The sequence below is a fragment of the Saccopteryx bilineata genome, chromosome 1 (assembly GCF_036850765.1).
Source record: "Saccopteryx bilineata isolate mSacBil1 chromosome 1, mSacBil1_pri_phased_curated, whole genome shotgun sequence".
In the NCBI taxonomy this organism is placed as follows: Eukaryota; Metazoa; Chordata; class Mammalia; order Chiroptera; family Emballonuridae; genus Saccopteryx; species Saccopteryx bilineata.
This window is the reverse complement of record NC_089490.1, coordinates 130448141-130557334: the sequence shown is the minus strand read 5'-3', so window position 1 is coordinate 130557334 and position 109194 is coordinate 130448141. Positions and strand designations below refer to the sequence as shown.

General features: G+C 46.1%; 2 protein-coding genes across 7 annotated transcripts; one reads left to right on the top strand and one right to left on the bottom strand.

Annotated features, from left to right (window-relative positions):
* Positions 1-22536: 22536 nt before the first annotated feature.
* JMJD4 (jumonji domain containing 4) lies at positions 22537-27365 on the bottom strand. Of its 5 annotated transcripts, none has more exons than XM_066266463.1 (6): positions 26878-27365; positions 26508-26673; positions 24532-24657; positions 23916-24183; positions 23223-23297; positions 22537-22958 (listed from the first exon to the last, which is right to left on the bottom strand). In XM_066266463.1, exons 1-6 carry the CDS (start codon positions 27140-27142, stop codon positions 22659-22661), a joined length of 1200 nt encoding a protein of 399 aa, XP_066122560.1. In that variant the 5' UTR covers positions 27143-27365; the 3' UTR covers positions 22537-22658. The 5 variants fall into 5 exon arrangements, with proteins under 5 accessions (XP_066122560.1, XP_066122546.1, XP_066122554.1 ...); XM_066266449.1 differs by having other exon boundaries at positions 23223-23369; positions 26878-27361; XM_066266457.1 differs by having other exon boundaries at positions 23223-23369; positions 23916-24147; positions 26878-27361.
* Positions 27366-27550: 185 nt separating this feature from the next.
* SNAP47 (synaptosome associated protein 47) lies at positions 27551-98756 on the top strand. 2 transcript variants are annotated; one of them, XM_066266472.1, is made up of 5 exons: positions 27551-27717; positions 34760-35298; positions 72746-73236; positions 79968-80092; positions 96999-98756. In XM_066266472.1, the coding sequence occupies exons 2-5, from the start codon at positions 34799-34801 to the stop codon at positions 97143-97145; spliced, it is 1263 nt and encodes a 420-aa protein (XP_066122569.1). In that variant the 5' UTR covers positions 27551-27717; positions 34760-34798; the 3' UTR covers positions 97146-98756. The 2 variants fall into 2 exon arrangements, with proteins under 2 accessions (XP_066122569.1, XP_066122564.1); XM_066266467.1 differs by having other exon boundaries at positions 34755-35298.
* The last annotated feature ends 10438 nt before the right edge of the window (positions 98757-109194 follow it).

Genomic DNA, 109194 nt, shown 5'->3' with positions numbered 1-109194 from the left:
GTGGTTGAAGACAGCGGCGGCGCGCCGGGCAGAGCAGACGGCGATCCGCAGCCAGGCCCGGCACTCGGAGCCCTCGCAAGGGTCTCAGCGCGCAGGCCAACCCACATCTAGCGGTAGCTGGAGGCGCCAGCCGTACGCAGGGCGGAGGAGGGAAGGGCGAGGAACTTGGAGGAGAGTCAGGGAAAGGGAAGGAGCGAGCGAGGGAGACGGGCGGAGGGAGAAGGCGAGCGCAGGGTGGGCGGACGCCTCAACCTGCGGTGACCCAGCGCTTCTTGGCGCGGCCAACATGCAGGGAAACACTGAGCTAGAGAAGCTCCCCGGCGGGGCGGAGGACCCCCCACCGCTGACCACCGGTGCGCCCCGTGCCCTCCTGGCAAACAACCTGGGAGCAACTGCATCCAGAGAGTCCTCCTGCGCACCCAAGTCCCACTGGCCAGTCCTGGGACGCAAGGGGCACACTCGCCCTATCCTAGTACCCGGGAGCAGGACAGGTGCTCAGGGAGGGGTCGGGGTTGGGAAGGCCTGAGATGGAGACTGCAGATGTCAGAAGACACTTTTATAGGAGCGTGCCCTCAAGCAGGGCTATCGCAAAGATCAACATCTACCCTCCCAGACAGAGGCAAGGTTCCCGGAGTCCTCAACTTCTCTCTGCCTGGAATCTCTATCCCCCTCCACCTGCCTCTCCATCCAGAGGCAGATTAAAGTTGGTTGAGGCCCCGGATGCAGAAGAAAATATTGGGCTCCTTCATTAGAAAAAAGTGTAAAGTTGGGGTTTTGCGGGGCCCTTCGAAAGACTGGGCCCAGGGCGCGCCCGCCGTTAAATCCGCCGCTGTCTCCATCCCTCCACTGCAGCCTGGGACTTCACCCAGCCTCCTCCACCCAGACCGGGCCCTTCCTCCTAGAGCACAGGCAGGTCCCAGCCCTCACTTCTGCTGAATGGATTCCCCAGGTCCTGCCTGAAATAGCCTTTCTTCTCTCTAGCCTTTTCCAATTCAGAATACTAGGCACACCTCTCCGTCCTGAAGCAAATTTGTTCTGGGAAAAGCAAAACAAACAAACAAAAGCCCTCTCTAGATATTTTTTTCTTCATATAGGAACAGTGTTTCATGAAAGACAAAAAGCATTGTTTTGTTGAACAGTGAAAAACTGATCTCCAGCTTTCCAGCTTCTGTCAGATTAAATCCACCTTGATAAGAAAAGAAAATTATGAAAAAATAATTATAATGCAGAAAATAATTAGTATATTGAATGCATTTCCTAATTTTGTACCTTATGATGGTTTCCCTAAATGGCAACACAAGCATTAAGAAAACAAAACATATTTGATGGAAATTCTTGGCCATCCTGTTTTTAAATTACTTAGTAACAGTGGTAACTAAGAAACTGTCTGGCTCCCCATAAAACCTCCATGCAAGTTGTGGCCAGCAAATTAGTTATTATAACAGCTTACATTAAAGTAGGAAAGAGCTACACTAATATTAGGGAGTAAAGCTTACAATTAGATGGCTGAGCCTCTGACATCTTTGCTCTGAATCTCTACCAAGAATGAAAAAAACCCTCTGCACTAAATATTGAAGGGGACCAGTTTTCTGATTGTGTCCTAGGGGATTTGGATAAAGCTCGAGAAATTTGAAGCATTACTTCACGTTGTACTCAGCAGAACTCTGGACCTCTGCCTTGATCAGGAGAAGATGCCAAATCACTAGCCGTTTGGTGGCATATAATTGCTTCAACGTTGACTACTCAGGGATATATATGATCTCCTCTGTTTAAAAGGGACTGAGCAGTTTAAATGGAAGAAGACTAAATATAAAAAAAAATTAAATAAGCACTGAAAGGAGTTAAGGTGATGGTAAACTGAAAAAAAAAAGGAAAATAAAGGCTTAAATATAGTATGAAGAAAAAGATTAATAATGTATGATTTCTAAACACAGTCTTTTCAATCTGTTAGAAATATTAAAGAATCAAGAGTTAAAAGAAAGGAGGGAAGAACTCAAACTTAGAACAATGTATGAAATCATAAGGCTGATTTTCGGTGGTGTATAAGGTATTATGGCTGGTTTCGTGGATACAGAATTAAATAGCACTGAACCACACAGATAGAAAGGTCTTCTTTCACCAGTCTCAATAGGAAAGTGTCAGAGCTAGTCTGCCTTCAGCTTCCCTTAAACACTTTCCTTTTAAAGGAAAACACACACACACACACACACACACACACACACACACACACAAAAACAAAACAAAAAACTGGCCACAGGCTCCAGCTCTAATCTAATTGTTATTTCTATTATATTTATTTTTGTAGTCAGCTTATCTTTATGGCAAGCGAACTGGTTTGTGATTGACCTATAATTTTTTTCTTTATTTACATTTTTGAAAACTGAGTCAACTTTTAAAGATAAACATTAGAGTACTGGGTGAAAAAACAGAGAAAACCAATAGTGGTTTTGCCCAACATGGTTCCATGGGCAAAAATCTTATAAAGGGCCCTGAGATAATTCCAGTTTTGTTTTTTTTTAAAAAAGTCACCTTAAAATCATGGACTTTCAGAGCCAAGGGACTAGGAGCAGGCAATCCAAATCTGCTCATTTGACCCATGAGGAGACCAAGGCCCAGTTATAGGGCAGAAAGGACCAGGAATAGCCATTACAAATTTGTGATATCAGAGACAGGTGTTACTCTAAGCTGGCTGCCTCTTTACCCATTGCTTTTACCATTATTTATTTGGTAGGTTTCTCAAAAACTATATTTGTTGGTCTTGGCTAAATGTGTCCTGCCTTCAAAGGTGTCAAAGTCAAAGGCAAGCCTCTAAGGAACGGATATTCTTTAGTGAGACAGACAAAACACATGCAGCAGGTAGGATCACAGTGACATCTCATGGTGTTCTTTGATGATGTGACTTTTGATGCAACCCTTGATTTCAGCAAGTTTGCCATTAAAAAGCAAACATTGCCTGACCTGTGGTGGCGCAGCGGGTTAAGCGTCAACCTGGAAACGCTGAGGTTGCCGGTTCAAAGCCCTGGGCTTGCCTGGTCAAGGCACATATGGGAGTTGATGCTTCCAGCTCCTCCCCCCTTCTCTCTCTCTGTCTCTCTCCCCTCTCTAAAAATGAATAAATAAAAAAAAAAAAAAAAAAAAAAAGAATGCTAGCAAGCAATAGAGTCTGTGCTAATACAAAGAACCTTCCCAGGAAAAAAAGCAATACAAAGAACCTTCCCAGGTAAAAAGCAAACATTATTTTGTACAATATCCCTCGCTCAGTTTGGGGTTGACTGTTTCCTCATGAATAGATTGAGGTGTTTTTTTTTTTTTAGCAGGAATGCCACCTAAGTGAAGTGTTTTCCTTCCTTAGTGCATCATATCAACGACAGCTTGTCCCATTATTGGTAATATTAACTGACTACAGGGGGTCCTCAAGTTACGACAACCTCGACATATGACGTTTCGAGTTTATGACGCTCACTCTTATAAACTTTAAAAAATTGACACATGAGTGTTTCGGCTTACACCATTAGTGTCATACTTACAGACTATTTGGGCAAACTAGTTTGGTTGCATGCGGTAGAAGAATACGCAGTACAGTGTACAGTAAAATATATTTATGTCCTTTCCTTTTTCTGTGGCTTAGCTGTGTTTTTATGTTCTAGATTATGATTTTACACCTGTGTTAAAATAGGTAAGTGACTTAGGCTAGGGTGTGTTTTGACTTACACCAAAATTCTGGTTACATCACTGTCATAGGAACAGAACTGGGTTGTAGCCCGAGGACCCACTGTATTTGGTTATCGTGGTACCAGGTTTACCCTCTATCAAGTTACCATCCTTTTCCTTCTTATTAACGACTGACTAGTGGGGAGATATTTTGAAGTTATACAAATGTATATTTCGTCTTCAAACTTTCATTTTCTAGTTTTTTTTTAATTTTTATTTTTAAATTAATTTTAATGGGGCGACATTGAAAAATCAGGGTACATATGTTCAGAGAAAACAGCTCCAGATTATTTTGACATTTGATTATGTTGCATACCCATCAAAGTCAAATTGTCTACTGTCACCTTCTATCTGGCTTTCTTTGTACCCCTCACCTCCCCCACACCCTCCCTCCTGCTCCCCCCATTACCACCACACTCTTGTCCATCTCTCTGAGTCTCATTTATATGTCCCACCTAGGTATGGAATCATATAGTTCTTAGTCTTTTCTGATTTACTTATTTCACTCAATATACTGTTATCAAGGTCCGTCCATGTTGTTGTAAATGATCCGATGTCATCATTTCTTATGGCTGAGTAGTATTCCATAGTATATATGTACCAGAGCTTTTTAATCTACTCGTCCACTGATGGACAGTTGGGCTTTTTCAAAATCCTCACTATTGTGAACAATGCTGCCATAAACATGGGGGTGCATTTCTCCTTTTGAAACAATGCTGTGGTGTTCTTGGGGTATATTCCAAAAAGTGGGATAGTTGGGTCAAAAGGCAGATCGATTTTTAATTTTGTGAGGAATCTCCATACTATTTTCCACAGTGGCTGCACCAGTCTGCATTCCCACCAGCAGTGCAGGAGGGTTCACTTTTCTCCACATCCTCGCCAGCACTTATTCTGTGTTGTTTTGTTGATGAGCACCATTCTGACTGGTGTGAGGTGATACCACATTGTGGTTTTAATTTGCATTTCTCTAATGATTAGTGATGTTGAGCATTTTTTCATATGTCTATTGGCCATCTGTATGTCCTCCTTGGAGAAGTGTCTATTTCTTTTGCCCATTTTTTGATTGGATTGTTTGTCTTCCTGGTGTTGAGTTTAACAAGTTCTTTATAAATTTTGGTTATTAACCCCTTATCAGACGTATTGTCAAATATGTTCTCCCATTGTGTAGTTTGTCTTCTTATTCTGTTCTTATTGTCTTTAGCTGTGCAAAAGCTTTTTAGTTTGATATAGTCCCATTTGTTTATCCTGTCTTTTATTTCACTTGCCCATGGAGATAAATCGCAAATATATTGCTGCGAGAGATGTCGGAGAGCTTACTGCCTATGTTTTCTTCTAAGATGTTTATGGTTTCACGGCTTACATTTAGTCTTTTATCCATTTTGAGTTTATTTTTGTGAATGGTGTAAGTTGTGGTCTAGTTTTATTTTTTTGCAGGTAGCTGTCCAATTTTCCCAACACCATTTGTTGAAGAGGCTGTCTTTACTCCATTGTATGCTCTTACCTTTTTTGTCAAATATCAGTTGTCCATAGAGCTGTGGGTTTATTTCTGGGTTCTCTGTTCTGTTCCATTGATCTATATGCCTGTTCTTATTTCAGTACCAGGCTGTTTTGAGTACAATGGCCTTGTAGTATAACTTGATATCAGGAAGTGTGATACCTCCCACTTTATTCTTCCTTTTCAAGATTGCTGAAGCTATTCGTGTTCTTTTTTGGTTCCATATAAATTTTTGAAACATGTATTCTATATCTTTGAAGTATGTCATTGGTACTTTAATTGGTATTGCATTGAATTTATAAATTGCTTTGGGTAATATAGACATTTTAATAATGTTTATTCTTCCTATCCATGAACACGGTATATGCTTCCACTTGTTTGTATCTTCCTTGGCTTCTTTTATTAATGTTTTATAATTTCCCAAGTACAAGTCTTTAATCTCCTTGGTTAAATTTACTCCTGGGTACTTTATTTCTTTGGTTGCAATAGTGAAGGGGATTATTTCCTTAATTTCTATATCTGACAGTTTATGATTGATGTATAAAAATGCCTCTGATTTCTGAGTATTAATTTTATATCCTCTGAGGTCGCCGGTTCGAAACCTGCACTTCTCTGGTCATGGTACATATGGGAGTTGATGCTTCCTGCTCCTCCTCCCTTCTCTTTCTCTCTCTCTCTCTCTCTCCTCTCTAAAATGAATCAATAAAAAAAATTAATTTTATATCCTGCCACCTTGCTGAATTCATTTATCAGGTCCAGTAGTTTTTTAACTGAGACTTTAGGGTATTCTATATACAATATCATATCATCTGCAAATAATGATAGTTTTACTTCTTCTTTTCCAATTTGGATGCCTTTTATTTCTTCTTGTCTGTTTGCTATGGCTAGGACTTCCAGAACTATGTTGAATAGAAAGGTGAAAGGGAGCATCTCCGCCTTGTTCCTGATCTTAAGGAGATTGCTTTTAATTTTTGCCCACTGAGTATGATGTAGGCTGTGGGTTTGTCATAGATGGCCTTTATCATGTTGAGGTATATTCCCTGTATTCCCACTTTGCCGAGAGTTTTGATCATGAATGGGTGCTGGATTTTATTAAATGCTTTTTCTGCATCTATTGAAATTATCATGTGGTTTTTCTCCTTCATTTTGTTTATCTGATAAATCATATTGATTGATTTGCAAATATTGTACCAGCCTTGCCTCCCCAGAATAAATCCCACTTGATCATGATGTATGATTTTTTCTCATATATTGCTGGATCCGGTTTGCTAATATTTTGTTGAGGACTTTAGCATCTACATTCATCAGGGATATTGGCCTATAATTTTCTTTCTTGGTGTTGTCTTTGCCTGGTTTTGGAATCAGAATTATGTTCGCCTCATAAAAGGAGCTTGGAAGTCTTCCTTCCTCTTAAATTTTTTTGAAATAGCTTGAGAAGGATAGGAGTTAGCTCTTCTTTGTTTTTTATTTTATTTTTAATTTTTTTTTGTATTTTTCTGAAGCTGGAAATGGGAATAGACAGTCAGACAGACACCCGCATGCGCCCGACTGGGATCCACCCGGCACGCCCACCAGGGGGCGACGCTCTGCCCACCAGGGGGCAATGCTCTGCCCCTCCGGGGCATCGCTCTGTCGCAACTAGAGCCACTCTAGCGCCTGGGGCAGAGGCTAAGGAGCCATCCCCAGCACCTGGGTCATCTTTACTCCAATGGAGCCTCAGCTGCGGGAGGGGAAGAGAGAGACAGAGAGGAAGGAGAGGGGGAGGGGTGGAGAAGCAGATGGGTGCTTCTCCTGTGTGCCCTGGCCAGGAATCGAACCTGGGACTTCTGCACGCCAGGCCGACGCTCTACCACTGAGCCAACCAGCCAGGGCCAGTTCTTCTTTGAATATGGTAGAATTCACTTGTGAAGCCATCAGGCCCAGGACTTTTCTTTTTTGGGAGTTTTTTGATAACTCTTTCGATCTCATTTGTTATAATCGGTCTGTTTAGGTTTTCTGATTCTTCTAGATTGATTTTTGGAAGATTGTATGTTTCAAGGAATTTGTTCATTTCATTGAGGATGTCTAGTTGTTTGGCATACAGTTCTTCATAGTATTTTCTTACAATATTTTGTATTTCTGTTGTGTCAGTTGTTATTTCTCCACTATTATTTCTAATTTTATTTGAGTCCTCTCTTTTTTATTCTTGGTGAATCTAGTTAAAGATTCATCGATCTTGTTTACCTTTTCAAAGAACCAGTTCCTGGTTTCATTGAGCCTCTGTATTGTTTCTTTAGCCTTTATGTTATTTCTTTCTACTCGGATTTTTATTATTTCCTTCCTTCTACTACTCTGGGCTTTACTTGCTATTCTTTTTCTAGTTCTTTTTGATGTAGGGTCAAGTTGTTTAAGCTTTTACTAGCTTCTTAAGGTATGCCTGTAATGCTATGAACTTCCCTTTCAGGACTGATTTTGCTGTGTCTCATAAATTTTGAGTTGATGTATGCTCATTATTATTTGTTTCTAGGAATTGTTCTATTTCTTCTTTGGTATCATTGTTAACCCAGTCATTATTTAATAACATGCTATTTAATTTCCAAGTGTTTGAGTATTTTTCAGTTTTTCTGTCATAGTTAATTTCTAGTTTCATGCCATTCTGATCAGAGAAGATGCTAGATATGATTTTTTTTTTTCTGAAGCTGGAAATGGGGAGAGACAGTCAGACAGACTCCCGAATGCGCCCGACCGGGATCCACCCGGCACGCCCACCAGGGGCGACGGTCTGTCCACCAGGGGGCGATGCTCTGCCCTTCCGGGGCGTCGCTCTGCCGCGACCAGAGGCACTCTAGTGCCTGGGGCAGGGCTAAGGAGCCATCCCCAGCGCCCGGGCCATCTTTGCTCCAGTGGAGCCTTGGCTGAGGGAGGGGAAGAGAGAGACAGAGAGGAAGGAGGGGGGGTGGAGAAGCAAATGGGCGCTTCTCCTATGTGCCCTGGCCGGGAATCGAACCCGGGTCCCCCGCATGCCAGGCCGACGCTCTACCACTGAGCCAACCGGCCAGGGCTAGATATGATATTGATCTTCTTAAATTTATTGAGACTGCTTTTATGCCCTAACATGTGGTCTATCCTAGAGAAAATGCCATCAGCACTTGAAAAGAATGTATATTCTGCTGTTTTAGGGTGAAAGGTTCTGAAGATATCTATTAAATTGAGTTGATCTAGTGTGTCTTTTAAGTCTGCTGTCTCTTTGTTAATTTTCTTTCTTGAAGATCTATCTAGTGATGTTAGTGGAGTATTGAAATCCTCTACTATTATAGTATTGCTGTTGATCTTGCCCTTTATATCCATCAAAGTCTCTTTATATATTTAGGTGCTCCTATATTAGGTGCGTAGATATTTATAATGGTTATATCTTCTTGTTGGATTGCTCCCTTTATCATTATGTAGTGACTTTCTTTATCTCTTACTATAGACTTTGTTTTAAAGTCCATTTTGTCTGATATAAGTATTGCTACTCCAGCTTTTTTTCATTTCCATTTGCATGAAATATTTTTTTCCATCTTTTTTTTTTTAATTTTTTTTTTAAATTTTATTTTATTTTTTTAAGATTTTATTTATTCATTATAGAGGGGGGGGGAGAGAGAGAGAGAGAAGGGGGGAGGAGCAGGAAGCATCAACTCCCATATGTGCCTTGACCAGGCAAGCCCAGGGTTTTGAACCGGCAACCTCAGCGTTTCCAGGTTGACGCTTTATCTACTGCGCCACCACAGGTCAGGCGTATTTTTTTTTCCATCTTTTTACCTGCTGTCTATGTGCATCTTTTGTTTTAAGGTGTGTCTCTTGTAGACAGCATATGCATAGGTCCTGTTTTCTTATCCATGCAGCTACCCTATGTCTTTTGATCGGATCATTCAATCCATTTACATTTAAGGTTATTATTGATATGTAGTTATTTATTGCCTTTTTTTTTTTTTTTGTATTTTTCTGAAGCTGGAAACGGGGAGAGACAGTCAGACAGACTCCCGCATGCGCCCGACCGGGATCCACCCGGCACACCCACCAGGGGCGACGCTCTGCCCACCAGGGGGTGATGCTCTGCCTCTCCGGGGCATCGCTCTGCCGTGACCAGAGCCACTCTAGTGCCTGGGGCAGAGGCCAAGGAGCCATCCCCAGCGCCCGGGCCATCCTTGCTCCAATGGAGCCTCAGCTGCGGGAGGGGAAGAGAGAGACAGAGAGGAAGGAGAGGGGGAGGGGTGGAGAAGCAGATGGGTGCTTCTCCTGTGTGCCCTGGCCAGGAATCGAACCCGGGACTTCTGCACGCCAGGCCGACGCTCTACCACTGAGCCAACCAGCCAGGGCCAGTTCTTCTTTGAATATGGTAGAATTCACTTGTGAAGCCATCAGGCCCAGGACTTTTCTTTTTTGGGAGTTTTTTGATAACTCTTTCGATCTCATTTGTTATAATCGGTCTGTTTAGGTTTTCTGATTCTTCTAGATTGATTTTTGGAAGATTGTATGTTTCAAGGAATTTGTTCATTTCATTGAGGATGTCTAGTTGTTTGGCATACAGTTCTTCATAGTATTTTCTTACAATATTTTGTATTTCTGTTGTGTCAGTTGTTATTTCTCCACTATTATTTCTAATTTTATTTGAGTCCTCTCTTTTTTATTCTTGGTGAATCTAGTTAAAGATTCATCGATCTTGTTTACCTTTTCAAAGAACCAGTTCCTGGTTTCATTGAGCCTCTGTATTGTTTCTTTAGCCTTTATGTTATTTCTTTCTACTCGGATTTTTATTATTTCCTTCCTTCTACTACTCTGGGCTTTACTTGCTATTCTTTTTCTAGTTCTTTTTGATGTAGGGTCAAGTTGTTTAAGCTTTTACTAGCTTCTTAAGGTATGCCTGTAATGCTATGAACTTCCCTTTCAGGACTGATTTTGCTGTGTCTCATAAATTTTGAGTTGATGTATGCTCATTATTATTTGTTTCTAGGAATTGTTCTATTTCTTCTTTGGTATCATTGTTAACCCAGTCATTATTTAATAACATGCTATTTAATTTCCAAGTGTTTGAGTATTTTTCAGTTTTTCTGTCATAGTTAATTTCTAGTTTCATGCCATTCTGATCAGAGAAGATGCTAGATATGATTTTTTTTTTTCTGAAGCTGGAAATGGGGAGAGACAGTCAGACAGACTCCCGAATGCGCCCGACCGGGATCCACCCGGCACGCCCACCAGGGGCGACGGTCTGTCCACCAGGGGGCGATGCTCTGCCCTTCCGGGGCGTCGCTCTGCCGCGACCAGAGGCACTCTAGTGCCTGGGGCAGGGCTAAGGAGCCATCCCCAGCGCCCGGGCCATCTTTGCTCCAGTGGAGCCTTGGCTGAGGGAGGGGAAGAGAGAGACAGAGAGGAAGGAGGGGGGGTGGAGAAGCAAATGGGCGCTTCTCCTATGTGCCCTGGCCGGGAATCGAACCCGGGTCCCCCGCATGCCAGGCCGACGCTCTACCACTGAGCCAACCGGCCAGGGCTAGATATGATATTGATCTTCTTAAATTTATTGAGACTGCTTTTATGCCCTAACATGTGGTCTATCCTAGAGAAAATGCCATCAGCACTTGAAAAGAATGTATATTCTGCTGTTTTAGGGTGAAAGGTTCTGAAGACATCTATTAAATCGAGTTGATCTAGTGTGTCTTTTAAGTCTGCTGTCTCTTTGTTAATTTTCTTTCTTGAAGATCTATCTAGTGATGTTAGTGGAGTATTGAAATCCTCTACTATTATAGTATTGCTGTTGATCTTGCCCTTTATATCCATCAAAGTCTCTTTATATATTTAGGTGCTCCTATATTAGGTGCGTAGATATTTATAATGGTTATATCTTCTTGTTGGATTGCTCCCTTTATCATTATGTAGTGACTTTCTTTATCTCTTACTATAGACTTTGTTTTAAAGTCCATTTTGTCTGATATAAGTATTGCTACTCCAGCTTTTTTTCATTTCCATTTGCATGAAATATTTTTTTCCATCTTTTTTTTTTTTAATTTTTTTTTTAAATTTTATTTTATTTTTTTAAGATTTTATTTATTCATTATAGAGAGGGGGGGGAGAGAGAGAGAGAGAAGGGGGGAGGAGCAGGAAGCATCAACTCCCATATGTGCCTTGACCAGGCAAGCCCAGGGTTTTGAACCGGCAACCTCAGCGTTTCCAGGTTGACGCTTTATCTACTGCGCCACCACAGGTCAGGCGTATTTTTTTTTCCATCTTTTTACCTGCTGTCTATGTGCATCTTTTGTTTTAAGGTGTGTCTCTTGTAGACAGCATATGCATAGGTCCTGTTTTCTTATCCATGCAGCTACCCTATGTCTTTTGATCGGATCATTTAATCCATTTACATTTAAGGTTATTATTGATATGTAGTTATTTATTGCCTTTTTTTTTTTTTTTGTATTTTTCTGAAGCTGGAAACGGGGAGAGACAGTCAGACAGACTCCCGCATGCGCCCGACCGGGATCCACCCGGCACACCCACCAGGGGCGACGCTCTGCCCACCAGGGGGTGATGCTCTGCCTCTCCGGGGCATCGCTCTGCCGTGACCAGAGCCACTCTAGTGCCTGGGGCAGAGGCCAAGGAGCCATCCCCAGCGCCCGGGCCATCCTTGCTCCAATGGAGCCTCAGCTGCGGGAGGGGAAGAGAGAGACAGAGAGGAAGGAGGGGGGGGGTGGAGAAGCAAATGGGCACCTCTCCTATGTGCCCTGGCCGGGAATCAAACCCAGGTCCCCCACACGCCAGGCCGACGCTCTACTGCTGAGCCAACCGGCCAGGGCCATTTATTGCCATTTTAATCTTTAAATCTGTATTCTTATTTTGCTATATTCTTTTTCCCCTTTGATCTTTTTTTACAACAGGTCCCTTAGTATTTCTTGCAGCATTGGTTTGATTGTAGTAAATTCCTTGAGGTTTTTTTAATGTCTGGGAAGCTTTTTATTTGTCCTTCAATTTTTTTTTTTTTTTTTTTTTTTTTTTTTACAGAAACAGAGAGAGTCAGAAAGAGGGATAGACAAGGACAGATAGACAGGAATGGAGAGAGATGAGAAGCATCAATCTTCAGTTTTTCATTGCGAGACCTTAGTTGTTCATTGATTGCTTTTTCATATGTGCCTTGACCGTGGGCCTTCAGCAGACTGAGGAACCCCTTGCTCGAGCCAGTGACCTTGAGTCCAAGCTGGTGAGGTTTTGCTCAAACCAGATGAGCTCGCACTCAAGCTGGCGACCTCGGGGTCTCGAACCTGGGTCCTCTGCATCCCAGTCCGACGCTCTATCCACTGCGCCACCACCTGGTCAGGCTCTCCTTCAATTTTAAACGATAGCCTTTTTGGATAAAGTTGTCTTGGTTGTAGGCTTTTGGTCTGCATTACTTTGAATATTTCTTGCCATTCTCTTCTTGCCTCAAGTGTTTCTGTTGAGAAGTCGGATGTCATCCTTATGGGGGCTCCTTTGTAGGTGATAGCCTTTTTTTCTCTAGCAGCTTTTATTTTCTTTTTATCACTTAGCTTTGGTATTTTATTTATTTTTTTTAATATTTTATTTATTGATTTTTTGTGAGAGAGAGGAGAGAGACAGAGAGAGAGAGAAGGGGGAGGAGCAGGAAGCATCAACTCCCATATGTGCCTTGACCAGGCAAGCCCAAGGTTTCGAACCGGCGACCTCAGTGTTCCAGGTCGACGCTTTATCCCACTGCGCCACCACAGGTCAGGCAGCTTTGGTATTTTAATTATGATGTGTCTTGGTGTACATTTCTTTGGGTTTCTCTTTAATGGAGTTCTCTGTGCTTCTTGAACTTGTGGGACTTTTTCCTGCCTTGAGGGAAGTTTTCAGCTATGATATGTTTGAACAAAGTCTCTATCCTTTGTTCTTTCTCTTCTTCTTCAGGAACCCCTATTATGCAGATGTTATTTCTCTTCATGTTGTCACAGAGGTCTCTTAGAATTTCCTCAGACTTTTTTGAGTCTCTTTTCTTTTTTCTGCTCTGCTTCCACGCCTTCGTTTATCTTGTCCTCTAACCCGCTGATTCGATCCTTAGCTTCATCCATCCTTCTTTTAATTCCTTCCATTGTGGTCTTCATTTCTGATATTGTGTTTGTCATTTCCGACTGATTTTTTTTATTATTTCAATGTCCTTTTTTATATTTGCTAATTTTTTTATTTAGGTGATCATAATGACTATCCATTGTTGTTCTAAGATCTTTTTTTTTTTTGCTTTTTTTTTTTTTTTTGTATTTTTCTGAAGCTGGAAACGGGGAGAGACAGTCAGACAGACTCCCGCATGCACCCGACTGGGATCCACCTGGCACGCCCACCAGGGGCGATGCTCTGCCCACCAGGGGGCGATGCTCTGCCCCTCCGGGGAGTCGCTCTGCCGCGACCAGAGCCACTCTAGCACCTGGGGCAGAGGCCAAGGAGCCATCCCCAGCGCCCGGGCCATCTTTGCTCTGATGGAGCCTTGGCTGTGGGAGGGGAAGAGAGAGAGAGGAAGGGGGGGGGTGGAGAAGCAAATGTGTGCTTCTCCTATGTGCCCTGGCCGGGAATCGAACCCGGGTCCCCCGCACGCCAGGCCGATGCTCTACCACTGAGCCAACCGGCCAGGGCCATCTAAGATCTTTGAACATCCTAACAATCATTGTTTTAAACTCTGCATCTGGCAATTTGGTTATATCAGACTCATTCGGGTCCTTTTCTTGGGATTTCTCTTGATTCATTTGGGTTATATTTATCTGCCTTCCCATTTTGTCTGTGTATAAGAATGGTTTGGCCACTGAAGTCCAATGGATGTGACCTCTGTGTTCCCTAGATGTGTTTTGTCTGCAGGCCTGCCACCCCCTCTGCCGCTGCCTCCTGCGTTAGGGTATGGGTGTTGCTGGCGCCAGCCTTTTATGGCTGTTGCTGCTGTTTCTGCTCTCCTCCTTGGCAGGGACTATATTCACGTGCCCAGGTCTACAAGCCTCTGCTGGTCTATTCACTCACCCCGCCCCCGCAGGTGGGGTTGCGTGCGGCACAGGGCTGCAAGCCTCGGCACTGAGGTCTGCTATGAGCACCTTTGGTCAGCTGTGGGTCTCCACCTGTTCCGGGGCTTTTGCCCCATGCCGGCGGGAGGAGCCGGCTTGTGCGTTGGGCTACAAGCCTCGGCTCCTCGGGCCAGGCGAGGCTGCACCCACACGCCCTTGCTCTGTGGCGGGTCTCTGCCTGTTCCTGGGCTTTCACCTCCCTTCCCCCAATCCCCACAGGCGGGGTTGCAGGCCAGGCGGGCCCAAAGCCGGGCCTGACTGCTTTCACCTGTTCCCTCCGCCCCCACCAGGCTAGACTGAGCTCATACCGGGCCTCAGTTGTGGCCAGCCCGGCTTCCACCCCTGCTGACTGAACTGCGCTTCTGTGTCTCGCTGCTGCCCACCCTCTGGCAAGCCCTCAGCAGTGTGGGTGGGGGCGCTGCAACTCAGACCCTAACACTCAATACTGTAGTCCTGAAGCTCCCTCCTTCTAAGTGACTGTGCTCTAAGTGCTGCGGCAAAGCTTGTTTGGCTGGTGTCCTGCTTCCCTTTGCTGGTATTGCTGGTTCCAGGGGAAATATTCACTTCAGATTTGGAGAGTGACTCAGCCCAGGGGTTAGGGTGGTTGTCCCTCCAAGTGTTTCTCGCTGTGCCTCCTAGATTACACTCTCTTCCTGCTACTCTGGTCCTCTCCTCTCTCCCCATCCCCTGAAGCCCCGGGTGAGTGATTGTGAGGGGGGTTTTCTGTGCAGTCCCTTTAAGAAGAATCCTGGGTCTGAGTAAACTGTCTCTTTCTCACAAACAGTATCCTGACTTCTTTTGCTGCTAAATACTGTCCATATGCCACTTCTAGGCTCTGGGGCTGCAGGCTGGGGCTTTGTTCCTGGGGCCCAAGACCCTCCCCTCTCTGCTAAACTCACTTCCCGCCACACGAGTATCTCTGGGCTGCCGTTTGCTCCAGGGAGCTGGGCAGCCCTCTCCACGTTTCCACTTTTCCTGCCAGTCTCAATGTGGCTTCTTCAGTGTTCCTTGGTTGAAGAGTCCTCTTAGTTTAGTCCAAAGTTGGTTTTTCCAGATGATAGTTCTTAAAATTAAGTTGTAATTCACTTTGGTTCTGGGAGTTGGAAGTTTGTACAACTGCCTACCCTATCGCTATCTTGGGAAATCTCATTTTCTAGTTTTACTATTCATTAATAAGTCTTACCTGAATTATTAATATAGTAGTTGCGAAATGGTAATTCTCTAATTCTGTCATTTTTAAAAAAGATTTTATTTATTCATTATAGAGATGGGGGGAGAGAGAGAGAGAAGAGGGGAGGAGCAGAAAGCATCAACTCCCATATGTGCCTTGACCAGGCAAGCCCAGGGTTTTGAACCGGCAACCTCAGCGTTTCCAGGTTGACACTATCCACTGCGCCACCACAGGTCAGGCCTCTAATTCTGTCATTTTTATGTAAATTTTTATATTTATTATTTTACTGAAAGAAGAGCTTTCCTTACCCTCTATTTATGGTGGTATTAATACAAACTCATGAATTCTTACATCATCTATAATAATGCTATAATAATCTACATTATACACAATCCACAATCTACTATTTATATCTCTTTAAAAATATAAATGTTATGAAAGTAAAAAAAGGTGAGAAATTGTTACAGATTAAGGAGACAGAAGAGATATAACAACTCAATGTTATACATAATCCTGGATTTGATTCTGCACAAATCAAATCCAGGTGTAGGGAAAGGAGTTGTAAACATCTATAAAGGACGTCATTGGGCCTGACCAGGCAGTGGTGCAGAGGATAGAGCGTCGGACTGGAATGCCAAGGACCCAGGTTCGAGACCCTGAGGTCACCAGCTTGAGCGCGGGCTCATCTAGTTTGAGCAAAAGCTCACCAACTTGGATCCAAGGTCACTGGCTCGAGCAAGGGGTTACTCAGTCTGCTGAAGGCCCACGGTCAAGGCACATACGAGAAAGCAATCAATGAACAACTAAAGTGTCGCAATACGCAACAAAAAACTGATTATTGATGCTTCTCATCTCTCCGTTTCTGTCTGTCTGTCCTTGTCTGACTCTCTCTCTGTCTTTGTAAAAATAAATAAATAAATAAAAGGAAGTCATTTGGACAATTGGTAAAATTTGAATAATCCTGTGAATTAGAGACTGTGGATTAAATAACGATACTATGCCAGTGATAAATTTTGTTTGGATCACTTTACCATGGTTATGTAAAGTAAAGATATTTAAAAATATATGCTAAGATTTTTAAGGGTAAACTGGCATTATGTTTGCAGCCTGTTCTCAAGAGTAGCCTGGGCAGGTCTGGGCTGGTGAACTTCCCTGGACATCCTCTGGTCCCACTTCTGAAAACACCTTGGCCAAATAATTGTGTGTGTCTATATGTATGTGTGTGCGTGTATGTGTATGTATGTGCGTGTGTATGTTGAGAGGGAGATCATAAGCAAATGTGGGAAAATGTTTACAGTTGGTGGATCTGGGTGAAGGGTACACAGGGGTTCTTTGTGCATTCAGCAAAGATGTGGCAGCTATCTTTCCTGAGTGGCACATCCCCTAACTTACCACTTAGAACAAACGTTGATCATCTCAGAGTCTCAGTGACCAGGTGCCAGGCTCAGCAGAACTGGGAGCCTCTGCCTCTCCCAAGAGGCTGGGACTGCAGCCCCCACTGAGGCTCAACTGGGATAGGGTCTGTCTCAAGATCACAGGTTATTGGCAGGACTCAGTTTGGACAGGGGTCTCAGTTCTTGTCTGTGGGCCTGGTGCCCTATCAGTTCTTTGCCCTGGGGCCTCATAGGGCAGCTCATATCTGATCTTACCTCTCCAGGGCATTGGATCAAAGACATGGAGAGAGACAGAGAAGAACACAGGAAGGAGGCAGATGGAAGTCACAGATTTTTTATAATTCAATCTTGGAAATGGCACCCCATGATTCTGCCCCACTGCATGCTTTAGAAACCAGTCACAGAGCCCCATGCCACCTTGAGGAGAGGGGCTCAGGTGGGGGGGGGGGACAGGGCTGGGAAAGGACAGTTTTCAGTGAATACCCTGTGAGCACATCAGGAGAGGTCATTGCCACACACAGAAGGAGGAGCCCCAGATATTTGCATTGGGCCAGAAGCAAGGACTGGCCTCAGACCACCCATTTGGTAGACTGCATCCAGGGAAGATATCCTGTTGAGGGTTGTCGGGCTCTGGCTTCTCTGAAAGGCTCTGTAATGTGTTTGTTTTTGGAATGCATGTGAAAAGGTGGGCAGATGGGTAATTTTTTCTCCTCTCCCAGCTCTAGCACTAGCTCAGAGATCAATCCAAGCTCCAGCTCCAGCTCCAGCTCTTGGATATCCCGAGGAGCCAACAGCAGTTGCAGAATCAAAGGCTCTGACAGATGCTGAAACCTATCTACCTCCAGCAGCTACTCCAGACCTGACCTGGAGACTGTCACCATTGAGAGCAGGCATCTAGAGAAGGTCCTGAGTGAGACCTGAGCCCACACAGGCCACAGCACCACTGGATAAAGTACCACCACCTGCACTGCACTGGCCCCTGCAGACCTGGAGCCACACAGGGCACAGCCCCTGGGTACAGTACCACCACCTGCACTGCACTGGCCCCTGCAGACCTGGAGCCACACAGGGCACAGCCCCTGGGTACAGTACCACCACCTGCACTGCACTGGCCCCTGCAGACCTGGAGCCACACAGGGCACAGCCCCTGGGTACAGTACCACCACCTGCACTGCACTGGCCCCTGCAGACCTGGAGCCACACAGGGCACAGCCCCTGGGTACAGTACCACCACCTGCACTGCACTGGCCCCTGCAGACCTGGAGCCACACAGGGCACAGCCCCTGGGTACAGTACCACCACCTGCACTGCACTGGCCCCTGCAGACCTGGAGCCCACTGAGGCAGAACCAGAGGCTGAGGACTGAGGTCGGCTACAATGATGAGGTTCTGGGCTGGGCCACACAGACCGCAAAGTGGCCTCAGCCCACTCAATAGTGGCCCTCAGCCTGGGAACACTTCCTGGGATGTGGCGCCAGGGTTTCTCTTCAAGGCAATAGGGTATTTTCTGTCTTTTTAAAGTCACGTGGAAAGACAGTCATGTTAGTAAGCATTGCTCTGCCTGAAGCTCCAGTGTTGAGGCCAGCTGCAGTCCAGCTGTGTCAGAGCTAACACTACAGCATCAGCTCGAGTAGAACCACCTCTGGCTCCAGTACCACTTCCTGGTTAATAGACAGTGCCCATTCCAGAGTGATAGCCAGTTCTAGTACAGCTCCACAGGGAAAACTAGCTCCAGCATCAACTCTGTCAACAATTTCAGAATTAGTGCCACTTCTAGAACCAGTTCAGTGCTAGCATGAATATCAGCTCCACTACCAGCTGCAGAGTTAGAATCAGCTCTAGCTTCAGCACAAATTCTAAATCTAAAGCCAGCCTGAGAACCAGCTCCAATGCTCAAGCCATCTCCATTCCCAGCTCCAGAAAAGTGCCAATGCCACTCCGACAACAACTCCAATGCCAGATTTGAAGCAGCTCCAGAACCACCTACAGAGAGCTAGTCTCTCTGTAGCTACAGCCAGCTTCACCACCTTTGCCAGAGCTAAAGCGAGCACCAGCTCTTACATCAGCTTCTGAGTTAGTCAGTTCTAGCACCAGCTCTAGAGACAGAGACTGCTGTATCACCAACTTTATGCCAGCTCCAGCGATAGCTCTAGCACCAGCTCTAGATCTAGAATCATCTCCAAAACAAACTCCAAATCTAGAACCAGCACCAAGTTCTGCACTAGATTCAGCTCCAGCACCAACTCTAACTCTAGCTCTAGAGTTCACATCAGTGCCAGCTTCTGCGCCAGCTCCAGAGTCAAGGTAGCTCTGGTGTGAGCTATAAAGCTAGAGCCAGGGCCAGATCCTGAACCAGAAACAGCCTCAGTGCCAACTACAGCACCTGCACCAGAGCTAGTTCCAGCACCAGCTCTACGACCAACTCAATAAAGAGACAGCCCTACCACCAAATCCGATGCCAGCCTTACCACCAGCTCTAGCAGCAACTCCAGAGCCCCGGCGCTGGCCCGGTGACTAGAACCTGCTTCACTATGTACTCCTGAGCCCGTCAGCTCCAGAGCTAGGATGAAGTCCAGTGTTGGCTCCAGTTCCTTTTTCTTTTCCAGAGAAACAACTTTTGCTTTGATTTTTTCTGTTCTCTATTACACTCATCTCTGCTCTAATATTTATTTTTTTTACTTTTTCAGTTCACAAAATGCATCTAATTGATCCCTGATAATAGCCAACCTGAGGACAACCCTCTACAGGGTGTCTCTGGCTAAATAAACACAAACAGAAGTGGCCCTAGCCATTTGGGTACCTCCCTCCCAACCTGCCAGCTCAGGCTGCCTCCAGATTAGGACCTCTGTTCTGGCTGTGCCTGATGCCTGCCTGCTGACAGGCTGACCTGGATTCCTGTGGTCCAGTTGCTGCTCTTGTGCCTTCCGCTATCTGGGACCCAGAGGACTAGCTGACTTTAGCTAAGGAGCACTGCCTTATACCTTTCCATTATCCCTTTGTAGTTATGGTGGGTCCCTGTCACCTAAGCCCACAGGCAGCCAGAGTACCCACTCACTCACTGGGTCTTAAGTTCTCATGTCTACCGCATCTACCTGTGAACCTCCCAGGGGTCCTAGCCCAGCCTTCTTACCACTTTAGTCTTTGTCAGAAGAGGGAATTGTCACCCTGGCTGCCGAGCTTGATTGGTTAAGCATCACCCCAATACACATGGGTTGTGGCTTCAGAAATAAATTGATGTTTGTTTCTCTGTCCCCTTTCCTCTCTCTCTAAAATCAATCAATATTTTTAAAAAAGAGAGAGAATTGCAAAGATCCCATCATCATCGTCTTGCCTACCCCAACCCTGGGAGAGACTCAGCCGTCTCATACCTGCCTCTTCACCAGGTGAGGAGGGGACAGCTGAGTCTCACTAATGTTCTCTGGTTCCTCTGCAAGTGCCACGCACCAAGGGCTTTATGAGACCACAGGACAGGGATCAGTAGGTGTGACTGAATTTTAACATAAAAGATTTAAAAATTTTTTACTGATTGTTACAATATTTGTAAACAGCAAAAACTACACTTGAATATTGTATTCAAGTTCTGTTCCTACTATGGCCTGGGATCTATGGTTTTGCTCTTTGATTTTCTATGTCAATTTAAATCAGATATAGACTCATTCCTCATAAGACATTTAGGTGGGAGAAGGGCCAGCTCCCGCCCTGGCTACTGAAGGACAAGGCCAAGTCCCCCTTCCTCTGATGACAGGTTCACTGCAGGGTCATGAGCCAGGGCCAGGATAAGAGACAGCCCCTGAGAACTCCTGGGATTAGAGGCTGAAGGTAGTTAGTCAGGCAGAGAGACAGCTCTTGAAATGGGGTGTCTTTAAAGCAAGCCTGTGTCTGGGCCACTTGCTGCTCCGGGACAGGAAGTCTTTGAGGAAGAGGGAACACTTTCAGTTTCTCTTGATGAGGTATCTTTTGGCCACCAATCGGGGAATTGTAGTTTTTAAGGTCAAATGGGAATTCATCAGCACTAAGTGGGAAAATAGTAAAAAAGATTAAAACATACACTGTAGAAAGGAAGAGGCCAGAGGAAGATCATTAGCAAAGAAAATGAGGGCAGGCGGGACTCCATCCTCAGTCCCCACCAGAGGCCCTGTGGTTGGTCTTTTACTTAGATTTGGATTCTGGGAGAGCCCCTAGGCTCCCCCCAGCCCCCAGGGCAGGTACACCCTGTTCACTCCCCTCCTGCTGACCCTGATGTATATGCTTTGGTTATGTCATAGGGGAGTTAGCCTTTTCCGCAGGGAGGGCTGAAATATGCAGCCTGGCAGGGAGGGGAGGGTGGGTGCTGGCAAGAACATCCACCACCAGAAGGAATGCAGCACCACCAATTAAACACTGCAGTGCTTCCAACCCTAGAGGGAAACACACCTGTTCTGAGCTCACCTCAGCACCCTCTGGGGCTTTCGGGATCAGGGCTCAAGGGCCAACAGTGAACTCAACAGGGAGCCTCTGGGGCAGACACAACCTCCAGCCTGCACCCTGTCACTTATTTTAACAGCTCCAGAATATACAGCTTGTAAAGGTGGGCGCCTAGTGAAGTGTGGTGCAATTCTGAGTTAGCCCTTCCTCCCTGATAGCTACCAGTGTCATCTGCACAGGGCCCAGCATGACTGCAAGTAGACACTGAATAGAGCAAAATGCCACACATGACTATTGAGCCAGTGACTATGAGGTTGACCATTGATGGCTTAGTGGAGCCTGGATGGCAGAGGTGAGGTGCAAGGGAAGATGGGATTGGCACAGCACACAGTGTGTTGATGTGCAGGCAGCCAAAGGGATCACAATGGTTGTGCAGGATGGGGGGCTAGGAGAGGAGCAAAGTGGTGAGAAGCGGTTGGTAATCTACCCCAGTGTGTTCAGAGTGGCTCGTGCACAGGGAGTGTGCAAGACACTTGAACAGCTAGTTAGAACCTGCACGTGGGAAAAGCGGGTATGTGATGCCACAGAGAAGTTGAATAGAATGAGAAGTACACACATGCAATGGTTGTGGAACTGCACATGGTAAGTAAAAGGTGATTGTGAATGGCAAACAATGGGTGTGCAAGGTGTGAGACTGGAGAACAAGACCATGGCTTTTTTATTACATAGTGATTAAATGGTAGAGTGGGTGTGCAAGAAATGGATGTTGATTGGTATAGAATGAGTGTGCAAAGATTGGTTACCAAATTACCGCATGACTGGGAATAGTTTTAGTCACACAGTATGCCAAACCAGTGCCTGAAAACCATGAGGGAAGTAAGTGTGCAGGGTAGGTGTGGACAGTGGGTGGTACAGTAAGTACACTAAAGGAGAGGTGTGGACTGGGGGGGGGGGCATAGTGCTACTGCAGTGGGGCTGCAAGATGTCACTGCCTTGCATTGCCATAAATGGGAGGCCCGTCAGTTTGGTGCTGGCATTTACTAAGGGAAGGCCAAGGCACCAAGAAAACCAGCCACAGACTGCTCCACTCCCAAGTCCCAGCATATCCCCAGGCTCCTTGCCACAGGTCCAAGTTACCAAGAATTCTCTACCCACCCCATCACTGGACCTAAGCCCCACCCAGTCCTGCTGGGCCTCACAAAGACCTGAGCCCTCCGGACAGGCACTGCAGTCCCAGGATGCCAAAAGGGTAACCAGTCCCTTTAGAGCAAGAACTGTATCTGGATGTCAAGGCAAGAAGGCTCAGCAGGGAGGCAGCATGTCCCAGGCCACACAGGAAGATGGAGCTTTATTTCTGGAAGGGACTCAGGAGCAGGGCTGCTGCCGTCCACGCCAGTGCTTTGAGTCCGGTCAGGATGTGTCGTGTGGTCCTCATGGCATGCACTAAACAGACTCCATGGCAGCCAACACATCCTTCAGCTGCTGCAGGAGATCCTCTGGCCGCAGCGAGAACATGCTGGTGCCCACTCTCTGGAAGTCAGGGTTGACCACCACAGATGCCAGCACCTCAGCAATCCGGCCAATGTCAAAAATGACTTGCTGTGGGCCCAGCCCAGAGCCCTCACCGCACTCCAGTTCACCTGAACCTATCTTCTTTGCTAAGAGGAGCCTTCTTTCAGCAATGACCTTGAGGAAGCAGTAAAATTCTTCAAAATTGATCCCAGAGCAGGACTTCATGATGACCTAGGCCAGAGAGTAGCAGCCAGTGAGCTCCCATTCACCTGCAACTCTGGGAAAGTTTCTGCTCTATGAGTCTAAGCTGCAAAGGACTCCAACCTATGTACCAGCCTTTCAGGATTGGGGAGGATACCTGAGGCCAGCCAGTCTGGGTGGGTCTGAGACCCACAGCCTGGAAGCCTGTGACCTGGCTCAGCCCCAGACTGACCCTCTTACAGGCAGGCCAGGCAGCCACCACTCACCCCACTGCAGCCCTGCCCCACACCGCACCTGGCAATGGCTGTGCCAGTCAGGCATGGTGTCCCTCCACTCGCTGACCTCCTGCTGCACGGCACAGAGCTCCTGCTGCAGGAAATGCCACATGTTGGCCAGGTTACAGCCGTTGACCCAGTTATGGTTGATGGAGATAGTGTCCTCCTGGAAGGGGCAGGGTGGAGGCTGTCCCCACAAACCCACAGCAGGCACTGTCCCTTCCCCCACCCTGAGGTCCTACCAGTCCTCCTCAGCTGGGAAGGGCTCTCCCTCCTGTCTTCCTGGGGTGTTAGCAGGGAAGAGGGAACCAGATCTGGGAACACTTGAGTCCACAGCTAATCCAGAACAGGGCTCCCCAGGGGCCCTGGACAACCGCACTGTGTGAAGACTAGGAAAGTAATGTGGGAGGGAGGAGATGGGAGCTGGAAACCCTCAGCAGTGCTGTGTGGAAACACGCCTACATATGGGACCAGCCTCACCATGGCCTGCTGTCACATAGCCAGGCTCTCTGCAAGGGACAATCTGCCCACTGTGGAGCCAGGAGAGGTGGCACAGCCCTCTCTCCTCAGGAAGTACCTAGAAAGGTACCAAGGACAGGTTGGGGGGTAGTCAAAAGGGGGTCAGGACCAGACTGGTGACACACATCTCATGGTGTGTCTCTCTGTCTGGCTGGGATACCACTCTGGCACACGGCAGGGTGTGCCGCCTTACCAGGTTGTGGACTTGGTGGTGCCACCCGCTGGGCACAAACAACATCTCGCCAGCCTCCTGTGTGACCTCCAGTGGTGGGTTGCAGTGCTCTAGCATAGGGTGCTGGTGGCTGTCCCAGAACTCGGGGGCAGTCACATCGTAAGGCAGGCCACCACGGCAATCCCTCAGGGCTTCTTCTTGCCCTGGTGGGAAAAGGAGCCACTTTTTCCTCCCGCAGATGTTGACTGACCAGCTGAAGGAACGGAAAATGTCGGCATGGAACGGCGACCTGTGAAGAGTCCCTGTTGGTGCCTCATGGTCTGGGTGTGGGCTTCGGTTCTTCCAGACAGACTGGTCACACTTAGAGGCCAGAGATCCCCTGCTCTCACAATGGTCTACGAGCCACAGCTGTGAACGAGACCTTCCCCACCCCAGAACATCCTGCAGGAGGGGCATGGGCTCTGGGCAGAGCTACAAAGGAAAGAGAGGGAAGGGGCTTGGAAATGCCAGACCTGGCAGCTGACTGCATGGCTTGGCCAAGGGGAATTTCCCAGAGGTTCTAAGAGAGAGAGCCGACATGGTTCAGGAATGACCTGGGACAGGTGCAGGGCAGTGGGTGGAGTGGACACACAGTTACCAGGTGCCTGTGGGCCCCATGTAGATGAAGCGATAGTCGTCCACATCCAGAGCATCCCAGTACTCGTTGAGCCAGTCAGATGAGAAGTACACAGGCAGGGTGAACAAGCCCTTGGCAGAGAAGTCCCTTCAAAGAGCAAGCAGCATGAGAATGCGAACACCGCCATGCACACAAGCCCAACGTGGTTACTGATGTGAGGTGACCTTCTGCAACCAGCACCAACTGCCAGACTGAGTGGGTCCTCCACAGACGACTCAGCCCTAGTCTGACCACAACTTCCAGTGACCCTAGCTGAGCTTGCCCAATAACTGACTCATGGTGATGAGATGACTGTGGGGTGCTGTGACAGGGCCTAGAAGACTCACGCAGGTAGCAGCCCAGGTACTCTGGGCCCTCCAGCACCAGTTCCAGGATTTCAGACTCTGGCTGAGCTGGGTTCTAATGACATCATCTGAATCACACTGATTTTCTGAAATGGTGGACCACTTGGGCATTTTCCCCCATAACAGTGACCTCAACTTTGCTGAGCAGACACAAGGCCACAGGCCCAGGCACAAGGACAGCCATGTACACCAAGGTCCTATTCACTGTCAGCCTTTTAAACACTCACTCCACTGGTGGATCCCACAGCCCAACCATGGGCTCCCAACACAGGAGCGTATTAAACCAGCCCAAGGGAGAACAACAGGCTGGAACAAGCTTCATGTCATGTTACCCACACGTCATGGTTGGTCAGAGGCCACAAGTAGAGCCCAGTACCACCATTCTACTTGGAGTTCCCCAAACACCATGCCTTTGTGCACTCACAGACCCTCATTCATCAGACCCTGCTCAGATAGACCTCCCATGCCTGCCTGGCTCTTTTCATTTTAGGGCTTGCTGGGGAAAATATAAGACACACTCAGTCAAGACCAAAACTTAAGTAAACAATAAAAAGTTTTTAGTATAGTATGCCCCCATGCAAAACTTGGGATATACTTACACCAAAAAAAACCCCACTCACTGTTTATTTGAAGTTCAGATCCACAGTGTCTTAGCGTTAGGGCCTATGGGTCCCTGAGGGCCAGGACCATCATCACACCTGAACCACTGTCTAACATAGAAAGCTTTATGCCAAACACGAAGAGGTGTGGCAGAAGCACCGAGGACATGCTGTGGGTGGGGGCTAGTGCTGGTGTGGCTCATGTACTTTAACACAGGTCTCAGGATCACATGAGCCTGAGCTGTCGTCTTTCTTTACTTTTTTAAGCCTTAGTTTCCACCTCAGCAAAACAAGAATTTGACTTGTGCACTGATTCATCCAACATTAATTGAGCACCTATGTGCCAGCTAGGGGAAATCTGACTCAGGCAGTTCCTGCTGATGAAAAGCATGACCCAATGAGGAAATGGGCACAAAACCAGAGGACCTCCACAGAAAGTGGGGATGGTGGTGAGCACAAGATTTTTCAGAGTAGCATGAGTTGAGCTTCTCAAGTGGAAATGTGTGAGAGGAAGCAAAGAAAATCCTCTTTAAAGAAGTGTGGTGCTCAGCAGTGATGGCAATTTTAAGCAGGTGGAACAATCTGCAGGAAAGAGCATTTGGATTTCAGTGAGCCTCGCAGTGGGGCGCAGCAACTTGAGGCAGGAAGCCAGTGAGGAGACTGGCACTGCAACCTGCTGGATCTGGAGGAGGGGCACTGGAAACGGAGGCAGGCTCGAGGTGGCATCTGCCAGGAGGAATGAAGGTTGGGGGCTGCCAGTGAGATGGGGTGGAGCCTAAAACTCTGGGCAAAAGTGACAAAGATGTAATAACCAGGGCCCACCTCCACTTCCACCAATCCCATATTCCTCACAGCAGCCAAATGAATGTGAACCATGGAATGACCCCACTATCCTGAAAATATTAAAATTCCTAACTGAGGAAAAGATGAGATTCCCCCATGTGCTAAGATGAGGGTTCACTCGGGTCTGGAAAAAAGTGCACCACACCTTTACCTGCACACGTGCCAGTCTTTGAGGTAGAGACAGCCCCGTAGAGAGGAGTAGTCCCTCTGGATGAACTCTTTCCAGTAGGTGATGTAATCTCTGAGGGGCATGTGTTCTTTAGGGTTCGAGTTGAATTCTCGGACCCCGCAGTTTGCAACAGGTACAACTGCATCTCCTGAAACGGGAAGGTCAGGAATAGACTTTTCTGAGTCCTCCAGCTTGTCCATTTTCCCTGACCTTGTCCACCCTCCAACTCATTGCGACACCTCCCCGCAAACCACGGCGACTGCTCTCCCGTGCGCCCTCTGCAGTGGGGCCTAAGAGCATCTGGAAGGACGAGAATCAGAGGACGCTGCTGAGGTCCTGCGCTCGGCCTTACCGTAATTCTGAAGCAGATAATCGAAGTTGGGCTTCCCACTGGATGTCACCCAGTGCTTCCTGCTGCCCCAGCCCTCGGTGAAGGCGCTGGAGAAAACACAAGGCACGTTGGGGAGCAGGTAGCCTCTGAAGAAGTCTGTGTAGGAGAAGGAGTCCGGTTTCTCGATAAAGTCCACGCGACCCGGGGACGGGCCGACGTTGCTGGGTAGACACCTCTGGAGGCGCTTGAAGTGGCTCTCCGCGAACGTGCGCGTCTCCCTGTCCATGTGGCGCGGGCCCCGCGTCCCGGAGCGCGAGCGGCCAGGGCGGAGGGGATCGGGGAGAACACAGCGTGTCTGCCACGGGGGCACACGTGTCCGGGGTCGGGAGGGAAGAGGGGCTCAGCCGGAGAGTACGGTGCCGCCGCCGCCGCCGCCGCCGGGCGAAGGGCGGGGACCCCGCCTCGGGACGCCCGCTCCGCACCTCGCGACCGGGAAGGGAAAAAGGGAGCACTTCCTCAACTACTTCCGTCGCAGACGCCGGGCAGCTTCCGCGCCGGCGGAACAGATCGCGAGGGGCCCTAAAGCGCAGTGGACCAGGCGGTGCCCATCGGAACCAAGAAGTCGCAAGCAGAGTTCCTACCAGAGTCCGGACCGCTGAGCGCGAGGTCCGGGGACGCATGCGCAGAACACGCAGCAGCCCTCGCCGGGCGTGGGCGCAGAAGCTGCCTTCAGAGCCTCCGACCGGGTTTGGGTGCGCACGGCGTGGGCGGGTGTCAAACTGCGCCTGCCCGGAGTCCCGTCATCTGCGCCTCTAGACTCAGGACGTGCCGTTTCTAGTCTGCGTCTGGGCCTGTGCGGCGGTGAGGTCCTCTCCTCTTTCCGGGGCCCCAGGGACTGCGGCTGTGGGATGTGGGCCGGGCGGGCTGGGAAAAGGGCAGAAGGGCCAGAGATGGAGTGTTGGGGCATGGTGAAGGACTAAGGCGATGATGGAGGGCCTGGAGAGGAATAGGAGGGCCTAGGGAGATGATGGGGATCTGGAAGAGATTATGGGGCCTGTGGTGATGGCGGAAACCTAGAAGGTTGAATATGGGGGTTTAGGAGGTGTTGGGCAGATAAAATATATGCTCACTTTGTTAAAGATGCCGCTGCCCACATGGAAGCCAGTCGCCCAGGTGATATTGTGTGTTGGGGCTGGCTGTGGGCAGGCAGGATCCTTTTAGCCTGGGGCTTGGTTTTAGGACTAAGCAGCCTTTCCACCCTTTTTGATGTGGGGTGGTGTAATCCCATCATGCTTCAGATAAGTGACTTTGTATTAGAGACTTCCCTATTTTATATATTGCATTAAAGGTTTTAATTTCTGCACTATAAAGTGGGGCAGACCGGGAGCTTGCGCTCTTGGTTTCTGAGATTAGCATTAGAGAGCAGAGAAAGGCCACGTGGAGGAGGCCAGGAAAAGCAGCCAAGATGGCGGAGTGCTGAAGGAAAAGCCAGTTTGTGCAGAGTTTGTTCAGGGAGAAGGAAGGAGTTGGGGAACTGAGGTGAATAAGTCTGGTGAGCTAGAAACCTTTGATTCTAGGAAACTCGGATAAGTCAGTAGCTTTGTGAGCACTGAATGAGTGGGTTTTGGAGCCCAGTGTGTGTTTTTACTTGCCTGCTGGGTGTAAGCTAGGATTAAAGATGATGGTCCACCAGTTTTTGGCTCTGTTGTTTCTTTACCGTCTGTCCGAATCCAATGCTTACTACCCGCATGGGCCGGGCTGCTGTGATGGGGGCCTTGGATACTGGCTCCACAGGAGGATAGTGGGGACCTGCAGGGGGTCATGGGGACATGGATGGGAAGCTAGGGGTCTAGGGTGGTGCTGGAGACCTGAAGGATGGTGGTGGGTCTGAAGAAATTGTAGATACCTGGAGGGGATGGTGGAGGACCAGAAAGACCTGAGACAAGAGTGTGGGCATCATCTGGGTGGGGATTGGAGCTTGCCTACCCCGCAGGCCTGAAATGGGTGCACACAAGAGGGAACATGGTGGGGCTGACATGGTACAGCCTCAGCATATTGGAGAAGTCATTGTCCTGCCCTCACAAACCTACCAACATCAGCATGGGAGAAAGAAACCATATGCGTTGCGGTTGGACTTGACAGATCACAGACTTGATATGTGAGGGTGCCAGCAAGAGAGAACAATCTGGCAGAATGTCACACATCTCCCACACAGTGAAGCAGAAGAGGAAGCCAATACGACCTCTCATCTAGAGGAAAAGATAGACGTGGCTGTGTCATCTGCACCTGAAGAGAGACTCCAGACTCAGTCCTGGAGCTTTGTGTTTGCGAAGCAATCAGTAATGGAGAACGGGGAGCACCAGAAGTGGCGCAACAGGCCAAGGAGGGGAGGACTAGCAAAAAAGTGAGGTCCAGGTGGAGGGGTATCTAAGAACACCAGCAAGACGGGACTGAGGCTGGGAGTTGTTTGTGGCAAGTGGAGCAGTGGGAGATGTGTAAGATTTGTGTCCCATCTGCCTCTGTTTCTTGTGCAGTTAAGGTGTGGCATTCTTCACTGGGCCAGCGTAGGGCAGATAGTGAGAACACATGGGGAAGGCAAAATGGAGAAAGTCGTTTTGGATGGAATATCCAAAGGTGAACATGTTGTCTTTTTTGATACAGAGCTATCCTTCCAGGTTTGTGTTCATTCATTTATTCATTCATTTGTATTCACATTCTCCCACTCCCTCCCGCACACTCACACAGTTATAGAGAGTGCAGATCATAGGTGGCAAAGGGAAAAAGCACAGAGTGCAAACTATATAGAGGTTTGGGTAACCTGGGTCAGAATTTGCCCCATGGGAGAAATACACAAATCAGGTGGGTTTGCCTGGGAGGAATCCAGCTCCTGAGGGTATGCAGTTGAGAGTAAATTTCCTAAAGGGGGTGGGGCAGGGAGCTTTGGGCCACCAGGTCCACCCACTCTCCAAGGTTGTCACTCAGGTTAAGGAAATAGCTGCTTCTTTCTTGAGCACTGACTGGCTGGTCCAGGCATTTGTGTTGTGTTTCCGCTAGTCCACACAGTGGCCTTCTGGACTTGCCAGTGTCACCACCACCACTATGCACCTGAGGCTCTGACAGAACCGGTGACAGCAGGTGTGTGTCCCCCGAAGGCCACTAGATGGCAGCCTTGGCATCACCTGGAACTGATGAGAAATGTACTGCTTGGGCCCCACCCAGACCAACTGCTGAAGTCCTGGGGGCGGGCACTTCCCAGTGACAACACCCATCAGAAGCGGAGAGAAAACAGCAGGAGGGAGTTTAAAAGGAAGCACTTTGTAGGCAATGCAGTAGGAATTACATAAAATCCTAGTTGTCTGCTCTGAGGAGCTAGAAAGATGGGCACACCCTGTGAATACACCATGTTGTTGCAATAACACACCCCCAACATCACTTGGAACCTCCCAGGTTGAAAGTGGGCACCTCTGAGGCGCAGGCGGTGAAGGTAATGGAAAAGACTGGCCACAGCACCTGGAGACACTGCTCCCACTGTTCCGACTGTAAGCCTTCTTGTGGTCAGGAGTTACTGGAAGGTGTGCAAAATGTTGCTGGTTCTGTGTCTCTGGAAATTAACTAAAAATAGGTGTTTACTTGATACTGAGTCTCACTGTAGGCACAAGTCTGATGCAAGGACTGAAAGAGATCTGTTGTACTAATCACTGCATCATAAATCTGGCTCGTGACCCAGAGCATCACTCTGGTGATGAGCCCCAGATCCAGACACCTTGGGGAGCCTTGCCATGACATTCCCTCCCCATGTCAGCTTTTTCAGGGTCCATGCAGGTAAGTCTTTCCCTGGTAGATGTGTGTTCTAGGTTACAGCAGGCAAGGACCAAGTAAGGACTCCAAAACTTAGCATAGATCAGACCTAGGTCAGCATATGGAAGAAGGAAAGCAGTCCACAGTGGACAGTGTTTCCACATGGCATAACTTGGGGTTCACTCAGCAGGTGCTTCTGAGTGCCTGAATGTGCCAGCATTGTGCCCGAGGCATCTTCTGTGTGACATTTACTTCTGCAGTATGTAGACCCAGTGGGTCCCCGTGTGAGCACATTCACAGACTCTTTGGAGTTGTGGGGAGTGCTGTGTTTGGTGAGGGCTCTGTTTCAGGAGGAGAAGATGTCTCTGGGGCAGAGGCCATTCAGAGTCCTGGAGCAGCAGGTGGGGGCTCTGGCAGGAACAGTGGAGCACAGGTAGGAGGGGGTGGGGCTGGACAGTAGGTTGCAGCTCAGCAGAATCTGCTGGGCTGGAAAGGGAAAAGTGGATTTCACTGAGTACATGGGAAAAGGTTTCATCAGAAGAGTGGCTTTTTTTTTTCTTTTTTTTAATCTGATATATTTTACTTACCATAATGTCTTCATGGTCCATCTGTTTTGTCACAAATGGCGGGATTTTTTTAAATTTTTTACTGAGGATGGGAGTGTTGTGTTGATTAGGAGGGCCAGGGCTGTGTTCTGGTCATCAGCACTCAGCAAATGGGAGGAGAGCAAGAGCCAGCAAAGGAGACTGAAACACAAGCACCTGGAGAAGTGGGGGCAGGAACCCGGGGAGCCAGGACACGGGGTAGCAGCATTGGACAGAAGTTAGAGCGGACTTGGACATTGGGCATTGCCACCTGAAGGCCTTTGTAAAGCTGTGCCAGTGAGTGGTGGGGACGGGAGTCTGAGTGGAGGCTGGGATGAGCCCGGGGAAGTGGTGAGTGTCTGTCGGAGGAGCAGCAGTTGGTCAGGGCTGTGGGGAGCTGGGGCAGGTGTGTGCATGTCCGTTTTCAGGTACAGCTCCTAGAGAAGATATGTGAGCTGAGGAAAAGATTGAAGGCAGGTTGGTGACTGTGCCCATGCCCACATGTGCTGTTCCTTTTCTATAAATGAAGTTTATTGGAGCCACCACACTCTTTTTCTGCATAATCTTGGCTGCTTCACTTTACAGAGATGAGCATGGTGCCTGAGACCACATATCCAGGAGCCTGAACTATTCACTCTTTGGCCCTTAGCAAGAAGTGAGCCTCTGGGCCAGAGGGAAGGAGAAGTTGATGTTCCTGTGGAGGGAGAAGGTTGGGGCCCTTGAGGGAACAGGACACTCCTTCCTGAGGGGACTGAGGGAAGACAGGGCACCCAGGGGAGGTGAGGGCATGTAGGTAGAGTTCCAGTTGGTCCTCTTTGTTGTAGTCTGTTGAGAAAGCCGCTGTGGAAACTGTTAGGAAAAGTTGTGGCCACAGGACTCTTCTGTTGCTTTTTCCTTGATGTTTGTTAAACCCGAGTACTTACTCATTTTTCATATAGCTAGTACGATCGTGAGAAGTGTTTGGGTTCTCCTCCTAATTCTTTTTTCTTTTTTTCCTTTTTGAATTTTATAATACTTTAGAGCTGATGTCCTTGAGTTTTTTAGCTATCTTGATGTTGGATACACAGACTCAGAAGGGAAGTAGCTTTTCCATAGTCATAAAGTTTGTAGCAAAGCTGAAGTGGGAAGTACAGTATGGCTTCTTGGATGCTGTAGTCCAGACTCAGTAATTCTGTGGGGCATTTGTGCATAACCTCTCAGTGCTCAGGCATAATAGCTCAGGTCAGGCAATTGTTGACAGATTTAACTTCCATGCTAAACCCAACTCTCAAAGTACAGGGCAGAAGTGAACAAGATCCACCCCTCCCCAGTTCTCTCCAGGGGTTGGACATGGTTTATGGCCAGCGGGGGTGGCTGGGTGGTGGGAGGGTCCTGTCAGCAGAAAGTCCAGGGTGTAGCCACAGTTTTTAGATGTGGCCACAGACAGGGACCCTGTTACACATAGCAGAGCAGGCTTCATGTGTATCTGGCCCCTGTCCCCCACTTTTGAGGGCCCAGGTTCACGCTGCACAGCACAGGTTTGTGTCACAGCAAGGAACTACTCAATTTTATAAGCTAGCTGCTAAGAAACCTGCATAGCCTTTTCCTGCAGGAGGACCTGTTGTCTAGGTCTATGAGAGCAGAGACGCCATCAACAGTTATAAGAAAGACAGTCTGAGACAAATGCCTATACCCAATGTGGAGAAATGCCGTGGAGAATTTCCTCCCAGTAATGTCCACACTTTGTTTCTGTATCACCTTGGCCTTGGTGAATACTCCCGTTTCATTCTGTCAGTTACTGGGACTAGATCTGCACGGGTTTGTCTAATAGTATGGAGGCTGCCTTCAACAGAACTCCAGACAGCAGGATGAGGCCAGCCTGCAACATTGACCTCAGAGGGCCCAAGGGTCCCTATTGGACACTGTAAACCAGGAGTGTATGTTTCATTCATTCAGTTACAAAGTGCTCCCTGAGCTAGGATCATGAACAACATACCTGCCCTCTAAGAGCTTACAGTCACATAAACAAGTGGCCGTCCTGCCATGTGCAGGTGTAGTGAGCATGCCAGGTCTGCACAGACCCACAGGTTGGGGAGAGCTAAGGGCTGGTGGCCAGAGATAGCTGTGGCAGTGCAGGGTGCTTTGCGATGACAGATGCCAAAGGCAGGAATCCCATGAGGCTGCTGCCACAGTCCTGACGATGCCTGCAGTCATGCAAGCTTTGGGGTGTTTTTTTGCATTAACTCCCTCTGTATTTGATGCTATGTTTGTTGTATTTTCTCAAATCACTGTTTCTGTATAATTAGGAATCAATTCCACACAAGTTTTTCAGGTGCAGGTTCACTTTTTTTCATTGTCACACCTTGTGTTGCTTGATGTGACATCTGCACAGCAGTCACATTGAAGAGTCTGAGTCTTGAGTATAGCTCAGTGAGGAAATCCATAGACATCCACAGAGTTCCATCCATAGAGCTCCAGGAGCCCGGGACTATGTCAGTGTTGTTTCTCTTGTCCTTGCGGCCCAGTGTGGTGTGGTGGCCAAAACTTGTTGACCAAATGTAGAGAATCCCTGTGGCCTCTAGCCAGACCGTGAAAGTCCACACATTTCAGTATTTTAAGAGGTAATATTAGTTATTTGTTCTCATTTTTATAAGTGAAGTTACATCATTGTTGGAGAGAGAGAGAGAGAGAGAGAGAGAGAGTGTGTGTGTGTGTGTGTGTGTGTAAGTGGGAACTGAAGAGCTTGTGGTATTTGAGGTGGACCGCTACTTGGTAGAGCATTAGAAGGGCTAGGTCTAGCCATGTCAATGTTGTGACTTTGTGGTTGGACCTTGCACAGGGTCTTCACCCTTTCATTGCTTTTTATACTTCGTGTGTACAAGGGGGTTGGGCTTAATGTTCTATAAGGGTCGTTTCAAATCTGTCCATGACATTTCAAACTGTGTTGATAAATGCTAATTATAGATACAACTATATAGAAATATATATATGTATCTTTGCATAATTGTGTGGAACTCTAAAAACTACTTGGGATTACAAGAGGGGAAAAGTTTGTAGAATTATTTTCTCTGTGAAATTAAGTTCATAGAAATTTCAAAAGGAGACTCTGTTAGTTTAGAAAGTGGTCTAGAATTGTTTTGGGATAGGGGTCATCACAGCCCAAATGGTGTTTGTGAGAAGAATCTCGGGGTGGTAGTTTCCAGCAATTTTTATCTGTTGGTCTTGTCCTGCTATGAACCCTGATCAGAGTGGGGGTGCTCTGGTGGGCATAGAGCCCTGGAGGCCCTGGGCTTTGGGAAGAGCACAAGCCTGAGATGTGACCATCTCCTTTCTCTGGAGTAGACAAAGATTTTGCCCTGGCTGTCACATGTAGGGACAGAGCTCTTGTAGGCAAGGACCCTGCTATGGGCCGGTATCTCAGGTTTCCTCTGACTCCAGATCATTCCCTTGCTGTTGGTGTCCTAGTGTCTCTAATGCTAATATTATGACACTTTTTAGTAGCCTCACACACCCACTAATTTGTTCCTTTTTCTTTAGAGCAGAGTGACCTGGGCCGTGGTGCAGACTGACCCAGGAACCAGATGAGCAGAGACATCTGTGTCCACAGCTGGCCATGCTCTTACTATCTAGAACTTGAGAAGCGATGGGTTCCTGGAAGACTTTTGTTAACTTCACTCTCCCTAAAATTTATGACTGATAAAACTGGGGACCTTCTTGTCAGCTTTCCCCTTGCCAGTATAATTGAGATCAAGAAAGAGGCGTCTCATTTTATCTTCAGTTCTATCACCATCCTGGAAAAGAACCATGTCAAGCATTGGTTCAGTTCCTTGCAACCTAGTCGGAATGTTGTTTTCTATGTTGTTGAACACTTCTGGAGAGAGTTGCTGCTCTCTCAGCCAGGAGCTGCTGTGGAGGCGTCATCTTCCCCCAAGACTAAGGGGCAGGAACTGACTGGTCTGATGGCCAGTTCCCAGAAGCGTCTGGAAGATGCAGCCAGAGTCCTGCACCACCAGGGTGAGCAGCTGGACAGCATAGCAAGCAGCCTGGACAAGATGGAGTCTGACCTGGATGTGGCTGACAGGTAGAGAAAAGTGCAGCCCTACACTACTCCTCGGGTGGTGGTGTTTCCCCTGTTCCGTATTTAATTTCATCTAGAAAATGTGAGTCCCGTCTATGTGGACAGTTGTGCTGGGCTGGTTGCTCCAGGCATGCAGATGCTGAGGGCTGGTGCATAGAGAAGCTCACTGTTGTTGGGTGCCGTGTAAGTGTTCGCAGAGAATCACTTCATTCAACCACCATGCAAGCCAAGAAGAACGTGTTGTTGCTGACTTCATTTTACCAACAGGGAGACTGAGGCTTAGAGGCCAGGGGATCTGTTCGAGGTTGCACACACTAAGTTTGTTAGCACAGTTTGGTTTTTTCTTTTTGGTTTTTAAAAAAATTTTATTTTTCTGAAGTTGGAAATGGGGAGGCAGTCAGACAGACTCCCGCATGTGCCCGACCGGGACCCACCCGGCATGCCCACCAGGGGGCGATGCTCTGCCCATCTGGGGCATCGCTCTTGCAACCAGAGCCATTCTAGCGCCTGAGGCAGAGGCCACAGAGCCATCCTCAGCACCCGGGCCAACTCTGCTCCAATGGAGCCCTGGCTGTGGGAGGGGAAGAGAGAGACAGAGAGGAAGGAGAGGGGGAGGAGTGGAGAAGCAGATGGGCACTTCTCCTGTGTGTCCTGGCCGGGAATCAAACCTGGGACTCCTGCACGCCAGGCCAATGCTCTACCACTGAGCCAACCGGCCAGGGCCACAGTTCGTTTTTTTACATGGCTGTGGGCAGCCAGGTTTGAGCTGAGTATTTTGGCTCTGAAGCTGCCACCTGAGCTGCTGGATCAGCTACTCTCAAACCTTGGGTCTTGGGATCCTTCTACTCTTAAAAATTGAGGTCTCCAAGGCTGTGGGTTGGTCTTGTGCAGGAGGGACCTGGGCCCATCTCCTGGTTCGGTTTGACGTTTTCTTCTCAGCAGACTGCCCCAGACATGCAGACTCACTCCAGTGGGCTCCTTCTGCTTCTGGGTTGGCCGAGCTTGCAGGGGTGGGTCTGACTGAGGTCTCCACCTGCTCTTCTCAGCCCCAACTTCACCCCTGTCTGCAGAGATTCCTGGTACCACCTGTTTTTCCAGTTAGGGTTCTGTTGTGCGTCCTGGGTCATTTTTCACATTCTCCCAATGCTGCCTTACAGTTTAATTTCTCTTTTATTTTATTTTATTTTATTTTTATATTACTTTTAGAGAGGAAGGAAAGTTGAGAGAGAGTGAGAAAGATCAACCTGTTGTTCCCCTTATTTATGCATTCAGTGGTTGATTCTTTTTTTTTTTTTTTTGTGGCAGAGACAGAATCAGAGAGGGACAGATAGGGACAGACAGAAAGGGAGAGAGATGAGAAACACCAGCTCTTCGTTGTGGCTCCTTAGTTGTTCATTGATTGCTTTCTCATATGTGCCTTGACTGGGGGGCTACAGCAGACCGAGTGACCCCTTGCTCAAACCAGCAACCTTGGGTCCAAGCTGGTGAGCTTTGCTCAAACCAGAGGAGCCCGCTCTCAAGCTGGCAACCTTGGGGTCCTGAACCCAGGTCCTCCGCATCCCAGGCCGACACTCTATCCACTGCACCACAGCCTGGTCAGTCGGTGGTTGATTCTTGTATGTGCCCTGACTGAGGATTGAACCACAACCTTGGTATATTGGGATGACGCTCTAACCAACTGAGCTACAAAGCCAGGACCACTTGAATTTTTGATTTTGCTAAGTATGTTTTTGAGTTTCCAAAATTTTGTTGATGTTTTTTCGTTTAGGGAAGATGGCATGTTTTTAGTTTGCCATCTGTAATTCTGTGACTTACAGTTAAATATGTTTGGTCTTATTCCAGGTTTCTAGCACAGAGCTCATGAAACCCTTGGAATTCCTCTGATGAGAATTGGAAAGGTGTCTTTTGTTATGTTAATGAGACAGTTTGTGATGCCACTAAGGTCTGCAAGGGAATCAGGCTTGTGATTTGAGGGTTGGAGGTTTCAATCCTTGGGGGAAAGGAGAAGGGCTGGAGGTGGGATCAGGCCCTGGCAGCCAGTGATTCACTCAGTCCTGTCTGTATTAAGAAGCCTCTGGGAACACCCAAAAGGATGGGGTTTGGAGAGCTTCTGGGTTGGTGGTATGGACAAAAAAGGGACCACATGCTGAACCTGACAAGCTCAGGGGAGGCCTGCATGGTGGTCCTGCAGGCTCAGAACTTAATGTAACCACACAGGATGGTCTGAAATTACAACTTTCTAATAAAAGCAGTGCATGGAGGGCAGTCATGTCCTGGGGCCAGTATCTTCCCTGACCACTGAGCCTTTTTATTACCTTTTTGCATGTAGGATAACATAACCTTTGGAATACCAGGTCATTTCCTCTCCCTCCCCACCTGTTAAAGCAACCACTGTATCAGAGTGAAGACAACAACCCCCCTCATTGTTGTTATTATCATGTTCATTGTTAACTGTCCTACACCTGCCTGTGTAAAAGAGGTGTGTTTCCATACATGTTCTTTTTAATCCAGTCCCAGGGATTCTCCTCCCCCCTTTGCATTCTCCCACCTCCCTAATCTATCAGCATTTTCTCAGTATGTAGAGATTTTGCTTCCTGGCAATTGTCGTAAGTTTGGCTCAAATAAACTCATAAAAATTCTTACAGGTTTGGATGTTTCTTACGGTGACGGTGGCCATGTGGAGCCGCAGGAAGCATGTTGGGCTCAGAGAGCATGGAAGCCCCTCACCCTTCTGTAAGGCCAGGAGCCGCCATCATGGCCATTCACATTTAGGTTCCCATTGGATTTGGACAGTTGGTAAAGAAACAATGGAGCCAAGAACTGGTGGGCCATTAGCTTTAATCCTAGCTTGCACCCGGCGGGCAAGCAATACACACAGGGAAGACACTTCCCTTTCCATTCAGGGCTCCCAAAGCCACTGACTTCTCTGAGTTTCCTAGAATCAAAGGTTTCTACCTCACCAGCCTTATTTACCTGCTTCCTATCTCCTTCTCTCTGCACAAACTGGCGTTTCCCTCAGCACTCCACCATCTTGGCCGCTTCTCCTGGCCTCCTCCACGTGGCCTTTCTCTGCTCTCCTTTCTCTGCTCTCTCCTCTAATGCTAATCTCTGTTCTCTCTGAACAACGTGATCTCTCTTCCTCTTAAAACCTTTTGGCACGAAAGCCCTCCCCCAACACACATTAATATTGTAAAGTATTTTTCCCTGCCAAGGAAGAAGGAAGGGGCGTAGCCACAATAAAGCAAAAGCTTAGCACATCCCATCCGACGATGTCCCTTGGTTCTGGGGACAGAGGCCAGGGAAGTCGTGTGGGAGATATTTAAAGGGTCCCATTTAGGGTGGTCGAGCTAATATGACGTAGCAAAATCTCACTGGCTGATGGACAGTTGCTCTTTTCCCAAGGACTCCTAGGAAGTTTCCTTTGGCGCGCATGGATGTGGGCGGCTCTAGCCAAAGTTCCTGGGTCTGGGTTCCTCACTTGACCTTCTCCCATTGCTCATCACCTTACAAATACAATCACGCCCATCCCAAGCAGGAAGGGCAACTAATGTTATCACCTGGGCAACAGGCTTCCACATGGGCAGCGCCATCTTTAACAAAGTGAGCATAATATATTTTATCTGCCCAACACCTTCCCCAACCTCTCACGCTTCTCCATACCTGGCCCTGTGCATCTCTCCCATCTGATGTTCCCGAATTACATTCCTTATGATAAGCAGGTGAATGTTCCTCTGAGTTCTGTGAGCCACTCTAACAAATTAGTGGAACCCAAGGAGGGGGTTGTGGAAACCTCTGATTGATAACCAGTCAAAAGCACAGGTGAAAAGCATGGATTTGCCATTATCATTTAAAGGGGGTCACTCTTGTGGGACTGAGGCTTTATCCTGAAGGTGGTGGAGGCCTGTGGGGTCTGACCTTGTCTCCAGGCAGGCAGTGTCAGAACTGAGTTGTTTGGTGCTGGGGGAAAACCACAGCTCAGAATTGGTGTCAGCATTCGAACATCATGAAGCAGCCCTCTGACCACATTTCATAAAGGCATCTATCCCCTTGAGAACCCTTTCTTAGCACACTGAGATAAAGTTTTGGTTGCTGGAGGAAATAGGTTCTTCCACAGTGTCACAGGAAATGGATTTCAGGGACACGTGCTATTGGGTAAACAAATGTTTTTAGGTTTGCTCACTTATATTGGGGCAGCGTCATGTGTGTAGTCTATGAAAGGCTGTGACTGCTTGCCCCAAGGGCAGCAGATTGCAAATTATGGATTGCCTGCCTGCTTGGGAGGGGCAGTTGTTTGCTCTTGTTTGCTGGAGAAGGGGTTTTTTGCCCCAGCCTGTTTAGGAGGAGAGGGGAGAGGGAGAAGGAGGTAGAAAGAGAGAGAAAGAGCTGAGGAGCTTGGGAGCCCAGAGATTTCAGCTGGGCCTGTTTGGCTGAGCCCTGCTGAGGCTGGTGGGGGCCGGTGAGTCTGGGAGAGTCCAGAGAATGAGGCGTGGCTTTGGGAGCCCTGAGTGAATGGGAAGCGGTCTTCCCTGCGTGTTTGCTCATCCGCCATTACAAGACTTTAATAATGGAATGGCCTGCCATTTTCTGGCTCCACTGTTCCTTTACTCTCTGCCTGAATCCAATGAGAACCTGCATGGCCACAGCAGCAGCCCCTGGCCTTACAGTAAACCAGTGTGTTTTAGATTTGCTTGATTGTATTGGGGCAGCGCCATGTGTAAAGGCTGGGTGCTTGCCCTCAGGGTAGCAGATTGCAAATTGCAGATTGCCTGCCTCCATGGGGAGGAGTGATTATTTGCTGTTGTTTGCCAGAGAAGGGGTATTTCTGCCAGGCCTGTTTTGCTGGAGAGTGCTTGAGGGGTTTGGGAGCCCTGATTTTAGCCCAGCCTGTTTGGTTTTGTTTTTTGTTTTTTAATTTTTACAGAGAGAGAGTGATAGATAGGGACAGACAGACAGGAACAGAGAGAGATGAGAAGCATCAATCATCAGTTTTTCGTTGTGAGACCTTAGTTGTTCATTGATTGCTTTCTCATATGTGCCTTGACCGCGGGCCTTCAGCAGACCGAGTAACCCCTTGCTGGAGCCAGCGACCTTGGGTCCAAGCTGGTGAGCTTTTTTTTGCTCAAGCCAGATGAGCCTGCGCTCAAGCTGGTGACCTCGGGGTCTCAAACCTGGGTACTTCCGCATCCCAGTCCAACGCTCTATCCACTGCACCACCGCCTGGTCAGGCCCAGCCTGTTTGTTTTGCTGGGGAGTGGGAAGGTTGGTGGAGGCCTGTGAGTCCCGAGGATAAGTTCGGAGAAGGGGCCTGGGTTGTGGAACCACAGACTGAGTCAGAGTTTTGGAGCCCTGAGAGAAAGGGAAACAGTTTTCCCTGCCTGTTTGCTCTTCTGTTGTTAACGAGATTAATAAATGGAATGGCTCACCATTTTCTGGCTCCACAGTTCCTTTACGGTCTGCCCGAATCCAATGGGAACCTGCATGGCCATGGCCATGGCTAGTGGCCTTGCACATGTGTAGGAGGGTTTTAAGTGCCAGTGGCAAGATTTATTAGAGCAAAAACAAAGTAAGGGCTTAGGATAAACGAGCCAGATCACAGTAACGGGAGTGTGCCTGGACCGGGCTGCCTAGACTTGAGACCAGACGTTATAAAAGCAAAAAGGAGAGAGTCCTTAAAGCCTGTTGCTCCCCTGGTTGTACATCTCGTGGGGACCCTTAAAGTTTAGGAGAAAAGAAAGCAAAAGCACAAAGAGAAGGAAGGGTGTCCAGGACTCAGATTTCCCTGAAAAGACTACTACACTTCTGAGGCACTTCCCTAGTGGGTCTAGCAACAGAAGCTGGTTGATGTTCTGCCTCAGGTGACACCCTGCTGATGCCCCATTCACACCACATGGTTTTGCTCCCTCTCGCTATGGAAGAAGCCCAGCTTCCAGGCCCACACCAGTGCCCAGCAGGACCGGAAAGGTCAGGGCCCAGAGCTGCAGTGCCATCATCCCAGCACCCAGGGCTTCAGTTGGGCAGCACAGCCTCAAGTGTACTCTGCGGCTGCCAAATGGAGACTGGGCCTGTGTTCGACTCTGTTACATTTCCTTGGCCTTGGGAGAGAGCAGGCTTTTTTCAAACTATCCAATCTTCCAAATTTTCTCCAGGCTTGTGCCCTTACCCTGACCAATCTTTCCCCCATATTTCCCCAGGGTTGTCTCCTCTCTTTATGGTTGCCGTTCTGGCTTCTGCTGGTGTGCCCAGCGAAAGGCCTGCGCCATCTCCTCCCTCTCCATCACTGGGGTGGCTGCAAAGCTGCCACTTTCTACTTAATCGGGCTCAATATCTGACCTCATTTGCTCCTTCCTTTGTTAACAGCTAATTAATTAGCTGCCTACTGTAACATTTTTATCTAAAATTCTGTTTTATATTTCTATCATTTTTTATATGTATAAGAAGTTTATTTAGAAAGCCACATGGTGGAAGAAGTGAGCAATAGAAGGAATGGGCTCAGGAAACAAATCAATGAGGCAGAGAAGGGCTCTTAGAGCTTGAGAGAAGGGCAAAGGTAATGAGCCTGGGGGGAGGGGGAGGGCTGGCATGCTTCTGAGAGGGAGAGTGCTCTATTGTTATTTTTTTTAAAAGTCTTTCTGAGAGGTGTTCTTTCTAACCTCTGTCATTATTGATTGGGAGGACAGCCAAAGCAGCCCCAGTGGGAAAAATGCTCCGTCTCTTCCGATACTCTCTTGGGTGGTGGCAGCTCCCGGCACAGGGCTCCAAACCTGAAGTTAGTTTGGGACACAGCTGTGTACATGTAGATGCGCTGGGCTAAGGTCAGTTCTTTATAAGCGAGAGGGGATTCTGTCAGTCACACTCTTATCACTGGGGACCTGGCACCTGCCAAGCACTGTTGTGGGAGCCAGGAGAGACAGCAGAGGCCTGGGCAGACCACAGGTTCCTGCTGTGCTCGTCGGAGTTCTCCAGAGAAACAGAACCAACAGAATGTGTGTACTGCACCTGCGGAGGGGACTTATTTAAGGAATTGGCTTACATGATGTGGGGCTGGCAAGCCCAAGATTTGCAGGTCAGGTCAGCAGGCTGGAGGCTCAGGGACAGCCAGCATTGCAGCTCCAGTTTGAGGGCGTCTGCGCTGCAGAACTTTTTTTTTTTTTAGATTTTACTTATTCATTTTTAGAGAGAACGGAGAGAGGGAGAGAAAGAGAGAGAAGGGAAGAGGAGCAGGAAGCATCGACTCCCATATGTGCCTTGACAGGGCGAGCCCAGGGTTTCGAACTGGCAACCTCAGCGTTCCAGGTTGATGCTTCATCCCCTGTGCCACCACAGATCAGGCAGAACTCCTTGCTCAGGGGAGGGAGGCCGTCAACTGATGGATGAGGGACATCTGCTTTTCTCAGTCCACTGATTGTTAATCCCATCCAGAAACCTTTACAGAAACATTCGGAATATGGTTTGAGCAGATATCTGGGCCCCATGGCCCACACTCAAGATATACCATCACATCGCCTTCAGGAAGTGTATGTGCTGGTACACTTGGGGTCTTCTCACCACCCTCTAGCCATTTGCGTGCCATAGTCCTCGACACGCCTCTGTCACAGTGCTCTTCCCTGGGCTCCCAGGTCCCACAGCTCCCTGCGAGGTGTTCCACGGGGCCAGCTTCCTGGTGGCTTCTGCAGAAGATGGAATGGAAGAGGGCTGATGCAGGGAAGACTGGCCCCCACCCTTTGGGAGACAGCTGATTTCTCTGCTTACAGCCTCACTTGCATCCAAGAAAGGCTGTCCGACGAAAGTCCAGCTTTTCCTGCCATCTTGGAGCCGTGCCCTGTTTCCATTCACAGTATGAAATGCTGACGTAGTTGTTGAGGGTACTTCATAGGTTCAATGTATCAGCCTTCAGTATTGGGTCTTCTATTTTGATTTGCCATGTTATTGCCAAATCTGCCTTTATATCTGGATAACCATCTTAAAGGGAAATAAGCAAGAGAGAAATAAGGCAGGCTTTGTGGTCTGTCTGCTGTTATTCCCAGTTCCCCTTGTGTGCTTTCAATCCCTACGAGGAAATGATGTTAAAAACTGACTGCCTGGAGAAACGGGAGCTGTTAGTTCTGTTGGAATCCATGGGAGTCCGAAAGACCAGAGTAACAGGCTTTATTGAAAGGAAGAAAGGAACCCTGCCGGGCACTCCTCCTGGGGGAGAAGAGCACCAGTTACAGACTAGGGGTGAGTTATATAGTGTTTGGGAGAGCCTGAGGGGATACTGCGGCAAAAGTCCTGGTATGTCCGGAATGCTCCTCCTTGGGGGGCTTCGAGCATGTGGGTGTTGAACCAAAAGTCCTGGTATGTCTGGAGCCCCTCCTTGGGGCGGGTTGTCAATTTTTTGGAATTACTCTGTCTCAGGGTCATTAGTCCAGTAAGGATGAGGTCTGACAGATAAGCGGAACAGCAACAGGGCAGTTTGGAATTCATGTACCTATCAAGTTCATTTTACGTTATTTGTTCATTTTCCTGAAAACTTACTGATGACCCACAGAAATGTTGAGTCAAAGAGAAAGAGTCTGCACATTGTAGGGTCAGCCCCACAAGTTGTTGGTTCACTGTTCCCGTGCCAGGGTCTCTTTGGTAGCTCTGTACTGATGACTGTTAAGCCTAATCCGGAGGGACCCGAAACATTGAAGACACGAACAAAGTCCGTCAATTACACACCAAAGCTTTATTGTCTAGCTTGGCCAAGCAGCGGCAACTCCGAAAGAAATCTGAGGGAGAGCGCGCTGGCCCTTTGTTCTACTTAGTTTTTATAGTTTTGTAAGTGGGAAGTACAGAAGCACAAATTGTAATTAGGAGCCCCTTACCACTATTGGTTATAGTCATATGTCTTTAACATGATAGGACCACATTCAATTTGCAAGCCATACATCATTTTGGAGAAAACAAAATTTACAAGTCAACACAATGGTAGAAAGATGTCTCTTTACATATTAAAAGGCATTCCTATATTTTCTAGTGTTCATCCACCATCTCTCTGTCCAGAGTCACATGTATTAACCACATGCATTTACATAGGAGAGGTAGTTTCCATGGGGACAAATGCCCGCAAATGGCTCATTGCTATAAGAAAAGGTTTATTTTGGCTTTTCTCTTCCTGCACCTGGCTAGTCATTCACCCCTTTCCCCACAGGTGTGGTGGAATGTCTGGGAATCCATGTTTTCCTCCCCTTTGCATTTACAATACAATGCCAAGGGCCATCCTGGTCATGCCAATCACACAGTACAGGGACTATTTCTCACAATTTCTCTGCACACCTTAACCCAAATTAAGGTTCTTCAAGCCTCTTAAAATATTAATATTAATTCTGTAGTTTTGGTACCTTACAACACCTGCAGGTGAAGTGGTGCAGTGGCTCCTCAATGACAATTGTTCTTTCTGTTGTGTGTGGGACCTGGCACCCCCCCCTTTCACCCCCCCCCCCCCCCGTGCCAGAAGAGCCTGCACTCCCTTTAGAAAGGTCACCGCTGTATCGATCCCATCATGTACCCGTTTTGTCCATCCCCACTTCTCCTGTGCTGGCCTCGTAGGGATTGAAAGCACACATAGGGGAACTGCAAGTAACACAGCGAAAAGACCACAAAGCCTGCCTTATCTCTCTCTTGCTAATTTCCCTTTAAGAACAGTCCTCCCCAGGGGTTGCTAGGCTCAGATCTTCTGATACTTAAAAATCACTACCTCAGACTTGCAAGAATGAGAGTGAATGGTTTCCTGTAGGTGTCCTGCTGGCCTCACTGCTTACATTTTATGTTTGTCATGCGTTGTCTTTCCTACTGGAAGTCTGGTTCTGCTGAAAGGTCTGCCCTCACAGCAGTCAAGAACTATGCTGTGGCCCTGGCCAGTTGGCTCAGCGGTAGAGCGTCGGCCTGGCGTGCGGGGGACCCGGGTTCGATTCCCGGCCAGGGCACATAGGAGAAGCGCCCATTTGCTTCTCCACCCCCACCCCCTCCTTCCTCTCTGTCTCTCTCTTCCCCTCCTGCAGCCAAGGCTCCATTGGAGCAGAAATGGCCCGGGCGCTGGGGATGGCTTCTTGGCCTCTGCCCCAGGTGCTAGAGTGGCTCTGGTCGCAGCAGAGCGATGGCCCGGAGGGGCAGAGCCTCGCCTCCTGGTGGGCAGAGCCTCGCCCCTGGTGGGCGTGCTGGGTGGATCCCGGTCGGGCGCATGCGGGAGTCTGTCTGACTGTCTCTCCCTGTTTCCAGCTTCAGAAAAGTGAAAAAAAAAAAAAAAAAAAAAGAACTATGCTGTGTGGTTTCAGACCATCTCTCTTCTTGATTTAAGCAGTCCTGGTGCATTCTGTATGTGATTCCAGCCTCTAGAATGTACAAGAAACAGAATATACATAAGAAAAGGACAAAATCTGATTCAGGATTTTGAAAAGCAAATCAGAAAAACAAACTGCTATGGAAACAAAGTGCTATTAAACACTTCAAATCTTGTGTTCAAATGCAAGCTGCATTGTGTGGTTGACAAAATAGCTTTACATGATCTTAATAAGGGAATTTCTGACTCAATCCTGCTCTTTGGGGGAGATCGAGAGTATGGCATGCACATTTTAAGAGGAACACTGAGAAAGTGAAGAATTGATTGAAAATCCAAATGACTTTAAGCTGCTCCTTTTGAGAGAGAATTGTTGGAATCCATGGAAATCCGAAAGACCAGAGTAACAGGCTTTATTGAAAGGAAGAAAGGAACCCTGACGGGCACTTCTCCCGGGGAGAAGAGCACCAGTTACAGACTAGGGGTGAGTTATACAATGTTTGGGAGAGCCTGAGGGGATACTGAGTCAAAAGTCCTGGTATGTCCGGAATGCTCCTCCTTGAGGGGCTTGGAGCATGTGGGTGTTGAATCAAAAGTCCTGGTATGTCCAGAGCCCCTCCTTGAGTGGCTTGTCAGCTTTTTGGAATTTCTCTGTCTCAGGGGCGATAGTCCAGTAGGGTGAGGTCTGACAGATAAACGGAACATCAAGAGGGCAGTTTGGAACACACATATCCATCATTTCTCAACTCTGTGGTTACATATAAAAGAAAGGCAGTTATTAATTTTATAATATATGGTGAGGGGTGATGAGGCGAAAGAGGAGAAAAAATTGGAAAATTATTGCTTCTTCTGGAGAGAACTCAAGAAGGGAACCTTGCCAAGCCAAGTCCCCTATCCAGTTAAGAAGGTCGTCAATTTCCGTGTTGTAAGGTCTGAACCAGGCGATGTTTCTGAAAACCTGAGTGAGGAAGTAAAAAAATTTTGGCCCTGGCCAGTTGGTTCAGTAGTAGAGCATCAGCCAGGCGTTCAAGAGTCCCGGGTTCGATTCCCGGCCAGGGCACACAGGAGAAGCACCCATCTGCTTCTCCACCCCTCCCCCTCTCTTTCCTCTCTGTCTCTCTCTTCCCCTCCCTCAGCCAAGGCTTCATTGGAGCAAAGTTGGCCTGGGCGCTGAGGATGGCTCTATGGCCTCTGCCTCAGGTACTAGAATGGCTCTGGTTGCAGCAGAGTGACGTCCCAGATGGGCAGAGCATTGCCCCCTGGTGGGCATGCCGGGTGGATCCTGGTCGGGCTCATGCGGGAATCTGTCTAACTGCCTCCCCATTTCCAACTTCAGAAAAATACACACAAAAAAATTTTTTTTTTGCAAGGTAATAACTGAATTGCCTGCTGCGAGTGCCGAGTGGACAGAGTGACATGGTGATGCATGGTCTCCTGGATGAGTCTCATGAGACGTGCTGGTCTGGTTCCTCTCGAATGGGAGGACATGTGGAGATTTTTAGAGACGGGGAACCTGTTGGTGTAAGTTTTTAGAAGGAGTGAATATTAAAAGGAAGGGGGTTTGGCGAACATTCAGGAGGGAACTTCTCGGGCTGAGGGGTGGCTTCTTCCTGCTGTCATCCCTACCTATTTGATATTTCCCTCATGAAGTTCTCCTTGGGGTATTGGAGAATAGGAGTGTAAAGCATTTGATTGTAGGTAATCCTAGAGAGTTCTCTCATCCTGGCCTGTAGGAACTTGATAAAGAAAGAGGCAAGTATTTGGAGATTAGGAATGCAGAGATGAGGAGGGTTGTATAGTGGGTGGTGAAAGTTCTTCCATGGTAAAGTTAGAAATATTCTTTCCTGGCAGCCCTGGAGAGAGCAGTTAGTTTGAGCTAAAAGAAATGTTTCATGTCCATTTGTAGGCTCTTCTTCAGCCAAGAAGACCCAGCAATCTTGTTCACTTACTATGTTAAGGGTAAAAAGACTGAGAAGTGTTAAGAGGTGAATGCTATTCATTCTCCTAGTTCTTCAGGGATATGGGAGAGCTTTAGGGTTAGGGGGCCTGTAGGAGTTGAAAGATAGGATTCAGGAGGTTTGCTGATATAGGGTTTCAGATTTTTCTGTTTCGCGAGGGCAGGTTTCAGGGTTGGTGTGTAGGGTTAGGTAGATTTTTCCAATTTTCTGATTGGCGAAGGTCTGCGTGTGGTTCTGTAAGAAACTAGTGAACAAATGTAAGAGACAGAGTCTAAAAGTTAGAAAAATAAATAGGAGAGTGAGTGGACTAATGAAAGGCAATAATAGTCAAGACGCCCAGTTTGTGTGAAACTGTTGATTCCATGTATACAAATTCGCTAGACTTCAGCGAGAGAGAGAGAGTAGAAATAAGACAGGGCAGTGTCCAATCCCCCTGCCCCTAGACCTACTTTTATAGAGATTCCTAAAGCAACAAGAAGAGAAATTACCTGTATAGTTCGTTTGGTCCTTAGATTGACGGGTAGTGTACTAGGAATTGAAAGAGGCTCATGGGGTGGGATTAGGTTGATATTTGGGGTGAGATAGATTAGGGTACAGGTTTCTGTTCAATTAGTAAGGAGACACATAAAGGTGTTGGTCCCATATGAGTAGAAAACCCCTGATTGGGTGAGGCAGGCTGAGGTGAATAGAGAGTAGAAGGACAAGGGGTCGGTTTTGTTTCTCTGTTTCTGAGCTCCAGATGGTCAGGGTGGAGGAAAGAGTCGCCCTTAGCAGCAGTGGGAGTTGTCAGGATCACGGTGTGTGGACCTGTCCATGTGAAAGTCAGTCCTTGGGTGATGTACTGCTGAGTAACCTGTAAATCCTGCAAGTACTTAGGGAAAGGGTGGTTACATTTCTACTACTTTGCAGTTAGAGTTTAAGTCCTACTGACCACTGCTTCTAGCTGGAATTAGAAGCAGGTCCCAGCCTACAATAGGCATGGGGCATTGAGACAAGAGGAATAATGGAGATACTATACATTAAATAAAGTAACAAAATCAGATTGTCAATACCCACAGTAAAGATCTTTGAGGGATAAATAAAACTCAAATATTTAGACAAGGCATAGTAGATGGCTCTTGTGTTTACAAGAAATGAGATTAACTTATCTGCTACTTGGAAGAAATACCTTAGGCTCGTGAATGATGTCCTTGGGCCTTCAGTGGCAATTCCCAGCATGCTGGGCAAAGTCAGGTGACAGGTAGCTGGAGTAGGGCTAGAAGAGACTGAACCCTCCCTCCGTGGAGCAAGGGGGCAGCTTACCTTCTCGTGTTCCTCTTTCCACAGCAGAGGTGTGTCCCTTGATGGGGCCGGGAAACCTGGCAGGCTTCAGTTCAATGACCTTTCTTTCCACTCTGGAGCCAGGGCCCTGATGCAATTCTATGAAGCCCTTTAGGGCGCTGGAGCCTTTAAGAGCATATGCCAAAAGCTGGTATTTCCTGACTTCTTTTGGGCTTTATTTGCCTTTTCTGTTACTTCCTTGGCCATTATAGACCTTAAAAGCCATGCTCAGAAGATCTCACTGAGGGACTTGACTAAGAGCAAAATTGGAAATCCAGTGTTTAAAGAAGCCTACTAGACTGAGAAAAGAAAAGATTTGATCTGTGGTGGTAGGTGGTTGGAGACTGTGGAGGGTCTGAGTTTGATCTAGGGTGAGACTTCAGGTGGTGGGCATTAAGGTGATGCCTAGATAGACTAGGGACTGAGAGTGAAGTTGAGCCTTAGCAGAGAAGACAGGATATCCCTTTACAGCGAGGAAGTTAAGAAGGGTGGTGGTGTGTCTCCTTGAGGCAGGCAGGGAGGGGTTGTAGAGAAGTAGGTTACTTACATATTGTAAGAGAGTACTAGTTTTGAGATTGCTTGCTGTTAAATCCTGAGCTAGTCCCTGTCCAAACAGGTGTGGGCTGTTTTTGATCCCCTAGGGTAAGACAGTCCACATAAAGGTAAACAAAGTAAGAGTCAGGTTGTAGAGGAATGGTAAAGAAGGTATTCTTGAGGTCTAGGACCCTGAAGTGAGTGGTGTTTGAGGGAATGTGTGACAATAACTTATAGAGATTAGGGACTACTGGATGGAGGGGAACTATCACCTCATTGATTAGATGTAAGGCTTGTACGAGGCGATAAGCCCCTGAAGGTTTTTGAACAGGAAGGATGGGGGTATTGCAGGGAGAGTCCATGGGGATGAGTAAGCCTGGTTTAAGAGGTGGGTAATTATTGGTTTAAGGCCTTAGAAACAGACACAGTTATACATTAAACATAGACTTCAGATACACATATGAATTAAGGAATTTAAATGAGCGTGCTTTACTTGTTTCAATTCAAATTATACTAGAGATATTTTCTGACAAACAAAGAGACAAGACGGATTACTTACTCATATAGCTTAATATACAATTCTGTTTTTTTAAGTTTTTTGAGGTGGCAGGGAATTGCCAGCATAGAGGGGAGGAAAGGAGAAAGCAGATGGATGGACAGTGTGAGCAGCTGGATGGAAAAGAAGGAGGGTCAGACTCTGCAGGAAGGGGAGGAGGGTAGAGTACTGGTGTGGCTCCACATGGTCAGAGGAGTCAAAAAAGATTTAGAGCTCTAAGGGGTGAGGGGGAAGAGGCACAGTCACAGTTTATAAGGAGGGAGGAGGGGTCAGAGAAGAAACAGGCACCACAGCCAGAGCAAACAGCTTCAAAGTAGGGGGGAGGGGATGAAAAACACAGTGGAGAAGGGAGGAGGCGCTTGGAGGGAAGAGACCTGATTTGTGGAGGGACCAGAGGGCGGTCGAGAGAGGGGTACCCTGGGGGTCAGGCAGGAGGAGGAGAGAGTTGGGAGTCTGCGAAGAAGGAAAGATTAGGAGCAGAGGTTTTAGGTGAGGTTTCTCTGGCCAAAAACGGCCTGTGTGTAGAACAGAAGGCACAGAAATTAAGGACAGGAGAGAAGGGAGAAGGAAAAGCCTGCACATAAAGAATCTCTTATGACCTCCCCGTCCGGGGGCAGAAATTGTCAAGATCTCTTAGGATATTGTAATGGTAGTAGAAAGCAACCTGGCTAGGCGCTTAGACTTTCAAGGAAGTCCGTAGAAGCTAGCCACTCGGAGTAGAAACCTCCCAAACTGTGAACCTCAGAGAGTAGGGTGAGTCCCGAAGGAGTAGAGGAATAGTCTCTGAGGCCTGAGATTGGGAGGAGCCCATGTTCCAAGGGGAGCCTGGCTGGACGGTTTGGACTGGGAGGAGCCCACAGTAGAGGAGACTGGTGAGAGAAGGGGGCGTCCCCGCCTTCAGTCACAGTTCTGAGAGGAGAAAATCTCCATAGAAAGAGAGTCTCAGACAAGAGGTCGTCACCCCAAGGCTGAGATCCCGGGACATAGGAGAGGGGCCTGGCTAGGCGCGCCTAGACTTTCGTAGAAGTCCATAAAGGAGTAGAGGCAGACCACCCGTAGATATGGGGTCCGAAGTCAAAACCGTCCGACCAGGAAGGGGTGTTTTTAGAGAGAAATTTGGAGGCCAACAGGGGAAGGGGAAGGGAGAAACTCCTTACCTTTCTGGTCCAGCAGGGGTTCAGGACAGGGTTAGACTGCTGGCCAATTGACTTACAATTACATGTCCAAACAGAATCAGGGAGTAAGCCCGGATGAGCTGCCGCTGCCCATTGCTTCCCTGGTTGTAAGTTTGGACAGCCAAGAGGGATCGTCCAGGCAGTTAGTACCCTGTCCCGGGTTTCAGCACCAAATGTTGGAATCCATGGGAGTCCGAAAGACCAGAGTAACAGGCTTTATTGAAAGGAAGAAAGGAACCCAGCCGGGCACTTCTCAGGGGAGAAGAGTGCCAGTTACAGACTAGGGGCAAATTATATAGTGTTTGGGAGAGCCTGAGGGGATACTGAGTCAAAAGTCCTGGTATGTCCGGAATGCTCCCCCTTGGGGGGCTTGGAGCATGTGGGTGTTGAATCAAAAGTCCTGGTATGTCCAGAGCCCCTCCTTGGGGTGGCTTGTCAGCTTTTTGAAATTTCTCTGTCTCAGGGGTGATAGTCCAGTAAGGGTGAGGTCTGACAGATAAGCGGAACATCAAGAGGGTAGTTTGGAATACACGTATCTATCAAGACTAAGAGCTGGTAGCCTGAGCGGAGCAGAGGGGAGAGCAGCCAGTCTGACATAACCAAACAGCTGTTGTGTGACACTTTTCTTTTTTGTCTAGAAAGTTAGTTAAACAAGAAGCTTTAGTGGTGAGGTATTGGAAAAGAAAATTTGGAAAAGAAATTTTCTGACTGTACAGTTGAAAAGCCTGTACATATGAGCAATGAGCTTTCCATCTCTGGACTGTTATGATGACTCCAGCTCATGTCAGATGTACATGGGCCTAGAGCACCTTTAATTTTGAGATTTTCATATAGGAGTATATTCCACCCCCACCCCCCATATCAGTTTCCTTTAGATCTAATTTGCAAATTGGTCATCTTTAAGGTGAACGAACCCCTGTTGGCTTTCTCAGAGGCCACATGGACATACAGACTATTGGACCCCGTTGTCTGGCTGCATAATTGGAAAGCCTCTGCAGCCCCCGCAGGAGGATGCTGCTGATGGTGGTCCTCTAGGGTCTATGCCCTGCATGTGTCTCAGGCCCTCATGACTGGACCCAGACAGCTTTGTCTTGGAAGCAGACTCACAGCACGGGAGACTCTAATGAAAAGCAGTGCCTCCTACAAGTTCAATCAGCATGTGTGGTGTTGTCCTGGTGTTACACATTTGTTTACCCTTACTGCTTACACTCACTTAAAACTGAATGTTGGGCAAAGAAACCATAGAATGCTCATTTGTGTATGTTAATCAAAATCTATGTCATCACATGAGCCAGTTCCTTAAAATAAACTAATCTTTCCCCTTTTTTTCCTTCTTCCCCTCATCCTCCTCCTTCCCTCCTTCCCTCCCTCCCTCTCTCCCTCTCTCCCTCTCTCCCTCTCTCCCTCCCTCTCTTGGATGTATGTGTATATCCTGCTGGTTTTCTGTAGAGAACACTGATACAGATTCTGGTATTGAGAGTGAAGGGCGAGTTTGGTTCTACAGTTTCTATGATCTCTAATCTGATTAGATTTAAATCTACTAATAATGCTTATTTCTAATGGTCTAGGAGTGCTGATAGCACATGCCATGGTGTGGCAATGGAGATACACAGATACCACTATGCAGTATTCCTAGTCAAAGACTTTAAAAAGGCAAGATTCTCACTGGTCATGCGTTTGACACCTAATGTTTTTTTGTCAAACTAATGAATAGGATGAGATTAGCTGGCTCCTCCTCACTTCACTGGACAAAGTGGGGAAAGGGAAGGATGAGCTTGGGGTGCTGCATGAATGAGCTGAATATTTCTGTATGCTGCCCTGAAATAAACCCTTGGCCCCTGTCACTCCATCCTGAAGTTCCTAAACACCAGATCCAGCAGGTCATCCTGTGAGTGGTTGGGTTGTAGGGTAAATTGAAACCCTTCCTTCACATGGTATCTGCTGTTAGACTGAGGGCATTGACTGGGAGGAAATGGCACCCTGAACATGGGACTGTGGATATAGGGGAAGATGCTGGTGAGATAGGCAAATTGAACCTCTAAATTCTGGTGAATCTTCTCTGCTAGTAAGCGGCCCTCCCCGCCCACCTGAGATTGTTCATGCTTTGCCAGAAGGTCCTGTGAGGGCCCTTGCTGAGGCCCTTGCCTTGCAGGACACTGCTGACTACCCTCAGGATGCGCCCCCATCACCCTCTGTGCTTCTAGATGTGTTGCTAGACTTGGTCCCAGTAGATCCAAAAAGAGGAGGCATAAAGTGTGTGCTATACTCAAAAGAATTGCATGATTGTCCCCCTATACACAGGAGCCCAGAAAATATGTAGGGGATGGATATCAAAAGTGTGGGTCATGATGAAAGAAACAGTTGGATCAGGCTGAATTTACTGAAACAGGCCCACTGAGCCCAGATTCTGGATCTGGTGCTATCACTAGAAAGGTTTGCTTGGTTGTCTGAGACGTGAACCAAAAGGTGGCCTACACTTGATGAAGTCTGAGACATCAAGACTGCCTGGGTCAGTCCAAAGGAAGGATCCAAGGCTGAGGATGATTGGGGTGGTAGAGTGGACTTATGTTTGAGACCTGCTCACCTACTTGGCAGGGCCCAGAGGACACACTTCTTACCATGACTGTGAGGGGAGCCTTAACCGTCCTTAAAGATGTACACAGTTGCTCGTCTGTGCAGGCCAGAGATTAGTGAGAACTGCTGCCACTGAGCTGAGATCCCTCTGCAGTAGGGATAATTAGATCCCAGGAGCAGGGCCGAGTGACAGCACTCAATCACCAAAGACAAATGAGGATGGTACTATAATGGACAGCAGAGTCAAGCAGCCAGAAGCCTAGCTCCAAGACCTGTGCCGGTGGCTGTTGCCTATGTGCCCCAGAAGAGAAGAAGATGGCAGTGTACTCAGTTCTCACCAGATCCATATACGCAGAATATAGGTCAGTTGAGCACACATCTCACTTGTGTTTAAAAAAAAAGTCATGGCCCCTCGATTCCCAGATTGAACCAGTTTACAGACTCAGAACCTCTTGAGTGACAAGGAGGCTGGGACCTCTTGAGGAAGGACCCCACAATGCTACCAAAATTTTATACTGTTAAATCTTTCTCTCAGAGGGAGCTCCAGCATTTTCCCAGGTGGCTGTGTATTAAGGAGAAGGAAATAGACTTTTCAGGGATCCCGTACACTGGCTCTGAACTGACACTGATTCTAGGAGACATAAATCATCACTGTTGCTACCCAGTTGTAGTAGGAGCTTATGAAGGTCAAGTGATGGAGTTTTCTTAGCTCAAGTTCATCTCACAGTGGGCCCCCAAGCCCATCCTGTAGCTATGTCCCCAGTCCTGGAATGCATCATTGGAGCAGACGTACTTTGCAACTGACAGAACCCCACAGTGGTTCCCTTTGGAGGGGGGGGCCATTCTGGTGAGGGAGGGCAAGGGGAAGCCCTACTAGAACTGCATGTACCTAGGAGGAAAATATTGTACTAGAAGCCATCCTAGATTCCTAGAGGGATTGCAAGGACTAGAGCTACCATCCAGGCCCTGAAGGATGCAGGAGCTGGGAATCCTACCCCAGGTGAAAAAAAACTGTAACTATAAAGACAAGTGGATATGAAAAGAGCCATTATACAGTTGTTCTAGCTTGTGCCGATGGAACCAAGCTGCCTCCTATGCTGATTTTCAAACACAAAACAATGCCAAAAGAAGACGTTCCTCGAGGAGTGATTGTCCATGTTCATGACAAGGGCTGGATGGATCAGGATGGGGTGAAGATCTGGTTTAAGAAAGTTTGGAGAAGGAGACCAGGTGGGTTCTTACACAAACCTGCCCTATTGATGCTTGATCAGTTCAGGGCACACATAACAAAAAACAAAGAAGACTGCTGCAGAACAAAAAACAAAACTTGCCGTCATACCCAGAGGCTTGACATCCCAGCTTCAATCACTTGATGTCAGCATTAACCCTTCAAAGCTGCCATGAGAGACGAATGGAACCAGTGGATGAAGTTTTCTGGGGACAATTTGACATCAGCAGGAAGAGTGAAGGAACCAGCTATAGGAGAAATTTGTACCTGGGTGAGAAGATCCTGGGATAATATCAAGATTGAGATCATTGTCAAGTCATTTAAGAAGTGTGGCATTTCAAACGCCATGGATGGAACTGAGGATGAGGCAATATATGCAGACAGTGATTCGTCTTCAGACACAGATGAGGACAAGCTAATGGATGGGTGTTTTGACAGTGATGAGTTGTATGAATTTTATGATGAATAAAATTTGGGTTCAGTAACTATGTAATAATACATTTTTCAAATTTTGGGCCCCAAATATAAGGTACATTTATACATGGGAGTGTCTTATACATGGGGAAATATGGTATTTTATGTGAGCAGTTCAGGGCTTTTTTTTTTTTTAAAGTAAATTTACAGAATTATACAAAGATCACTATATTCCAATTTTAGGACAATGCCATGACCCTAAAAGTTCCCTCAGGCCTATTTGCAGTGACTCTTCTGGCCTTAGCACCAGATCACCAGTTGTCCATCCACTCTCTCTCAGCTCTGGTCACCACTGCCCTACTCTTGCTGTATGTTGTCCTTTCTGTTATGTTCGTCCTCTATATTGTCTTTGTGGACATGAAGTGGTATCTCAGTGGTAATGAACAACAGTTCATTAGTACTGTTCATTTTTCTAATGATAATGAGCTTTATGTGCCTTTTGTCCAATGTATATTTTGTTTTCAAATTCTTTGACCACTCCCCCCCTTTTCTTTGTATTTTGAGAAATTTATTTTAGGACATCCAAATGCATTTTCTCCTTTTTGGCTTCATTCAGACAGTATCCTAAGAAACTTAACCAAGATTTCATAATTTCTGCTTTTCAAAGAATGATATCGGAGATGGCTAAGCGTGTGTGAACTGCCTCCTCAGTCCAGAGTTAAAATCACAGAAGTTTGTGGAAGGATGCCACTCTACTCCAACACTGTTCTCACAGTTTCCCTAAATGGAAACACGTTTTTGTTATTTGTCTTCCTTTATTTTTTTATAGAATTAATGGGGTGACATTGATTTGCAAAACCATATAAGTTTCAAGTGCACAACTCAATAAAACACTGTTTGCACACCGCATCATGGGCTCATCTCCCCAAGCAAAGTCTCTTTCCATCTTTGACCATTTAATTTAAATTTTTATTTTTAATTTATTGTGTTGAAATGGTTTCAAGTGTCCTACTCAATATAACACCCCCTACACACTGCATTGTGCCCCCCATGCCCCATGCAAAGTCTCTTTCTACCCCTATTTCACCCTGTTGCCCCCCACCCACCATCCCTACTTCCACTCCCCCCTTTCCTCTGGTTATTACTACCCTGTTGTCTGATGTGAGTTATGTATATATAATTTGGCTAATCCCTTCACCTTCTTTGATCCTGTCCCCTCTTGTTCTTTCCCTCTGGCAGCTGTCCATCTGTGCTTTGAGACCCTGCGTCTGTTTCTATTTTGTTTCTCAGTTTACAGTGTTCACTGGATTCACAATATAAGTGAGAACATATGGAATTCGTTTTTCTCTGCCTGGCTTATATTCCTTAGAATAATAGTCTCCAGGACCACTTATGCTGTTGCAAAAAGTAAGATTTCCTTCTTTCTCATGGTGATGTAGTATTCCATTGTGTATATATACCACAGCTTTTGTATTCACTCATCCACTGTCAGACATTTGTGCTGTATCCAGATCTTGCCTATTGTAAACAATGCTGCAGTGAACATCGGGGGTGCATATCTTCTTTTGAATTAGTGTTCTGAGACTTTTAGGATATATTACTAGTACTGGGATAGCTGGGTCATAAGGCAGTTCCATTTTTAATTTTTTGAGGAAACACCCCACTGTTTTCCACAGTGGCTGCAGGAATCTGCATTCTCACCAGCAGTGTAGGAGGGTTCCCTTTTCTCTACACCCTCTCCAGCACTTGTGTATTGATTTTTTAATGAGTACCATTCTAACAGGTGTGAAGTACTATCTCATTTTGGTTTTAATTTCATTTCTCTAATGATTAGTGACTGAGTATTTTTTAATATGCTTATTGGCCATCTGTATGTCCTCTTTGGAGAAATGTCTATTCAGGTCCTTTGCCCATTTTTTAATTGAATTGCTTACCTTCCTTGTTGAGTTTTAGAAGTTTTTTATACATTTTGGTTATTAACCCCTTATCAGACATATTGGTAATTACATTCTCCCATAGTGTGGGTTATCTTTTTATCTTGTTAATGGTATCTTTTGCTGTGCATACGCTTTTTAGTTTGATGTAGTCCCATTTGTTATTTTGTCCTTTATTCCACTTGCCTGAGGAGATATATCAGCAAAAATATTGATACGAGAGATATCTGAGAGTCTATTGCCTATGTTTATTTCTAGGATTTTTATAGCTTTGTGATTTTTATGGCTTCTTTTATCCATTTTGAATTTGTTTTTGTGAATGGAATGGTGTAAGTTGGTGGTCTAGTTTCATTTTTTTGCATGTACCTGTCCAATTTTCCCAACACCATTTATTAAAGAGACTGTCTTTACTCCATTGTATACTCTTGCCTCCTTTGTGAAATATTAATTGATCATAAAGGTGTAGGTTTATTTCTGGGTTCTGTTCTGTTCCATTGATCTGCGTGCCTATTCTTATGCCAGTACCATGCTGTTTTGATTACCGTGGCCTTGTGATATAGCTTTATATCAGGAAGTGTGATACCTCTTACTTTGTTCTTTTTTTTTTTTTTTTTCCTGAAGCCGGAAACGGGGAGAGACAGTCAGACAGACTCCTGCATGCGCCTGACCGGGATCCACCCGGCACGCCCACCAGGGGGCGATGCTCTGCCCCTCCGGGGGGTCGCTCTGCCGCTACCAGAGCCACTCTAGCGCCTGGGGCAGAGGCCAAGGAGCCATCCCCAGCGCCCGGGCCATCTTTGCTCCAATGGAGCCTTGGCTGCGGGAGGGGAAGAGAGAGACAGAGAGGAAGGAGGGGGGGCGGGGTGGAGAAGCAAATGGGCGCTTCTCCTATGTGCCCTGGCCGGGAATCGAACCCGGGTCCCCCGCACACCAGGCTGACGCTCTACCGCTGAGCCAACTGGCCAGGGCTTACTTTGTTCTTCATTTTCAAGATTGTTGAGGCTATTTGGTATCTTTTTAAAATTTTTTTAAATATTAGTTCTAGATCTGTGAAGTATGCCATTGGTATTTTAATAGGAATTGCATTGAATCCATAGATTGCTTTGGGTAGTATGTACATTTTAATGATGTTAATTCCTTCTATCCATGAACATGGTATATGCTTCTACTTGTTTATATCTTCCTCAGTTTCTTTTTCAATGTCTTAAAATTTTCCAAATACAAGTCTTTTACCTCCTTGGTTAAATTTATTTCTAGGTAGTTTATTTTATTGTTGCAATAATCAGGTCTAGTAGTTTTTTGGCAGAGACTAGGGTTTTCTATGTAAAGTATCATGTCATTAGCAAATAATGACAGTTTTACTTTTTTTTCCCAATTTAAATGTCTTTTATTTCTTCTTGTTGTCTAATTGCTGTGACTAGGACTCCCAGTACTATGTTGAATAAGAGTGGTGAAAGGGGACACCTCTGTCTTGTTTCTGATCTTAAGAAGGGGATTGCTTATAATTTTTGCCATTAAGTGTGATGTTGACTGTCGGTTTGTCATATATGGCCTTTATTATGTTGAGGTATGTTCCCTCTGTTCCCACTTTGCTGAGAGTTTTGATCATACATTGGTGTGGGATTTTAGCAAATGCTTTTTTTTGCATCTATTGATATGATCATGTGATTTTATCCTTTATTTTGTTTATGTGATAAATCACATTGATTGATTTGTAGAAATTGTACCAGCATTGCCTCCCCAGAATAAATCCCACTTGATCATGATGTATGATCTTTTTAATGTATTGCTAGATTCAATTTGCTAATATTTTGCTGAGAATTTTAACATCTAAATTCATCAGGGATATTGATCTATAGTTTTCTTTCTTTGTAGTGTCTACCTGGTTTTAGAATTAGGATAATGAATGCCTCATAAAATGAGCTTGGAAGTTTTCCCTCCTCTTGAATTTTTGGAATAGTTTGAGAAAGATAGGTGTTGCATCTTGTGTGTGTGTGTGAGAGAGAGACAGACAGACAGACAGACAAGAGAGGAGTGAGATGAGAAGCATCAACTCATAGTTGCGGCACCTTAGTTGTTCATTGATTGCTTTCTCATAGGTGCCTTGACCGGGAGGCTCTAGCTGAGCCAGTAACCCTTTGCTCAAGCCAGTGACCTTGGGCTCAAGCCAGCAACCATATGGTTATATCTATGATCCCATGCTCAAACCAGCGACCCCTTGCTCAAGCTGGCAACCCTGTGCTCAGCTGGTGAGCCTGTGCTCAAGCCTGTGAGCCCGTGCTCAAGCCAGCAACCTAGGGGTTTTAAACCTGAGTCCTCGGCATTCCAGGCCAATGCTCTATAACTGTGCCACCACCTGGCCAGGTGTATTTACTTATATTTTCATAAAGAATTATGCATCTTTGTTACTGAGAGATATGGTTATGCTCTTGTGTTTTTTTGTAATGCCCTTATCAGATTTTGAAATAAGAGTTAAAGTGGTCTTGTGAACTGAATGGGCAAAGCAGTCACTCTTGCCTTGAAAGAATGGCTCTAGTCTTTATAAGAGTTGGTATACAATTGTTATTTTTTTCTTATAGGTTTACAGAATTCATCAGTGAGGCCACCTAAACCATAAGTCTTTTTCTATGGCCAGCTCTTTTATTACAGATTCCATTTCTTTGTGAGACTGTTCATATTTTTAAACATTTTCTTGCCTCAGTTGCAGATGTTGAGTTTTTTCAAGTGTTTTGTATGTTTCATATAAGTTGTTCAATTTATTGGTGTAAGTTGAGTGTGATAACTTATAGCCTTTCAGTGGCTGAAGGACCTATGGTAAGACCTCTTTTTTATTCCTGGTATTGGTAATTTGCATTTTATTTATTTATTTTCTTGATTATTTCTTGCTAGGGGTTTACTTTTTTTTAAATTTCCTTTTTTTATTGATTTAAATTTATTGTATTTACATAGATTCAAGTGTCCCACCAAATACATCCTTCCCCCACCCCGAAATTCCCCTCAACATCCCCTTTGTCCCCTCCCCCCAACACCCTCCCCGCTTTCCTCCAGGATTTGCTCTTTTGCTCTCTATAACACTGTTATGTATATGTAATTTCACCAATATCTTTTCCTTCTCTGATCCCATCCTCTCATCCCCTTTCCCTCTGTCCGCTTTACCACTGGTCCCTTTGATCCCTCCTCTGCCTCTGTTCCGTTCCTCAGTTCACATTGTTCATTGGATTCCTCATATGAGTGAGGTCATATGATATTTTTATTTCTTGCCTGGCTTATTTCACTTAACATAATAGTTTCCAGGTCCATCCATGTTGTTGCAAAAGGTAGTATTTACTTCTTTTTCATGGCCCCATAGTATTCCATTGTGTATATGTACTACAGCTTTTTAATACACTCGTTCACTGAAGGACACTTGGGCTGTTTCCAGATCTTGTAAACAATGCTGCCATAAACATGGGAGTGCATTTCTTCTTTTGAATCAGTGATTTGGTGTACTTAGAATATATTCCTAAAAGTGGGATAGCTGGGTCAAAAGGCAGTTAGTTCCATTTTTATTTTATTTTTTTAACTTTTTTTAAAAAATTTATTTATTTTATAGAGACAGAGAGTAAGTCAGAGAGAGGGATAGACAGGGACAGACAGACAGGAACGGAGAGAGATGAGAAGCATCAATCATTAGTTTTTCGTTGCGCATTGCAACACCTTAGTTGTTCATTAATTGCTTTCTCATATGTGCCTTGACCACGGGCCTTCAGCAGACCGAGTAACCCCTTGCTGGAGCCAGCGACCTTGGGTTCAAGCTGGTGGGTTTTCACTCAAACCACATGAGCCCGCACTCAAGTTGGCGACCTCGGGGTCTCGAACCTGGGTCCACTGCATCTCAGTCCGATGCTCTATCCACTGCGCCACCGTCTGGTCAGGCTCTATTTTTAATTTTTTGAGGAATCTCCATACTGTTTTTCACAGTGGGTACACCAGTCTGCATTCCCACCAGCAGTGCAGGAGAGTTCCCTTTTCTCCACATCCTCATCAGCACTTATTATGTGTTGTTTTGTTAATGAGTGACATTCTGACTAGTGTGAGGTGATATCTCATTGTGGTTTTAATTTGCATTTCTCTAATGATTAGTGATGTTGAACATTTTTTCTTTTGCGTATTGGCCATCTGTATGTCCTCTTTGAAGTATCTATTAATTTCTTTTGCCCATTTTTGATTCAGTTATGTTCCTGGTGTTGAGTTTTACATGTTCTTTATAAATTTTGGTTATTAACCCCTTATCAGACATATTTCCGAATATGTTCTCCCATTGTGTGGTTTGTCTTTTTATTTTGTTCATATTGTCTTTAGCTGTGCAAAATGTTTTTAGTTTGATAAAGTCCCATTTGTTCATCCTGACTTTTATTTCACTTGCCTGTGGAGATAAATCAGCAAATATATTGTTGTGAGAGAGGTCGGAGAGCTTACTGCCTATGTTTTCTTCTAAGATACTTATGGTTTCACGACTTACATTTAAGTCTTTTATCCATTTTGAGTTTATTTTTGTGAATGATGTAAGTGGTGGTCTACTTTTATTTTTTTTGCAGGTAGCTGTCCAATTTTCCCAACACCACTTGTTAAAGAGACGGTCTTTACTCCATTGTATGCTCTTACCTCCTTTGTCAAATATCAATTGTCCATAAAGGTGTGGGTTTATTTCTGAGTTCTCTGTTTGGTTCCATTGATCTGTATGCCTGTTCTTATGCCAGTACTAAGCTGTTTTGAGTACAATGGCCTTGTAGTATAACTTGATATTAGGAAGTTTGATACCTCTAACTTTATTCTTCTTCTTCAAGATTGTGAGGGTATTTGTGTTCTTTTTTGGTTCCATATAAATTTTTGGAATATTTGTTCTATATCTTTGAAGTATGTCATTGGTACTTTAATGGGAATTGCATTGAATTTATAAGTTGCTTTGGGTAATATAGACATATTAATGATGTTTATTCTTCTTATCCTTGAACACGGTATATGCTTCCACTTGTTTGTATCTTCCTTGATTTCTCTTATCAATGTTTTATAATTTTCTGAGTACAAGTCTTTAACCTCCTTGGTTAAATTTACTCCTAGGTACTTTCTTTGTTGTTGTTGCAGTAGTGAAGGGGATTGTTTTCTTAATTTCTCTTTTGGACAGTTCATTGTTGGTGTATAAAAATGCCACTGGTTTTTGAATATTAATTTTATATCCTGCCACCTTGCTGAATTCATTTATCAGGTCCAGTAGTTTTTTTACTGATACTTTAGGGTTTTCTATTTACAGTATCATATCATCAGCAAATAATGATAGTTTTACTTCTTCTTTTTCAATTTGGACACATTTCTTAAATCTTAACTCTACATTCCTCTTTTACTAGATTCCCGCTCCCCTTGTTCTGTTTACAACAGGACCCTTAACATTTCTTACATCATTGGTTTGGTTGTAATAAATTCCTTGAGAGGTTTTTTTTTTTTATTTGTATGGGAAGCTTTTTATTTCTTCTTCTATTTTTAACGATAGCCTTGCTGGATAAAGAAATCTTGGTTGTAGGCTCTTGTTCTGCATTAATTTGAATATTTCTTGCCATTCCCTTCTCGCCTCAAGTGTTTTTGTTGAGAAGTCGGATGTCATCCTTTTGGGGTCTCCTTTGTAGGTGATTGACTGCTTTTCTCTTGCAGCTTTTAGTATTCTTTCTTTATTTCTTAGCTTTGGTATTTTAATTATGATGTGTCTTCGTGTAGGTTTATTTGGGTTCCTTTTTAATGGGATTCTCTGTGCTTCTTGAACTTGTGTGATTTTTTCCTGCATCAATTTTGAGACATTTTCAGCTATGATTTCTTCAATCAGGTTCTCTATCCCTTGTTCTTTCTTTTCTCTTTCAGGAACCCCTATGATGTGGATGTTGTTTCTCTTCCTATTGTCACAGAGCTCTCTTAGAGTTTACTCAGACATTTTTTTTTTTTTTTTCATTTTTCTGAAGCTGGAAACAGGGAGAGACAGTCAGACAGACTCCCGCATGCGCCCGACCGGGATCCACCCGGCACGCCCACCAGGGGCGACGCTCTGCCCACCCGGGGGCGATGCTCTGCCCATCCTGGGCGTCGCCATGTTGCGACCAGAGCCACTCTAGCGCCTGAGGCAGAGGCCACAGAGCCATCCCCAGCGCCCGGGCCATCTCTGCTCCAATGGAGCCTTGGCTGCGGGAGGGGAAGAGAGAGACAGAGAGGAAAGCGCGTCGGAGGGGTGGAGAAGCAAATGGGCGCTTCTCCTGTGTGCCCTGGCCGGAATCGAACCCGGGTCCTCCGCACGCTAGGCCGACGCTCTACCGCTGAGCCAACCGGCCAGGGCTACTCAGACATTTTGATCCTCCTTTTCTTCTGCTGTTCTGCTTCCGTGCTTTTGCTTATCTTGTCCTCTCAATCATTGATTTGATCCTCTCTTTCATCACACCTGCTTTTAATTCCTTCTAGTGTAATCTTCATTTCTGATATTGTGTTTGTCATTTCTGTCTGATTCTTATTTTATGATTTCAATGTCCTTTTTGATGCCAGAAATCTCTTTGTTTAGGTGCTCATGTTGTCTATCTATGGTTGCTCTAAGATCCTTGAGCATCCTAACAATCATTATTCCAAACTCTGCATCCAGCATCTTAGTTATTTCCATTTCATTCAATTCTTTTTCTGGGGATTTCTCTTGTTGATTCATTTCAATTGCACTTCCCTGTCTTCCCATTTTGTCTCTATATAGACTGCTCCTTCAAATATGTTGTTTGTGTAGCTATCTGAGTATAGGGTTGGTGTTGTCTGACTCCAGCTTTCAGTTATATAATTTCTAAATCTTCCTGGGATAGCTTCAGCTGTTTGTAATCCGCTGTGGGCTACTTGTCTGCTGCTACTGCTCTTTTTGCTGTTTGTGACAATGTTTTCTATGCCTTAGCTGGGTCAGGTGTGAGGAGCCTTTTCTTAAGATACAACTCTAACTATGGTTGTTAGGTTTTGAGCTGATGCTCTGTATCTGGCCCACTGGATGTACCAGCCCTGGACCTCACAGGTCGGAAACTGGTGAAGACTAGTGGGAGTCACCGCTTTTGACTGGCCCTCAGCAACTTTCTTGGAGCTACAGGCAATCCAGAATCATCTTCTCCTCATCCGACACCCGATCCTCCAAGTCGGCCATCTTGGGCTGCTCTCAGTTTAATTTTTTTAATTTCTTAACTATTTTTGGCTTTGTTAATATTTTATATTTTTTGTTTTAAACATTATTAATTTCTACTTTTTCTTTTTGCTACTTAATTTACATTTAATTTTTAACTTTTTTATTTGTTAATAAAATTTATTTATTGATTTGAGACAGACAGACAGAAACATCAATCTGTTTTTGTATGTGTCCTGATTGGGAATCAAACCCACAACCTCTGTGTATTGGGACAATGCTCTAACTGGCCAGGGCTTAATTTACACTTTTTTTTTGAAATTTATACTTTTTAAGATAGAAACTTAGATCACTGATTTTTTAACCTTTTCAAATTGTTTTTAAATATGTGCACTGAGAACAATAAATTTTCCTCTCATGACTGCTCTATTTATATTCTACCATTTTTTGTGTATTATATATTCAGTTTCATTCATTTCACATATTTTTATATTCTTTATTTAGAATTTTGTTTAATTTCTGAATATTTGAAAATTTTCAAGTTAGCTTTTTTGTTATTGACTTCTAGTTTTATTTCTTTGGAACAGAGGATAGACTATCAGTTTTTTCAACAGTCTGAAATTTCGTACTGGTCTGCGAAAGAGTTAACCACCCTCATGTATGAAGATTATAGACCCCATGATCTTAGTTGAATTTTCTTATGCTTAGGGTAATTTCTGCCTTAGCAGTCCCCCTCAAAATTACCCTGTTGTTTTCACTGGTCCCCAAGTGTAAAAAGGTTGAAAACCACTACTCTGTGTGATTTCAATATTGAAATTTATTGAGGCTTGCTATACTCTTTTTTAATGTTCTGAATACACTTGAAAACAGTTTATTCAACAGGTGGATGCTGATTCTATAAATATTAATCAGGTTGAGTTGGGTAAATGGTATGGCTTAAAATTTCTATATTCTTACTAATTTTTTTTTTTTTTTTGTATTTTTCTGAAGCTGGAAACGGGGAGAGACAGTCAGACAGACTCCTGCATGCGCCCGACCGGGATCCACCCGGCACGCCCACCAGGGGCGACGCTCTGCCCACCAGGGGGCGACACTCTGCCCCTCCGGGGGTCGCTCTGCTGCGACCAGAGCCACTCTAGCGCCTGGGGCAGAGGCCAAGGAGCCATCCCCAGCGCCCGGGCCATCTTTGCTCCAATGGAGCCTTGGCTGCAGGAGGGGAAGAGAGAGAGAGGAAGGAGAGGGGGAGGGGTGGAGAAGCAGATGGGCGCTTCTCCTGTGTGCCCTGGCGGGAATCAAACCCGGGTCCCCCCGCACGCCAGGCTGACGCTCTACCGCTGAGCCAACCGGCCAGGGCCTCTTACTAATTATTTTTTGTCTTATTACTGTATCAACCATAAAAAGAAATTTGTTGAAACCCACAGCTGTGATTGTCTATTTCTCCTTTTAGTTTTACCCAGTTTGCTTAATGAACTTTTAAGTTCTGTTTATTGGAAACATACATATTTAGTATTTTTAAGTTGTTCTGTTGGATTTGACCCTCCTGTTCTTATGCACGGTCTGTCTTTATTTCTGGTAACACTTCTTATCTTAAAGGTTACTTTTGGCATTATATATATTTTTTCCAGTCCCCTTGCTTTTCACATATCTGTGTCATTCTAGTTCACAGTGTCTCTTAAGATATAGCTCAGTCTTATTCTTTCACCAGGCTAACAATCATCCCTTTAGTTAGAGAATTTAGTCCATTTTTTTTTAGTACTAACTGTATCCAGCCACACATTGCTGTGGCTCAGTCTGGTTAAATGGAAAAGAAAGAAAAGAGAAAGCGCATATTTCTAATATGTTTAATTTCACAATGCTTGTGGGTATATAATATTTTTTGTTGTTCTATGGTCTGTGCAGATATAGAGATTGTCTGGTTTGCCAACTCGAGAACACACAACATATAATCGTAAAATATTTAGTATTTAGTATAGCATGTGTTGCTTTTATGTCCAACAGATGGCACCGTTTTTTTAAAAAAGCATGTTTTAACCTGTCAAAGGTGTGACATCTATATAATAGTAGGTATATAAAAAAGTGTGTATTCTAATGCAACATTGTATCAAAATTTCAAAGCAAATTTCAAAAAACTCCGAGGAACTTTCGTAGATTTAAGATTTTGAACAAACGAACATTTACATTTTTATTTATATAGGTGATTACTAGTATGGTTGTGTTCAGTTCCACCATCTTGTTTTCTGTTTATTTGATTCTTGTTCCTTTGCTTTACCAGCCCTGCTTCTCCTTTTTTCTCTTGTATTGACTTTTTACATATATGTTATTATCATTAGTGGTTACTGTAGAGTGTGCTGTCCAGTATGGTAGCTGTAAGGCATATTAAATTTAAGTTTAAAATTCAGTTCCTCATGTCTTATCCAGCCAGATAGCTCAGTTGGTTAGAGAGTCATTCCGAAGCGCAGAGGTTGCTGATTAGATCCCTGTTTAGGACACATACAGAAATGGATTTATGTTCCTGTCTCACTCTCTCTCTCTCTCTCCCTTTGACTCTCTCTAAAATCAAGAAAAATAATTCAGTTTCTTATTATATTAACTACATTTCAGGTACCCATGAGCCCCATGTTATGTATTTGGCAATACAGATCACTGCCAAAAAGTCTGTTAACTCTTTAGCGATTAAGATTTAGGATTTATTTTGAGTCAGAATTACCCAGGGTCAAGAATGGTAAGAATAACATTTTCATCAGAAGATAATGTGTGCCCAGTACTGATTAGCTTTGTATTTGTAGGAAAATGCCTATTGGTTTTAACCTTGAATTTCTTTTCTTAAAACATGGAGATAATCCTTTGTGCTCTTTCTGCTTCATAGAATATTTGTGGAAAAGAACACTGTGAAATGATCAAGTGCTTTATAAAGGCTAAAGCAGGTTCTTATTTAAAAAACAAGTATTAAAAATGTATGGAGCCTGACCTGTGGTGGCGCAGTGGATAAAGCATTGACCTGGAAATGCTGAGGTTGCCGGTTCAAAACCCTGGGCTTGCCTGGTCAAGGCACATATGGGAGTTGATGCTTCTAGCTCCTCCCCCCTTTTCTCTCTCTGTCTCCCTCTCCTCTCTCTCTCTCTCCCTCTCTCTTTCTTCTCTAAAAAAAACATGAATAAATAAAATTTTAAAAAAAATGTATGGACCAGAGACTTCAAAGCAGCTTTACTAGGTAAGGAGATCACAAAAAACTGGAAGAAGCCTGTAAGTCATACAGAGAATAATGGGTAGGCAGAGAAGCATAAGTCATGTGCTTCAACAAGATAAGTCCTCAGAAAAAGTCCTGGACAAATTGGAAGTAATCGAATTACCAGATGCAGAGTATAAAATAATGATTGTTAGGATTGTGAAGGATCTCAAAGCTACAATGGATGGACTTAATGAACACCTCAATAAAGAAATTGTAAGCATCAAAAAGGACATGGAAATCATGAAGAAGAACCTGACAAAAATGACAATATCAGAAATGAAGACTAGACTAGAAGGAATTAAAAGCAGGCTGGATGAAGCAAAGGATCGAATCAGCGACTTAGAGGACAAGATAAGCAAAAATACGGAAGCAGAATAGCAAAAAGAAAAGAGGATCAAAAAGTCTGAGGAAACTAAGAAAGCTCTGTGACAACATAAACAGAAACAATATCTGCATAATAGGGGTTCCTGAAGGAGAAGAGAAAGAACAAGGACTACAGAACTCTTTGAAGAAAGTATAGATGAAAATTTCCCTAAATTGGTGCAAAAAGAGTCACACAAGTTCAAGAAGCAGAGAGAACCCCATTAAAAAAGAACCCAAAGAGACACACACCAAGACATATCATAATCAAAATACCAAAGCTAAGACATAAAGAAAGAATATTAAAAGCTGTAAGAGAAAAACAGTCAATCACCTACAAAGAAACATCCATAAGGATGACATCTGACTTCTCAACAGAAACACTTGAGGCCAGAAGGGATTGGCAAGAAATACTCAAAGTAATGCAGAACAAGAACCTACAACCAAGACTTCTTTATCCAGCAAGACTATCTTTTAAAATTGAAGGAGAAATAAAAAGCTTCCCAGACAAAAAACCCTCAAGGAATTTATTACAACTAAACCAATGCTGCAAGAAATGTTAAGGGGCCTACTATAGACAGAACAAAGCGGGAAAAAATATATACTTATTAAAAGAGGAATATAGATTTCAAGAAAAAAATGGCAATAAACAACTACATATCAATAATAACCTTAAATGTAAATGGATTAAATGATCCAATCAAAAGACATAGGGTAGCTGAAAGGATAACAAAACAGGACCCGTACATATGCTGTCTACAGGAGACCCACCTCAAAACAAAAGATACACATAGACTAAAAGTAAAAGGATGGAAAAAAAAAATATTTCATGCAAATAGAATGAAAAAAAAAGCTGGAATAGCAATACTTATATCTGACAAAACAGACTTTAAAGCAAAGACTATAGTAAGGGATAAAGAAGGTTATTACATAATGATAAAGGGAGCAATCCAACAGGAAGAAATAACCATTATAAAACTATCTATGCGCCCTGGCCGGTTGGCTCAGTGGTAGAGCGTCGGCCTGGCGTGCAAGGGGTCCCGGGTTCGATTCCCAGCCAGGGCACACAGGAGAAGCGCCCATCTGCTTCTCCACCCCTCCCCCTCTCCTTCCTCTCTGTCTCTCTCTTCCCCTCCTGCAGCGAGGCTCCATTGGAGCAAGGATGGCCCGGGCACTGGGGATGGCTCCTTGGCCTCTGCCCCAGGCGCTAGAGTGGCTCTGGTCGAGGCAGAGCAACGCCCTGGAGGGGCAGAGCATTGCCCCCCGGTGGGCAGAGCGTCGACCCCTGGTGGGCGTGCCGGGTGGATCCCGGTCGGGCGCATGTGGGAGTCTGTCTGGCTGTCTCTCCCCGTTTCCAGCTTCGGAAAAATACAAAACAAACAAACAAACAAACAAAAAAAACCTATCTATGCACCTAATATATGAGCACCTAAATATATAAAGCAGATTTTGATGGATATAAAGGGAGAGATCGACAGCAATACTATAATAGTGGATTTCAATACCATACTAACATCAATGGATAGATACTCAAGAAAGAAAATTAACAAAGAGACAGCAGACTTAAAAGACACACTAGATCAACTCGATTTAATAGATATCTTCAGAACCTTTTACCCTAAAGCAGCAGAATATACATTCTTTTCAAGTGCTCATGGTACATTCTCTAGGATAGACCACATATTAGGGCACAAAAGTAGTCTCAACAAATTTAAGAAGATTGAAATCATATCAAGTGTATTCTCTGACCACAGTGGCATGAAACTAGAAATCAAATACAATAGGAAAACAAAAATACTCAAACACTTGGAAACTAAACAGCATGTTATTAAACAACGAATGGGTCAACAATGAGATCAAGGAAGAAATAAAAAATTTTCTTGAAACAAATGAAAATGAACATACAACAACTTAAAATCTATGGGACACAGCAAAAGCAGTCCTGAGAGGGAAGCATTACCAGCATACTTGGGAAGCTAGAAAAAGATCAAATAAACAACTTAATCTGGCAACTAAAAGAACTAGAAAAAGAACAGCAAGTAAAGCCTAGAGGAAGTAGAAGGAAGAAGATAATAAAGATCAAAGCAGAAATAAATGACATAGAGACCAAAAAGACAATACAGAGGATCAATGAAACCAAGAGATGAGCTGGTTTTTTGAAAAAGTAAACAAGATCAATGAACCCTTAGCCAGACTCACCAAGAGAAAAAGAGAAAGGATTCAAATAAATAAAATAGTAATGAAAAAAAAAAATAGAAAAGAGGGTGGAGAAGTAACAACTTGACACAGCAGAAATACAAAGGATTGTAAGAAAATACTATGAAGAACTGTATCCCAAAAAATTAGACAACCTAGATGAAATGGACAAATTCCTTGAAAAATATAATCTTTCAAAAATCAATCTGGAAGAATCAGAATACCTAAATAGACCAATTACAACAAATGAGATAGAAAGAGTTATCAAAAAACTCCCATCAAACAAAAGCCCTGGGCCAGATGGATTCACAGGCAAATTCTACCAAACATTCAAAGAACTAACTACTATCCTTCTCAAGCTATTTCAAAAAATTCAAGAAGGAAAACTTCCAAGCTCCTTTCATGAGGTGAGCATAATTCTGATTCCAAAGCCAGGCAAAGACAACACAAAGAAAGAAAACTATAGGCCAATATCCCTGATGAATTTAGATGCTAAAATTCTCAACAAAATATTAGCAAACTGGATCCAGCAATTCATGAAAAAAATCATACATCATGATCAAGTGGGATTTATTTTGGGGAGGCAAGGCTGGTACAATATTTGCAAATCAATCAATGTGATTCTTCACATAAACAAAAGGAAGGACAAAATCACACATGATAATATCAATAGATGCAGAAAAAGCATTTGATAAAATCCAGCACCCATTCATGATCAAAACTCTCAGCAAAGTAGGAATGCAGGGAACATACCTCAACATGATAAAGGCCTTCTATGACAGGCCCACTGCCATCATCATACTCAATGGGCAAAAGTTAAAAGCAATCCCCTTAAGATCAGGAACAAGGCAGGGGTGCCCCTTTCACCAGTCTTATTCAATATAGTTCTGGAAGTCCTAGCCACAGCAATCAGACTAGAAGAAGAAATAAAATGCATCCAAATTGGAAAAGAAGTAAAATTATCATTATGTGTTGATGATATGATATTGTACATAGGAAACCCTAAAGTCACAGTTAAAAAATTACTGGACCTGATAAATGAATTCAGCAAGGTGTCAGGATATAAAATTAATACTCAGAAATTAGAGGCATTTTTATGTACCAACAATGATCTGTTTGAAAGAGAAATTAAAAAAACAATCTCCTTCACTTTTGCAACAAAGAAATAAGATACCTAGGAGTAAATTTAACCAAGGAGGTTAAAGATTTGTACTCAGAAAATTATAAAATATTGATAAAAGAAATCAAGGAAGTCCTGGCCAGTTGGTTCAGTGGTAGAGCGTCAGCCTGGCGTGCAGGAGTCCCAGGTTCGATTCCCGGCCAGGGCACACAAGGAGAAGCGCCCATCTGCTTCTCCACCCCTCCCCCTCTCCTTCCTCTCTGTCTCTCTCTTCCCCTCCAGCAGCCAAGCTCCATTGGAGCAAAGTTGGCCCGGGCGCTGAGGATGGCTCTGTGGCCTCTGCCTTAGGCGCTAGAATGGCTCTGATTGCGGCAGAGCAATGCCCCAGATGGGCAGAGCATTGCCCCCTGGTGGGCATGCCGGGTGGATCCCGGCCGGGCACATATGGGAGTCTGTCTGACTGCCTCCCCATTTCCAACTTTGGAAAAATACAAAAAAAAAGAAAAAAGAGGACATGCAGATGGCCAATAGGCATATGAAAAAGTGCTCAACATCACTAATCTTTAGAGAAATGCAAATTTAAACCACAATGAGATATCACCTCATACCTGTCAGAATGGCGCTCATCAACAAAACAATACAGAATAAGTGCTGGTGAGGATGTGGAAAAAAGGGAACCCTCCTGCACTGCTGGTGGGAATGCAGACTGGTGCAGCCACTGTGGAAAACAGTATGGAGATTCCTCAAAAAATTGAAAATCGAACTGCCTTTTGACCCAGCTATCCGACTTTTAGGAATATACCCCAGGAACCTCATAGAACTATTCTAGAAGGAGAAATGCATCCCCCATGTTTATGGCAGCATTGTTCACAATAGCAAAGATCTAGAAACAGCCCAGTGTCTGTCAGTGGACGAGTGGATTAAAAAGCAGTGGTGCATATATACAGTGGAATACTATGGAGCTATGAAAAAGAAATATTATTTTTTGCGACAACGTGAATGGACCTGGAAACTATTATGTTAAATGAAACAAGCCAGGAAGAGAAAGAAAAATATATGACCTCACTAGTTTGAGGAATTCGGCGAACAATATGAACTGAGGAGCGGAATAGAGACAGAGGCGGGATCAAAGGATCCAGAAGGAAAGTGGACAGAGGGAAAGTGGATGATAGGCTGATAGGATAGGATGAGAGCAGAAAAGCAAATCCTGGAGGGAAATGGGGAGGGTGTTATGGGGAAGGGGACATGGGGATGTACTGGGGAACACAGGGGAGGGGAGGATGTATTCGGGGGGACACTAGAATCTATGTAAACACAATAAATTAATAAAAAGAAGTACATAGGTAAAAAAAAATGTATGGACCAATTTTTTGTTTTGTTTTGTTTCATCTTTTAGGTTGCTGACAGAACTGGAATCTCCTTCTTGGTGGCCCTTTAGCTCCAAGCTTTGGAAGATGCCATCAGACACAAAAGCCAGGGGACACTCCTCAATGACTTGTTCCAAAGCTCTTGGAAAAGAAGGGACAGTGATCAGAATTCCTGCTGTTATTTCCCAGAGAACAGAATCTCATGTGAAACCAGGAAGGCTTACTATCCTTGTGTCTGGGTTGGAAGTCCATGATTCAGACTCTTCGCTCATACATAGATTTGAAAGAGAAGATGTAGATGACATTAAGGTTCACACACCTTATGAAGTTAGCATCCGTCAGCGGTTTATTGGGAAGCCGGACATAGCTTTTCGTTTGATATCTGCCAGGATGCCAGAAGTTATCCCCATTTTGGAAATGCAGTTCAACAAGAAGGTTGAATTGTTAGAAGATGCCTTGATGATCAGAAGCACTGGAACCTCTTCCCCGGTGAAGAAGGGATACTCGGTGTGGCAGGGAGGTAAGTGGCCATCAACACAGCCTGGGCACAGGCCTCTGAAGTTGCAGTCAGACTCGGCCTGCATTGGTGCATACTTGACACAGTCATCATGGGCAGCTGCTGGCTCCAGCTCACTAGCAGCTGTCCATGTGTTTGTAAATAAAATAATTATGGCCCTGGCTGGTTAGTTCACGTGGTGAAGAGCATTGTCCAGAAACAACAGGGTTGCAGGTTCAATCCTCAGTCAGGACATATACGGGAAGCAACCAAAGAATCCACGACTGAGTGGATCAACAGATGAATGCTTCCCTTGCCTTGGCCCTCTCTTTCCCTCTCTGTGTCTCTTAGAAAAATAAAAAGTCCTTGCCAGATAGCTCAGTTTTACTGGAGCATGAAGGTTGCGGTTTGATTACCCAGTCAGGGCACATACAGAAGCACCTTGATGTTTCTGTCTCTCTCTCCTTGCCTCTTTCAGAAAAAAAAAAAAAGGAAAGAAAGGAGGGAGAGAGGTGGGGGGGGGCAGGGAAAGAAAAATAATAATTTCAGACCATTTTCCCTAGTACTAGCCAACTGTGTATCTCAGATCACTTTGGGTAGGTTTCCTAATAGATCAGAAAGGGTTTTGGTGACCTTTTCAGAACAAAGGGCAGGTTTGAGTAGATGCTTTCACTCTCCTTTGTGTGATTTGAGAACTAGCATTTCAGTTCTCGTTAACTGGCACCAGCCCCACCAGCTCTGTTGAGTCCTCATCACCCCCACCATGACTCAGCCTCATTCCCCTGTCCCTTCACATTTGATCGAGGTCTTCCCAGATCACCTTCCAGGGTGTGTGGGGAGGTATTTGAATCTTTGAAAACTAGGCAGTAGAGTCTGTGTGGTTTACTCGGCTTCCCTGAGGTACTCGAAAACCTTGCTTTCCCCAGCAGCAGTGAGGCTCTGGTGTCCTGCAGGTCTCCATGGGGTGGACGGTGTGGCTGGGCATGGCCAGCGGGGTTGAGTGTGGGGGCAGAACATGTGGATACATCACGTGTCCACACACCCTGTGGTTCTTGGGCCCCAGTCCCCTCCCTAGCACAGAGTAACTTGATGTCGTCTGATGTCTCAATTTTGCTATTCTGACAGGCATTTTGTGGCATCTTGATAGTATTTTAATTTTAATTTCTATCACTGATTGTGAGATGGAGCCTCTGATGTGTATTTGCTTTTAACCCCACAAGTTTTGCTCTGTGGATTGCCTGTGTGTGTGTGTGCCTGAGTGTGTGCCTGTGTGTGTGTGTGCCTGTGTTTTCCTATTGGAACTGTTTTTTTCCTTTTTATGTCTGATTTGTAAGAGTTCCTTATGTATTCTAGATAGTCAATCCTCATTGACTTAGTGGTGGCTATCAGAGCCCTCCCAGACTGTCGGCCCTTATTATAGAAATCTTTAACTGTGGTCAGGAAAATTTGTTTGTTTTTGAGACTTATATAAGGAATCCCAAAGTCATAACATATTCTGACATCTTCTAATACTTGAATTATAGGTAATATTTTATATTTCATGTGGGGTTTTTTGACAGTTGGCTTCCTCATTAACTTTGATCCTGAATGTCTGTTTAAATCAGAAAGCTGTTTGTTACTATTCCAGTCTTTTTTTTTCTCTCTTCAGTGATTGATTTTAATACTAATATGTGACCTGTTTCCCTAATGCATGAATATCTTGATACTATTCCAGATGGCCTTAAGTTTCAAAAAGAAATATACTTGATAATAGATCTGGTCTTGTAAGATATGAAATGTTAGAAATGTTGATGTCAAAACTTAATTTAAAAACCTATTTTCTTGGCATTTCTGGTTTTTCTTTGGCCCCTCACTCAAGGCGGACTCAGAAGCTGACCCATAAGAGAGCCAAGAAGGGCAGGCTGCACCAGCCAGGGTGACAGCCTGACCGGAGGATCCAGCGGGCAAGGCCATGTGCAAGCCTCACTGGCAGCTGCTCTGATGTCCTACGTTGTGATGAGTCACCCCACTGCATTTTCTGCTAGGTAGGGCCTCCCCAGTGAGCGGGAAAGGTCCCAGCTGGAGGGACCAGGTAGTGCTGTCAGCCACAGTTCCACCAGTGCCAGTGGAGAACCCACAGCACCAGGCATGGCAGCAGGTACCCGCAGCCTGCCTCACAGAGCTGCACCATGTCTGTGTGTTATTAGGCATAGTGGTTTCCAGGAGAGAACTCAGGAGGTAATGAATGAGATGGTGGCTGTGAGTGTACCATGTGCGGCCTGGGGTCACACCACACAGAATCTCTGGGTCTGCTGCTGGGCCCCACAGAAGGCAGGATGGCAGGATCCTACCCTAGTACCCAGGTGGCAGACAGGGCAGGAATAGAGTGCCAGGCCTCTGCGCCACTGTGGGAAAACAGGCGAGGACAAGTTCTGCAGAGCCTGTTGTCTGTAAGGGCAGGCTGGACTTCCTGGGCACTGGCTGAGGCTGCTAAGCACAGGCCAAACATTGTCTTCCTCCTCCAGGAAGCCACAGACCTGCTTTTAAGGCCTTTCAACTAATCATAACAGGCCTACCACATTGGGTAGCCTCCCTCACTGAGAGTCCATGATCATGGGTCTTCCCCATCCACATCACACACACCTTCCTGACAACACCTAAATTCGGGGTTGGATTGAACAGCTGTGACCTTGCCTGTCACAGTAATGGACCAAATGTGTGTAGAATGAGCTGACAGATGGGTTTTCATCTTGGTGCTAACTTTAGCCTCTGGGTGGGATCCTTGCAGGGTGTCTGCATTGGCACCAAGCAGGGCGTACCACCCTCCCTTTGCGAGGCTGCCCGATCTTGTGGAGGAGGTGCACCTGACAGCTGTGGGTCTGGAGAGGCTCAGGTAACAAGTGATGTGTTTGGAAGGAACAGCCTGCTCAATTTAGCATAAGCCAGATGCTGTCTGACTTGCTTGGAGCTTCTCAGAGTCCTCTGCAAGCCTCACGACAAGAGCCAGCGTCCCAGCAGCTTCCCACCGTCACCTCTGGGTAGTGTCTGCCGTCACCTCCGTCTTTACTGTTCCACCCTGGAAACTGTCAAGACAGGGAGTGGAAACCAGGACTGACATCACAGAAATGGGTTCCCCTCCTGTATGACGTATTTGGGTAAAATATGCTGCCAGAAGGTGGCAGTCTAGTAGCAGGAAACTGGGGTTTGCCATGGGCAAGCAGCTAGAAGAACTTTCCAGAGACCTCTGGGTTAATGTGTTGTGTGGACGGGTGAGGGTCCAGGAGTGACACAGGTGGGCACTCTCCACCTTAGGAAAGAGCAGTTGCGGATTGCTGTTTTTTCTTCACAGCATCTTTTATATAATCTTTCACATTTTAGAATAATTTAGACTTGCAGAAAAAGTTGTGTAGGGATAGTTCAGATTTCCCATGTCTCCCACACCCAGTTTTCTCTCTTGTTGTCACCTATCATTAGTGTTGTTTGTTGTCCTAACTGAGGAGCCAGTGTGGATACGTTGTTATTCTTGCAAGTTGTGTTTTATTCTGGCTTCCAGCTTCCAGGTTTCCGTATGACATTTCAGCATTGTGTCTCTTGGACCCTCTTGACCGTGTCAGTTGGCCAGACTCTCCTTGCTTTGGTGGCCCTGATGGTTTTTAGCAGCTGTAGTGTGTGCTCTAGGTTGTCTCGTAGCCCTAGGATGAAGCCCACACACCCGTCTTTGTCAGAACCGTCCACTCCTGGATCTTTGAAGGTTTGGTACAGATTTTTGCCTTTGTTGTTTACTGACCGTCACCTTTTAAGAGAGTCTTTTTCTGACCACCTAATTTAGGACGTGTTGGTCACCCACACACTCAACCCATGGAGACCTTGCCTCATGCTTGCCCTCTGTTGCCGCCTGTGTGTCTCAGCCAGGTGCCCCTCAGTGTTACCTCCTTCCTGGAAAGTGGAATCATCTGTAAGTTCCTTTGTAGCTTGAACAATACTGTGCTTATTTTGGTTAACAGATAATTCATGACTTTAGAGACAAAAAGCATCTTATACTGAACTAAATTAATGTTCTTAGCAGATATTTCAAAGCACTGAGGTAACTGAGTCAGCAACTCCACTGTCAACACAGAGCACTGGGGTGGCCAAAGCAATGCTCTGGATGGGTCCCACCAAACCCATCGCTTGTCCTGAAAAAATCCCTGACTTAGTATATTCCAGGAAGAAGTAGCCTCCAGTCCGGCTTTCTGGTTGTTTAAGTAATAATACTCTTTTGTTAAGCATTCAAAAAGAGTGTATCTCTCAGTAAGATAGCTCTAACTGCTGAAGTGGACACCAGAGCACAGTCTTGGGCACCATGCGAGTGGACAGACCTTGCACTCACAGAAGCTAGTCAGGGCAACCCCAGTGGGAGGGGTACTGAAAAAATAAACAGCAGGGCCATCCCAATCCAGTTCAGTAAAAGGTGTGCAAACAAAGTGACACCAGGGTAGCTGCCGACAGGACCACATGCAGGACATGTCACCAGACTTAGCCCTGGGGGTGGCCCCTCTGTGGGATGCATGCAGGTGAGGTGGAGAGGTGGTAGGACCAGCATGCTAGAGATGGGGTGGCGAGGGTGGGGCAGGCTGAGTGAGGCATTTCCTCACCCCTTAGGCCCGGAGAACTGCTATTTCACAGGCCAGTGAAGTCCGCCTTGCCATTGTGACATCCTATAACACACCACACAGCACTGGTGGGTGTCATGCTACTGAACAAGCCTCAAGGATTCTGGAGGAGCTGGGACTCAAGCCAGTCTAGAATACAAGTTACTACATTAGTTCAGAGGAATTGCAGCCAGTGTTTTCATAAAGAACGGACTAGAAGAGCAGACGTTTGGGTTCGTGGTGTGTAGTTATATTTTGTCCTGTGAGCCTTTTCTAGACTTAACATTGATACGTGAAGACACATGTAGCCCCATGTTCATTGCAGCACTGTTCACAGTGGCCAAGACATGGAAACAACCAAAAAGCCCTTCAATAGAAGACTGGATAAAGAAGATGTGGCACATATACACTATGGAATACTACTCAGCCATAAGAAATGATGACATCAGATCATTTACAGCAAAATGGTGGGATCTTGATAACATTATAAAGAGTGAAATAAGTAAATCAGAAAAAAACAAGAACTACATGATTCCATACATTGGTGGAACATAAAAATGAGACTAAGAGACATGGACAAGAGTGTGGTGGTTACCAAGGGTGGGGGGGGAGGGAGGACATGGGAGGGAGGGAGGGAGAGAGTTAGGGGGAGGGGGAGGGGCACAGAGAACTAGATAGAGGGTGACGGAGGACAATCTGACTTTGGGCGAGGGGTTTGCAACATAATTTGATGACAAAATAACCTAGACATGTTTTCTTTGAATATATGTACCCTGATTTATTAATGTCATCCCATTACCATTAATAAAAATTTATTAAAAAAAAAAAAAAATGCAGTGCGGGTGTGGCTGCTCTGTGCGGGACGCATTTCCAACTTGCGTCATTGGGGATGGGCCTGGAGGAGGGCCAGGGTCTTGCCTCTAGCAGACATGGTCCTCTGCCTGCTTCCTCAGCTTACTCCGTTTGGCCTAGGCCCTTGTCCTCCCAAGACCCTGAAAACTTGCTTTTTGTCCTCATTCCAGCTTCCGTGTATCCCACACAAGGCCAGGCACTCTCAGGGAGTATTATTTATAAGAATTATCTTAAGAAATAAGAATAGCGGGGGCTGACCTCTCCTACAAAGGAGGGACTGGCACAGTGAGTGTGTCCCGAAGGCCACCAGCTGGGCGCCAACCCTGCAGGCCCAGGAGAGCCGTACCCCCGCAGATCTGCTCCTGTCCTTTCTTTAGCAACTGCTCGTCACTCTGGCGAAAGGCAGCTCTTCTCCCTGACCCTAGCATCCTGTGAGGGATGGGGTTACCTGTCGCCCTGCTGTACCCCACTCCCCTGAATCAGAGGAGCCGTGTAGGTTCCCAGACCAGTGCTTTTCTCTGCCTGCTCTCCCCTCCTCTCCAGCATCCTGCTCTGTATCCAAGCTGGTGTGTGCACATGAACAGGCAGCAAGCTCATTGATGCCCTTATCTGGGCCCACAGTGCCAGGGTGCATTTGGAGTCAATTCTTTAAATAAAGGACAGGTGGCACACTGCAGGAGGGGCCATGAGCCACCTGATTAGCATGATCTCTATCCGGCTGGCCTCTGCTCCTTGGGGACATCACCCAGGCAGGTGCTGTGTGAGCAGAAACCCGTTCTGAGCAGCGCCTGGCCTCGTGGCTCATACTCACCCCACCTGTGGCTTCGTAGTCACATTTGCTTGGCTGGCATCTGACTGTCCCCTGTGCTTTCCAGACCCCCAGCATCCTGTGGGGCTTATGAGTGTTTAACAATTACTGTCTTAAATTCCAAGTCTATATTCTTTTCTCGGAAAGAAAATGACCATTCCTGGGTAGGAGCCTTTTTTCTGGGAGCCAGTTTTTATAGCCCCAGGTTTTTACAGATTCACTGGGATCAGGATGGGGTAAGGAAGCCTCGCTAGACTGGGATGGAAGGCAAGGTGTGAGCAAGCCCCGCAGCTGTTGGGCTGAGCAGTGGCCAGGGAGGGGACTGGCAGGTGTAGATCTCTGGAGGACATCTCTGTAGAGGATGGAGATGCCTGGGAGGACACTTTGTTGGCCCAGAGAGCTGAGAAGATCTCTGTAAAGCTCTGAGTGCTTCTGTGTTGTGCACAAGTACTGGAAGGTGTCATTGCGTCTGACTTTGATTTCAGCATCCGGGTTGATGGACTGCGCCAGGCACCGAGAGCCCTCCACTGGGAGCCAGGAAGGCGGGCCACTGCAGCTGCAGGTGACTGAGCCACTCATTTCTGAGGAGAACACCCAGGAACTGAGACAGGTAATGTGCATTTGGGAGCAGGTGACTCCCTACTCTTCCCTGCCTGAAAACAGCTCTCCCTGGCCTGTGCTTGCCTCTCAGCCATGGGAATGGCTGGGGTACCTGCTGGGTTGCTTGCTCCCTGCAGCTGGAGACGGGAGAGAAAGGCCATGTCCATCCTGAACCCTTGTGCTCTGTGCATGCAGACACACACAGCCCTCCTGTGCTTCCTCCTGTGTACATGTGTGTATACATGTGTGTGCTGTGAGTCTATGTAGTGTACCTGTGTGCTGTGTATATGCTGTGAGTTTTTGTGCATGTGTGTGTACACATGTATGCTGTGTGTGTGTGTCTCACTGAGGGTGTTTGTTTGCTCAGTCCTCTCTCAAGTACTCAGCTGGATTCTGAGGAGGCTTGCCACTTTGTTTTCACAAATTTGAAATTTAATGTTTGATAGAAATACTTTTAAGTCAACTTGTCTTCCTATGTTATTGCTGGGCAACACAATGGCTTGATGTCCCCCTTTTAAAATAATTTTGAAGCAAATACATAGACATTATTTTATTCATGAATATTTAAGCATGTATCTATAAAAGATAGAACTGCATTTAAAAACCATCATCACACCATACTGACTTTTAAAAACCAGAAAGTAACTCCCTGCTGTCACCAGCCATCAGGGGGTGCTCAGGTGCCCTGTTGTGTGCTTCAGGAGTGTGCTGTTGCTGCAGCTGGGAGCCCCATGCGACAGCGCGGGGGGGGGCCCTGAGTGAAGCCCCGTGTGGCTGGGTGGCAGCGCCTGTGGGGGGGAGCATCTCAGAAAAGAGCATCTGTCCTCTTTTCTTTTTCTTTTGCAGTTTATTTGTTGAAATCGAGATTTTTGCAGTTTGCTCTTGCTGACTTGGCTTCCCCAGGGTGAGCAGAAGCTCTCTGCCCAGTGCGCTGTCAGTCAGTTTGTAGCAGGCCTGGCCCTGCTCTGGAGAGACCATGCAGTGGTGCCCTCACACTGTGTCAGAGCACCAAAGGCTGTGCTGCCCGCAGGCCTGTGTTTATGAGTCTGCTGAAGCGTAGACACCTTACACTCAGCTCTTTCCTTGTGGGGAAAAAACTGTTCACCTTTGCTGTGGGGTATTTTAAATATACATGATTTGTCACTTTTTCCTCTTGGTCTAACTTAGTTACTTTTTGTAATGACACAGACATGCTGCTTTTTAGCTACAGCTAGCAAGTGTGCAGGTTCCCAGTCACTTCCAGAGCATGTGGCTCTTGTCCTGTGGGAGCTTGAGAACACTTGACCTGTACAGACTGCGTGTGGCTGAGAGCCCCAGTCTCGGGCTGGAGGGATCTGGGAACCCACCCCGCGAAAGTGTTACGGCAGAGACTGTTCTTCTGAGCCCCATGGTGGTGCCGAGAAAGAAACATGGCTTTGTGACGGGAGATACAGGGATTTCATCTGTTAATGCTGAAGGTAGCCATGCAGCTTGCAAGCGCCCTTCCCCTGGAGGCCATGGTGGGTGGGAGAGGCTGGTCTAGTGCAAGCACATGTCTCCCGGCTGGCTGTCGTCAACAAATCCTAGTGAGCCTGTGTGCTCAGGAAAGTGGCCAGGTGAGTCAGAGTTTTGGCTTCAGGGCAGAGGAAGTGGTGTGGTGACCCAGCAGTGTGGGCTGGGCAGAGCTGCTGTAGGAGGGGCAGGGCTTCCTACTCTCAGCTGTTCACCCTCCTTCCTGCACGAAGAACCTATTTAGTTTCATGAGAGATGATCTTTTAGAGGTTAATCACATTTCCTATTCACAGACGAGATCTCACTCTGTGGTGAAGCTCAAGCATATAGAGGAATGAGTTAAATTTCTAGCGAGAAAAAAATACAAAAGCACCCCCCCCCCCCCATTCAGCTGTGGTTTCTGCTGCAAATGCTGTTAGAGTCATTATATGAAATGGGCCTTGGTCTTGGTGACTTAAACTGCCGTGGGTCCTGCGATATGGTGATCCCAATCTGATTTCCCAGCCACAGGGTGGTGCAGTGGAGACCGTGGCTCCCCTGCTGCGTCACTGCAGGAGGGCCCCTGTCAGGGCTGGAGCACTGGCTTGGCAGTGAGCCTTGACTGCTTTCCTACCGTGGGACTGGCCGACGTTCCCTACCTCACAACTGCGGCTTTGTGTTACAGCCTGTCCCTGCCACATACTGGATGCGGCATTTGGACATGACAGATAAAAAATAAACACATTTGGCTTCACATAGGACATCTTGGTTTCATGGGGATTTTCTTTACAGCTTTCGAACATGCACTTCTCTCTCTTATCCTTTGCTTGGTTCTTCTTCATCCTGCCTCCCTCTTTCACCAGGAAAGAAGCAGATGAGAAGCTGGCACGGGTCTGGTATTTTGGTTAATCCTGATGGGCGGGCAGGGCACACTCCCCCACCAGCGGGTGGCAGGGAAGGCTGTATGAGCTCCAGGGACTGTGGCAGGAGACTTGAGCTGACTCCCTCATCATTCCTGATAAGGAGGGTACACAGTGTGCATTTCAAGGACAGTTTTAGGCCGTACATTTAAACTCTGTAGTCCACCTGCTGTGTCTGATATCTTTATAAGCAATAAGCACAAAAATTAAAGAGAAAAACTGAGCCCTAGCCCGATAGCTTGGTTGGTTAGAGCATCATCTTGTTGCAGAAAGGTTGTGGGTTCAGTCCCTGGTCAGGGCATATACAGGAACAGATTGATGTCTATCTCTCCCATCCCCCCTCACTCTCTTCCCCAATCCTCCCTCTCTAAAATCAATAATAATAATAATAAAAAAGAATAAAACCAAGGTAATACGTTCAGTTTAGTCAAAAAGCCCATTTACTGGAAAACAGACAACGGGTGGACTGGTGTGAAGAGAAGAGTTTAACTGCAGAGGCAGGCCCTCTGATGAAGGACAGGAGGTGACTGCAGCCCTGCCCTGGGGCTCCAGGGTGCTGCCCTCTGCCTGCTCACTGGAGCAAGTAATGCTAGGGCAGGAGAACCTGCTGTGCCTCTCTGCTTGCTGTGAAGCTATCTTAAGGAGCTCATGTCCTATTGTCCCTTTTTAAGAAATTATAGAACACATTTCATCTTCAGTAACTACCGTCCTGGTCATTTCCCCCTATTCTCTGTTCCCCAGTATTGAAACTTGTTGTAATCCATCAGTCTGCTCTCATAGTCATGAAAAAAAGATCAGCCGTCTCTCATAGACACAGTCTATGTAAGATGATTACATTTAACCAGTGACCTTCAGCCCCAAATATGCAGCTCAATGGTGAGTGTGTTGACTGTCAGTGCATGGCCACACAGTGACTGGCAAGTACCCTTGTGTCTGCTGTGCGGCAAGCCACACTGCAGGACAGATGCATCAGGAAGACAGGCCACTGGGCTGAGGAACCCTCAAGGGTGGACAGGCAGGAGTCAGGATTGTGTTCGGTGAACCGTGTGGATCACTGAGGGTTTCTGAGTGAGAAGGGATGGGATAATTTCAGACTTTCCTGTCTTCCTCTTTCCTATCCCTCCTCCTGAAGCTTTTCCAGACTGTTTATCTCATGTGTTAATTGTGGGGGAAGTTTTTATGATGCTGTTTTTAGTTATGGCTTTGATACCACTCCAGATATCACTAGGGAGCTGGGCCACTTGTTTCAGTATCTGTTACTTTGAGAATTATTACTAAGTGTATGTCATTTCTAAATGTTAAACCCATACTTGGGAACTGGGCAAAGGTACCTAGTAACTTCTGATATGCAAACACCGTGGACATTTCAGTAAGAGGACAAGTGCTCCAGGATGAGCGCTGGATTAGGAATTAGGGTCCTGGAGCTGCTCCCGGCCCACCCTGTTGGCCCACAGACCTGGGCAGGCTGCTCCTCCTCCGGCCTCTGTTGCTACCTCTGAGAAGTGAGACTCTGGTCCCCACTGTCCACTGCAGAAACAACCACGACAAATGAAAGCTAAATTACAAAAAAATGTCACACCTTTTCAATATTCACTCATGCTTTTTCTGTTTACTCTGTTGGATAACCAGGCCACTGGTGATATTGAGCAGTGCTTGGACAGACACACAGTACCACCCTGCCCCACCCTACCTGCTGTGGTCTCTCTGACACCCCCAGAGTAGGCATCAGACCTCTTGTCACATTGCCTGTGGTCACCTCTCATACAGGCCCATGTTGTCCGTGGCAGTGGTTCAGAGTGAAAGGGCCTGCCCAGGCACGTGGCTATGTGCCCCCTGCAGCTGACAGGAGGCTGTGCAGGTAGCTGCACCTCCCTCGCATAGAAGCCATGGCTAAACCTGGGCTACGTAGTCCAGAGGCCTGTGCCTGTGAGTGTTGGGGATGTGTTGTCCCTTCTGCTGCCCCAGGACTGGGAAGGGAGGGAGCCACCCGATGAGGAAGCCCCAGATTCCAGACCATGCTAGCATCTCCAAGCCTCTTCTAGAGCAGTTGTGTGGCTTCAGCAGCTGGGACGCGCGCAGCAGGCTTGCTCCAGCACTTTGATATAAAGGACAACTAGGACAACTGGTCCTTCCTGGAACATTTAATGAACCTCATTTAAATGTACCTCAAGTCTTGAAATCAAAGTTTTGATTATTTTGTTATTGAGGGCCTGTCAATGGAAGCTTATATACATGTATTATTTATATATATTATGATCAGTTTTTTATTGTGGTTGAATATATACATAATATAAATTTTTCCATTTTACCCATATTTTTTCTTTCTTTGAAAGAGAGAGAATGAGAGGAGAGAGAAGTATCAAGTCACAGTTGCTACACTTCAGTTGTTCATTGATTGCTTTCTCAAACATGCCTTGATCCAGGGGCTACAGCAGAGCCAGTGACCCCTTGCTCAAGCCAGTGACCTTTGGGCTCAAGCGAGGGACTTTGGGATCATGTTGATGATCCTGTGCTCAAGCCAGCAACCCTGCACTAAAGCGACAAACCTCGGAATTTCGAACCTGAAACCTCAGTGTTCCAGGTTGACACTCTTTATCCACTGTGCCACCAACCCTGGTCAGGTGCTGCTTTAACCATTTTAAGTGTACAATTCAGTGGTATTAATTACATTCAAAATGTTGTGCAACCATCATCACCATGGATGGTTCTAAAGCTCCTTCCTTCCCCCTCCCTGCCCCCCCGCCCCCAGCCACTGGTAACCTCCAGTCTCCTCTGTCACTGAATTTGCTTATTCTGGGAACCTCCTGTAACTGGAATCGTACATTCATCCTCTGTGTCTAGCTTTTTTCACTTAGCATGATGTTTTCTTTTTTTTCTTTTTTCTTTTTTTTGCCAGTCTATTGCAGCTCTCTTGATTTCAGAAAACTAAAATTTTGGTCAAAATCAGGTGATGGGAAATGAGTAGCTTATAACTTTTTTTTTCTCATTCTATTTTTTTAAATTAATTTTAATGGGGTGACATTGATAAATCAGGGTACATATGTTCAGAGAAAACATCTCCAGATTATTTTCACATTTTGTTATGCTGCATACCCCTTCCCCAAAGTCAAATTGTCTTCTGTCACCTTCTATCTGGTTTTCTTTGTGCCCCTCCCCTACCCCCCCCTACCTCCCCTCCCCCCCCCCCCCATTACCATCACATTCTTGTCCATGTCTCTGAGTCTCATTTTTATGTCCCATCTATGTATGGAATCATATAGTTCTTAGTTTTTTCTGATTTACTTATTTCACTCCGTATAATATTATCAAGGTCCATCCATGTTGTTGTAAACGATCCGCTGTCATCATTTCTTATGACTGAGTAGTATTCCATACTATATATGTACCAAAGCGCTTTTTTTAATCTTATTTTTATTAATTCTAATGCAGTGACATTGATAAATCAGGGTACATATGTTTCGAGAAAACATCTTCAGATTATTTTGACATTTGATTATATTGCATACCCCTCACCTAAAGTCAAATTGTTTTCTGTCACCTTCTATCTGGTTTTCTTTGTGCCCCTCCCATCCCCCCACCCCTTCTCTCTCCTTCCTCACCCCCTCCCCACCCCCAACCACACCCCACCCCCATTACCATCACATTCTTGTCCATGTCTCTGAGTCTCATTTTTATGTCCCATCTATGTATGGATTCATATAGTTCTTAGTTTTTTCTGATTTATTTATTTCACTCCGTATAATGTTATCAAGGTCCATCCATGTTATTGTAAATGATCCGATGTCATCATTTCTTATGGCTGAGTAGTATTCCATAGTATATATGTACCAAAGCTTTTTTTTTTTTTTTTTTTTTTTTTTTTTTTTTTTTTGTATTTTTCTGAAGCTGGAAACAGGGAAAGACAGTCAGACAGACTCCCACATGCGCCCGACTGGGATCCACCCAGCACGCCCACCAGGGGGCGACGCTCTGCTCACCAGGGGGGCGATGCTCTGCCCCTCCGGGGCGTCGCTCTGTTGCGACCAGAGCCACTCTAGCGCCTGGGGCAGAGGCCAAGGAGCCATCCCCAGCACCCGGGCCATCTTTGCTCCAATGGAACCTCACTGCGGGAGGGGAAGAGAGAGACAGAGAGGAAGAAGAGGGGGAGGGTGGAGAAGCAGATGGGCGCTTCTCCTATGTGCCCTGGCCGGGAATCGAACCTGGGACCTCTACACGCCAGGCCGACGCTCTACCACTGAGCCAACCGGCCAGGGCTGTACCAAAGCTTTTTAATCCACTCGTCCTCTGACGAACACTTGGGCTGTTTCCAGATCTTCGCTATTGTGAACAATGCTGCCATAAACATGGGGGTGCATTTCTCCTTTTGGAACAGTTCTATGGTGTTCTTAGGGTATATTTCTAAAAGTGGCATAGCTGAGTCAAAAGGCAGTTCTATTTTCAATTTTGTGAGGAATCTCCTTACTGTTTTCCACAGTGGCTGCACCAGTCTGCATTCCCACCAGCAGTGCAGGAGGGTTCGCTTTTCTCCACATCCTCGCCAGCACTTATTCTGTGTTGTTTTGTTGATGAGCGCCATTCTGACTGGTGTGAGGTGATATCTCATTGTGGTTTTAATTTGCATTTCTCTAATGATGTTAAGCATTTCTTCATATGCCTATTGGCCATCTGTATGTCCTCTTTGGAGAAGTGTCTATTCATTTCTTTTGCCCATTTTTTGATTGAATTATTTGTCTTCCTGGTGTTGAGATTTACAAGTTCTTTACAAATTTTGGTTATTAACCCCTTATCAGACATATTGTTGAATATGTTCTCCCATTGTGTGGTTTGTCTTTTTTATTCTGTTCTTATTGTCTTTGGCTGTGCAAAACCTTTTTAGTTTGATATAGTCCTATTTGTTTATTCTGTCTTTTATTTCACTTGCCTTTGGAGATAAATCAGTTGTCCATAGAGCTGTGGGTTTATTTCTGGGTTCTCTGTTCAGTTCCATTGATCTATGTGTCTGATCTTATGCCAGTACCACGCTGTTTGAGTACAATGGCCTTGTAGTATAACTTGATATCAGGAAGTGTGATACCTCCCATTTTATTCTTCTTTTTTAAGATTGCTCAGGCTATTCGTGTTCTTTTTTGGTTCCATATATTTTTTGGAATATGTGTTCTATATCTTTGAAGTATGTCATTGGTATTTTAATTGGTATTGCATTGAATTTATAAATTGCTTTGGGAAATACAGACATTTTAATAATGTTAATTCTTCCTAACCATGAGCACGGTATATGCTTCCACTTGTTTGTATCTTCCTTGATTTCTTTTATCAATGTGTTATAATTTTCTAATACAAGTCTTTAGTCTCCTTGGTTAAATTTACTCCTAGGTACTTTATTTTTTGGTTGTAATAGTGAAGGGGATTGTTTTCTTAATTTCTCTTTCTGACTGTTCATTGTTGGTATATAAAAATGCCTCTGATTTCTGAGTATTAATTTTATATCCTGCCACTTTGCTGAATTCGTTTATCAGGTCCAGTAGAGTTTTGACTGAGACTTTAGGGTTCTCTATGTACAATATCATATCATCTGCAAATAATGATAGTTTTACTTCTTCTTTTCCAATTTGGATGCCTTTTATTTCTTCTTCTTGCTGATTGCTGTGGCTAGGACTTCCAGAACTATGTTGAATAAGAGTGGTGAAAGGGGGCACCCCTGCTTTGTTCCTGATCTTAAGGGGATTGCTTTTAATTTTTGCCCATTGAGTATGATGTTGGCTATGGGTTTGTCATAGATGGCCTTTATCATGTTGAGGTATGTTCCCTGTATTCCCACTTTGCTTAGAGTTTTGATCATGAATTGGTGCTGGATTTTATCAAATGCTTTTTCTGCATCTATTGAAATTATCATGTGGTTTTTGTCCTTCCTTTTGTTTATATGATGAATCACATTGATTGATTTGCAAATATTGTACCAGCCTTGCCTCCTCAGAATAAATCCCACTTGATCATGGTGTATGATTTTTTTGTTGTTGTTGTTGTTTTTTTCTGAAGTTGGAAACGGGAGGCAGTCAGACAGACTCCCGCATACGCCTGCCCGGGATCCACCCGGCATGCCCACCAGGGGGCGATGCTCTGCCCATCTGGGGCTTCGCTCTGTTGCAACCAGAGCCATTCTAGCGCCTGAGGCAGAGGCCATGGAGCCATCCTCAGCGCCCGAGCAAACTTTGCTCCAGTGGAGCCCTAGCTGCGGGAGGGGAAGAGAGAGACAGAGAGGAAGGAGAAGGGGAGGGGTGGAGAAGCAGATGGGCACTTCTCCTGTGTGCTCTGGCCGGGAATTGAACCCGGGACTCCTGCACGCCAGGCCAACGCTCTACCACTGAGCCAACCGGCCAGGGCCGGTGTATGATTTTTTTCATCTATTGCTGGATCCGGTTTGCTAATATTTTGTTGAGGATTTTAGCATTTATATTCATCAGGAATATTAGCCTATAATTTTTTTTCTTTGTGTTGTCTTTGCCTGGTTTTGGAATCAGAATTATGCTTGCCTCATAAGAGGAGCTTGGAAGTTTTCTTTTCTTTTGAATTTTTTGAAATAGCTTAAGAGGATAGGAGTTAGTTCTTCTTTGAATATTTGGTAGAATTCACTTGTGAAGCCATCAGGCCCAGGACTTTTCTTTGTTGGGAGTTTTTTGATAACTTTCGATCTCATTTGTTGTAATCGATCTGTTTAGGTTTTCTGATTCTTCCAGATTGATTTTTGGAAGATTGTATGTTTCAAGGAATTTGTCCATTTCTTCTAGGTTGTCTAGTTTTTTGGCATACAGTTCTTCATAGTATTTTCTTACAATATTTTGTATTTCTGTTGTGTCAGTTGTTATTTCTCCACTCTCATTTCTAATTTTATTTATTTGAGTCCTCTCTCTTTTTATCTTGGTGAGTCTGTTTAAAGGTTTCTCAATCTTGTTTACCTTTTCAAAGAACCAGCTCCTGGTTTCATTAATCCTCTGTATTGTTTCTTTAGCCTCTATGTCATTTATTTCCCCTCAGATCTTTATTATTTCCTTCCTTTTACTACATCTGTGCTTTACTTGCTGTTCTTTTTCTAGTTCTTTTAGGTACAGGGTCAAGTTGTTTACTTGAGCTTTTTCTAGCTTCTTAAAGTATGCCTGTTTAGTTTAGTGCTATAAACTTCCCTCTCAGTACTGCTTTTGCTGTGTCCCATAAATTTTGAGTTGTATGCTTATTATCATTCATTTCTAGGAATCTTTTTATTTTTTCTTTGATCTCATTGTTAATCCATTCGTTATTTAACAACTTCCTATTTAGTTTCCATGTGTTTGAGAATATTTTAGTTTTTTGTTGTGGTTGATTTCTAGTTTTATGCCATTGTGATCAGAGAAAATGCTTAATATGATATCAATCTTCTTAAATTTATTGAGACTGCTTTTGTGCGCTAACATGTGATCTATCCTAGAGAATGTACCATGAGCACTTGAAAAGAATGTATATTCTGCTGCATAGGGTGAAAAGTTCTGAAGATATCTATTAAATCGAGTTGATCTAGTGTGTCTTTTAAGTCTGCTGTTTCTTTGTTAATTTTCTTTCTTGAGGATCTATCTAGTGATGTTAGTGGGGTATTGAAATCCCCTACTATTATAGTATTGCCATTGATCATGCCATTTATATCCATCAAAGGCTGCTTTATATATTTAGATGCTCCTATATTAGGTGCATAGATATTTATAATGGTTATATCTTCCTGTTGTATTGCTCCCTTTATCATTATATAGTGACCTTCTTTATCTCTTACTATAGTCTTTGTTTTAAAGTCCATTTTTTCTGATAAAAGTATTGCTACCCCAGCTTTTCTTTCATTTCCATTTGCTTGAAACATTTGTTTCCATCCTTTTAACTTCAGTCTATGTGCATATTTTGTTTTGAGGTGTGTCTCTTGTAGACAGCATATGTATGGGTCCTGTTTACTTATCCACATAGCTAGCCTATGTCTTTTGATTGGATCATTTAATCCATTTACATTTAAGGTTATTATTGATATGTTGTTGTTTATTGCCATTTTATTCTTTAAAGCTGTATTCCTCTTTTGCTATATTCTTTTCCCACTTTTATCTGTTTACAACGGGCCCGTTAACATTTCCTGCAGCATTGGTTTAGTTGTAGTGAATTTCTTGAATTTTTTTTTTTTTGTCTGGGAAGCTTTTTATTTCTCTTTCAGTTTTAAATGATAGCCTTGCTGGATAAAGTAGTCTTTGTTGTAGGTTCTTGTTCTGCATTACTTTGAATATTTCTTGCCATTCCCTCTGGCCTCAAGTGTTTCTGTTGAGAAGTCGGATGTCATTCTTATGGAGGCTTCCTTGTAGGTGATAGCCTTTTTTTCTCTTGCAGCTTTTAATATTTTCTCTTTATCTCTTAGCTTTGGTATTTTAATTATGATGTGTCTTGGTGTAGATTTCTTTGGGTTTCTTTTTAATGGAGTTCTCTGTGCTTCTTGAACTTGTGAGAGTTTTACCTGCATTAATTTAGGGAAGTTTTCAGCTATGATATGATTGAACAAAGTTTCTGTCCCTTGTTCTTTCTCTTCTTCAGGAACCCCTATGATGCAGATGTTATTTCTCTTAATGTTGTCACAGAGCTCTCTTAGAGTTTCCTCAAACTTTTTGAGTCTCTTTTTTCTGCTCTGCTTCTATGCCTTCATTCAACTTGTCCTCAGCATGCTGAGTCATACCTCAGCTTCATCCATTATGCTTTTAATTCCTTACATTGTGGTCTTCATTTCTGATATTGTATTTGTCATCTCCGACTGATTCTTTTTTAATATTTCAATGTCCTTTTTTATACTTGCTATCTCTTTATTTAGGTGTTTGTAATGACCATCCATTGTTGTTCTTAGATCCCTAAGCATCCTTACAGTCATTATTTTAAACTCTGCATCTGGAAGTTTGGTTATTTCCATATCACTCAGTTCATTTCCTGGAGGATTTTTCTTGTGGTTTCATTTGGATTACACTTCTCTGTCTTCTCATTATGTCTGTGTGTTTGAGTGTATTGTTTGTAGAGCTGGTTGAGTCTAGGCTTGGTGTTGTCTGCCTCCAATTTTCAGTTGTGTTATTTCTAGGTCTTCTTGGGTTGGTATCAGCTGTTATTTGTCTAGCATGATGTTTTCAAAGCTGATCCAAACCAGCACACACGTCCCTCTTAGGTTCCTTCTTAAAGCTTATGTAAGGATAAGGTGAGGAGACTTGCACTATGTGGGGTATATTTGGGCACATTATTTAGTGAGCTCTATTCACACATGTCAGTGCAGCTTCCATTGGAGGTGAGCCTGTCACCTCTGAAAAGCCGTGGACGTCATGCATCTTCCATGTGCTTCATACTCTGGAAACTGCCCCACTGATGCATTTATTCCAACATGGGAGAGGAACCTTCAGGTCATTGTCTTAATGGAGATGCTTTGTCCTCTTAAAAACCTGGTTCTTGGAAGCTCTGTTTAGGGTCTGATAGCAGGTTGCCTCCCAACCTTCTCCATCCCCCCACCCCACCCCCCTCGCCATGGGAGGTACTTGCCTGTGCTTTTCCTGTCTGGACCATGAGCTGGAGAGGCCATCTGTAATGAGGGCTGAGCAGTCCCTGCTGTGTGGGTGCAGCCTGAGGCTGTACCGAGGCCCCTGCCCTCTACACGGGGCCTGGCAGAGAGCCTGTGTCAGGGCTTCAGGGATGCAGCAGACAAGGTGGGCATGGGGCTCTCTGTGAGCGGTGAATGTGAGAGAGTGTAGCCTAGAATGTTCTTCACAGCCTCCAGAGCTTTGGCTGTGCTGGAAGCCAGCTTCTACCACTCTACCTTCTGTACAGCATATTAACAGCCCAACTGGTAGAGCTGTTTGGAGTTGTAGACAGCTTGATTTATCCTAAAATGGTTGCTAATTTCTCACTGCAAGAAAATTCAGTTTTGCAATGAGTCAGCATAATAACAAGACGAGGGGAGACAATCTAGCTAATACTAAACTCACTTTGAGTGCTTAATATTAATATAGTAATAATTCTGAATCCTGGAGTTTTTATCATGAGGTGTAGAACAAATATTTTCTTTTTTTCTGACTATAAATTGAGACAACAAGTACAGTTTTGCAGTCATTTTGGAAAGGTGAGGCCAGTACTTGTGTGTGTCATGGCCTCCTGGGCTACAGGGACAGGACATTGTAGGACCCACTTAAAGGTGTGGCTCCCAGTAGAGCTCAGGAGCCCAATGGCTTGGGTAAGGCACAAACATTTAAACAAGTCTGTTTTGGTAAGTAGACCTACTCCACTGAGTGAGCTATTTTTTTGTGACTTACTTTATGTTTTTATAAACAAGATGGAAGTGGTTAGAAGGCCAGACTGTCACCCTATCTGCTTTCACGTTGGTCTACATGGTGCCTGTGCTGCTGCTGTGTGTGTGACCCAAGGAGGCTGCTCTGTCCCAGGGCCATGTGGTGCCTCCCCATCTCTGGCATGGGTGGCTGGCCCAGCCTCTGCCTATGGAGCAGGGCCTCCTACACTTTGTGGGCCCCCAAGTGCCTACTCTTCCCATCCCCCACGTTTCATGTCTTGCCTGTGACAAGTACACTGTGTTCATAAAGGTTTTTCTTGTAAAACTCAATGCTGTTCTCACCAGGTAATTCTATGTAGGTACGGACATGGCTGGAAAGAAGGCTGCCGGGTCTGTCAGTGTCCCACAAACTCAGAGAAGAGTCTGCTTTGAGCCTGGCCTTGACCCAGAGCCTCGTGAAGGCCCATCAGAGAGGCTAGCTGACATTTTAGAGGTTGGCAGTGTTCTACGTCGATGACTAGACAGCTTGTCATCCCAGGCCACAGCAGTAGTGACTGTGCTTAAGGCTTGGCCAGGCTTCCTGCCCTCCATTCTTTCCACCTGTGTTATATAGACTGCACACAATGCCTTTTACTTACTTCAAGCCCTGTCTTAAAGGAAAAAGATATGGGACCATTATTCTGAGAGTTTACTAGGAATTGTCTTTGTATACTCAGTAGCAATAAAGACCTTTCTTGTATTTTTTAGAATTAATTTCAAGTGCACTTTATACTATATACTGTATACTCGTGCAGAGTATCCAAGAGTCTCAGCAGGGTGCCTAGGATGAGTGTTGTAATTATGGCCATCCTCTTGGAGACATTTTCAAAATCAAACAACTCGAAGGAAGCTACCCTTGTTTGCACCACAGACTCAATAGAATGCTTAGCTTCTTTGGGCATCAGCTTATCAGCTCACAGACTAAGTGGCCTGTGCCCGTTACTACTGTGCTGGTTCCTCATAGACTCAGGGATGTCAGCTTGGCCGCCGTTTGATTGTGGGCTGGGGAAGGTGTCTCTCATCCTCCCAAGCAAGCTGGCCGGCTGAGGGACTGGCACAGAATTGGGAGGACTTGGTGGGAGGGCTGTCATGCAGCAAGGTGGTCCTATGCTATGTGACAGTAGCCACTAGTCACATATGGCCACTGAGCACTTGGAAGATAGTGGGGCCGAGTTGCAATGTACTATATACTGTGTATAGGTACATATTCACACCAGCTTGCTGGGACTGCATGTAGAAAAGAATATAAAATGTTTCATCAATAATTGTTTATATTGATTTCATGTTGAAATGGTAATATTTGGAATTGATGACTGGGTTAAGTAAAATATATTATTAAAGTTAATTACACTTACTGTTTTTTACTTTTTAAAATGTGAGTACTAGAAAATTTTGAATGACAAGTGTGGCTCTCCTCATACTGGCCATCTTGTCACAGTTGCTGAGGGCCCTAAGCTGCACAGTCTCAGGTCCCCACCTCCCCTGCTGTGAAAGGCCTGCGTGTCTTGGTGATGTGGCCTCTGAGTCATTGCACTGTGACATTGGTTATCTGTGTGGTGATCACAGCAGGGCCACACCGGGAGACATGAGGGAGACAGGTGGCCCAGCACCTCAGCCTGGCCTGTGAAGCAGAGTGACTTTGAGGATTGACAGGAAAGGGCAGTGAGAGCACATCCGAATGGCCCCATAACTCAGCCTTGTCTAGGATGACTGGGGGATAAGGAGACAACAACTCGGCGTGAGCACTTGAACCCCAGTTTCACTTTCCTGCGAGCATGGATATTGGGGCAGAAGGAAGCAGAAGCGGGCACCACTGTAATCGCTGACAGTGCCTGTCTGGCAGGCCCCGGTCTGGATTTGAGTTGCAGGGGACTCTTCTCTAAGCGCTGTGCCCTGCTTTGCACTGAGGCCAACACGCTGCTGCTGAGAGCCCACCTCCCCCCCCACACACACACACACACGGGGACTGCTCACAGTCTGCAGCCTGGTGCTCCTGAGGGACACGTCAACTGGAAATGAACTTGACCACACTTTGGAACGACTGACGATGACTTAAGGTGCAGAGAGAGTCGCGGGGTTCGTGCTGTATCATTACTCAACACAGGAGAGAGACCTCGTGGGTGTCAAACCAGGTGCAGGTGCGCGACAAAGGCCAGTCTCCCAGGGGAACTTTTGTGTGCGTTCCTGGTAGAACAGCCTGTTATCACTCTAAAAACGGAGGTAAATCAGGTGGGAATAGTTTACCAAAGAACAGCCTGGAAGGACCTGCCTGACATGGTGAGTGGTGGTTTTTAGCGCAGTTTGGGCCTCACCCCTGTGTGATCATACGAGTGAGACATGGGAAGAGACCTCCCTTGTTAGGTCAGTCAGCCAGGCATCCAGAGCCACTGACCCCACGATGTACTTTCCAGAGCACTTCCAGGGTTTCAAATGATTCCACTGATGAAGCTCCAAGGGGGAACAGAACGGTGGTTCCCAAGCCTGAGGACTCGGTCGCAGTTGACTCGTGTCTCGTGACCGGGGTCCAGTAATGATCGTGCATTAGAAGAGAGGCATGGGCTACATCCTGCCTCTGCCCCTAACCTGTGTATGACTGTTCATGGCCTGTGCTCCGCTCACCCCCACCCCCTCACTGATGGGCACCCCGGACTCCTGCCATCCAAGAGTGCTGACACTTGGCTGAATTCCCTTGCAAAGCACTTCACAATCTTCACAGCTTGTTCACGTGTGTAACCTCACTGGAGCCGCATCATTTCTGGGGACAGAGCCAACCTCATTATTCTCCTGGCCGTCGTCCTGGCTTGATTGTTGTTAATGAGATGAAGCAGCCCTCACCCAGGCTGATGGCCAGGTGGTCAGGCATGTCTTCTGATTCTAAGCACAGAGCTGCCATGTGACCAAATGGGTACTGCCCCTACCTCCTGATACCATATGGTGCCAGTCACTCTGCTCTCCCAGGAGTGGCGTCCCAGACTACATGGTGGGACTGGGGCTGATACTGGTGTGTTATCAATATATTGGACTTGCGGTCCCCTGGGGGGGTCTTCTAGGCTGCTCCCCGATGACGTCATTTCTGTGTGACAGTGCGCGATTGACCCCTCTCCCCACCCTGGGACAATCTGGTGATTCATAGTGTGTTTCTGCTTCTCTCCCTACCCAGCGGCCTGAAGTTTCCCCAGAAGAGGCATTGCCTTTTGCAGCAAGTAGATGGTCAGTACAGTTTCTCGTAAAGCCATTCTTTTGTCAGCTTGAGGATATTGAATTTTTCAAACCTAAGAAGCTCTGTAAGGAGCAGGTAAAGCACATTGCACAGAGCACATTTCACTTCTCAGTAGATTCACCCACCATAAGGCGGCTGCTCCAACTGCTGTTTGAAACTATGAAGGATGGTGTGAGTCAACGCGGTCCAGCCTGGTTCACTTTCCCCGACGCTGCTGTACCGGAGCAGTCTCTCCTGTGGCATTGTGGGGCTTGCGGCACTTCTGTGCCCTCTATTTATCCTCACCTGGTCCCTTCTCTGCCTCCTGAAGCCCTGGCCCTATGCTTTCTGTCAGTTCCCTTGTCTCTCATTTCTCAGGCCCAGGGAGTGGAGAGGGCGGGGGTGGGAGAGTCTGTACTGTATGACTGGGTTATTTGTCTCATGTTCCATCCTGCCTTTTGTATTTGTATGTGAGCATACAGACAAAAAAAGGACTTTGCTTTTCTTCTAAATACTGTTTTCTGAGCTTTAATGTGTGCAGTTGGTACTTGGGTGTAGACAAGTAGTGAGCACAATGATTGGGCAGGACTGGAACTCAGATCCCAGTGGTCGGCCTCAGGTTTCTGGTTCTCCTGTGCTTGTTGCCCCACTGATGCAGCCAGAATTCCTCATGGATGTGGTAAGACGTCAGTGACATGGCACACTGTGTGGGGCTAGAACGTAGTGCCCTGGAAACTGGTGGTCAGACTGCTGCCCTTGGCCTGGTGCACAGCCAGGGACAAGCATGTCATCTCCAGTCAGTGGCAGAGCTGAGACCCAAACCCAAGCTCTGGTCTGGGCTACACCAAGGGCACAGAGGGAGCATCATCCCCACTGACTCACAAAATTCCTTAAGCAGTACAAAAATAATGGGAAGAAACATTGTCTACTTTTGAAAGTTTAAGGACAGTCAGCTTTCCTGTCCTGTGCTTCTCCGCAGATCCTGGGGAAGCTGAAGGGGCTCGCCTTGGACGCGGAGGCAGAGCTGGAGCGACAGGACGAGGCCTTGGACGACATCACCACTGCCGTGGACCGGACAACCTTAACCGTCGACAAGCACACTCGGCGCATGAAAAAACTGACCTAGGAGGACAAGAGTATCCAGGTGACCGCTTTGGACGAGAACCACGCCTCAGTCTGTTTTCCTTAACCCTGCATGCTGCCTTCGGATGAAGACCACGGGATGACATTCCCAGGCCAGAGAGAAACTTGCGGCTCTGACCAAGAAGCACACCTGCCTCAGGACCAAGGCTGCTATGAAGCCCGAGGCAGCCACCGAGGGGTCTCCTGCAGGGCGCTGAAGATGCCATTGCAGGAGAGGGGTTCTGCCTGTGGGCACAGGGAACAGCACCCACCCAGGCCCTCACAGCAGCACCCGCACTCTCAAACATGGGGCGGAGCCAGGCGAGCCCTGCACAGCCACATGGTGGCTCTTTGTTGGAAGGGTTGGCTGCACCAGCACCTGGGGACCGTTCTGCATGGCTGCATGCTAGGTCTTCTGTATCACCAGTAGCTGCATTGTCATCCTTTCCCCACTCTCGTCGGGCGTAAAAGGAAGTTTAAGTCTCTGCAGATGAAATCTGCTTATTTTTAACTCTGTGTGTCTAAGTACCGCAGGTAGACCCTATATCAGCAAAATTCCCTCCCCAGGGCCGCGTGGCCTGCACCTACCTGCTCCCCTCCTGGGCCGCTTGGTGACCCACCGCCCTTACGCGTTCCATGTCTGGCTGGTTTCTTTTCGGTTGTGCTGTGATTTTCTAACTGAAGCTAAGAGTCTAGCATACCTTGAGGTCTTCATGTAAACAACTAAAGTACCATTTCACTGCTCAGCTTTCAGCCAAATGTGAAAACAGTACACACTGCACCTGTTAAAGAATGTTGCGTTTTGCTTTTACTCCCCATTTCTACCCAGAAATAAGAAAGAAATGCCGCTTTTTGAAGGTAACATTGATGATGCAAAGGTTTGGAGTCCATGGGAGCCACTTGAGGGGACAGGGGAAGTGAAGAAGTGGGTGTCTTCCAGGCCGCTTTGAAATAGTGTTCCTAGGGGCTGTACACAGGCTCCTTAGACCTGAGGGGAGTGTCCAGCTCCTTCGATGGGCACCCACAAGCCCTGTGCCACCTGCGTTCTGAGCCCTGGGGGGCCTGGGTGACTGCGCTCTGAGTGCCCCATCTCTGGCTGCCCTGATGAAGCATCACACAGCGTGGACCACAGGGGTGTGCTCTCTGGGTCTGGAGGCCAGAAGTCCAAGGGCAGGGTGTCAGGGCTGCACTCCCTCCCGAGGCTCTAGTGGGGGCTTCCCTCCTGCCCCTTCCAGCGGCTGGTGCCCCAGATATCCCTGGGCTTGTGGCCACATCACCCCCTCTCTGTCTTTGTCATCCTGTGGCCACTCCCAGTGTCTATGTCAAATCTCCCTTTTTATATAAGGCCTGTGTCCGTGAGTTCAGGGCCCACCTGGTCCAGCCTATCTCATCTCCAGCTTGACTCTGATGATACCCACAGAGACCCCACTTCCACACAGGGCCTTGTTCTGCGGTGCCGGGTGGCATGAGTTTCAGGTTGCCTCAGGATGCCCAGCCTTACGGAAGCTAACCCATGGGAAGTAGCCCTTTCCAGAAAGTAACCTCCAGGGGGCCTTCCTGTTCTCTTCTTTCTTTTATTTGGTAAACTCCTATTCTTTGTCTTGTTTGGTTTGTATTTAGCAACCTCCAAGATCTTTCCTTGAATGCAGGCATGGGAGCAGTTGCTCCTGACCTCTCCCTCAAACCCAGCAAACACTGGACTCTGAGGTATTCTGAGCCTCTGGCAGCCCCTCCCCTTGTGCCCAGTGTTGGGGACGAGGCAGGGAGGGCAAAGCACATGCGTAGGTGTGTCAGCAAGGACAGTTACCAAGAGCTTACGCTGTACCCAGAGGCAGGGGCGCTGGACCATGTGTCCTTGTGGAGCCTAGAGCAACACTAGAGGACAGGCATCCTGTGTCCGGGGCACAGGCACGTGTAGGGATGTTGTGCTTCTCACAGCAGTTCACGAGGAGTGGGGTTCTCACCCACAGCCATGGGCGAGGCTGCCCTGCTTCTCCGAAATCACAGACACGTACACGCTGGGTTCACACAGGGATTCAAAACATATACTCGTCCACATGCTGGGCTCACCTGAAGACAGTGCACAGAAGCACACACATGTCCATGCATGTGGCTCAGCCAAGAACTCAGAAAGTACAAACACATGCTGGACTCACCCTGGGACTGAGGTACACAAATGCACGCACATAAACACACTGACCACCGGCCCCTCAGTCAGGCTCTATGGGTGTACATGCTCCCCAAGTGTGTCTTAACAAGTCGACCATGCAGGAGCCACAGGCCAGGTAACTCACTGCTGTCACGCCTGCTCTCCCTGTCCAGCTCAGAGCTCTGAGCAGGGAAAGGAAAACACCTGCCCCGCCCAGGAGGGTGCTGCTCAGGTGCCTTGCTCAGCCTGCGGCCTCCTTGCACCCACTTGTCCTGAGAAGGAGCCCCGCCCAGTGCCCATGGACATCAGGCCTCTGGTGTGGAGAGGTCATCGGGCCCATGACCCCTTTCTGTGAGGCAAGCCCTGAGCTTTTGGCCTCACTCTCTTCTGGGGTGTGAAAACCCTAGATACTGGGTGCAAAGGTATGTGGGAACCCAAATATTTTACCACTACATCATTATTCTACCTTTCCTCTCCCACCCATAATTAAATTGATGGAGATGATGGTCTGTTTTATGTGAAAACTTAGAGTGTAAAAAGAGCCACCAAGGGTCATATGCTATTTTGTTTACCTTGGCCCCACGCTTGACTGCATTCTGAGCCCTGGGGGTTTAGGGTGACTGCACTGTGATTGCTCAGTATCGGGGCTGCGCTAACAGCACTGCTTGGCATGTATGACAACAGGGGTGTGCTCTCTGGGTCTGGAGGCCAGAAGTCCAAGGCCAGCGTGTCAGGGCTGCACTCCCTCCTGAGGCGCATTGGGATCTTCTAGTAGCAGAAAATCCACCTGCCAAACTGGGTTGATGACTGGAGCCCAAAGCACAGACCAACCTATTTAAACCAGCAGATAGTCACCAAGCTGAGGCAAAGGTGTCAGAATCCCATGACACTAAGAACTAACTCCCAAGCCCATGCTCCCCACTCAGGTGCTCATCTCTACCTTCCACTGCTTCCCCCCACCAGGAGCACTGGCTCCACACTTCCTGGCCCCTCCACCTCAGAGCACACATCCCAGAACCTTAGACTAGTGCGCCCACGATGCTCCAACTTCACCCCGTGGTGCCCCTGTTGGTCTGTCTGCCGTGCCCTCCCCCATACCCTGGGGAAAGGGGAGTGGACCTTGTGATGCTCAGACGCTGGACCAGAGGAAGGAGCCGAGCCTGCAACGCGCAGGGACAGCCGGTGGACCGCTCCAGTGGGCCCCAGGAGAACAGCACACGGGCCGCAGCAAGCCCGCCTGCCAGCATCACCAGTGGCTGCTCGTGTGAGGGCAGTGTCTTGCTTTCCCTTCCCTGCATGGGAGCTTGTCCTCTGACACTCATTTTGGGCCTGTGTGGGCTGACCTCTGTTCACCCTTTACCCTGTCAGTAACAGGAATGGGTCATGTCTGTGGGCCGTCATGTAGGGTGTTTGCAGTTCCTAAAACATGACATTGTGAGCTCAGCGACACTCTGTGAAGGTGGGCACAGTGGAAGCCTGCAGCTAATGCAGCTGTGGAACCCACATTGAGCTGATAAGGGACAGCTCTGACATTTCATCAGAAAGGGCTGATTCCTTTGCTTGAGGTGGGGTTGGCAGACTTTCTGTTAGAGTACAAGTAGTGACAGCTTCCCCTTTCAAGTCGTACAGTGTCTGTCCTAACATCTCTGGTCTTCTGTCTACATGGAGACAGCGTGGGCTTGCGAGCGAGCGACGGGTAGGCTACATTCCAGCAAAACAACCTGTAGAGTTAGAATTCCACGTACCACAAATGTTATTCTTGTTTTGATTTTCTTCTTTCAACAAGTGAAAATTCAAGTAGGACCTCAGCATGCAGGCCACAGAGGAACAGGCAGCAGGGCTCACCTGCCTGGTGGGTGTGGCCTCCACAGCTGCAGCCAAGGTTGTTCAGCGCTGTCTCTCCTGGAGGGTGACTCAATGCCTGTCTTGGCCCCAAACAGGAATGACCTGAGCCCCCAGCATGATATTCCTGTTGATGCCAAAGCCAGCCCAGGGTTGTGGCCAGGAGACTGCCACCCTGTTTCCTGCTGTGCTCAATTGTTCAGAGCTTTGAGGACATTTGGTCCTGTTTCTTCTAAAGGCAGAGCTTGGAAGAGAGGCACCATGGAGAGGGGAGCGGAGCAGGAATGAGGAATGACCCGTGCTATTTTTCAATGGTGATTCTCATTGGATACCTCAAATCAGCATACATGGAAATGTTAGAAGAGAGGAAAAGCCTGGCCAGTTGTTCTCAGTGACAGAGTGTTGCCCTGGTGTGTGGATGTCCAGGGTTTGATTCTCGGTCAGGGCACACAGGAGAAGCAACCATCTGCTTCTCCACCCCTCCCTCTCTTGATTCTCTTTCTCTCTCTCCTCTCCTCCCGCAGTCATGGCTCATTTGGAGCTAGTTGGCCTCAGGCACTGAGGATGGCTCCATGGCCTCTGCCTCAGGTGCTAAGAAGAGCTCAGTTGCTGAGCAATGGAGCAATGCCCCAGAAGGGTGGAGCATCACCCCCTTGTGGGCTTGTGGGGTGGATCCTGTTGGGGCACATGCAGGAGTCTGTCTCTGCCTCCCCTCCTCTCACAGAATAAGAGAGAGAGAGAGAGAGAGAATGGAAACAACAAAAATCTATCTGTCCTTGAGACATTTTCAAACATCACAAAACACTTGACTGTGTGCTGTCAGCAGGCAGGGCTCTGGTCTTGTCTGGGGTTGGGTGACATGCTCTCTTGGAGGCAGCTGTCCTGACTGAGGCATTAGTCGGAGCATGAGGCCACATCACAAGGATGCCCCTCTGGGGCCATGCCCATCTCACCTGGGAGGAGCCATCCCCTTCACTGATTCTAGCTTGTTAACTGTGGGTTTGAGTAAAACTTGAAAGACACATAAATTGTCATGTTTTCACATTTGCAACTGCCCTCCAAATCCACATGGTTGTTTCAGCATCTGGCACCCATCTGGAAACTTGGAACATCCGTGGGCTTGTCAAGGAGGCAATTTTCCGATTCATTCTGAAAGCGAAAAGCCACAAAGCAGGTCCTGCAGCTCGTCTGAAGGCAAGGGTGGTCCTTCCAGAGGGCCATTTGGTCTCGTCCTCCCCTCAGCTTCCTCCTGAGAAGCAGGCAGTGAGGCCACAAGGCATGGCATCCCATTGCCGAGCCCAGGGGCTGCTAGTCGCTGGGAGAGCCACACAGCAGCCGCATGTGGTGTCCAGAGTGACGGCCATAGAGCCTGGACAGGAAGATCTGGGCTTCAGGATGGAGCTAGGACCATGACTGGTCAAGGCTGTGCTCCATGACCCTAAGCACACATCCTGAAGTTGTGGCCACCATTCAATCACAAGGCTGGTGCCCTTGGCTACTGGTACCAGAGGACCTTCCAGCACGGTCTCCCAGCTGGTCTGAAGCAGCGCCTGCTCCTCATGGCCTTTTGGCTGCTACTTACCAACTCTTATCCCCACCTGTGCCCTTCCATTCATCCTAGGGAGGGAAGTGTGAGCTGAGGGACATGTGACTCACTTCCCCTCACTGTCCCTTCTGTTCAAGCAGGCTGCAGGGTTAGGGCAGAGGCATGTTTCCTGGATGAGTACAGGGCTCGTGTTCATCATATGCTTGCAGAAACCTAGCTGGACATGAAGGGGGTGGGGGTCTGGGCCTGGCAGGTGTCTTGGGACATACACAGCTTGGGACTGCTGCCCGGTGGGGGGGGTCTCCACTTCTGCACACAGCATCTGCCCCACTGCCCTCAGTGAGCGTTCTGTTCCCATGCCTGGCACACACACGTGGTGCCAGGAGGTTAATGAGGCTAGCCTTTGTCTGGGTGCTTCAGGGCAGATGTGCTGGAAAAGGTGGGAGCAGCCATCAGAGAGCAGCCTCACCAGGGTGAGGACAAGCACAACCTCCTGAGGTCCCTGGAATGTAGCAGCTTGGGACTCGGGCTGCATTTCCCAATGGAAGTTGTGCTCATGAGGGCGATTTGGTTCTGAATGTGAGACACTGGCATTGAGGAGTTCTGCTGGGGAGTGGACATTAGGGAAGAAGGTGATGGGAGCAGGTCAGAGGGCAAGCACTGGACCCCTTCCCAAGCCCAGGAGTGCTTCCTCTGAGAGTCAGACATTCACATCTGTTGCAGTGCTGAGAGGGTCCCTGCATGGGAACTCTGTTTGCTTCTCTTAGACGACACGTGCACCCTCCCTGGGCCCACACTCCCATCTCTTGGAAGCTGCCATCCTCTATCCGCACGTGGCTCAGGAGAGCAAGCCTGCCGGGAGGACAGTGTGGCAAGAAGGAAGCAGGTCCCAGGCATTTAGGTGTGGCCAGGGCTGCTCAGGATGCACCCATCAGAGCCAAGTCTGCAGAGGCAGACCCACCTGCTTTCAGGGACTACCTCAGGCTTCCTGCTGAGCTCACCCAAGGCCTGTCTTCCCATGGCCTTGTCCACATGTGGCATTGCTCTGATGACACAAGAGCAGCGAGGGGGAGAAATGAGATGCCCTCTGAGGCTTAGGGTGTCCCGATCTCTCCAGCACAAACCAAACTCAGAGAAGGACCCCAACCAGCAGCTCATCACTTTGTGCATTGCTGGAGTATGCTGGTCACAAGAAAGGACCATTGCCTCTTACTACACTCTGACCATTACAGCCTGCAACACAGACTTTTTGCCCTCTTGGCATCTGAGACTGGCGTGAGGCTGCCTACAGTCCATTGCCTCTCAGCTCTGAGCTCTGTCATGTCACACTGCCCAACACATGAACTTCACCATGAGTGAGTCTCCCCATCCCCGGGCCCTCACTGTATGTGGACCCCACAGCATGAGTGAGTCTCCTCATCACCTGTGCGCGTACTTCTTCCCATCACACTGCCCTCATTGCATTCAGATCTACAGATGTGTAATGTGTTCCTGTCATTCACCTCTCACTGTGCACATACCTCACAGAGTGGTGGCGTCTTTCATCTCCTGCCCCCTCACTCTGTACTGACTTAGAGTCTTCCTTTCCACCAGTTAATTCCTTAATGTCTGTTCATCTCATGAATGTGCAGCAACACCTTTTCCAAGTAAGGTCACAATTACCGGTTCCTAGAATTAGGACTTGGCCATGCATTTTGGGGTATAACAGTTCTGGCCAAGATAGCGTGCCCTATATTCCTGCAAAATTCACATCTGTCCCACATACAAAATATATTTAATCCACCCAACACCTCCAAAAGTCTCAACCTTCACACATCAGATCTTTGTCCCAAAAGCTCACCCATGTGTCATCAGCTTTAATCTCTAAATACAGTATGGGTGGTAGTATGTCCACCCTGGGGCAGAATTCCTTTCCATCTCTGACTGTGGAACGAGAGAACAAATGAGCTGCTTCCAAAACACAGTATAGATATTCCTACTTCAAAAAGAAACAATATGGGAATTAGAAAGGACACTAGAGTCCTGGTTTAGTGCTAATATGTGAGGATCTGAGAAGTCACACTCATCCTAAAAAGTTAAAAGCTGTACAAACTGAAAATCAACAACTCTTCTCTGCTCCTTGAGAGAAATGAGATCATAGGGTAATCCTCCAAACTTGGAGAGACGGAAGTGAACCCAGAAAAATCACAACTTATTAGAGCAGACATGTTGCAGAAAAGGAAAACCTGAACTAGAGCTGTGACAAACGCTTGAGGCTCAGGGTGGACAAGACTGACAGTTTGGGCAGCAAGATGGCGATGGAGTAGGCAGACATACCAACTTACACCTCCCAGAACCAAAGTGGATTACAATTTCATTTTAAGAACCATCATCTGGAAAAACCAACTTTGGACTAAACTAAGAGGACTCTTCAACCAAGGAACACTGAAGAAGCCACACTGAGACTGGTAGGAAAAGCGGAAACATGGAGAGGGCGGCCCGGCTCCCCGGATGAACAGCAGCCGGGAGAGCTGAGATTTTCTTGTGGCGGGAAGTGAGTTTAGCAGAGAGGGGAGGGTCCTGAGTCCCAGGAATAAAGCCCCAGCCTGCAGCCCCAGAGCCTAGAAGAGGCATATGGACAGTATTTGGCTGTGAAACAAGTCAGGATAATGTTTGTGAGAAAGAGACAGATTTCTTAGACCCAGGATTCTTCTTAAAGGGACTGCGCAGAAAACCTCTCACACAACCACCCACCTGGGGCTCCAGGGGACGGGAGAGAGGAGAAGACGGGAGTAGCAGGAAGAGAGTGTAATCTAGGAGGCACAGGCAGAAACACTTTGAGGGACAGCCACCCCAACCCCTGGGCTGAGTCACTCCCCAAATCTGAAGTGAATATTTCCTCTGGAAACAGCAATACCAGCAAAAGGAAGCAGGACGCCAGCCAAACAAGCTTTCCTGCGGCACTCAGAGCTGAGTTGCTTAGAAGGAGGGAGCTTTCAGAACTACAGTATGGAGTGTTAGGGTCTGAGCTGCAGCACCCCCACTCACATGGCTGAGGGCTCGCAGGAGGGCGGGCAGCAGTGGTTCCATTGGTGGGGGTGGAAGCCAGGCTGGCCAGCATGAGCTCAGTCTAGCCTGGTGGGGGCAGAAGAGGCTCGGCTGCAGGCCCGCCTGCAATCCCACCTGTGGCGGGGGGAAGGCAGGAGCCCAGGAACGGGCAGAGATCCGCTGCTGAGCAAGGGCCTGCAGGCATGCAGCCTACCCGACCAGCAGAGTCAAGGCTTGTGACCTTATGCCCAAGCCGGCTCCACCCACGGGGGCAGGGCAGAAGCCAGGGAACAGGCAGAGACCCACAGCTGACCAAAGGTGCTCACGACAGCCCTTAGTGTCAAAGCTTGTGGCCTGTGTGTGGTGCGCAACCCCACCTGCAGGGGCAAGGCGAATGATTAGACCAGCTGAGGCTTGTAGAGCTGGGCACATGAACAAATCCCCTCCCATGGAGGAGAGGCAGAAACCTCAGCAACAGCCGCAGCAGGCTGGCTCAGGAAACGCCCATACCCCAACACCCTAAGCAGCAGAGGCAGAGGGAGTGGCAGACCTGCAGACAGACCACACATTGGGAACACAGAAACAACACCCATTGGACTCCAGTGGCCAAACCCTTCTTACACACAGACAAAATGAGAGGGCAGAGAAGTGCAACCCAAATGAATCAAAAGAAATCCCCAGAGAAGGATTTGAATGAGTCAGATATAACCAAATTACCGAATGCAGAGTTTAAAATAATGATTGTTAGGATGTTCAAAGAGCTTAGAATATCAATAGATGGTCATTACGAACACCTAAATAGATAGCAAATATAAAAAAGGAAATTAAAATAATAAAAAAGAATCAGTCAGAAATGACAAATACAATATCAGAAATGAAGACCACAATGGAAGGATTTAAAGCAGGATGAATGAAGCTGAGGATCGAATCAATGAGTTAGAGGACATGATAAACGAAGGAATGGAAGCAGAGCAGCAAAAAGAAAAGAGACTCAAAAAGTCTGAGGAAACTCTAAGAGAGCTCTGTGACAACGTGAAGAGAAATAACATCTGCATCATAGGGGTTCCTGAAGAAGAAGAGAAAGAACAAGGGATTGAAACTTTGTTCAATCAAATTATAGCTGAAAACTTCCCTAAATTGAGGTAGGAAAAAGTCTCACATGTTCAAGAAGCACAAAGAACTCCATTAAAAAGAAACCTGAAGAAATCTACACCAAGACATATCATAATTAAAATACCAAAGCTAAGAGATAAAGAGAAAATATTAAAAGCTTCTAGAGAAATAAAGGCTATCACCTACAAGGGAGCCCCCATAAGGATGACATCCAACTTCTCAACAGAAACACTTGAGGCCAGAAGGGAATGGCAAGAAATATTCAAAGTAATGCAGAACAAGAACCTACAACCAAGACTACTTTATCCAGCAAGGCTATCATTTAAAACTGAAGGAGAAACAAAAAGCTTCACAACAACAACAAAAAAAACTCAAAGAATTCACTACAACAACACCAATGCTGCAAGAAATACTAAGGGGACTATTGTAAAGGGGAAAAAGAATATAGCAAAAGAGAAATACAGCTTTAAAGAATAAAATGGCAATTCACAACTACATATCAATAATAACCTTAAATGTAAATGGATTAAATGATCCAATCAAAAGAAATAGGGTAGCTGCATGGATAAGAAAACAGGACCCTTACATATGCTGTCTACTAGAGACACATCTTAAAACAGAAGATGCACATAGACTGAAGGTAAAAGGATGGTAAAAAAAAATATTTTATGCAAATGGAAATGAAAAAAAAGCTAGGATAGCAATACTTATATCAGACAAAATGGACTTTAAAAAAAAGCTATAGTAAGAGATAAAGAAGGTCACTACATAATGATAAAGGGAGCAATCCAACAGGAAGATATAACCATTATAAATATCTACACACCTAATATAGGAGCACCTAAATATATAAAGAAGACTTTGATGGCTTTAAAGAGCGAGATCAACAGCAATACTATAATAGTAGGGGATTTCAATACCCCACTAACATCACTAGATAGATCCTCAAGAAAGAAAAGTAACAAAGAAGTAGCAGACTTAAAGGACACACTAGATCAACTTGATTTAATAAATATCTTCAGAACCTTTCACCATAAAGCAGCAGAATATACATTCTTTTTAAATGCTCATGGTACATTCTCTAGGATAGACCACATTTTAGCGCAAAAAGCGGTCTCAACAAATTTAAGAAGATTGATATCATATCACAAATTTTCTCTGATCACAATGGCATAAAAGTAGAAATCAGGCCTGACCTGTGGTGGCACAGTGGATAAAGCGTTGACCTGGAAATGCTGAGGTTGCCGGTTCAAAACCCTGGGCTTGTCTAGTCAAGGCACATATGGGAGTTGATGCTTCCAGCTCCTCCCCCCCTTCTCTCTCTCTGTCTCTCCTCTCTCTACCTCTCCTCTCTAAAATGAATAAATAAATAAATAAAAATTAAAAAAAAAACTAGAAATCAGCCACAACAGAAAAACTGAAAAATACTCAAACACTTGGAAACTAAATAGTATGTTATTAAATAACGAATGGGTTAACAATGAGTTCAAAGAAGAAATAAAAAAATTCCTAGAAACAAATGATAATGAGCATACAACAACTCAAAATTTATGGGACACAGCAAAAGCAGTCCTGAGATGGAAGTTTATAGCATTACAGGCATACCTTAAGAAGCTAGAAAAAGCTCAAATAAACAACTTGACACTACATCTAAAAGAACTAGAAAAAGAACAGCAAATAAAGCCCAGATGTAGTAGAAGGAAAGAAATAATAAAGATTCGAGTGGAAATAAATAATGTAGAGGCTAAAGAAACAATACAGAGGATCAATGAAACCAGGAGCTGGTTCTTTGAAAAGGTAAACAAGATCGATGAACCTTTAACTAGACTCAACAAGAAAAAAAGAGAGAGGACTGAAGTAAAATTAGAAATGAAAGTGGAGAAATAACAACTGACACAACAGAAATACAAAATATTGTAAGAAAATACTATGAAGAAATGTATACAAAAAACTAGACAACCTAGATGAAATGGACAAAATCCTTGAAACATACAATCTTCCAAAAATCAATCTGGAAGAATCAAAAAACCTAAACAGACCGATTACAATAAATGAGATCAAAACAGTTATCAAAAAACTCCCAAAAAAGAAAAGTCCTGGGCCTGATGCCTTCACAAGTGAATTGTACCAAATATTCAAAGAAGAACTAACTCCTATCCTTCTCAAGCTATTTCAAAAAATTCAAGAGGAAAGAAAACTTCCAAGCTCTTTTTATGAGGCGAGCATAATTCTGATTCCAAAACCAGGCAAAGACAACACAAAGAAAAAAAATTATAGGCTAATATTCCTGATGAATATAAATGCTAAAATCCTCAACAAAATATTAGCAAACCGGATCCAGCAATATATGAAAAAAAAATCATACACCATGATTAA

Coding starts and splice junctions, on each gene's coding strand:
- SNAP47 (XM_066266472.1), top strand. CDS start 34,799: ATGAGCAGAGACATCTGTGTCCACAGCTGGCCATGCTCTTACTATCTA. Junction 35,299..72,745: donor GACCTGGATGTGGCTGACAG/GTAGAGAAAAGT, acceptor TTCATCTTTTAG/GTTGCTGACAGAACTGGAAT. Junction 73,237..79,967: donor ATACTCGGTGTGGCAGGGAG/GTAAGTGGCCAT, acceptor CTTTGATTTCAG/CATCCGGGTTGATGGACTGC.
- JMJD4 (XM_066266449.1), bottom strand. CDS start 27,142: ATGGACAGGGAGACGCGCACGTTCGCGGAGAGCCACTTCAAGCGCCTC. Junction 24,184..24,531: donor ATGGGGCCCACAGGCACCTG/GTAACTGTGTGT, acceptor GACTCTTCACAG/GTCGCCGTTCCATGCCGACA. Junction 23,370..23,915: donor ACCACCAAGTCCACAACCTG/GTAAGGCGGCAC, acceptor TGCCCCTTCCAG/GAGGACACTATCTCCATCAA.